The 127,608-nt window shown below is 39.4% G+C and overlaps 6 protein-coding genes across 9 annotated transcripts; all 6 read left to right on the top strand.

Moving 5' to 3' along the window:
• The first annotated feature begins 13,200 nt into the window (after nt 1–13,200).
• LOC148077621 (SKI family transcriptional corepressor 1 homolog-B-like) lies at nt 13,201–20,027 on the top strand. The gene is made up of 7 exons (XM_087793302.1): nt 13,201–14,892; nt 15,238–15,313; nt 15,414–15,467; nt 15,573–15,635; nt 17,298–17,372; nt 17,986–18,060; nt 19,309–20,027. Exons 1-7 carry the CDS (start codon nt 13,201–13,203, stop codon nt 19,404–19,406), a joined length of 2,133 nt encoding a protein of 710 aa, XP_087649428.1. The 3' UTR covers nt 19,407–20,027.
• Nucleotides 20,028–23,297: 3,270 nt separating this feature from the next.
• LOC148077620 (E3 SUMO-protein ligase PIAS1-like) lies at nt 23,298–66,982 on the top strand. Its single transcript, XM_087794319.1, has 14 exons — nt 23,298–23,385; nt 23,799–23,899; nt 40,778–41,273; nt 50,529–50,613; nt 50,727–50,865; nt 51,943–52,077; nt 55,636–55,741; nt 56,072–56,145; nt 56,242–56,402; nt 57,532–57,668; nt 59,009–59,228; nt 60,644–60,783; nt 62,813–62,853; nt 62,938–66,982. Exons 2-14 carry the CDS (start codon nt 23,876–23,878, stop codon nt 63,256–63,258), a joined length of 2,079 nt encoding a protein of 692 aa, XP_087650445.1. The 5' UTR covers nt 23,298–23,385; nt 23,799–23,875; the 3' UTR covers nt 63,259–66,982.
• A 1,845-nt stretch (nt 66,983–68,827) lies between these two features.
• Nucleotides 68,828–70,023, top strand: rxfp3.3a1 (relaxin family peptide receptor 3.3a1). The gene has a single exon (XM_087793300.1). It carries the CDS (start codon nt 68,913–68,915, stop codon nt 69,906–69,908), a length of 996 nt encoding a protein of 331 aa, XP_087649426.1. The 5' UTR covers nt 68,828–68,912; the 3' UTR covers nt 69,909–70,023.
• Nucleotides 70,024–74,264: 4,241 nt separating this feature from the next.
• Nucleotides 74,265–82,703, top strand: LOC148077618 (mortality factor 4-like protein 1). Its single transcript, XM_087794314.1, has 12 exons — nt 74,265–74,445; nt 74,709–74,755; nt 74,829–74,896; nt 74,991–75,077; nt 75,178–75,258; nt 75,324–75,349; nt 76,803–76,891; nt 77,207–77,308; nt 77,399–77,487; nt 78,621–78,793; nt 80,944–81,028; nt 82,338–82,703. The coding sequence occupies exons 1-12, from the start codon at nt 74,406–74,408 to the stop codon at nt 82,420–82,422; spliced, it is 972 nt and encodes a 323-aa protein (XP_087650440.1). The 5' UTR covers nt 74,265–74,405; the 3' UTR covers nt 82,423–82,703.
• Nucleotides 82,704–83,602: 899 nt separating this feature from the next.
• Nucleotides 83,603–93,363, top strand: LOC148077617 (kinesin-like protein KIF23). Its single transcript, XM_087793299.1, has 21 exons — nt 83,603–83,638; nt 84,662–84,728; nt 84,814–84,942; nt 85,385–85,490; nt 85,589–85,725; nt 85,791–85,903; nt 87,848–88,018; nt 88,590–88,702; nt 88,943–89,064; nt 89,626–89,728; nt 89,913–89,992; nt 90,101–90,220; nt 90,318–90,477; nt 90,541–90,702; nt 91,206–91,372; nt 91,433–91,606; nt 91,726–91,863; nt 92,220–92,308; nt 92,371–92,431; nt 92,684–92,724; nt 92,809–93,363. The coding sequence occupies exons 1-21, from the start codon at nt 83,631–83,633 to the stop codon at nt 92,822–92,824; spliced, it is 2,277 nt and encodes a 758-aa protein (XP_087649425.1). The 5' UTR covers nt 83,603–83,630; the 3' UTR covers nt 92,825–93,363.
• A 432-nt stretch (nt 93,364–93,795) lies between these two features.
• On the top strand, nt 93,796–121,840 carry uacab (uveal autoantigen with coiled-coil domains and ankyrin repeats b). 4 transcript variants are annotated; one of them, XM_087794309.1, is made up of 19 exons: nt 93,796–93,956; nt 106,268–106,398; nt 110,121–110,209; nt 111,256–111,320; nt 112,769–112,826; nt 113,282–113,352; nt 113,513–113,619; nt 113,790–113,971; nt 115,414–115,451; nt 115,754–115,807; nt 116,283–116,390; nt 116,585–116,617; nt 116,713–116,805; nt 117,277–117,307; nt 117,374–117,423; nt 117,505–120,114; nt 120,587–120,739; nt 120,811–120,876; nt 120,936–121,840. In XM_087794309.1, exons 1-19 carry the CDS (start codon nt 93,909–93,911, stop codon nt 121,005–121,007), a joined length of 4,059 nt encoding a protein of 1,352 aa, XP_087650435.1. In that variant the 5' UTR covers nt 93,796–93,908; the 3' UTR covers nt 121,008–121,840. The 4 variants fall into 4 exon arrangements, with proteins under 4 accessions (XP_087650435.1, XP_087650437.1, XP_087650436.1 ...); XM_087794310.1 differs by lacking the exon at nt 93,796–93,956 and adding an exon at nt 105,403–106,089; XM_087794311.1 differs by lacking the exon at nt 115,754–115,807.
• Nucleotides 121,841–127,608: the final 5,768 nt, after the last annotated feature.

The following is a 127,608-nucleotide window of genomic DNA, read 5'->3' as shown; positions in this document are numbered from 1 at the left end:
AACCTCAATTAAAAGTGTCTCTAATGATAATTAAAAGATGTCCAAGATCCTGCTCACTCGATGGGCCTTTTACTGCGATTGTTATTGGAGTTCAACACTGCAGTATATACGTAAAGTCAATGAAAACCAAAACAATTGCTTTTGTAAAGCAGTGCCAACCTTAAATACAGTATCATCAAATAAATATTTTTAGAGGGATAAAGGATTTTAGTCTTAAAATAAAAGGAGGCTCTTATCTTTGGTTCCCCTTCTGTAAAAATCATGTTTAATTTGATTAAAATTGAAAATCGTTTGATTAAAGTTTTTTTTTTCAATTATTATATTTAGAAATTGTTTGAATACAGTTGAAAATGTTTCATTTTAGTTACCATTATATGCATATCATTTATAAAAAACTGTCATGAGAAGAGTACAATTGTATAAAATCTACTTTAAGCCCTTGTAAAGGAGAAAATGGGATTCAAATAAACAAATAAGGGGTTGAAGCTCATTCCAGAATTGTCATACATTTCTTCTTCCCAACTTTTTATGTATATTCATCAGAATAGAAATTTATTAAATTATCGTTCAAATAATCTTTCTCTCGACACTTCATGACAGTGTGTGGACACAGGGTGAAAAAAGTCCATCATATTTTTGGTATCATACAGTTATCATTAGCATTACACTCATTTAATTAATTTTATTAACTTTTTGGAGACTGACGAAAAAAAGTTAAAACATGAAAAATATCTTTTTGGCTGAAACCTTGCACCCTTTTTTTTTTCTCTACCTCTTTTTCTCTCAGAGTTTTGAGACCCTGACACCAGCAGCGTGCGACGCTGCCGAAGCATTTGTGGTTTTTAACCAACTTCATAAAAGAAAGCAGGAGGACAAAAGTGTGTATTCAAATCTGTTCCGCAGTAATCAAATGATATCATCTTACAGTAACGCATCCTGCTTCTTTTTAAGGCTGAGAGATGAAAGGAAACGCAAGCTTACCTTCACTGTTTAACGGAGGTTCGACCCCAGATTTCACCTCATTCACGCTGAAATGTAAGCACCAATTATTCCTCGCCGACAACTATCAAAAAAAAAGCTATGATCACTCGCGTTCTGTGTCCTTGTGCACTTTGTCTGGGTTTTCAACTAATATCAGTTCTGCCTTGAAAACGTGGCGGGAGAATGACGACGTCTCGCTGCCTTTGAGTCTAAACATTGGAAGTCAATTAACAAAGTTACAAAGCGCCGCCGTTATTTAATTATTTCAAACGTCCCTTCAATTTAAGTTTGACTTTCTCACATGTATTCAAGTGTAGAGCATACGAACCACACGTTGTTTGTACCTCACCTCGTAATCCTTTTCCTCATGACCGACACATTCATCCCATCGTCTGCAGGTGTTCCACAGGTTTTCATAAAGTTCAATGAAAAAGTCATTTGATCGCTTTTGAGTCCTTGAAACATGAGGAATTGATGATGATCTACTAGAGTTTTGGTTGAAGTTTTAATTTCTTTATTTACTATTTAATTATTGGCGAGCGCCTGTTTGTTTCACTAGCCTGAGAAAACATCAGTAGATCAGCCTTGACTGACTCAAACCACCGAAAAGAAGCAGGTGGGAAACTTTGACAGGATAAATCTCCCAACAACCCCTTACTCCGATCAGGTGCTGGTCAAGGCTCTTCTGATTGCAATCCACGATAGTCTGCCTGCTGTTAAACCTTTTCCATTTCTCCGACTCCTCCGTCTGCATGGATGTCCTTCAGGGTTTATTCAGTTGCCAAAGCTTTACTTTTTAAACGGTGCCACAATTTGGTGCCGTTTTATTGTGTTCTGTTCTACAATCTCGGGGCAACATTTCTGTGTGTGAGACGGTGTGTATAAAGGGTTTTTGCCAGGTGGGTTCTGATGCGGAGTGACAGTAAGTAAGTTAATGTTATTTGTAAATTGGATTTCTAGATCAGGGTCACAAACGTTTTAACAATCAAAAACAATAAACATTTAAAAAATATATACTTTAAAAATGCCAAGACACATAAGACAAATACAGGAGTCCCATAAAATGAGGGAAAAGCCTGCACAGATAAAAATGTCTAAAGATGCCTCTTGAAGGAGTCAGTAGATCATCAAACACAGAGAGAGAGGAAGATCGTTCCAAAGCTTAGGAGCAACAGTCTGGAAGGATTTCTCTCCTCTGGTCCTGAACCGCGTGCGAGGAACCATCAGTAGATTCTGATCCACAGACCTCAGAGCCCGAGCTGGGGTGTAAGGCTGGATTAGATCACTGATGTAAGGAGGAGCCTGACCATGAATGAAACTGGCAGCCAGTGAAGAGTTTTAAGGATAGGAGAAATGTGAGTTCTTCTACTAGAGCAGGTCAGAATTCTCGCTGCAGAGTTTTGTATTAACTGCAGGCGAGACAGATACTTCTTGTTAAGACACAACAGCTCCTTATTTGTTGACAGAGTGCAGCATATTGTTGACTATACATTTGGAAAGTTTTTACTTTAGACAAGAAATGTTTTAAGAAAGAAATCACAAAAACTATTTGTCAGAACGGGTGTCATTGTGGTACTTTCACTGGCCCTTAGTGAGGGGCCAAATAGTCAGTAATTTACAGCTCCAAACTGGTGGAAGTAGTTAAACATGGGAATCTATGCTTTTTTTTTCTCAAGAAATAAAAAAAACTTTTGAAACAACAAAACATTTACTCAAATAATCAAAATGGTCAAATAATGAAGATGGCCCTGCTAAGAGTAGACGGTGGTTTTCAAGGTAGGTGGTGCAGATTCCGGGGGCTGCTTTTGGGGCCTCAGAAAATTGAAGGGAAAGGGAATGGAAAAATAAATGGTATATGGGAAATAATGTAATTCATATTTTTAACTATCCACTCTCAACAAACAACAAGAAAACTTCCCTGACCTTTGGATTCTCAAGGTTTCACAGGTTGCCACTGGAATGCTCTTCTTCTCCTCCATGACGACATCACGGAGCTGACAAATATTCAACACTTTGCGCTCTTCCACCTTCCGCTTGAGGATACCCCAAAGATGTTCTATTGGGTTTAGGTTTGGAGACATGATTGTCCAGTTAATCCCCTTCACCCACAGCCTCTTTAGTAGAGCAGTGGTCGTCTTAGAAGTGTGTTTGAGGTCATTATCATGCTGGAACACCGTCCTGAGACCACGTTTACAGAGGGAGGGGATCATGCTCTGCTTCAGTATTACACAGTACAGGTTGGAGTTCATGTTTACCTGAATGAAATGTAACTCCTCAACACTCGTGCAGCCCCAGACCATGACGTTCCCACCACCATGCCTGACTGTAGACACTTATCTTTGTACTCCTCACCTGGTTGCCCCCGCACATGCTTGATACCACCTGAACCAAACGTATTAATCTTGTTCTCATCAGACCAGAGGACATGGTTCCAATAATCCATGTCCTCTGTTGCCATGTCTTCAGCAAACTGTTTTCTTGTGCACGGACTTCCTTCTGGACTGACAGCCATGCAGACCAATTTGATGTAGTGTGCGGTGTACTGTTTGAGTACTGACAGGCCGACCAACATTCCTGCCCTGGAATAATCTGCTGTGATAATCTTAAATTCCAAAAATATTGGGTAGTATAGCCATACAAATACAATTAATTGGTTGGCTAATAGTTTTATGGGGGCCTTGGCATGGTGAAGTTTCTGAAACCCTTACAAGATTCTGACCTGACAAGACTGTGGCCATAATGTTAACACTTCAGGGTTGTTATCATCTTCAAGCAAGAACGTTCATTTAAGGTAAGGTAAGGTAAAACTTTATTGATCCCTCAGGAGGTCTCCTTCGGGAAATGGTTTTTTTCAGTAGCCAGCAATTTTTCATAATCAATAAAAAATAATACATAAAAAATAAAATAAGAAAAGAACATAAGAGGAAGAACAAGATGACGTGTCATCTCAGCCGATACTGCAGACAGTTTTTCTGCTATGTTTGACCGTCTTTCCTTTGATGACTGTCCAGATGTGGACACTTTGATTCACTGTTACACTGATCATTGTGTTGAAATACTGGATCAAGTGGCACCTGTTAAATCGAACTTGAAAATTCAGAAAAAACGGTGCCCTTGGACAAATGAAGATCTCCTGAGTCTGAAGAGACTTTGTCGAAAGACTGAGCGTCTCTGGAAGTCTACTAAACTTGAGGTGCACAGACTTCACCTCAGGGATCTGTTGACTTCTTACAATGAGATGGTAGAAACTGCTAGATCTGATTACATCAGAAAACTGGTAGCAGCAAATAGGAAAAACCCCAAAGTTTTGTTTGACACGATTAATTCTCTCGTGTCTCCTGCTCCTCAAATCACGCCGGTCTTCTGTGAAGCTGACAGCAATGCATTGTTGAGATTTTTCATTGACAAAATTAAATTGATCAAAGAGAAAATCTCTCCCCCTTTGTTGGGAACCCCTACTGTCTCTGAGCCCATCTCCTCCTCTTGGTCATCCTTCACTGCTGTATCTTTGGGTGATATTTCAGCACTAGTGAACAAGATGAAACCCTCCTCTTGCTCAGATGACGTCCTTCCTTGTAGGCTTTTTATCAAAGTATTTGATGTAATTGGCCCCTGGGTTACCAATATGGTGAACCTCTCCCTTTCCACAGGGGTTTTTCCCAATGCATTTAAACATGCCATTGTGGAGCCTCTGCTCAAAAAACCAGGCTTAGACCCAAATGACCTCAGTAATTTCAGGCCTATTTCTAAGCTCCCTTTCTTGTCCAAGATCTTGGAGAAGGTGGTGTCCGAGCAGCTGTCTTTGTTCTTGGATCAGAGCGACATCCATGAGAAGTTTCAGTCTGGCTTCCGTAAACATCACTCTACGGAGACAGCTTTACTGAAAGTGTCCAGTGACATCATGATGTCGGCTGACTCTGGTAAATTCACTGTTCTGGTTCTCTTGGATCTGTCGTCAGCCTTTGACACAGTTGATCACCAGATCCTGCTGAGAAGACTAAGGGATGAAGTGGGACTGTCTGGGTCTGTGTTAGAATGGTTCTCATCTTACCTTTCTGGGCGCAGTTTTAGTGTATCTGCCAATGAAATGAGGTCTGAATCGGCAGATCTGTTGTGTGGAGTCCCTCAAGGTTCTGTTCTGGGTCCTTTATTGTTTTTGCTGTACTTGATTCCCCTTGGTAAAATCATTCAGAGATTTCCAGATGTTTCTTATCACATTTTTGCTGATGACATCCAGCTCTACTGCTCTTTTGACCCAACTGAGCCCCAAAGGCTGAACAGCTTAGTCAATTGTTTGCTAGAAATCAAACAATGGCTGAGTGAAAACACTTTACAGCTAAATGTGGACAAAACTGAAACTCTGGTGATTGCTCCTGATGATACGATTCCAGGGTTGAGTCAGTACTTGGGTGACTTAGGTCAGTCTGTCAAACTGAGCCTGAGAAACCTGGGTGTTGTATTTGATAAAGACATGTCTCTTGTTCAACACTGTAGAAAACTGACCAGAAACTGTTTCCTTCAACTGAGAAAAATCTCTAAACTTAGGAAAATGTTGTCACAACATGATCTGGAGCTTTTAATCCATGCGTTTGTTTCTTCTCGTCTGGACTATTGTAACAGTTTGTTTTCATGTCTTAACAAGAAGGAGCTGTCTCGCCTGCAGTTGATTCAGAACTCTGCAGCGAGAATTCTGACCCGCTCTAGTAGAAGAACTCACATTTCTCCGGTCCTTAAAACTCTTCACTGGCTTCCAGTTTCTTTCAGGATCGACTTTAAAATTCTGGTTCTTACTTTCAGAGCTATTCATGGTCAGGCTCCTCCTTACATCACTGATCTGATCCAGCCTTACACCCCAGCTCGGTCTCTGAGGTCTGTGGATCAGAATCTACTTATGGTTCCACGCACACGGCTCAGGACCAGAGGAGAGAAATCTTTTCAGGCTGTTGCTCCTAAGCTTTGGAACAATCTTCCTCTCTCTTTGCGCTTGATGGAGTCTACTGACTCCTTTAAGAAACATCTTAAGACGTTTCTATTTGTGCAGGCTTTTCCTTGAATTTCTCGAACTCCTGTGTTGTTCTCGGTGTTGTCTTGATCTTTGAAGTATGTACTGTTTTGAGTATTGTTTTGATTGTTAAAGCGCTTTGTGACCCTGGTCTCGAAAAGCGCTATATAAATAAATATTACTTACTTACTTACTTACTTACAATCTAAGTCTAAAGATAAAGACAAAGAACATAGGTCAAAGAAAAACAACAAACACAAAGGATACAAAGACTAACATGGAACAGAACATCCAGATACTCTCACTCCACTCCTGCCACTGAACTCAGAATTGTACAATTTAATAGCCCGAGGAATGTATGAGTCCCTGAGTCTATTTGTTTTGCACCTGGGTAGGAGCATTCGTGCACTCATTCTGCTTCTCTGCTCACTGATGACAGTGTTCAGAGGATAACTGTCATCATCCATGATGGACAGTAGTTTGTTCAATGATCTCCTCTCAGCAACTGTCACCAGTGAGTCCAGCTTCATGTCAACCACAGAGCCAGCCCTCCTGATCAACCTGTCCAACCTGTTGACACTCCTCTTGGACACATTTCCACCCCAACACACCACAGCATAGAACATGACATGACATTGTCATCACTGTATTTGTAACTAAACCAGTACCATCCGGAAACAATAGTTTGTTTTGGATAAAATGGTACTGTACCTTTATGTCCAGCCATGACCTCTTCAGTAAAACGTTCAACTGGTCCATATTTGTGTGTGTTCGGGAAGTGCTGTTTAGAGGGGATAATTTTGGTCAATGATTGTGAATGGAAATGTTGTGGGTGAGGAAAAGAAGCGGAGCTGCCAGTCGTGGTGCTTATTTAACCAAAACTGTGACTGGTTTGTTTGTCAGTTTCCTCTTTTCCCTCCACGCCTGATGATCGAAGACTCGGCTTCATGTGACCTATAGTGATAATATGTCTGGGATGAAAATTTGGGAGCTCCCTGATCTCATCTGGCAGTTCCCCGCGCCGGTTATTGATGCCGCATTGTTCGGAGATGCGTCTTCATTTGGAGCATCATATTCCCAGAAGTCCCACAGAGCTCGCGTCTCTGCTTTTTTTTTTTTTTTATCAGTCCGTGACCTTTTTTCCCTCGGCAGTCCGACTTGATTATCACATCAGGCGGGACAATGAGTGTCCTCCCTGTACACAGCCATTAGTCAGATCCCTTTATCAATGTCCTGTAATTAAAATGTCACCGTTTAATTTTTGAGCCGTCGCGTCGCTCTCAGCGGAATCTCGCCGCCAATAAAAAGTGCAATCGAAACGCTCTTTTCACCGGGAACACAAAAGGCTACGAGGAGAAAGGGTTTAAGTGAGCGCAGCCGCGCTGGATCAATAGTCCTGTCCGGGGATTGATTGGTCTCCAAAATTGGATTTATAGGGGTCATGCTTTATGGGCCCCTGATACAAGTGTTAATTATACAGCGTTTTTGCCTTCATTGTTGCCGTTATTGAAGCTGATCCGATTGGCAGAGCTCTAACTTTTGTTTCCACATGGCGGCACAAGTGGAAGGAAGTCACAGGGAATATGTCAAGTGTTGGCTTTTCAACTATGTTGCTGAACATTTTGACATTTAATGTGTCACCAGAGATATGATGAGGAGATCAGGCATCCACCAGAGACTCAGTGTAGAGCCGGGCCCAGATGCTGAATAAGTAAGTAAGTAAGACGAGACCATGGTCACAAAGCGCTTAAACAATCAAAACAATACTAAAAAAAAGTACATACTTTAAAGATCAAGATAATACTGAGAACAACACAGGAGTTCCAGAAAATCAAGGAAAAGCCTGAACAAATAGAAACGTCTTAAGATGTTTCTTAAAGGAGTCAGTAGACTCCATCAAGCGCAAAGAGAGAGGAAGATCGTTCCAAAGCTTAGGAGCAACATCCTGAAAAGATTTCTCTCCTCTGGTCCTGAACTGTGTGCGTGGAACCATAAGTAGATTCTGATCCACAGACCTCAGAGCCCGAGCTGGGGTGTAAGGCTAGATGAGATCAGTGATGTAAGGAGGAGCCATGAATAGCTCTGAAAGTAAGAACCAGGATTTTAAAGTTGATCCTGAAAGAAACTGGCAGCCAGTGAAGAGATTTAAGGATCGGGGGAAATGTGAGTTCTTCTACTAGAGCGGGTCAGAATTCTTGCTGCAGAGTTCTGAATCAACTTCAGGCGAGACAGATCCTTCTTGTTAAGACATGAAAACAAACTGTTAAAATAGTCCAGGCGAGAAGACACAAACACATGGATTACAATTTCCAGATCATGTTCCGACAACATTTTCCTAAGTTCAGAGATTTTTCTCAGTTGAAGGAAACAGTTTACCATCCTTCTACTATGATGCAGGAACAAAGTTTAGGTAAGAAAATGTCGACCATGTGGAGAATATAAAGAGCTATTAATGTCTCAAAATACAGTTGTTAGTCAGCTTAAATTTTCTACATAATTAGTTTTTTAGTTTTATTTTGAACCCAGGAGGACAACATATGTCGCATGTGACAACGTTAGATAATACGTTTCAATTTCGATTTGTTGATCTTCCCAGAAAGCAATGTTTTTGTCAGTGATTATCTATCGACCAAGGCAAGATGACTAAAAATGACTTATTTAAAAGAGAAATCTTTTCAGGGAGCATTGCTCAAAGGTTAAGGGAAGATTTTTGTTGTTTCATTAAGATTAAGGAATTATTTAAACTTTTCCCTAATTACTTGTATGGATTCCACTTGCTGCTTCTGGTAAAAACTACAGCATTCCTGAAGTCAAAAAACTGAAAACTGACTTGTGTAGAAAACAATCAAACCACCTAAAATAAAAGTGTGTTGTAATTTTTCATTTAATGTTGCGTAAAAGTACTACTTTGCAAATATTTTTCCTTTTTTTTAAAAAAAAATGTGCATGTCGTCTGTTCTTTGCAGCACTGATTTGTACTGCATTGCACAGGTCGCCTCACAGCAATAAGGTTGCTGGTTCTCTTCCAGGCCAAATTGTGACCTGTGTGGAGTTTTCATGTTCTCACCGTGTTGTGGGTTTACTCCAGGCACTCCGGTTGCCTCCCACAGTTCGAAAACATATGAGGTTGATTGAGAACTTGGGGAAATTCTCCGTAGGTATGAGTGTGTGTGTGAATGGTTGTCTGGCTGTGACGGACTTGCGTCCTGTCCAGGGTGTCCCCTGCCTCTCGCCTAATAAAACTGGGTTAGACTCCAGTCTCCCTGTGACCCCCATAAGGGATAAAGCGGTAGAAATTGAATGAATGATTTGTACCATACATTATTATTATGTATTTTTTCATTAGGCATCTTTGACTGGGTCATAGTCAGAAATAACATTATTTCCATATTAGCTCAAGTACTGAGGAGAAAAGAAGGTAAAACGCGTTACTGATACTAGAACCTTTGCCAGCCGTGGCACGTTTGTTGGAGTTTTCACAACATTGTGACTACAATGATTTGACATCAGTGGAGCCAGACACAACTATAGGAAATGTTACATAGTGCTGCTTAAAAATAGTCTGTAGAGTAATTATCCAGATGCCAGGCAACAGAAATCCACTGAACAAGGCCCATGTTTTCTAATTGTAACTGTGACCACAACTCCTGCACTTTGTTTGTCTAGTTTCACTCTTATCTTCGTATTTGAGTGTTTGTTTTGTGTTTGTAGCTTTCCTTTTGTTCAACTATGATGTGTGCCTCTGCTGTTCTTGGCCCCCCTTGTAAAGGAGATCTTGTTCTCAATGGGTCTTTTATCTGGTTAAAGGATGGAGTCTACTGACTCCTTTAAGAAACATCTTAAGATGTTTTTATTTGTTCAGGCTTTTCCTTGATTTTCTGGAACTCCTGTTGTGTTATCAGTTTTATCTTGACCTTTAAAGTATATACTTTATTGAATATTGTTTTGATTGATAAGCGTTATGTGACCCTGGTCTGGAAAAGCGCTATATAAATAAAAATTACTTACTTACTTACTTAAAAGAAAAACATGCATCTCACCTTAGATCTGGACAGTCGCCCGTTTTTCAGAGAACCAAGGCCCCAGACTTAGAGGAGCATGTCCTCACACTACCACTAGGGCCAAAAGTACCCCACATTGACAGCGATATTATCCTGTGTTTAAATAGAATTTAGAAAAATAAAAAATCTTATTTTAAGATTATATTTCTTTCTATAAAGACTGGCATGATTTTTTAAATATCGTGTTCATATGTTCATTTATTTTAACTAAACATTAATTTAGCAACCACAATAATTAGGAATCCATTTATATTATATCATCAAAACGTTAAAATTCATTTGAAAATATATTTGTTAGTTAACCAGTCACTGAGAACAAAGGAGACTCTTCGATATATTCCTTAAGATCGCGTTTAAATGTGGCTTTAGTTGACTTTTGTTGTTGTGTTGAATAATCCATCAGCGGAGTTTCACCTGCGTTTGAGACTTGAATGAGTTGAACCCGAAGCGCATGAATATTTCAGAGCAAAGGTTTGTTTAAACAATCGTGTGAATATCAATGAGTCGCGGGTCATTTGTGTCATAAAGAGGCTCCTAAAATTACCGCTCAAACGTCTAATTAAAAGCCGCGCGCGTCAGATCAACTTTCCCGCGCAGTCACAGACGCCACAATGGCCGCATTCACGTCCGCGCGATAAATAATTCACCAGAGACGAATAATTACAGTATAAATTGTAATTATTGAAGAAGAGAGACTCCGGGATCAGGTTCTGCATTAATATTGCAGGAAAAGTGAGGAGAACGAAGATGACGCTCATGGTTGTTTGTTTTTTTGCGCATTCAAATTTATTTTATTGATATGATTAATTTAAACATGTGTTTTTTTTTAATAATGTTTTATATTCAATGCATTAACGAATTCGGTGACACGGAACCCTCCACAGGAACCTCCACTATCAGCAAAAAACATTCAAATTAGATAAAATAAATTAATAGTTAAAACGACGATAGAAATGTTAACCTGGTAAACTGTTGTGAATTTATCATTCGTGCAATACAGTTTGATTTTCTAAAGTAAAAACAAGTCGAAACATTTTTAAATTTCGTATCCCGAGAAGAAAGAAATATATTTTGCAGGACTTCCGGTGAGATTATAACATGTCTTCCGGTTTTGGAGAGCCTGTCAACACTTTGATCGTTCATTTCATTAATAAAAATGAATATAAAGTGGTTTTTTTTTAAATATTTAATAATATACACGAATATACTATATAATCGTATATAGTGGTACAGTAATTGATTTATTACAATTTCATATACAAAATAAATATTTTTATTTTATTCAGCAATTTAGCATAAATGCGAGGAAGCAATTGATATAATATACTTTTTATTTATTTATTTTTGTTAAGAGCACGACCCCTTTAAGACATGCTTTTAATTTGGTCTTTGTTTTAATTATTGTTTTTATAATTCAGTTTGAGAGAAGCACAGGCATCATTTAGATTGTAGTCACAGCAGTTCTTCTACCTCTCTCTCTCTCTCTGTCTCTCTCTCTCTCTCTCTCTCTCTCTGTGTCTCTCTCTCCCTCTCTCCCTCTCTCTCTCCCTCTCTCTCTCTCTCTCTCTCTCTCTCATATCTTTGCAGTGACGTGCTGGTCGGCGTGGAAACCTAACAGATGGCGGTGTAACTTGATAAATGAGCGCAGGCCTTTTGTCATCCTGCTTTCTCTCCAAAGTGTCACTTGCTCTCCTTCAGTTCTACTCCAGTGTGGAAACACAAGACATGCTTCGAACTGCAGTGGATCAGTTTCTCCACCCAACTGTCCAGATATTACTTGAAACATTTTTAGCTCTAATCCCTATTATTCTGGTGCTGCACTCCTCTTATTCTTGTTGGTTATTTATCATTCATTTTAACATTATGTCGTCAAACTTAACGTGGCTCTGTGGCGGATTTTTATTTAATTGTAAACTATTTAAATATAGATCGCTTTCCATTAAACTGTTTCTGGCTTCGTGTTTCTCTCTTAAAAAAATAGCTATTATGCATGCTATAAAACAGTATTTTATATATTGTATGTTGATTACAACATACAATTAATAATTATGATGTGTTTTTTAAATAAAATGTATGGAGACTTCATATATAAATTAATCTATACTCCAAATAATGAATTAAATGCGTAACAATATGCGTTTCAATAGTAATAAATATTTGTGTAAGAAAATATTTGAAATCTTTTGACATTTTAAAACTAAAAAAAATGACACGCTTATTATTTTTCTTCGTGTAACGTGATAAGACTGTGTGTTTGTCCTTAAATGAGATTTATTGTGATGCATTCGAGGTCGACTGAGGTCGAACAGAGCAGGAGATCTCATGCAAAATTGCGGATTTGTTGATTTTTGTCTCAGCATCACTGAAGGAGAGAGAGGGAGAGGGAGAGAGAGAGAGAGAGGGACGGGAGAACGAGTGATGGGGAGAGCAAGAGAGAGAGAGGGAGAGAGAGAGGGAGAAGAAGGGAGGGTACCGTGTGTCTACTGTCTCCACTTGCATTAACCTCGTCTGGATCCAGCAGGATGGAGGCTTCCTGTCTGCGCTTCAATACACGCAAATAAAGTCTCCAGCTCGCACTGACTCTCCACCTGAGGACCGCATTTAAATCCGTTATCCCAGTTTTTATTTGAGGGACACTTAAGAAGAGAAGGGGGTTTTTTTGTCTTCAAATAAAGGTATGTATTTGTGTTTACTCTGCGCTAATATTCGATGTACACGCGCGTAATTTCCTCCGCTCGGCCTGCGCCAGAAGTAAGTACGCGCAGGTGAGTGTGGCCCGCGTGAACCCTGGTTCCGAGTTACTGTCCGAGTCTAATCTGCGCAGAACCTTTAATTATATATGTTAGTCTTTTATTACCAATGAGAAGACGCTCGGCTCTGATCTGTGTAATTACCAGCAAAGCAGCTTATTGTGGTTCTTTACCTGCACTAAGCGCATTTGCGTCCTCCTTCTGTTCTGATCCCGTCTTAGGTGGCTCTTAAGTAGGGGCTCCTCGCTGCGGGGAACAGTTTAGGGATAAGAAGCACAAGTGAGTCACTAGTTGGACAAGGTGGAATTCAAGATCCCTTTAAATATTTCGGTAACTTTAATTGTTATAGTTAATATTGAATCTTGGTTTTCATGTTCCATGTGTTTTTTTTGCAGGCGACCTCGGGATGGACTCGATGCCGGGACACCTGCGAGACTCGGGCCGAGACTCGGACTCGTCGTCCGGCTCCAAGCACGAGGCGCAGAGCTTCTCCAGCTCCCTGAAGCCCAACCAGGTCAGCGAGACCTCCCTGTACGGGATCCCCATCGTGTCCCTGGTGATCGACGGCAAGGAGCGGCTGTGCCTGGCCCAGATCTCCAACACCCTGCTCAAGAACTACAGCTACAACGAGATCCACAACCGGCGCGTGGCGCTGGGCATCACGTGCGTGCAGTGCACGCCGGTGCAGCTGGAGCTGCTGCGGCGCGCGGGGGCCATGCCCATCTCCTCGCGCCGCTGCGGGATGATCACCAAACGCGAGGCCGAGCGTTTATGCAAGTCCTTCCTGGGGGCCCACAGCCCCCCGAAACTCCCCGAGAACTTCGCCTTCGACGTGACGCACGACTGCGCGTGGGGCTGCAGGGGCAGCTTCATCCCCGCGCGCTACAACAGCTCCAGGGCCAAGTGCATCAAGTGCACCTTCTGCAGCATGTACTTCTCCCCCAACAAGTTCATCTTCCACTCGCACCGGACCCCCGAGTCCAAGTACCTGCAGCCGGACGCCGCCAACTTCAACTCGTGGAGGCGCCACCTGAAGCTGACGGAGAAGAAGTCCTCGGACGACATCAACCACGCGTGGGAGGACGTCAAGGCCATGTTCAACGGGGGGAGCCGGAAGAGGACTCTCCCCATCAGCAGCTCTTCATCATCCTTGAAGTCCCAGTCCTCCTCGAGTCTGATCAGGACCACCTCCCCCGAGACGCCGCACAAAACTTCAAGATGCGATGACGACCAGGGGGGGAATACTTTAAGTCTAGCAGGGGGTCCACGTAGCTACCCGGTGATCCCCGTGCCCAGCAAAAGCTTCGGCATCCTCCAGAAGATCCCCCCACCCTTGTTCCCCCATCACCCCTACGGCTTCCCCACATACGGCCTGTGTCCAAAAAAAGCAGACGGGGTTCCAGATGCGAGTAAAACAAACGTACCAGGTGTGTTTTGGCCCGGAGCGAAGGATGCTATTTACCCGGCCTTCCCCATGTTCTGGCCCACGCCGGGCGGGCTCTCGTTACCCCCCTATCCGGGGTCTCCTCCCAAGCCCCAGGAGATGATCCGGCAGGGTGACCTGGACCTGTCAGACCAAAGCGATCGGAACACGCCCAAAGAGCTGCACCAGGACGCGGGAGAGCGCTGCTCCAGCTCCCAGTCCAGGAACGACGAGGACAAGTCCGGAGACGAGACCCCCCACAGGAAGGTCAGCTACATCTCGGCCTTCAGACCCGTGGTCAAAGACGCCGAGACGATCGCCAAACTGTACGGCAACCGGGAGGGTTACGCCGTGCGCACTGGATACCTGTCCCCGGATTTTGTCAGCGAGAGTTCCAGCTACAGATCCGCGTCCCCGGACCGGGACAGCGCGGAGGAGGACGAGGACCCGGATGTGGACGTGGAGTCGCACAAGGGTCAGGATGACGATGATGATGATTCCAGTCCGATCTCACCCGGTGGGAATGAACGGGATTCCCCGGTACCTGAGCGCATCTCATCTGGCGCCGAGGAGACCCAGGAGCCCCATTTGTCCAGTCCCGGGGCAGAATCACCGGAGGACCCGGGGAGGAGCAGGACCCCCGAAGACAGGCGGAGAGAATCCCCGATTCACAAGGTGAGGGACTTTTAAAAAATAGATTAAAAAAAATAAATAATACGTTCATGTCAAAATAAAGATTTAAAGGACGAATATACGGCTTCAATTTAAAATAAACGACATTTAATATCTTTTACGGCAACATATGTTTGTATAAAGTATAAAATAAAATTTCCGCTGTAGGAGAAAAATATCTAATAAAGCAAATACTCGTATAGTTTACTATTTTTAATACATTGCCATTTATTTGAAAATTACATCTTTTTATTTCCTATAGTATACATTTTAAAACGCTGTTGTATAATTGTTGTATAAAACAATTAAATCGAATTACATGTAATTGATGTGCGTCATTTCTTGCAGGTGCACGCTCACGACAAAGACACACACTTGCGCCATTTGATCGAACCCCTGTCGAGCAGCCCCCCAAAACCCACCGGTAACTATAAATTAAACCCTATTTTATTTCACTATCGCAAAGATAACATTGAGGGGAAATATATATATTTTTTAATTGTCCTTTTTTTTTTTTCTTACAGAGTCTGAATATCGGCACAACTCCATCTCCTACCACGAGCCGAAGAACAGACAAGGTACTTTTTGTGTGTATGTGTTTTTTAAACTTTATTTTAAACTAAACTCGCAACTATTTAAATTGTCGAATCTGCATATTAATAAAAAAAAATTGATTTACGCAGGCGATGGATCGATACAGATCGACATCAGCGTCCACAAAAGAGACCTAGAGAACATGGCAAAAGGTAAGACACGACGATTGATTAATTAATAACAAGATTTATAGATTTATCTATAACATTATATTTGTTATTTTTACTAGGTTATTATGTTTAATAAAATACGTTGAAGTGTAACTTCAAAATGGCGCCCGAGGCCCGCTTCTTAATATTCATCAAATATTTTGGCGGTCATTACGGTGAATGGCAAACAAAAACAACCCAATAACATTAAGAGCTATATATCAAATGTTTTATTTTTTTTATTATCGTAGAATCCAGGATAACGTGACGTTAAATGGCGTCGAATAAAAACTAATGAAAAGCTAATGCTAAACGGCTGCTAATGACGAGCATGTCTCGCGGGCCTGAAGTGCTTCCGTGTAAAAACACTTAATCACGTGTTCTGACTGATCATGGCGGAGAGAAGATCGTTTAGAGACTATTAATATTTGAGGCGAACAGAGTGACGCGCCCGAGGCGGGACAGCTCATTATTTCACGACGCGTGGAAAAACCCCGGGACTCCAATACCATCCTCCCGGTCCGCAAGGCTCCGGGCCATCGCAAGGCAATTACAGCGAGGAGGGAGGAAGGAGGAGGGTTTGAAGCCCACCTGGTGCCGCCATTACTGAGGTCACATCAACATTCATGTTGCATCCGGACTACATACGTCATCATAAGTGCTGGACAAGCAGAGCCTTAACTGATGATGGATGCGTGCGCGTGGAGAGGCTTGTTTCAACCTCCGTGATCGCTCACGATATTTGTTCGTGCGTGACGATACTTCTGAGCTGATCTTTTTTTAAGTTGGGTTGTATATATTTATTTTTGTAAAACAAATATTTTATTTACTGCAACTTTAAAATAAACACTTTGTTGCGAATTATTTTACTTTAGTTTGTAAATTAAAAATAATATCGTGATAAGGATTTTTTTTTTTTGCTTCCAGTGTTTGCTGACGGTAAAAAAAACGAATTTGTTTTATTTTTAATTATGAATGATCTTATATATATATATTGAATGATTATTAGAAGATATAGTATATATATATATATATATATATATATATATATATATATATATATATATATATAATCACCGTATTGCCAAATTGTAAATTTGTATTTTATTTCAAATTCAATTTCTAGCTTAATTTTATGCTCTTTGATGCTGTGGTGATGTTGTTGTTTACAAAAATCTTGGTCATTGTTATTGTATCATAAAACTTTATGAACAATTTCTTTAAAAAAAAAAAAAAAAAGTTAATTGTGTTTGTTTGATTTAAAACATTGACACATGAGTTCTGATTTAATTGTGATTTAATGTAATGTTATGTGGTGTTTATAAAATACTACCTACTTATCTACTTACATTAGGAGTTTGAGTTACTTGTGATATTACAATTTATTTGACTGTTTCACCCTGTATTTTCAGGGGGTTTGGTTTTATCCGATATTAGCCAAATCCAAGACTAAATATAGCTTTTTTAATTTTGTAGACTTCAATTTAAAATTGAGTTTTGTTTTATATGTGTAAAAATGTCTCTTAATTCATGACTCTACTGGATTTATCTATAATTCATGCATTAAACCAGTATCAAATATATATTTTAATGCCACAGTATTTTGCTTTCCTGATGAGTTCAGGTGCATTTGTCCAAGATTAAGTGATTTTGCCTTTTTTCCAGAGGAGTTGCAGAAGCAGCTTGTGGAGCAAATGGAGTTAAGGAAAAAGCTGGAGAGGGAATTTCAACATTTAAAAGGTAATAACTCTTGCATTTCAATGTGATTTTAAATGATCAGGATTTAAGCAGTTTTTTAAATCTGTTGCGCATCACATGAGGCTGGTGCCTGTTCAGGGTGTCCCCTGTCTCTCCCCCCCAGTAGCATGGGATAGGCTCCAGTCCCCGGGGCCCCATAACGGACTAAGCAGTAGAAAATGAATGACGGTAAAAGAAGTAAAAATGGAGTGTATCATCAGAATGTTGGATATGATTCCAGGAAGAAACTAGGAACATGTTTTCGAGACTGCTGGTGTAAAGCAGTATTAAGATAGAAAATCCACTTGCTGTTGCATTTCTTTAAAACGCTTGTCTTGCTTTTCTCGACTTGTCTTCTTAGATTTTCTATCTTTTTTCCTGTGCATCACTCAGTACATCTGTATGTTTGGATTCATTACTATAGCATTGCAGAAATACACCCATTAAAATGTCATGAGATTCTTGCATAAATGTGACTATTTTTGTCACAAAATGCAGACAAAAGTATTTGTTTACTTTGAGTACACCATTGCTGATGGTGCAGGTCTACAATATTATGCTTCATAGTGCTGGATATCACTGTTAATTCCTCTCGTCATTTGCTTCTTCCTTTCAGATAATTTTCAGGATCAAATGAAGCGTGAGTTGTCGTACAGAGAGGAGATGGTCCAGCAGCTACAGATTGTTCGAGGTGAGTCTCCTTTAGATTCCGAGCGGAGTAGACTTTAGTAACCCTCGATATAATACTGAGAGAAAATGAATCAAAACTCATCCTGGTTTAGATAAGAAACAGAAGTGACGCCGTCATATTCAACACTGACCAATCCATTCAAACTCAAATTTCTCCTCCATCATTTTATTCAGTATCGCACGGATGGAAATTAAACCACATTGTTTTATTTTCAAAGGGTGTTTTCTTCTAAATCATGCGCTGAAAAATTGAATAGACGGAGCATTATGTGGCAGTGTATCGGTTACATGCAGTAGACATCTACTAATGCCAGCGGCTAAAGGATTGGTTTAGTGTTACAGCGGTTTAAATACACAGAGGGTCAGTGCAAATACCACGGGGGCAAACGGCATACATTAGCGCTCTATATCTAGACCTCGTCTCTGGCCTTACTTATTCAATTCCTTGGTAGACGCGAGAAAGGCTGCTTTACATCTGAAGGTAATTCAATCGGATCTGAATCCGGATCCATTAATGTCATTTCAGGGGTAATACTGTAAATATGCAACTGATCAAATGCATGTTTTGATTATAAGAAAGGACAGGAATACCATTTTATCAGGTAGTAAGGTTTTTCGACAATGTTGTTAATGATTTTTGGTTCTATTTTCAGAAAATAAACGTTGCATTCATCAATGAAAACAAAACAAAAAATAAAGACAATATGATATTTAAACTGTTTATGTTCTACAAAGATTCATAAGTAGTCTAATGTAAGTATTGTTTTGTGTTTTTAAGTATAATTCTGTTCTATGGCGGCACTTAGAATATTATATATTAGATGAATACATTTAAAAAAGATTTAAATTAGGAATAATAATAATGATACAGTTAACTTTTCCCTGGCATTCAATTACCACAATTTTGCTGAGACAGCTTAAAGTTTATGTGTTAAGTTTATTTGAGCTTTTTGAGTAAGTGGTTTATTTCGAAACATTCAGTGTTATGGAGTCGCCTGTCAAGGGTGTCCACTGCCTTTTGCCCCTTGTAGCTGGGATAGGCTACAGCAAAACTGTAGAGATAATGTACAGAAGATAACGTATCTGCTAATTCTATTTAATCTGCTTTAATTATTTTTTGAGTGTAACCACTTTTAATTTCCTCTCAGTCTCACTGAGTCCGGTCAGCATTGATTTAGTAGCTTGTTGTGTGTGTGTGTGTGTGTGTGTGTGTGTTCATGTTCTCACTGATGGACTGGTTCCTCCCCAGAAGCTCATGACGCCCTTCATCATTTCTCCTGTAAGATGTTGAGTCCTCGACAGTGCAGCGGCGCCTGCACCTTCAAACCGCCTCTGCTGCCTCCGTGACGTCGTCCCGCGTGACCTTTCACCTCAACCCCATCACTCACCAATCACGTCGTGAACACACTTGACTGTACAGACACACTGGAGCACTAGTGACACGGCGGCGGAATGAAGCGACAGACCCTCGAACGACGGCGTCTCGACTCGAGCTATTTGCAAAAAAACCCGGAGGACGGTTGGGTTTCGGTCGTCTGCTTGTTAGCTATTCTACAAATGAGAAGCACTATATACATACAGTATATACATATTTATATCTATCATGTGACAACGTGCAATGGCTTGTATAATTGTGATATCAACTTAAGAGTCGACTCTTTTGTTGTTTTCTGTGTTGAAATCTCATGAATTCACTGTTATGTTTTAGATGGTTTTTACTCGTCGTTAAGCACTTTAAAAAATGGCAACTTTTCTGGACCCGGACTGTGACGTCCCACATACCAAAATGCTGTTTAAAAAAAAAAGAAAAAAAAAGGAATAGTTTTTTTTTTTTCCTGTGAAGCACTTACTTCCAAATCTCTCCTTTGATCATGTATATTTGAAATTTTCCTTTGAAAATGGAGTAAAGAATATTTGTAATGAGCAGTTATAGGATTGAGTCACTCACTTATACACACGCACACCCGAATAAACGCAATATTTGGATGAAACACGCTTTACATTTTTTTTAGTGTATATTAACCTGCTTCAAACTCCACGAGCATCTTTCCTCTCCCAGGTGTTGGACTGCCACCTGATGGCGCTCCCAGAGAACTGGATCCAATGTCCTCTGGTTGTATTTTGATCCCCTTCATCAGGTCTACTCTGCATCAGATCCTTGACATGTTCAGTCAACTCATAATGTTTGACGTGCGTCCAGGGAGCCTCGTGATCTAATGGTGAAATGTAACTCTTGTGATGGGAAGACTAATAGATATTGATTACTTGACTCTGGAGTCCCCGGATGATTCCTGCTGAGACAGAGACTCGCATCATGTCACTGACACTCGATGAATGCTGATGTTCTGTGAGTGTAATTGCCCTCCACAGCGAGGAATACTAACGAGGCAGCAAATGCTCATCTGGATGGAGAATCTGGGAAGAATGTGTGCGAAGATATTAACTATATTTAAGAGAAATGGAAGGATCATTGTGCTCACTTTGTTCAGAGGGTAGAGTGAAGATCTCTCCTGGTCTTTGACATTTATTTTAGATACGTATATGTGTGCTGGAGGCAAATAAACAAAATATTTAAATCAGTAAATCATGTTTAAAAATAAATAAATTTATATTAATTATATTGATATTATATATAAAAATTATAACTGAATGTTGACTTGATTAAACACGACCAAATAATACAAAAAAAATCAAGGTTATAAGGAATTGAATTGAAAAATATAAAATGAGAACGTATGTTGGATGCATATTTAAAACATAATTTAACTTGCAGTGTATTCATTTTTAATAAATCAGGTTCAAGAGAAGCATTTAATCACATAAAATTTGAATAAGCAAATAAAAGAAGACAATATTCTGGATTAAGTACAATTTAGTTCTGTAGGTAGGTAGGTAGAACTTTATTGATCCCTCAGGAGGTATCCTGGAATTTTGTTTTTTTAATTATTATTAAATGTATTAGACATTTTAAAAGGTATAGGACAACTTGCTGTCTTGAAGTAAAAAGAAAAAGTGTTTTAATAATTGAGAAACTCTTGAATAAAAAAAAAAGGATGATTATCATAATCAGTGAGGTTATGAAATAACAAAAGCACTCATTTGTGTTTTGTCTTCTCCACACGACTCAGAACATTAATATTCTACTGAGGACCTCTTTAAACATGTTATCGCCAACAAAGGTCTATCTATGACAGATCATTAAAAAAAATAATCCTAATAAAACTTAATTATGCTTATATTTTTAACACATTTTAAGCTTTAGTGAGCCACAGACACATAGCACTGAACAATAACTAGCTGTGTATCGTCCCCACATGAATAGTTAAGAACACATCATCATACACAATATGTTTAATTTTCAAAGCATGTGTTCAAGTGGTGGTCAAATATATTAAGTGTTCTTTGCTTATAGAAGTGCATTTGCTGAGCTAATATTAAAACCACACACGATTAATACAGCTGCAGTTGTTGTCCGGCTCTTAGTTAAGGCTTTTATTCTGTATTTATCTTCCGTTGTTTGACAAGAAGACACCTGTCTCACCTCTAATGCTGCTGCAGATGGATGCTCTGTCGGACCCATTAGGAACAGAGATAGTTTTGTATTCTCAGATATTTATTTGTCGTTTTAGCTCAATAGGACGAGATATGAACAAACATTGTAGACAAATAACCACAATAACCGCCCTAAGGTCACTTGACGAGGCTGACGGATTTATTTGAAACGACATGACGCCATCTCCTGGCTGGTTGGAGGAAGCGCTACTGTTTGAAATTGTGTCATTATTTCTAGTACAAGTTTAAATCTTGTATAATATTAAGCTTAATAAAATAAATAAACCGTTACTTAGTGTTTTGGAATTACATTGTAATGTAATGTTAATTTTACAGTGATCATTCATATGTTTTATTTTAAATAAATGTTGAGACATCTTAGTTGCAGCTCCTAGATTGATTCATATGTTTGTACAGATTTTTTTTTATATAGTATATGTAAGAGGACATGTGAGAACTAACGATGACAGTTATACTGTGTATTATGTTTATCTATGTATAGCTATTTAGCATATGCTTATATATTACAAATATTATGTTATAGTGTTTATAAATAATAAAACATATATGGATTTCTTGTATGGATATTTGTGTAACAATATTTGGCAATGTGCCAAAAACAAAAGAACAATTAAAAAGGGGTAGGAATAAAAAATAAAAAATATTAAAAGTATTTTACTTCTTCCTATTTCTTTTTCGAACTACAGGGTTTTGTTATGGTTTTTTTACTCTGATTTTTTGTTTAATTGGTGCTTTGTTATTTTGTAAATTACACATTTTTTGTTCGAAATAAACAAGTTCGTTCATTCATTCATTAAATAGTTTTCACACAGAAGCGTTAATACATGTCAATAAACAAGGTCGCAATAACAATGATTATAATTATGATCAACAATACTAAAATAACAACAACAACAATTAATATTAATAATAATGATAACAATAATAATGTATTATGTTATTCAAGAGCGCCTTTCGAGACATTCAATGACACTTTAAAGGTACGTTTTTAAACATATGCTATCAGATCCCTAAAAAAGAAAATGTAGATTAATGATTTACATTTATTTACCTGAACGATCCATTCATTTATATTAAAAAAAAATGATCCTCGAAAGATCAACGTGTGTTTTAGACAGCATTACACAAAGGAGAGAAAGATAAAATCATTAATATAATATTTCAGAGGTGCAAAAACGCACCCTCCGGCGGCGGGAACGTCACGTCTCCTTCTGTGCGCCTTTAAGCGACTCCTGCTACCGGATCCTCTACCCTACCATTGAGACACTACGCATGCGCGCGGTTCCGCCATCTTGGTTACCTTGGAGTTACAGCTACAAAAGTAAATACAATTTTAAACTTCTTGATTTTCCAGAAAATGTATGAATGGATAAAAAAAATTCTCAAACAATATTTTATATTATATATATATATATAAGTTTGACAAGAACTATACTTGTGAACGCTTTAGTGTGTTTTGTTTTGAGAAACAAAGGAAATAAGCAAACTGTAAATGAAATGATAAACATTTGAGTTTGTTTTATTTGAATTGGTTTAAAGATAACAGTGATCGGTTTACAAAGTGATACATTAAAGTGATAAACACATACAGCTTTATGACGATTGTTGATTACATGAAAAACATAAGACAAAGAACAATTTAAGAATAAGGGAAAAAACACTTTATAATAACATCGAGGGTTTATTGTGTTTTTTTGTTTTTTTTTGTGATTTTTAAAAGAGACAACTTTTGGGTCAAATCGAGTGTTTCCCGGTAAATATCATTGTCAAATGTTGTGTTGTTTATAATATACTGATGAAAATACTGCGTTTATCATATTATGAATTTTAACAAAGGGTAAGTTAAATTAGAACCGGAACATTTTATAATTTGGAATCAAATTATATCAGACTTATTTTAATCAACGTGTAAAACCGATAAATAAACTAAGTTGTGTTTACAACTTAGTAAAAGTTTCTGATTCTAAACGTTTGTACCAGTACAATAGAAAAGACTCATATTTTAATTTGAAAATGTTTACATTATTTTAGCATTAATTTTAATTAAAAAAAACATAATAAACTGTTATGTTTCGTTCTCATCAATCATGTAACTCAACGTCAATTAGTATGTTGTTGTTTCTTTTTTTTACTATTTTGTGGAAATGTTCTGAAATGTCGGCGCAGCGATCCGTCGTGACGTCATCAAGAACGCGCCGCTGGGGTCGGAGATTCGCGCAGATCCGGTACCCAATAAATCCAAGATGTCGGAGAGTGCGGATCTGAAGGTAAGGCGCCGCCTGAATTCGAGCTAAATTTACGCGGTTATCTGATGTTCGAATGCCGTGTGACTCAGTGTTCCGGTCGTGCCGGACCCCGGGGGCCAATATGTCGTCACGTTGGCGTTTCATGACTCAAACGGCGGCGGAACTTGAGTGGAGAAGTGCAGCCGCTGCGAGACTGTTTATGTTGACGTTTGTCTGCAGGAGCCGCTCTGTGGACTCGGGGCTGCTTCTGCCGGCAGGTCCGGTCCTCACCGTTACATGAACCCACTGGTGTCAGACTCCCGCCATCGCTGGGGAAGATGGCTAGATGTGTGTCGGCAGATGACACTGTTGTCTGTCAGTCGGTTTTTCTTATCGAAACGCATCAGATGGTCTTCTTGTAAATTATAGATTTGTGTGGAAAGAAAACTGATTCTAGCTTGGATTCTGTGTGTATGATGGTGTGATTCTAGTTTAATAACTTTCTCCTTAACCAGTTGATGGAGTGCTTGATATTTCATGTAAAGTAATATACATATATTTAAGCTTGATTTGTAATATCATACTTAAATCATATAATTTCAACTGAGTGACCAAAACTGTGGGTGAACCCCAATGTCATGGAACTTTATTTCTAACTTTATTTTCTCGCTGTAGAACATAACAAGGTGAAGTGTGGCCCCATGACCCTATTTATGTGGCCCTCATTAGGTCAAGATCATAACTAAATATTTGATTTTGTGTTCATTTTCATTATGCATTACTAGTTCAACTATAAATATGTTTTATGGTTTTGTTTTAGGACCTTAGTTTTATATATCTATCTATCTATCTATCTATCTATCTATATAAAGTAAGGTAAGGTAGAACTTTATTGATCCCTCAGTAAAGTTCTACCTTGCCTTACCTTACCTTATTACCTTATATTTCCTCTCAAAAAGATTTAACCAAATATGAAATACTATTTGGGGAGAAAATGTTGCTTTTATATCAGATTTTTCTTATCCAACGTCATTTAAATGTTGAAGTTATTTAAGATACAATGAAAAATAATTTTAGCATAGTTAGTTGTTAAAAAAAACAACTAAAATTATAATTCAATTGAATTTTAAAAATCCAGTACAAAAGGATATTTTTCCAAATACTATTTTAGATTTGCTTGAATTGTTTTGAGAGCAAACAAGCAAATACTAGACAATCTAAAAAAAAATAATCAAGCTATTTCTTAAAAATTTTCCTCCTTTATTTTTTCTTAATGGCCACTTACAACATTCAGTGTATATAATGTGGCCCCTGAGAAAATTTAAATTTCCCGACACTGCTGGAGGATTGGAACTATGACGGGTATCTACCTAACTTATGAGTACACTTTTCTGCTCTGTCACATGACTGTAACATGACTGTTACCCATGACATATGTTACGCAACCCTGTGTGCAACATAGTGAAATAAACTGTGTTATTTCTGCAGCAAACATAAATTATTTTCTTTGTTATTTCTGTCAATGTTCAGTTGACAAGTAATGATTTTCTATTCAGGTTCATTATTAGGAATATTTTCCACGACGGTGAGCTGCAGTTCTAATGAAGCGACTGAAATACATTTTATTTTACGTGTCAAGAAAGGTCAGGAGTCTTCAGGGGCTTTAGCAGAGAATTGCTGCCCTTGCGAGTCAAAAGGTGATGGTGAGGTTGATTTTAACATTTGATTGGGAGTCTTGCTGCGTTTGTAGTCCATGCACGTCTGGCTGCATCAAGGTGTTAAACCACAAGAGAGCGGATATTCGGCTGAGTCGTGTTAAGGAAAGGTCAAAGTCTATAGTATGAATGGCTGCAATTTACACTAATGACAATGGAAATAACGAAAATGTAGTAAATTATTTAATGGGTTTGGAAACATAGAAACCTAACGTGTTCTTCCCCTTAAACCACCGTTTGTTATCAGCATAAAGGAATTACATTTTATTTTATTTTTCTGCTACTGAAATAAGAAGTGTACATTTAATTTGAGTGTGTTTATAAATGACAAACACTTAAACTCATCCCAACCCATTTGTTTTTGTGGTCCTTAGCTAGAGACAAAAAGGCATCAAGTCAATCAAAGCGATGGCTCTGATCTGCTCTTATATCATAAAGTCTCCGGGCTGTGAAAGACGAATCTCACTTCATACTGTGATCAGATGAATAACATCTAATGAGGAAAAAAGTGCTGGATAAGAATTTCAAAAGAGCTTGAAGTCATCGTATATCACCGACAATTTGCTTGGTTTAATTGTCGCTGCTGAAATGGTGATCACCATGAAAATGTGATTCATCGTGATCACACCCTGCATGGTGACATGTCTGGTGCGTGCGTTTGTGTTCATTATTTTGTTGACATGACTGGAATATATCACTGTCTAATTTAAGAGCAATGTCGTTTTTATGCCGTGGAACTATGGATCATGTTATCAGGAACCTGCTTTTTGTAGATTTGGAGAAAGCATTCGATAGTGTCCCCCCTCCGAGAGTCCTGGAGGGGTAGGGTTTGAAATATGTGGTAGCAGAGAATGTTCATAACATTTATGGATTTTAATTTCTAGTCCGGTTTGATGGTTGTATGTTGATGATGTGGTCTCTTCCAAATCCCAGTCCATGGTTCCAAACGTGATCCAGGACACGCTGTGGGGGACGGGTCTATCAGCTGGTCTGAGAATGACTCGGTGTCCCCCGGGACGGGCTGGACAATGTAGCTGGTGAGAGGAAAGTCTGGGTCTCCCTGCCGAAGCCCCCGCCCCCTATGACCTGACCCTGGATAAGCAGCAGAATACTGGACCAGCTGAGATTTAATTATTGAATGTTTTTATAGCATGAAACATTTGCTGCATCTTGTATTCAATCTTATTTGACTGTTGGATAAATGGCAACACATACTCAGTAAGGTTATAAAGCTCCACACCCTTCTACTTTGTTTCAATATATTTTCCTTTTTTTCCCCTTTTTTTCTCTTTCCCTCTTTTCTCTGCAGCCAGTGTTGCAAACGTGGCTCAAAAGAATGTTTGGTATTCAAAGTTGAAGTTATAGATAAGGTGCAGCTAAACACAGTGGTGACCTTTCTATGTTGAAGCAAAACACCTGTGCGTCATTTCCCCTTGAAAATAAATAGATTTATCGGATTAATTATTAATTAATTAATCGTTTGATGTGTCAGAAGTCAGATCTAATTGCGCCGTGAGAGGTTTGATGTTGTGTAACCTGGAACTCGTTGTACCCGGGAACTCGGTTTCATGTCAATAGTAGTTCTTAAAGGTCTTCCTAATACGTTTCAATGGATGGTACTTTAACCTAATAAGTGATCTTGACCCGATGCACTTGAAATCCGAGAAGGATATAATGTATTCTCCTTGTTGATTTTTCACTGTCAAGTATTTTGACATTGTTAGAGGAAAAAAGGAGACTGAGAATTTGAATGCATATTGAGTTTTAATCGGTAAGTAAGCGAACTGTAAATACAGCTGTGGAGGAAGTAATGGCTTAGGACGAGAAACCTTTAAAACCGAGCAGCACTTTTTAAACCCGGTAATAGTGTCCGTCTCCCTTGAATTAAACAGAGGAGTTTTGTACTTTTGGGTCAAATTAAAATGGTAATGTAATCTTGGGTGGGATGTGAACAAACTCCCGAAGGCACCGACACTGCATTCCTGTCTAAAAGAACAACAATACATTTTCCTCGCTTCTGTGGTAACCCCCGTAACTCAGATAAAATACAAATATGCCATTATTTTAATGGGATTCTAGGCTTTAGTTTAACTCGCAAAGTACGGTCGAAGGTGTAAAAGAAAGTCTTCAAGATTCTTGAAGTTTCTACTTTCATTCAATGAAGATATTAGAGTCATGTTCATTTCGGTGTCCATCATCTTGCTCTAATAATTCTCCTCAACTTTGAAGAAGTCGGAGGCTGTGTGGTGTAAATGCATGTTTCTCCTGACAGATTTAGATTTGTCAATTAACATCTTGTCGTCTGGAGTCAGTCTCCCTTCCCTGACCAAGAGTCGCCTCAAACTGGAATCCAACTTTCAACCCTGTTGCTCTGAGGTAGCAACGTTCACGGGCCGTCTAATAGCTATACTTGATATGAATTATAGCTATTACTGTAATAACGGTGCCGCGCACAAGACATGATTAAATGTCTCGGAGAGACTCAAAGTGCCTCTCGTCTGATCACCGAGTGTCATCACTGAATGAGAATTAAAAACGAGTGGGTAAATGGTTCTTCTTGTTCAACACATTTGCATTCTAATCAAACCCTCTCCACTGATGCTCATGAAAAATATACACTGTAAATGATCGGGATAAAATATCCCTTCAAGGCTGTTTTATTATCCAGGACGACTATACTCTACAAGACTTTGTATAACACTTTACATTTACGCACAACACATACAATCACAAGGCTTATCTATGGATTATTTTCGTGTTAACTGCCTCGAGCAGGTGCTCAAGCAGGAAGTGAGAGAGAGACAGGTGTGAGAAAGAGATAATGCACTGAGGAAGACGGTAGTTTTCGGAAAATTAGGCGGCGTTAATACACAGAAGGCTGTATGGCATCTACAGTTAAACATGAAGAAGGAAATGATAGTTTGACTTTATCGTTAACACTCGATTTGTGCGTCATGCATTAACCCTCATGGTGGAAAACAAAAAAAAATACATATGATGCAGCTTTAAAGTGAACGATTATCCATCTGTGTACTTAAGAATGAAATAAACATGCTGCACTTAAACTCATTGACGTTGAGACGACGAAAGTCTTTGGAGGAAAGAAAAGCACTCGGGCCTAACTTGACAATGACTGAAAAAAGAATAATAGAAAATGTGGACACCTGCTACGATAGACGAGTGCAACCTATATACTGTCAATAGAGATTTACGATGGAACAGAAAAAGAAAGTCTCGGACAAACTGCTGCCACAAAACTCATATGAAGCTCAGTCCATTTTTTCATCCAATGTGATTGTGTGTTGTGTGTTTTTAAGTGTTTGATTCTTGTGTGCTGGTGACAAAGGGCCACTTTGCTGTCTGAATTGAAGCAGAAAGCCCTGCTCTGTCTTATTGTTGTGTGCAAACACAGGTTTAGAAATAAGAGGACAATAACCAGGAACCATGTTGCTGTTAGGGCTGCATGTTCTGTCTTCTTTCTGCCTTAAAATTCTATTAAACTGACACTATGAATAATTCAGAGTCAAAGAAAAATCCCATACAAGGTCCAGACCAGGATAAACAATTATATCCCTGCGAACCTAATGAGTAGTTACAACCATGATGCTGGGGTATGACTCATAAAAGATACTTGTGACACGTCTAGGGATCATTCAAATGTTATCAAATTCATATTTTGTGTTCGAAGGAGTATTTAATTTTTTTTGATTCGTAAAAGGATACTTTGTTTACAATGCGATCAACCATCAAAAAACTGCTTTAATGTTGTACTTCAATTTTTTTTAACCATATTTGCTCACGTTACCACTGTAATCCTTTAGCCTGATTTTTGTTTACCGAAAGAAAAAATAATTCTTAATATATTATTGTATGTCAAGGTAGTACAGTTTATTTCCGTATCAATATTTTCCACACCTCTATTAATGGGATGGAAAAAAGCTTGAAAACTATCAAGTATAAAGAAACAAAACAAAGAAACAGTATTGTATCAAAAAGTGCAGTTCTGATGTCATACATAATCCTAAAAACGTAGTGTGTACTAATCTCATATTCATTTTACTATGTTTTTTTTGTACGTGAAATTTTTGAAGTGAACTTAAGGAAGTAAAGGCAAATATGTAAATGTAGTATAAATTGACTTAATATTAAATACAGATTTATCTTAAAGGGAATCTAATTTCAAAACCAAACTTTCAATCCTTAACCAATCACGGCGGGTGGGCATAGTTATGGTAAACCTTATTTTAGCTTCAGGAAAACCAAGCGTTTTCAGTGGGCGGGGCTTAAGTATCTATTTCTAAAATAAATATTTCAATGAAAAGAAGAGTTTTGTACAAACAGAAACTTACTGATGGGTACAATAGAGGTCCAACATCTATTTAAGACACACGTAAATCAAAACATTAGGGGTACTTTAAAGGAAAAAGAAATGCTTGCAGACAAATATAAATGAGAAAGAAAGAGAACCAACAAAATCGTATTATCTTTAAAACAAAATGAGGGTATACGTTTAAAAGGACACACAAAGGGCTCTGACACAAGTCCATGACGGCACCATCAACCACATGTTGAAGTTACATTTGACTGTGGGTCCAGTTTGGGTTCACATCTGGATGAATTCAACTATTAGCAGGACAGATTTGCTTCAGAATCAGAACCTTTTTTCGACCGGTTAAGGAATGTGTGAGTATTGTTCTGTGGTTTTTAATGTGTTTCGAGCTTCAAGAAAGAGATCAAAACCTGGACAAATGTTTGCCTCGATGGTTTGGCCGAAGCCAACATGCTCAAGGAAGGTGTGATCCTCTCTGAGGAAGTAGTTTAACCCTGTGACCCTCACTGGCACCGGATTTGGAATTAATGAGTCACCTTTTATACTTTGAGACGGAGGATCCTTCATTAAACCTGTCGGTTAAAATGTGTCGGTCAGTGTGAACACAGCAAGAATCCCCAGCAAGTGTTTTTGTGAGCGTCTCCACTGATGCTGTGCTTCCAGCCTTCATCATAAATGCATATCGTCGTGTTAATAATTCACGCTGAAACTGCAGCATCACACCACCGACTCTAAAGACTTGATTCTTCCTTTGAACGGGACCATGATGTTGCCAGACCCCCCCCTCCTCCACCACCACCACCAAACATGTCCTGTTGCATTTGATTTTAGTTTGTGCGGCTCCAGAGGAGCTCTTTGAACAGCAGCAACCTGGCAATTCAAATAACAGTCAGTGTGTCGGCGGCTTATAGGTGGAGACGGTCTATTTGTAGAGCCTGTGGCGAGGTTAATCTCTAATGATACAGGCGCTGCTCTCTGCTCCACTGCATCCCTTCTGCGCCGGACACTTCCTTTTGTCACCGCTGTCATTATTGAAGCTGAAGAAAAACAATTATGTGGGGATCGGACACTCATACTTACGCCACATTTTATGACTTGGAAATTGGAAATTTTTCAATAATTCCCCGAATCCCAAATTTCAACATTTCAAAGTACACAATCAGGATTTAGGCTGAACTATGGGCTATAAACCGAGTCTGCCTGAAGACGTCTGCGAGTTGACGGAGGGAATTCTGTTGCCGTGGAAACAGCCGAGATGGACGTGTGCATGTTGCAACACTGTAATTGAAAGCAAAATAGACAAACATGCTACTGATGGACCTTTAAAAAAGACTTTATTGCACACTCTTTTAACTCATGGTCCATAAGTATTCATGGCCCACATTGGTAAAATAGCAATACCGCCATTATAGAATGCATTGGTCAGTTTCAGAACATTTGGACTGTGGGAGGAAACCGGAGTACCTGGAGTAAACCTACGCAACACGGGGAAACATACTCCACTTCTTTAAACAAAGGTCACAGGTGGGCTCCCTCCCAACCTGGAAGCAAACCGACAACCTTCTTTCTGTAATGCAAATCGAACACGCTAACCACTGCGTCACCGTGTGCCCAGTTTAAAAACACGCACGTTATTTTTTTACCTGTACTTGGAGCATTATGATGTTGAATAGCTTAGTTGCTTAGCAAGCAGACAATGAATTGTACTTTTTCTTTTAACATGCGACACAAAACACACTCCTGAAATACATTGTGTTACATTTACAGTTTACACTGCAATACGAGGTACCCTTGATTAGATACTTTGGCAATATTTGGCCTACGATAATAATAATATTGCGGAATCTGCTATATTCGTTACATTGTAAGATATTTCATCAACAATGTATCAAGATGCATGTTATTGAAAAAGAAAGGTTTCTTTAAATACAAAACTTGCAACAACAAATGAATACATCCTGTACAGCTGTACACAGTCAGGGTCATGAATATTGATATTATTAATAACTTCTTATGTAACCCTGAACATCAGTAGCAAAACCAGCAATCTATCATACATTCAAACAGTTTTGAATAGCTTTCAAGGATTATACATTTACTGACCCCCAAGAACATGTGTATTTGGTACTTAAGGTACCAAAAAAAGCTATTATTGTTGTATTTTGTGTTTTCCGTGTTGGCACCAAATTGATACCTAAATATTGGTTCTTGTTATATTTGAAAATTGGGACACTTTCTGAATCAGGTCAGTAATTTGTAACTTTTGATGTAAACTTGGGCCCACACATATTCCTTCACAAAATTACAAATGATATCCTTTCAGACTATTCAGTGTGTTAGTGATCAAGGTGGCTTTGCAGATTCATAGTGTTGCTGTCATATTTTACCTTTTACCTTACCTTATATTTTCTTACGTCATCTGCCTCATAAAAGCCCAACTGGCTCCACAAACCTGCAGTATTTACTGTATTACTATGTTTCTTATTCTGTTGTTTTCAACTCGCCCTGTTTACAGGATTAGCGCCCCCACAGGACAGAAGATATTTAGTCATGATGATGACAACAGGGTAAATAGATGGATAGATACTCTATTGATCCCCTGGGGGAGAAATTCCTTAATACATAAAGTGTGTAATATAAAAATTAAAATTGATCTTTGCAGTGTATTGATTTTTTTTTTCTTATTACATTCTTGATCCAAAGGACTCTTCTTGAGATCATCGAGTGGCACGTTTTGAGAGAGTGGATGAGTCATAGGTTCTAATCTGTGTTGCTCATTTCTTTAGAGAGGCTACCGTACACAACTCATCGGAGGGCGTCCAATCCTTTGAGACGTATACGTCACTTAAATATTTCCACAGTTTTATCATCAAACCTCAATTCTTTTGTGGCCAACGGGAATACTTTGAAAATAAATTCTTCATTTTTTTTTTCTTTAAGAAAACCGCTTGTAGTGAAAATTTAGCAAAGCTGAAAGATTTGTCATTTCCTTTCTGTTCGAGTGGATATTATAAAAGTGGGATTGAAAAAACGGTGTTCATGGACCGGTATAAAAGTGTATCAAACATTTTTATCCATAATCATCTCTATGGCTCCTCATCTTTGTTTCTGAATGTGATTGACTTGTGTGGGATTTACCCTCAAACTCTTTTCCTGGCAACAATATATATTTGTATATATATATATATATATTGTATAAATGTTTTGATTTCACAACCGAACCTTCAACAAACCAAATAACATGCCAACAGGGGGTCCCAGGTTCTTGGCAGCAGTCTGGCCGCTTTAATTCCCTGGTTGTCAGTGTGTTCAAAGGTTGTCAGAGAGAGAGGTTTGAGACGGGACACCTCCCTGTGGCAGCCTGGGGAGAAAGCACTGTAGCTCCAGGTATGATGGCAGAAGATTTCTCAGATGGATGCACTCTGGTTCTGTGGTGCCGCCTGAAAGAACTCCAGTTGTATTTTTGTCCCTCACTTTTTTTCTTTTCTTTTTTTTTAATCCGCTTTTTGTTTTTGTTTGGTTTTTCGCTTCCAAAGGGGGAAGAGGAAGTGAAAACGGCAGACAGAGGCAGCTTTTGGACTACATTGTGAGTCAGAGAATCTGAGAGATGGGGGGTGTGGGGTGGGGTGGGGGGGGGGGGGTAGGCAGCTGGCACCGTGCAGGGCCCTCTAGCCAAGAGTGGGAGCTTTATATAATGGCCAGGTAGAGCCGACCTATACAACCACTGCTCACCCACACATCCTGCAGGAACCTTACGGTCACCCCCGGATGGAGACATGTCATTGCTCCACATTATTCCATTTTTGGTTAACTGTACGTTGTACACTTAGAAAGATCAAGACATATATCCCTAAAAAAGTTGACTTAAATAAAGCCTAAAGCAATATTTGATTCTGAATATTGTGCATTTTTTAGTGACGTCACATTATGAATCATGGTGAAGAAGCACAAGCTCCTCAATACGTTATAACACATACATTGGAAACATTTAGAATCCTCAGGCCAACACACACCCTGGCCGTGTTCATCTTGACTGATTTAATATTGAGTGGGCGTGTGATCTTGCATGCCTCGCATGCCAACTCTTTATGTGACAGATTGGCGGCCTGTACTCTGTCACACACTCTGTGTGCATGCGACTCCTGCTGCGTCGCAGCACCTGCACTGGTACGAGTCCACCTTGTTTAAAAGTCTGTGAATTCAAAGGGGATCAAATAGTAAGGATTTTAAAACTGGGGATACGTTGGTCCGCCTGTGTCGGTTTCAGCTATGTTTAGACACAGCAGGCAACAGTTAGAGCGACAGTGGAATAGTTTTCTCATTATTGGCCAACATGGTTTGACTTGAGTTAGTGTTCTGGCCAATGTTATTAGCTAATCCGTCTAGGATTACAATTCAAGAAAATAAAACATATGGTCCATTGCATGCATTGGTAAGGTTAAGTTGCAATCTAACTACCAAAAACAGTAAATGAGTCATTGTGTGGGAAGTTGCCTGCTTGAGAACTTGGCTCCTAAAGGGATTTAAGTGACATCAGGTACAGTCTGCAGTGCTTAAAGGGCAACTAACGTGTTGATTTAAGTGTGTCTTAAATAGATCTTGGACTCTATTGTATCACCAGTATGTGTCTGTTTGTACAAAACTCTCTTTTCGTTGAAATATTTACATTAGAAAATGTGCTTAAGCCCCGCCCACTGAAAAAAACATGTTTTTCTAGAGATGGAATCTAGTTTACCTTAACCACACCCACTCTGCTGTGATCGGTCAAACATCAAAGTTTGTCACCGCATGTCATCCATCCCGGAATTCTCCACCTCCAAGGGACTCACAGTATAAACAAAGCGGGTGGATGATTGGAAGAGTGAAGACCATTATTGCATTATAATGGACTCTGCTCTCATAACCTCTCGTTCGCCGAAATTTCAGACGGGGGAATATTTCAACATTTGAAACATGTGAGTGTGTCTGGAGGGTTGGAAATTGTCCCTGTTGTTAGTAAAAGTGTGAAAAAAATATAGTAGTTGTATACCAAATGAAATTAAAACATTTCTAATGTCATTCACAGTTCTTCAGATAAACTTTGTTCATTCATTTCAAATCCATTTCAAGTACGGTTCAAGCGTCTTTCAAGATGTTGAGTGGACACAGAAGACACCGGCCTTGTAGAATGACCCACTTTTGAAGGGCCATCTGTAAAAGAGCACTCCCAGCATCGAAGACACGTTTAATCAAGACGGGAAAATAGATTTCAGTCTGTTAAAGTGATTGAACGTGAAACCCGTTGTGTTTTCGAGTCTCCGATTCTAACCTCCTCTATAGGTTATATTTAAGCTACTAACTTGACCACGACTTGACCATGCTACTGAACTGTAGAGCGATTCAGTAAGCGCATAATCTAAAACCTTGACAATACTGATAAGAAACCAAATTATTTTAGTGGTTTGATGTAATGAACCTCTAAAGATGTTGTTGGATTCTAGAGTGTAAGTGTGTCTGGAGGTGGCGAGCTCCTCACAAGTCCATCTTTTCTGTCACTTCTAGCTCAACAGACCTGCGATTGATCCCTTCCTGCTCTCCTCCTGCTCTGTTTCTCCGGCGCTATGGAAAATTTCATTTGGTGTGAAGCCTCAGCTTCTCTTGTCTGCCCATCCCCCCTTCCTCCTGTCCCTCCATCCGTCCCCCTCGCCGCCAAATTATCACCCTGAACACCACTTTACCTTCTCTGACGTGGATGTGCCACAACAGCAGGGCCGGTCTAGACTGAATCAGAATTTTGGTGTGTGTTCAGATACTTAAATATTTCAGACCTTTTCTATCTCATGTCCGTCAATGGTCTCTCCTCACAGCACAGGATCCACTTCATGTTTGACTTGGCAGTGATTCACACCAGATGCTCCTTCTAAACATTAATTTCTACACAATATACTGTAGTCTTTCACAATCACCTGGAAGGTTTTTTTTTTTTTCAAATAATGGTTCCATAATTCATTGGTAACATGTTGGAACAGTGTTTCACACAGTCATGATTTCAGTCCCAGACCACATACTGAGTTCAGAGCTTTATATTTTATCTGTATTTGCGATAAAACACTATAATTATTGTACTAAGATTGATTTTCTGCTGTGGAAAAGTGTTTCTTGACATTGAACCTGAATTTAACGGTTCAGTACTCAAGATGTGTGAATGTTCTGTTCTCAGCACCAGGCATGTTATTTCCTGCTGTTCTTGTATGGTAAAAGGATAATTTCCATTTTACAGCTTCACCTTCTCTAGTTCTTTTGTTGCCTCCATGTCACTCATGCTTCAGATTGGTTTTAACAATCACGGCTAACTTAAGTTCAACAGCGTCTTCATAATTGTAAGCCGTGTGTGTTGTTGTGAGTCAGTGGATATCAAAGAAAATAAATGATATTAAGGAAACCGAAGTAATCGCGTTTAGTATTATTACACACTCTATATATTTTATAATTTGTAAACATTTTGAAATGTAGTATAATAAACACTTATGTATGAATCAACATGTAGGAACAGAAGAAAAAAAAAAGTCTTAACGCTTATTTGTTTTTCTGAACACTAATGATCCGTGTAACCGAGCAAGAGTACAAGTTTTCAAAGATAAATATTTTCATTTGAAAATGTTGACCACCCATGTTCACCCTGGTATTGTGTGATCATGTCTGCGCAGTTGTGTGTGTCTGGAAAACTAATTACACACTTTCTCTTGTCATAGTTGTTTTACTTTCTTAAAGCTCACAATCAGCCTCACACCAGGACCTCAGGACGTCGCTCGCAAACCCGTGTAAAAGTGACAATTATGATTGTTTGTAACACATAATAAGTAATTTTGAGCCGTTATTTGCCTAGAAATCGTTTTTATGAACACAGCATGAACATCAAATGAATAAAACGTCCAAGTCCTCTTATCTTTTGTGTCCCAGAGCAATTTTCAATGAATAATAACAACATAATGTTCTCCAAAAGTAAAAATGAAAGTTGATTTATTTGAGTGGGGGTTGTCTGATGTTGTTCTTACCAGCAGAAGACACAGAAGTCACACAACAAAGTTTGTTTCGTTATTTTAGTCATTTTGCTGTAAGACAAGTATAGTAAACGATAACATGAACGACCTGTTGGAAATACAGGGTTCCCATGTATTTCGCCACGGTAACAGTTTATACACTCTTAAAAAAACTACATCAACATAATGACATTCTTTACTACTACTCACCATGTCAAATATTTCACAGCCCCTCTGATGGAGCTGCGTCCCCCACTCTTGTCTATTTCATAAACCACCTGAATAATAGTTAATTTCGTAGTAGCACCGGTAGTTTAGTGGACGGAGGAGACTTGAAATAAATCCACATTTTAAAATGCCAAAAAACGACCTTGTAATGGCAAAAGCAAACAGTAGTTATTTAATTAAAGGCTTTTAAGGCGAACTTAAAAGCCTTTAATTTTCTCAAAAAAAGTGCGCCTTATTATCCTGAGCGCTTTATATATACGAACATTACCTGGTGGGTGACTTGTTTACAAACACTATCATGACTCTGCGCCGACCGAGCCGACACGCCGCGGGCGGGATCACGTCATTGCGTCATCAAGGGGTGGGATTTACGACGCACATCACATGATGGTGGACATCTATGGAGTGACATTACTTTAACCGGTTTGAGCGAGTGTGTCTTGGTTGTTGTACGCTCAAAATCTCTCTGCTGCGCGCTCAACCAGTCATACACGTGCGTTCAACATGTCATACATGCATGCTCTAGCTGTCATACATGCGCTCAACTTCACTGCTGCGCGATTAACACTTGTATGCTCGCTCACCAGTCTCGCTTAATATTACGGTGCGCCCTATGTATGAAAACGGTTCTTAAACAGGCCATTCATTGAAGGTGCGCCTTATAATCCGGTGAGCCTAATAGTGCGGAAAATACGGTACCTGACTCTAGCATAGCAGAATTTACAGACCGCATGACTCTTGACACAGTCGCAACTTCTTTCATTTGTTTTGAAACCTGTTTGGAAATGATATGTCATGGTTGTGTCTAAACATCAGCTTCAAAATATGCCGGAGTCAACTGTATCCTCTTATCCTCAGTCATCGCCGGGATCTCGCATAACTACATTGTTCCTTTAGCTGCGGATGATGTAATGACTCCTGCCATCTTTATAATAAATATGAAGCATTGCAAAAGAAGAGGAAAAACTAAAGCTTCTTAACTAAAAGAGATCACCCGATAGTAAATGCAGGATAGAAAATTTGAAACTGATCTCCACTGTGCTTTTAATAATCCAGTGAATCCTCTACTGCATCAGCACACGTTCAGGCAGAAAGAGCTGCACTTTAAGTTCTGGCTGAATCATTACACCTGAGGAGGAGAAGCGTAAGGCTTGAGATTGACACAGAAATGGTTCTGCTGCTAAATGAGCAGGACTGTTGGCTTACTCTCAGCCAGCCCTCTCAACTGCACCCCCATCTTCACAATGCTCCATCCACAAATACAGGACTATGAGCCCTTTCCTATTTACACGAAGAACAGACTTGAACACACTTTATTAGACGCTAATGTGTGACAAACAAATCCAAATGCCATTCAGTCCCACCAACCTCTTCAAACATCGGACACATCAGTACTCTTCAACTTACTGCTAATGCAAAATGAAATACCACCTAAAACAAAAATAATTTGCTGCCAACAAGAGAAATCCACGTTTTGATGGAGATTTATTGGCAATTCGAGACGTTCATCAGAGCCCTTCAGTGCCGCGTGTTGAACAGTGAAAGCAGTAAAGTGACCGTTAATATTTTTGGGAATATCTAATCTAATCTAATATACACAAGAGGCCAGCCAAAGGTCCTAGTGTGCAGCTGTCAGCTCATGGCACTAGACAAAGTTAAACGCATCACAATAACTCGACACATGAGCAGGACAAAATCACAAATTCACAAAGTACCAAGGTTGCATGTAATGCAAGTACAAATGATTCAAAGAAATTCAACAACACAATTGGTTAATTTGCAAAGAACACTGTCTTTTTATTGTCACCCACTAGAACATTATTCACAAGTAGGAAGGAAAAAAGACAATCACTTTGTAAAAGATTTTAAAAAGTTTGTTTTGGTTGCCTTTGTATTAGGCATCACAGCAAGAAAGTTGCAGGTTTGCTTCCAGGTCTGGAGGGAGCTAACGTGTGACCTTTCTCTGTGGAGTTTGTATGTTCTCCCCGTGTTGCATGGGTCTACTCCGGCACTCCGGTTTCCTCCCATAGTCCAAGAACATAAAGAGTTTGAATGGAGAATTTTCCATAGGTATTAGTGAGTGTGTGTGAACGAGTGTGTGCCCTGCGACATACTGGTGTCCTTTCCAGGGTGTCCCCCGCGTCTCGCCCCAAAGAAGAAGATAGGCGCCAGCCCCCTAGCAACTCAAAACATCTCAATGAATTCTGTGAGCAGCGCATTGGTCTCTCTGCAAACATATGTTCATAAGGAGAGCAATAAAGTGAAGGTATTAAAGTAAAATCATATAAACACGCACGATCCAGGCAGCGCTGACACATAGTTTTATAATAACTTAGGCTGAACATGAATGGACGGAAAACTCTGGAGGTGTTTTATGGTTTACCCGAGGTGTACACAAAAGAGGCTGCCTGTGAGCACCCAAAGCATCATCAAAGAAAAGGAATTGGATAAATGGATGTTCTTGAATAGTGTGTTCTTGCCTCCAAAATGCTGGAACAGGAAGTGATTAACACTGAGATGGACCTTACGCATTGACTACTTTTGTTTGTTTTCATAAAGATTTGTTTGCTCCATTTTGTCATTTTTTTGTGATTGTTGCGTTGTTTTTTCCCCTCTTGTCATCAACAATTAGGACCCCGTTTTGTTGGAGCCAAAACAATATTTCTGTGATAAGGGACATTTAAGATCTGGTTCAAAATCTGCTGTGTTATTTAATACACATGGCGGCACAGTTCAGGAAGGTAGCAGGTATTTAAGTGCGGTGATGAAGGCATTCAGTTTTATACTGTAGCTGTGGCAACGTAGATTGTTTTCGTTATTTGATCTGTTATTTGCAAATAATTGTGTTTATTGGACAATTGGAAAGTAAACCATTGACTTCAGTTGAAGTCAAGGTGTTGGACCTGTGATTTCTGTCCAGAACAAGTTATCGTGTTTACACCGTAGCATCAAATGTAGTCTAGAAACAAAGTTAATATACATATATATATATATATATATATAATTGTATTTGATACACACTAAAATATAAACCATTAAATAACTTTGATTAACACTCAGGGTCAATGTGACCCGGTGGCCCCAGATAACAAATGAGTTTGTGGCAATGTTTTTTCATGATACTGTACCTATATTCCAGTCAGTGTTTCGTTTTGTTTTTTAGTTTTTTTAGTTTTCTTTTGCTTTCAAATCACAATTCCTTTTAACACCTGTGTCTCTGGGTCAAGGTGATCCAGTGGCCTGGAAAAAAAATGTCTCTGTGCTATGCCTTTTGTTGTCTCTGGGTCAAGGTAAACACAAACTCCACCGCCGCATATGTATTTGTGGAAGCCAGGGAGGTCTGTCACCTTGACCCAGAGACAACACAAGGGATACCACATTTTTTTTCCATCGTATCATGAAAAAATGATTGCAACATCGATTGATTTCTTTTTCTTACACCCCTTCTCACACGACTGGTACATATTTCCACTGCTGCCACCGCTCCTTTGCAGCTGAGAGAGGTCATGACCAGCATCTGATGTGGCTGGATCTGCAGTTATAGTTATTTAAAAGCTACAGTAGCTGTGCATCTGCTTGATGATTCCTTCAACTAAACTGTATGTTTCTTCTCTTTCGCTCGTCACAGCAAATGATCATGAGCCTGCGGGTGTCGGAGCTGCAGGTCCTGCTGGGATACGCCGGGCGAAACAAGCACGGGCGCAAACACGAGCTGCTGACTCACGCCCTGCACCTGCTGAAGTCCGGCTGCAGCCCCGCCGTGCACATGAAGATCAAAGAACTGTACTGCCGACGCTTCCCCGCCAAACTGCTCTCCCACCCGGACCTGGTCCTGCCCGGCCCGCATCACCCGGCCTCGGCCGGGGCGATGGGCGGAGGGGGCGCCGCGCTGCCCGCCGGCCTGACGCAGCTGGCGTACGAGGGTCACGCCGGTCACGGGGGAGCCCCCTCACCCGCGGCCCTGTTGCCGCTCTCCCTCCTCGGACCCGGGCATCAAGACCTGACGGGGCTGACGCATCACCTCACAGGCTCGGCCACGGTCGAACGCGTTCATCCGGACGTGAAGTTCCAGAGGTTGCCCTTCTACGACCTGCTGGACGTGCTGATCAAGCCCATCAGTCTAGGTGAGAGGACAGCATTGAATATAATGTCCGTAGACAAAATTAAACAATAGAAAATGTGTGTTTTCAATCGAGACAATATTTAATTTGTTTATTTTACTTCAATGTACTTAAAAGTAGCTTGTTTTACTTTGTATCAACCTTATTAACCTTCAATTATTTTCTTTATTTCGCTTTTTTCCCCCTGTTTTTCGTCAAGCTGTTACTAACATTTGAATCATTTCGATTGTAGCGACTTGTGTCGCTCCCCTAAACGAAGTCTTCCGCCCCCCGTTTAGACTGTGTTTCTCTGCACCACTACCACCGGAGCGCTCGACTTTTTATCTGCTTCCAACAGACCAATGCAAGTTGTTTGTTGTTGTGTCCATGCTCGTGGACACCAGCCGCGTCCTCAGACTCGTGCCAGCTGGAAAACGCCAAGCTCTCCTTTGATTCAGAAGCGTTCGGATTGTATCTTTTTTTGACCCGGGAAAATATTAAATTGAGTCCGATTTTAAACGTTCATGCTCCAAAAGAAATCTTGAATATTTTTAATTAAATTTGATTCGAAATCGTTTTGCAACCCAACCATTAAAGATCTAGCGTAGGTCGTTTTTAAAAGTTATATTCAAAATGTTGCCCCAGGGATGTTTTAACGGATGTATCGGTTGCATTATGGGAGTTTTAGCATGTTTTTTTTACGCGGAAATTGAATCAGTTCAAATGCAAACCTGACTCAATTTTCCTCCATCGGAGCAGAAAAGCGGTGTGATTAATTTGCCTGCGGAGGCTTGTACAAACACGGCGCCACAGCTCCATCATAACACATCTTTCTCTTTTTACCTTCCCACTCCGGAGGCACATCTTCTCCCCCCCCCCCCCTCTCCTCCTTCTCTCTCTCTCTCTCTCTCTCTCTCTCTCTCTCTCTCTCTCTCTCTCTCTCTCTCTCTCTCTCTCTCTCTCTCTCTCTCTCTCTCTCTCTCTCTCTCTCTCTCTCTCTCTCTCTCTCTCTCTCTCTCTCTCTCTCTCTCTCTCTCTCTCTCTCTCTCTCTCTCTCTCTCTCTCTCTCTTCTCTCTCTCTCTCTCTCTCTCTCTCTCTCTCTCTCTCTCTCTCTCTCTCTCTCTCTCTCTCTCTCTCTCTCTCTCTCTCTCTCTCTCTCTCTCTCTCTCTCTCTCTCTCTCTCTCTCTCTCTCTCTCTCTCTCTCTCTCTCTCTCACTCACTCACCCATCTTCGCTCTTCCAACCCTCGGCACATTTGCATGCATAGAAATGAATCCATGGAGACGTACACCTGTGCCCGCAGCACACACACACCCTTCTCCCAGTAAAAATCAGAAGCCCACATACTTAGCCCGCTCGCACGTACACCCAACCGTACGTTCCCATCAATAATGCATGTTGATCGTATTGTTGGCGGCGAGCAGTGTGAGAGCGAAACACCCCTGAGGAGAAGCGAGGCCATTCTTTCTCTGTTGCAATTTAAAATGACATTAGCTTCTGTTTTTAGCATAATCATGATGGAAAATAATGACACAATTAGATTCGGCGTTGCCTCTGAGGCAGATCCTGTGTTGTTCTTTTTTTCTTGGTGGTCATTACTCATAACCTTTATGGTCTCTGGCTTTCACGTCCCCTCTCTCTATTCCCTATTGTTGTATTTTCTCCTGTTGCCTGGTTCTCCCTCGCCGTCTGCCTCCATCCCACTCCCCTCCCCCACCAGCCAGCTCCGCTCTCCCACTTTATCATTTGTTTTGTTTTGTGCTTCTTGGTCTGGCAGCTTTGTGTATTTTACATCCAAACACAAACCCAAAATCCAACCCAGGCTCGCTGAATGAAATCTGTTTTCAAGCAGCGAAACGAGTGCAAAAAATGCGAGATGCTCAGTCCATCGCTGTGCAGAGACGTGGATGAAGCGGGTGCATATTTTTAAAATTTTAAATACATTCGGATACACAGTTTCAAGAAGCACATCTTGAACCTGCTTCCTCGCAGTTTTCTGTCTGCAACCTTAAGTAAAGAGAAGATGGTGAAAGTAAGAACCAACAGCCTTGTGGTACAAGGTGGTTGAATGAAAACGTTTTAATGTGGTCAGCAGGACAGAACAACAGCTGCATCCTGGTCTAGTGTGAATTTTGGGTCAAGCAGGTGTGAAATGATGGAAAGCCTTGGAACTGTTTTTTGAGAGGTTTTTTTTCTTCTTAAGTTGGGTGGGGCCCTGGTGGAGAGATTTAAAGATTAGCTTGATGGACTCAATTTATACTTTTATTTTCCAGGACTATAGAAAACACAGGCTAGCCCTGTTTTGTTTATCTAGCTAGAGCTTGTTTGTTGCAGCTGTGTTTCTATCGCCAACATTCCACTTGAACGGCGCTCTGCAGGGTACCAGTGCTAGCTAGCATTAGCTAATGATTAAGCACATATAGATTAATACAATCTTAAATCTGGCCGGCCAGATGGTTGGCTCAAAATCAAAGTGGATAAATGTTGTTATGCTGACCTAAAGTATTTCGTTGATTAATATAAGCTTAGCTAAGAAACGGAGAGGAACGATGTCAACAATTGACTTAACACTTCCAAAATAGTAAAACTGAGGGTTTTTTCAAGGAATACTCGTAGAGACAGTTTGGTAAATTTAAAAAAATGTGTTGGCCTCTTGACAGAGAGTTCTAAAACGTTGGCTCCTTGTGTAATTGAGTTTGACACCCCTGTTTTAAGTTTATCCAAATGAAACTCCAGACATAAAGTTTAGGATTATTTGCATCATTCTCTGCTGTGTTCTTGAGAAAGAATCTGTCTTTTTGTCCATTGTTGGTTTAGAACACATAAGGAAAAATAACCATTTCTCCTTTTTAAACCTGAGACTAGGAGTTAATGGACTTGGGTATTATTATTAATTTACAAATAATGTGTGTAGAATAATGAGTTAATAAGAACCTTTGTTTTTCTGGTGGTTTGTCAGCATCTGTTTGTTCCCTGTCCACCCTTTTCTGTCCAGATCTATGGAAGTTAGTGCAGGTTTGTATGGACGGTCGAGTTAATCAATAGAGAGAGTATTTTGTGCTGCACATAGCATTGTGTGGCTGTAAAGATAACGGTGGAATCATGTCTTTTTCATGGACGATTCACCGAAGTCATGTTGCTAGTTAAGAGATCAAGACTTCTTCCGCCCCAAATGATTTCCCATAGCTATTGTTAACTAATACACAAGGGTTCCAGTCCAGCATATCTTGGGTTGGCCCGAGAGGGTAAAACCTGAAATACCAGACCAGGGTGGAGTCAAGAAGTCATCCAGTCTGTACTCTGAACTGTTTTTTCACAATATACTAGAGAAAAAACGAACATTTTTGTACTTTGCAGTTAAAACGTATACCTCCAAATTACAATTCCAATCTTCAGCTCCTCACTGTAAAAGAGAGGTGGAATTTTGCTCAACCTGTAAATGAAGAGATCTGTGTTTTAGCTTCATGTATAAAACACTCCTAATTGTGTTGCACATTTCAAATACATAGTATCAAATACATCTGAAGCTCAGACCCTTGCTTACCTCCTTAGGTTTAGTTCTCATTTCTGACATCAATAATCTCTGTTTCTTATCTGATACAATACACCAGCAGATTAACAGGTCACTACATCAATCGGTCGTGACCTACATTTATTATCTTTCGGGCCACATAAACTAACTTGGAGTGGCCAGATGTATCCCCCGGGCCATAGGTTTGCAGTGCACATTCCTGATGAGAATGACTTTGGAATTACCAGGACTAACTGTAAGTGCACATTTATTTCCTCTGAAGCTGAAACGAGAAGCACATTTTCATATTTAGTTCCTATTTAATCCTTTTAAAGCTGCTACTTCAGTGAGGCACTGAATATTCTTTACCCTTTTCTAACACACTTTTCAATATGTTTTAACGGTGAAAATTAAAGGAAGCTTCCAGGACCGTCTCCCGTGCAGAGAGCAATAAAGTGGCTCTTCTCCGAGTATTTCCAAACAACACCAGACTTGCTGTATAAACATCTGACCTCCACGCGATCCAGGGAAAAACCTTTTTCATGTAAACAACAAAGGTCTACTCGCTCTGGTTTAACATCAACACCGGAGTCCTTTCTGAACTTATCTATAAATAGGTTGCTTTAAAAGTCATTCCTAAGACATGATGTTTGCTACACTCATCGTGGTGTTTTACCTCTTTTAGTTCGCATCGTCAGCGTTAAAAGATGGACGGCGTCGCACGTACAAGTTGTATGTAGAATAAATGTTTAGATCAGCTGCAGGGTGTGGTCTCTGTGTGTTGGAACTGAACCACTAAGCCCTCGCGAACTTCCTGCCCCGCACTCCTTGATAGTTACAGCTGCCGGGGTGTGAAAATTTAATACCAGCCTCAGAGATCCTGTAAGTGCGTGGAATGTCTTAATGAGGTCTGGCACGCTCGAGGTGGACGACAACCGTACGAAGATGACTGTTTGTTGCTGCGAGAGGAAGTCACCACCGGACGTGACGCGACATATTTGCAGTCGTCTCAACGTTGGAGATTATTTGCAAACATCTCTGTTGTGCGTCTGCAACGCGTGTCCGTCCGCCTGTGTGTGATGAAAAAAAGTAGCAGAGCAACTAACAAGATAATAAACTCCAGCTGTGGTTTGTTGTGATGAAGACAGGCACATTCCCTGTGACTTAGCTCATATATGAAGCCTTCCTAAGAGCAATTATCCAAAATATTAGGAGTTTCCGCTAAGCAAGAGCCCCCCCGAGAGTTCTCAGACGATCCTGTCATCTTTAAAGATGGGAAGACTTTTAAGAATTGTCTTGAAGGGCTTTTAGAGGAGAATTAATTAAGCAGAAAGAAAGTACTAACACACTTATTAGATCCTTTGCACCATGTTATGACTCCCCTCTGTCAATTTGGTTGTGATCTAATTTGAGATTTTAAAGATGTAATGCCGATAGAAAATGTTATCACAGACGAGCCACGTATCACAACAAGACAGAGAGAAGTTCCAAGAACACATGTATTGCTTCATCTCTCTCTTTAACTTCTGCACACTTTTTCTGGATTGAATGTTCTTTTGCGTACTGGTTGAAATCCTAGGTCCCCTCATAAAATATATGGTTCACACACCTTATTGTAGAAGATAAAATCCATTATCTAAATATTTACATTTAGAAATGAGTCAATTGAGCAACCGGTATTTAAGAAAAAACATCTCTTCCTTCAGATTTTTAATTAAATGTAACTTGTAAAGTCAATTAAAGAGGCAAGTACTGCTTATGTATGAAATATAATATGTGTTTTAAGTATTTACACACAACATACTATACATATAAATAGGAATTCATAATCAAGAGGGAACACGACAGCACTCGCTCTCAGTCACGCTTGTTTTCTTAAGTATCTTTTGTGTCTATGATTTGGCATCTTGTCTTTCAAGCTGATACTTCAGATCAAAATGTAACAATGGACAATGGCTGTAATAGCTTTCACTCAGTTTGTATGATATCATGTTGTGTTTATGCCATGTGAAATAATAAGGAGGTATATACACCTTTTCAATCTGGTTACATTAGTAACACATCAACAGAAGTAATTGAGCGATCTATCAATGTTCCATTTCTAAAGAGCGTCATCAGATGGTGAGATGACTCCCTGGGAAGACATGAAGTCAATAAGAGAAGTTACAGCACTGCTTCTGCATCAATGATTCATCAGTAAAGTCTTTAATCTACAATGTTATTTAATCACAGATTAAATTTTAAAGTTATCTGAGATTTGGCTTCATATTTGTGTCGCGCAAACCCTAAATTACCATTTAATTACTCTGTATAAAATACGATTGTGAAAATGGCAACCATTTATTTCTTTTATTTTTCTCTCTATTCATCAAGTGTGCTATTTTTCTACACAGCCGACTACTTTCCAGGGTTTGATTGTACGTATATTGTTCGCACTTGTACATGTGCTAGTTATTATGTTCAATCTAAGTTGGATTTAGTTTGTGTAATGGAAACATTTTTTATTAGTTCTGGTTTCTGAAATCCTGCAATTAAATGTACCTCCACTTACATTTTCCATGAGCTCCAGAAAAAAAGAAATCAGTATTTGAAATTAGAAGAATGGCAAGCCTTGTTTGTTTCAAAGTTTGGGGGGAAATAAGAAATAAATTCTTAAAGTTCTTTATAATTCTAAAATGTAAGTATCTATATGATTTATGTTTACAGTCGAACTTGGGACCTGAGTTGTAACTTGTTCTTGAATATGAAGTCACAGATAGTAAAGAACCGATTCACAGTCGGGATCAACATCAGACATTTTTACCAAATGTCTTAAACAGGAGACTTAACTGAAATCAGAAAGACTTGAAGGTTAAGGCAAATAAACAACAGCTGTTGCAGTGCATTTTGGGACCGTCTTTTGAGTTATTAGTGGCGAGCTTTGGTGTGGCGTTCCAGAAAATTATAACTAATAGGTCAATCTACTCTACTTCTAATCCCTCACCATACCGCATTATACCTTTTTTTTTACGAATTGCAATAAATCATGTCCAGAGGTTTTTATTTGTCTTCTGGGTATTCTGCAGCCTGTAAGTGTTTTTCTTTTTACTATCCTGAGTGGTCCAGCGCAGTAGCATCAACCCTCTCATTTAGCAATTTGCCTGGTATTTGTGATCACTTGACATAGTCTTTAAAGTGTTGTGCTTTTATGCATTACGATTAAATTGTGGATTTCTTTCAAGCTTGATAGTGACGATAAGATATTTTGCTTTGTGGTGTTCTAGCCAGCTGACATAGACATGGAGACATACATGTTTAAGAAAGAGAGCAACAAAAAAGGGTGATTCTTTTTTTTTTTTCCTTTTAGAAATGTATGATTCTACTAAACATAACCCTGAGGATCATCAAGGGATTATTGCTGAATATATTTTACTAGTTTTAAAGTCTCTGTACTGTCTTATTTTACCCTTTTCCTGGCTCTTAAGTCTCCTAATAATTTTCCTCATTTCTACCTCATGTTTCCCCTTTTTCTTCGATTTGCTTTGAGCATCTAAATCCTTTCTCCAATATTTTAACTTTGATTCCAGGGGTTTATAATTCAATCACACCAGGAGCCAAACACTTCTAGTCCAGCTGAGTGTTTTTGAAAAGGGCAGTCTAGCTTGCGACTCAAACAAAATATGTACTTACCGAAATTTCTTGAAGTAAAAGTTCAACCAAAATTCAAATTTCATGTATTTTATACCCTCATGTTATCTGATTGGGATTCATCTGTTTCTTTTTAGAGTTACAGACAGCAATGTATGTTCATAAGATTGTAGCGAACAGGGCTTACTTTTCTTAGTGCAAAAAGACAAACCCCCCAAAAAACATCCAAATACCACCATACTGCTTCTGCTATAAAACACTTTTTTTTTTTTTTTGTTTGTCTTTTTGGACTACCATCATATCGACATACATTTCTACCAGTAACTCCAAAAAGGAAATTTTACTATTACTCTGAAAACATGAGAGTGAATGGAAAATAAGTAAAGGTTTAATACTTGGTGAACTACACCTTTAACAGGATGTATGATTGTGATATTATCTTTTCAAAGCTAGACGCCCCTTAGTTATCACGTTGCTTGTCCTCCATCAAATGTCTTTCCTTTGACAAAAGTTTTAATGAAATGACTGGAGGTCTCTGTATAACTGTTGACATTGATCATCTCTGTTGCTGTTTTTACCCTTGTGTTATCTCTGGGTCACGGTGACCCGGAGCCATGGAGGTCCTTTACCTTGACCAAGAGACAACACACGGGTTAACACTAGCATGTTTGTATGTGCAATATCAACATGAACATCAAACTGCTTGAAAATTATGGAAACATATTGTCAATGTATCAATGAGGATGAAGCTTCTGATCAAAAAACTGAATTAATAATAATACAAACCAATAATTTGTGGGGAAACAAACTTGCCATAGTTGTCCATGTGTTGAGAGTGGTGCAAACTAATCCATGACTTTAGTGAGTTATAGATTGATAGATGGAGGCAAAGAGCAAGCAAGGACAGAGTGAGATAGAGTGAGAGAGTGCTGTTCTATTTTTAACTGCTGTCCCCATAGGACAAGCCTCTGAGAGCATCCAGAGCCAAAGAGTCTGTTCTGCCGTTCACAGCATAATAACAGACGTGCAATTAATCTGTGGGTCGGCTCGTCGTGTGTTTCCATCCATAATGTGGTTGATGTGAGGAGGACGTGTCACTGCGAGGTTAAAATGATCACACAGGCAACAAAGAGAGGGCATCTAGCTCCGTTTGTCGACTCCTACTGCTCCATATTCCCTCTGGGATTTCAACCGCTGCCTCTTCTGTAGCTGAACCATCTTCTTCTTTATGTTAAAATGGCCCCCTCTGCTGAAACTTTTAGATCTCCGCTCAAAAAGCATTTTTAATCCGCTCTTCTTTACTCAACCTTTGATGCTCTGTGCATGGTTTTTGAGCTGCTTTGAGATTCATAGAGATTGTTTTTTTTACTTCACACTCTAACTTGACAGGAAGATTAATTGCATACTGCATGAGGATACTATTGTAGGTGTGATTTCTGCACTTTTATGTCCTTTCCGCAGTGATTCTACACGTCTTTCGATATTAACGTTCGCAAGATTTGTCCGTGATTCAAATCTTTTCATGGTGGTTGATCAATCTTTGATTTTGAGTCACAAAACACCTCCCTTGTGTCCTTTTTATTGACTACAGTTTTACCATTTTGTAAGCTTGAGTTGGTCTCAGAACATTTTCTTTTAACTTGAGTAGCCCCTGAGAATAAATGGCACAAGGAGGAGTGGCATAATTATTTTTGCTTTGCCTGCTTCATGTCCTCTTTTGTTTTTTTTCCTTTTAAACAATCATTATTGATCATGATAATATTGACAAAATACATCAGCACAGACAAGTGATTTTTTGTAAAAATCCACTCATCCAAAAAGCAATTTATTATAGTTGTTTTGTTGTCTTAGCAACATTATTAAAATACCTACATTCTAGTGAATTCTTCAAAAGTTCACAGTGAAGCGACAACGTGACATCTCTCATATAGAATGTTCTTCCCCAGACGACGATGCGGCGTGTGTGGAGATATTAAACGGCTTGATGCATTCTATCAATATTAAAGTGAGATGTCTGTGCACGCCTCATAACGGAGGCGCCATTTGCTGGAAAATGTTATGGGATCTGAAATATGGTGTGTTTATAATCCTGCATATCTTAATAATGTTTTTGTTTTTTTTCCGTTCTCCATCTTTGCAGCATCAGACAGCAGTCAGCAGTTCCAGGAGAAATGCTTCACCTTTGCATTAACGCTACAACAAGTCCAGCAGATCAACAACTCCATGTGAGAGAAACTATTTTGTGATGTTTGATACTTGTGAATTGTCGATGCGTCCACGTCCTGGATTCGGCCATCTGTTTATAAATCTGTGTGTGTGTGTGTGTGTGCGCCTAAAGGGACATCTCCACGTCGATGTTCGACTTCTCGGTTCAAGTTCAGTTGAGGTTCGGCCTGTCTGATACCAGCTGTCCACAGGAAGACCACTTCCCTTCCAACCTGTGCGTCAAAGTCAACGGGAAGCTGTCGAACCTCCCGGTGAGAACATAGAGTTTGTAAATTTAAAATAGTGTTAAAACATCGGCAACACAATGATGACAACAGGAACAAGATTTAAGCAGGACACTTTTAACCAAGTATGTGAAGATGTACAATTGTATCAAATATGCTTCTCACCTCAAACGCCACAATTGCTGCGATTGTAGGTGGATCTTGAAATTTAACTGAAATCAAAACTGCAATTTACAATTCTCTTCATGCTGATGTTTCTACAAAATATGTCACTTACTTACTTAGATGCACTTTACTTTTGTCATTTACCTCAGATACAGAACTATGGTCTTAAAATATAATTTAACATGTAAATCGATGTGAATCTATGCAACATTTTACATTTTGTATATATAAGTAAGTAAATAATTTATATTTATATAGCGCTTTTCCAGACCAGGGTCACAAAGCGCTTAAACAATCAAAACAATACTACAATAAAGTATATACTTTAAAGGTCAAGACAATACTGAGAACAACACAGGAGTTCCAGAAAATCAAGGAAAAGCCTGAACAAATAGAAACGTCTTAAGATGTTTCTTAAAGGAGTCAGTAGATCATCAAACACAGAGGGAGAGGAAGATCATTCCAAAGCTTAGGGGCAACAGCCTGGAAGGATTTCTTTCCTCTGGTCCAGAACCATGTTCAGGAACCATCAGTAGATTCTGATCCACAGACCTCAGAGCCCGAGCTGGGGTGTAAGGCTGGATCAGATCAGTGATGTAAGGCGGAATCTGACCATGAATAGATCTGAAAGTTAGAACCAGAATTTTAAAGTTGATCCTGAAAGAAACTGGAAGCCAATGAAGAGTTTTAAGGATCGGAGAAATGTGAGTTCTTCTACTAGAGCGAGTCATAATTCTGTCCTGAGTTCAGAACTGCAGGCAATACAGCTCTTTCTTGTTAAGACATGAAAAAAACTGTTGCAATAGTATATGTATTTGTCCCAATTTTCTTTCGATTCTATTAGCTCTTGTAGTTGTTTACAGTTTTACTGATACCTTCACACATCACTCTTACTAATTCTTGACGATAACTCAATGTTCACAATTGTCCTTCTGCCAGGGTTATCTTCCTCCGACCAAGAATGGCGTGGAGCCCAAAAGGCCCAGTCGAGCCATCAACATAACATCTCTGGTTAGGTTGTGCACCTCAGTCCTTAACACCATTGTTGTCTCCTGGACTTCAGAGATTGGAAAGGTAAGAGAAAAAGAAAATAAAGAGACACCACTACAACGAAGTTTGCTCTGTGAGGGTGCTTTGTAACACATGTGGCTTAAAGTTTGAACTGTTTTTATGCTTGAGAAAATACTTATTTGAACATTTAACTGTTCTGACTTTGTTCTGTATTGACTCATAATAGAGCTCCAAAGTGAACCCTTGTTGAGAATAATCACATGGCAGCAGCATACATTCAGCTATTTTAGGACAAGAACTCTTAAGGGGCCAATTTTATGCAAAGCTGACCTCGTCAGACAACCGTCGTCATCATGCAAGTAAAAGCTGGAATAATAAATGGTCTAATACAGACATTTGGACGTACCTCGCCACAAAACTTTCAAATAGTTCAGTGCAACTTCCCTGCATTTATCAGGGATTCAGGCCCTGAAAACAATACCAGAGAGAGATTACTTTTTCATATACGGTGTGTGACAAAAATATAGGAACATCCATTTTCAGTGGGGTAAATTGTTTTTTAGAGTAGCTAAATAAAAATGAAGAATGTATGTTTTTTGTATTTATATTCTACACCCACCTACATTTGTTTGCTCCGTTGGGTCTGGTTTAAAAAATATCAACATTTATATTTGACTGCGAACAAATGTATTCATATTTTCTTCAGAATAATACTAATAATAGAATAATAATAATTATTGTGCCGTCACAAAGATTCAGTGCAGACCAATAGTGCAGGTATGTACAAACGTGTTCTACTTGTGTAACCTGTACAAGTAGAATCCCATGAATGTAAAATTTACACATAACATCTTGAGTCTTTAATACACTATTGGGACACATAAGTGTGATTGAAATTGTGTATCTTCTTATAGCGGTAATACATGTTGTCAGGACAATTCTTTATATGCCATTTATATGTCTTTTATATGCTATATATCCACATATTCCCTTACTTGACATTATACACATTACAGACATTCACGGACACACACTCTTGCACTCTCACACAAAGTTACCACAGTGGAAATAAGCCTTGTTTTTTTGTGTTTTTCTCCCTTTTGGCAGCAGGTGTGTCTAAGTATGTTTAAACATTGTACTGTTGTCAATAAATATATCAGTCAATCAATAAAATATGCAGTGTGGAAAAGTAGTATTTGAAAGACGTCAACTGTAAAAGACAGAATGTAAAAACCCATTGTTTAATTTTTCAAAATGAGTTGTACAAGGAAGCAGAAGTATTTGATCAAAAAGTTCACCTCGACCCTAATGTAACCCTGGTCGGCCACGACACAAGTCCAACTGTTTCCTGTGGGTGTTCCCCAGGTGTAGCTGGTATTTTGGTCCATCCCTTCATACAGATCTTCAAGTGCTGTGATGTTTAGTGGCTGTCGCCGGGCAACACAGACTTTCAACTCCCTTCACAGATTCTCTATTGGATTGAGGTCCGGATATTGGCGAGGCCACTTCAGAACCTGGAAAATCTTTTAACATCCTGCCTTGTCAAGGCGGTGTGTCTGGGATCATCGTCATGCTGGAGGATTCATTCACGTTTCATCCTCAAATGATGGAAGGAGAATCTCAAGATAAATCCTTTCCTTAATATGGATCAGTCGTGCTGCCATCTTTGTAGACAAGCAGCTCCACAACATAATGTGAATCACAGTATTCTTCCCCCTCCAGTTACATTTTAGTCTCATCTGGCCACTGGACATTTTCACAATCCTCCGCTGGATCATCCAGATGGTCTCTGGCAGACTTTAGACAGGCCTGGACATGTGCTGACTTAAGCAGGGGACCTCTTGAGCACTGCAGGATTTTAATCCATGATGACATGGAGAATTACTAATAGCAACCTTTGTTATTGTGGTCACAGTTGTCGTCAGGTCCTTGACCAGTTCACTGTGTAGTTCTGGGCTGTTTTCTCACCACAATTTTTAACACCACGGGGTGAGATCTTGCATTGAGCCCCAGGTCAAGGGAGATTGTCAGAGGTCTTGTACTTATTCCTATTTTCAAAAGTCGCTCCAACAGATCTCTTCTCATCAGTTTTTCGGATTGACTACTTGACACTGGCATCCTTAGACGGCCTCTTTTGTCCGAGTCATGGTAGATACGTTTTAGTTCGATTTGTTAATTGTGTGTCTTTTATACAGATAACCAGTTCAGACAGATGCCATTAATAGAGATAACAAGTGGAGGATTGAAGAAGAAGTAGAAGAGCCAGAATTCTTACCGTTTGTAGATTCTAAATACTTTATTTATACAAATAAATTCCTTCAAAATCATGCAATGTTATATTTTTCTCCATTTTATCTCTCACAGTTGAAGAGTACTATTGATGAACATAACATACCTTTTTTGGAAAATATGCCGAATCAGTTGCTGCTAAATCCTTTTTCTTCCCCATTGCTTTGTATACTATAAGTAGAATATGAAATATCGGGGATAATATTGATTTAAATGCCAATGATTTCTATTCTCCTGACAGTTTGCCATTGTTAGTGTGAATCACCGACTTAAATAGCATCAAATGAAGTGCTTCTCCTTCAATAAAATCAATACTTGTTCAGGAGACTGTTTAATTGCAGAACAAACAGCCTGGTCTAAACTACCGTGGCGCTCCGCAGAGTTGGAGGGGTTGTTCGTCGCGCCGTGGAGTACAATGCAGCCAGATGCCTGCAGATGTTTATCAAGCAGCTGCAGCCGCGGCAGCATCAAAGCTCTTCTGGGAAAAGTGATCTGTGCCTTTCTTGCAGAGGCACGTTTGATAAGTGACACCAGCGCTCTGCGCGCCGACTAATGCGATCATCTGTGACCATGTTCACTGATCGTGTTCCTGGTTGAAGCCTCACATTAAAGAACATTGACTGTCTTTTCACCAGGACTCTGTGAACACGTACACCCCATTTATTTTGTAATCCATGTTGAAATCACAAGTGTTTTTTATTTACTCATAAACTGTTTTTTAACAGCATAATTAGGACATTTGAATTTGGCATTATATACATTCGAATGTGCTTAATTTGGCATTTAAAGATGTTTATGTTTGAATAAAAACACTTCAACATAAAGTATAAAAGAGTTTAGTGTGATTAAATTAATAAGTAAAGAAGACTTAATTAAAACCTCTATAACCACAGGTTTGGATAGTCACACATTCCTGTTAAATCTTTCACCACTTATTCTAATTTATTTTTTACATTTTATACCTTCACTAATGGTTGTTCATTTTTATTTGTTTTGTGTTGGATTGGAGCATAAAAATATATTTTTTTACCCTAAAGTTGGACCTTGCATTAGAAAATAAATGTATGTAGAATCATGGGATGCATGCATGTTGTGTGGGACATAAACCAACAACAAGAGAAGGTTAATATCAATTATAAGGACTATCTAAATGTGGATGAAATAGTAAAATAGATGAAAGGATTTAAAGCACATTTTATCATTGACAATTAAAGTCTTCTGGTGAACTGCATCATCGTCATCTTTTAAATATATTTAATCATGTGATTTAGAGACTGTTAAAGCCAGTTAAAGACTGTCTGAGTACCTTGTCTTCTCCTGTGTCTCTTGCAGAACTTTGTCATGGCTGTGTATTTGGTGAGGCAGCAGTCGTCCTCAGTTTTGTTAGAGCGACTACAAACCAAAGGAATCAGGAACCCAGACCTCTCCAGAGCACTCAGTAAGACTCTGATTTGATTTATTACATCATAAAATGTATACCTTTGATGGAAATGTACAATAACTGATGTTCATAACGTTGTCATGACAGCAACATGAGGTGATTCTTATGAACATAGCGGCTCACATTTCTCATTTACTCCTGCAACTAAACAAACGCATTCATACTCATAAAACACATTTGTTTTCACCTGCATCTTCTGCATCTATATCCTCACCTATAGTTGGATTGGTTGAGTATTGCTGCAGGAATCTGATAAAAAGATGCTATGATTTCGATGCAGGTTTTATCTCCTCCTGTGAACTGACTCTCGGTATGTTGTCTCTGCAGTCAGAGAAAAGTTGAAAACAGACCCAGACAGTGAAATCGCCATGACCAGCCTCCGAGTCTCTCTCATTTGCCCGGTGAACTTTTGACCTTTCATCTCCTTGCCTACATTTTTTTGGGCGACGCATACTGACATCTTTTCCTTTTGTTTCTTACCTCCTGCTCTGCTGCAGCTCGGGAAGATGCGGCTGACGATCCCCTGCCGGGCTCTGGCGTGCTCGCACCTGCAGTGCTTCGACGCCACGCTGTACATTCAGATGAACGAGAAGAAGCCGAGCTGGGTTTGTCCTGTGTGCGACAAGAGGGCCCCCTACGAGCACCTCATCGTCGACGGGTACGTCAGGTGGAATATATTCGGTCTTCAGGCTGATGAAAGAAGAGGAATTTGAAATGTTGATACAATGTTTTTGCTGTCGTCTTCACCACTCATGCCACTTCACACACGGAGTAATACAAATCTGGGATGAGTTACTATGACGTATCAAAATATATAGACATCATATTTTATCAATCAGAATTGTGTAGTGACAAAGATGTGGTGATAACAGGGGTAACTATACGATATATGTGATATTTAGTGTAGTATTGTTCGAGTACTTGACTTTGGTGGTGCAGAATTTACAGACCACATGACTCTTGTTGAAGTCGTAAATTATTTAATTTGTTTTAAAACCAAAATATGTATCCTCTTGTCCTCAGTCATCACTGGGATCTTGCTGGAGACCTAATGACTGCTGCCATCTAGCGGCCGCTAGTCTAATAGCAACACAAACATGAACAAATGCTTTTAATATTTGCGTTTTGATTTTAAATTAAAAAACAAATAGAATTATGCTATCTTAGTCATAAAGAAACTATGATAAAAGTAAAAATGGATTTAAAATAAAAAATAAAGAAAATTGATACAGTATCTTGGAACATATATCGCAATATTTTAAGTGTGTTGATATTTCTTACACCTCTTATCCTATTATGATATCACAAGCTTGTGTAGAAACACTTGTATAATAATATTAATTTAATTATATAATATATAATATATAATATAGTGGAATCAGATGTCCTATTATAATGCATGCAATGCTCAGGGCCCACTATTCCATTAGCCTTATATTCTTACTCTGACTTTGACTTACTTTGTTGACTGAAAGTTATTACTTTGATGCTTTATAGACTTTTTATTTACATCTCACTAACAGGGAAAGCTATAGCTCCCACCAATGGTCAGAGGTTGTACTGACATTGTTTTATTAAATCCAAATATTGAAACAGGCTAACTATTAATTTATTGGATGCTATATTCATTGAAAAACATATATACATATATATTTATTTATGAAACTATGAGTATCTTTGACTCTTCACCACCAGTCATTCACAGAGAATTCCAAAGGACACTCGATAGTGTTGTGCTGGCGTCCAATAAACATTTTCTATATGTTGCGTTTGTTTTCTCCAAACAGGCTTTTCGTGGAGATCCTAAACAGCTGCAGCGACTGCGAGGAAATCCAGTTCAAGGAGGACGGCAGTTGGGCGCCCATCAGCTCCAAGAAGGATGTGCCCGAGCTCCACACGGCGTCCCTAAATAACGGCTTTAACGGTGAGAGGCGACGTGCAAAATGATCGGGGCCGAGCAGAAGCAGAAGTTTATTAGTCCAACAGGAGGATGAGCGATGAAATAGGAGGAGAGAGAGTGTTACCTAATTTCACCTTTGTACCCCGCCAGCTGCAGGTCTCTAAATCATCACTCGCTCATAAACTCTTTGTCACCATAGCAACCGAAAAATGACGTTGTAAAATCTGAGCCTTTTGTCGTCGTGAGAGTTGTATAGATTATATATGGATTACATTCATTTGATACAGAATATGAATATATTTCAAGTATATCGGCTTGATTTCACTCTGTTATGATAACATTTATAATATACTCTTTCACTCTTTGAATCAATTTTGATTGTAATTACAGCGTTCTTACTGTACTGCTGCTTTACTGGAAACAGAAATGCTCTATACATGCCTATAGACGTAGGTGCAATCTCGCAGAACTGCTCAATATATTCTCGTGATCACCTGACTCTCCCACATCAATCCTGACTATGACCACTCTGTCAAATGAAAAACACCCTCCTTGAGGGAGAAACTCATTAAGTAGCAGCGAGAAAGTTGGAAAAGGAAGGAGGAAAATAGATGAAAGGACTGACACATGAGTGCGGATGAGACTCGCTTTTCAGGGAGAAGATCGTCAATGTGTTATTGATTCTTCTTTCTGGGAACATTTGAGATGCATTTTTACTATGATTTCAAAAGTCAAAGAAGAAGAAGAAGAAAGGGAAAGTGGTGCTGTATTTATGGTGTGCCATCTCTTACATCATGGATGGATGGATGGATGGATGGATGGATGGATGGATGGATAGATGGATAAAACGAGTGAAGGATTCAAAGCGAATGGAAAATATTGTAGCTTTGCCTGAATTTCCTCTCCAAGAAATTGTTAAATGAACTTTTAATCGAATGACTTTGTTTCTATTTGTGTAATCACATCCCAGGAAGAAAAAAACATGAATAAGAAACACACTGTCAAGTTCGATATGTATGTTTCATGGTACATGACGTACACTTCCTTGTGTGTCGCACGGTTCTTGACAAAAATCAACGTCGAGCTCATTTGTAAACAGGGTCAGTTTGAAGCTGATGAGGATAATTATGATTAAATTGACCAATTATATCATTAGGTGTAATCACCTGTTTAACGAGTAATGTTCCATGATTATGCTTCTGTAATGTGTGGAAAATTGAGTACCGATTTTTACGATCATTTGAATTTTGTGGCAAAACTTGGTTGTTCCAAATGGAATCCGGATTTGTTATCAACGCAGTGAGTTTGTCGATCTGTTGGACTGACGATCGAGGGGGGGTCTGATCATCTTTTCTGCTCCGCAGGGTCGTGTTGGGCGTCGACGGGCTCGGACCAGAAGAGCTCCCCCTCCCCCAGCCACTCGGGCTGCGACAGCAACGACAGCAACAAGGTGCAGGTGATCGACCTGACGCTGGACAGCTCGTCGGAGGACGAGGAGCAGGAGTCGCCGGCGTCGCTGCCCCCGCCGGCCAACAGCCTGTGCTCGCCCATGTCCCCGCCGTCGCCACCTGCTGCGAACAAAGGGTTAGGCACCGAAGATTTGTCGCCTCGTCTGCGGGCACTCACTGGTTCGAGAGTCGGGGCGTTCAATCATTCATGAGTTCTGCTCTGCAGCACTCGCCGACTCTTTAGATGCATAAACAGTGAGCCCCCCAGAGCCCCGGCTGAGAAACACGTGTCACTGGAATCTACTTTGCATGGATGCGAAACTCGATGGTTAACCACGAATCAACCGCTCAAACATTTACGTCAGCTCTTAAACAAACACTGTTTTTTTTTTTTAGGAAACCCCTGATTCAACTTTAATATAATTCATTTATAAAAGTTACTTTCAGCATTAAATGTATTTTAAGCAAGACTAATGTTGCCTGTTTTTCCATTTTGAATTAATTGATGACATAAGCTAAGTAGAGGAATGATACTTATGTATCATGTTGCCACGACGACCATCGTTGAACCCCATCTGGTTCACATCCGTGATTAAGACGATGATTTTGAAATATGAATTATGGATTATGAAATATTCCTATATTAGTCACAGAGTGAATTTGTGTTGTCAAAGCAGCTCACAGATGGAACATTTTAATCATTCAGTGAACATGAAAAAAACATAATATTATAATAATACAAAAAAATGATTGTAAACAAAACTGTAGTAGTTCAAAACACAACAATATACGACAATAAACAGTACAAGTGCAACACAGTACACAGTCAAATACTTGGTGCATTCTATATTTAATTCATAAAGGGAAGATGAGACGATTATATTTGCAGAGAAACAAAAGCAGGTTCATAAGGGATGTTGTTTCACGAGTAACAAAGATAATTTATTGTCAATTTCACATGTTATTATTAAAAAAGAAAAGTTTACTGTAAATGATTTCTCTTTGTTCACATTATTTTTCCCCCATTAAACCTCTGATCAATCATTCTACTGAACATTAAATCAATAAATGTAGTAATCCAATAGCACATAGTGTTATATTGTTAAAAGAGCAATTAGGAACACGTGAACTAATGAATATTCAACAGGTTTCCTTTTCCAAATGTTTATGTTCACAACACAAATAAAAACAAATAACTCACTAGCTTTCCTTTGACAACCTTAATGATTGTTCTTTTGTTTATTCCAATAATTAGAGGGTTTGTTTCGACCTTACGCAGTAGCAGAGAACATTAAAACAGGTGTAATTATTCACTTTTTATCACTTAGATTGTGGTAAACAAAGGGTGTGCTGGAATATTCATGCTTCATTAATGACGCCTTCAGTGTCGTTATTCTGCTTTGTTTGCAAGCCTCCTGGTAAATGCTTTATTTCCATGTTTATTCAGTCATGAATGAGTCGGAAATGAGTCTTCATGTAAAATATATTCTCTGGCGATGTTAACGTGGACGAGCTCTGCATTATCCTCATCGTTGCTCTGTGTGTGTTCAGGCTGGTCAACCTGCAGCATCAGGCCTCCCCTGTGAGCCGGGCCCCCAGCATCCCGGCCCTGGACAACACTTACATTCCACCCGTCCCTCCGCTCATTCAGGACTACCGGCCGTACTACCACGCCCCCAACGACCTCTCCGGTAACACCCCCTCCCTCCCATGATGTCAATGTTGTTTCTTACTGATGTCGAAGCAGGAATACACTCATGTTGTGAAGTGTCATTACCTTGTTTTCGCACGTTATCTATTCAAGCAAATTGTGTTTCATTAGACAAATGTCAAGTTTGACAAGATTGTTTGGTCCTCATGAATAACCGTGACTCACTCACATCATCACCTTTCATTCCAAACTGCTGAGTCAGCGAGGTTTTACTTGCCGCCACACACGCGTGGAGACAGATTGTTGGAATCACATGTGACGCAGATGTTACATATTTCTCAAGAGGAAGCCACGATCCATCTGTTCCGAAAAGTAATTATCACCTGCTGCTGAACAAAAACTACCTCCTTTTGATTTTTAGCTTGTTTGTACGCAAAAGATGAAAATCTCTGAGGGAAAAAAAAGACGGTAGTGTTTTACCTTCACAGGTAGCATCTTTTTATTCATCCTGTTTGTTTCAAGTGTATTTAGGTATTTTGTGCTCCAAGGCGCACTTGAAAGCTTTTCCATTTCCTAAATAAAACCAACAGTGAGCATTATAATCCAGTGCAACGTATAGTGCAGAAAATACGTTTATCACACCCTCATGATCACAGGGGTGATTTGGGAAAATTCACCCATAAGGTTAACCACTTCTTATGAGACAGGAAATGTAAGCTAGTCTTGAATCAAGCACAGAAACAACAACTCATGGTGATTTGTGTCACAGTTTGAATGCACCACAACAAACACAGAAGTACCAGCGATTAAAAACAATCTAATATAAAAAGTCTCAAAACAAACCAATGTCCAGTAATAAATGAGAAGCAAAACAGGAATCAAAAAGAAAACAGAAAAATCATGAGGAAAAACACTTGAAAAAAGGAACAAATATCAGGTTAAACAACAGGTCATTGAAACGAGGGTGAAAAACTAAATCCAAGGAAAACACAGAATATTTTTCGAAAGATAAACAATAACAAAACACATGGAATCCTTTGATCTGGACCGGACAATCTGAAAACATGAAAACATGTCTTTATAACTGATACAACTATGTTGACATTTTTGGTTAATTTACTCGTTCACAGTAGTTAAAGTAGTGATGTCGAGTCTATGTCTTTTCATCTTTCACTAATAACACCAACCTTATGTCACCATTAAATGTGATGCTTTGATCTGTGATGTGACGGAAAACTAGTTGTTTTCAAGACTGTTTTAGCTCAAGATGCACTGGACTGTACTTGGACTTGGACAAGACTTTACTTTTTTAGGATGTGAGCATTGAGGCGAGAACTACTAGTGAAGATGGACACGGACCTGAGACTTCAAGCTGGTTTATAAGTGATCAGTACTCATGGATTGATCCAGACCGTTGATAATAACTTTAACAATAAACTTATTTCTGTTTGTTTTAGAAAGCTCAAAATCTCCAACATGTCTACAGTTAAGCATGCTCTCCCACAATGCACCACTGCAAGTTTTCCTTCTGCTTGAAAAGCAAAGGTCGCTGTCTTAGTCTCTGAAGCTTGAGCTTCTGACTGGAACTGTTGTTATTGTGTATTATTTTGAGAAGGAGTGAATTGGTAAGAATACTATAAGTATCACGGTACAGGGGGCAACAGTGTGATGTATTACAATACTGTAGGAACAAGTATATATTTATAGTATTGTCGAGTACTTGACTCTTGAGCACCAGAATTTACAGACCATAACTCTTGATGAAGTTGTAACTGATTTAATTCATTTTGAAACTAAAATACATCCAAACATTAGCTTTAAAAGCTGTTGGTATCAATTGTATGCAAGTATGTAACGACTGCTGCCATCTAGCGGCCTGAAGTTTTATTGAAACACAAAAATTCACAAACACCGTGAATAATTGTGTTAATTGTATATTTTATTCAAAATACAAACTATAACTAAGATAAAGAAATGTGGTTTAAAAGAAAAGTTGATTCAGTGCTGTTGAATATTAAAAATCCATATTTTTTCACGCCACTAACGTTGATGTCGACCTTATGTTTCAGAGTTGAACTTCTTTTCTTTCCTTCAAGGAGACAGCCATCAGGTGAGTGCGCTGCCCTCGCTTCCATCCATTCCATAGCATGCGTTGTTGTGAGCTCTCTGACGCCCCCTCCCTCTCGCCGCCCAGCACTACAACATGGTGATGTCGGCGGCGTCCGACGACAGCGACCTGCTCTTCAACCGCTTCCTGCCGTACAGCAACTGCGGCTCCTCGCCGTCCCCGCAGCTCTTCCTGGGTCCGTCCGGGGCCTCCTCGGCGCTGCCCGCCAACGGCGCCAGCAACTCCAGCAGCAGCAGCCTGGTGTCGTCCGGCAGCCACAGAGACACTCGCTCCTCGTCGTCGCATTCCTCGCACTCGCACCCGGGGATGCTGGCGGGCCAGAGCAGCGCCGAGGCGGCCGTGGCGGCCATTTACGGAGGAATACCCGACATCATATCGCTGGAGTGACTCAGAAAAGAAACACTCTCCTTGCGAGCTGCACCGAGAAAGGAAAACGTCGCTTCAGTTGTGAGCCTGAAGAGGAGCACAGATATATCTTACCAGGCACAAGCATGAGGAGGCGAGGCTTCGTGAGACACTGTACAGAAAAACAAAAATCTATTTTCCACGTTGACTTTTCTACGTCTGAACCATCAGCTTTTTTTTTTTTCTTTTTTCAAGCGGGACATTTTGGGATTGTCCCTCAAGACCTCATACAATCCATTTATTTTTCTTCATCTTGTGTCTATTTAATGCTCCACCGATTCCTTGCGTGTAAATTTAAGTACGCATTCCTGCACACCATCCAGGCCGCGCGACAGGGAACATGGAGGTTGAATATTATCTTCCATCTTTCCGCTCTTTTGCTTCCATTTTCTAAGATTGTCTCCCGCGGCAGACATGACCCAACTTTAAACTCTCGTTGTTGCCAAAAGTTTACCGCTCGAAGCAGTATTTAAGAACAGTTTTCTTTATTATTCACACGTTCTAGTTTAAGTACATAAACAAACTGTGTTTCATAAACAAACAAAAATTGCTGTGACTGTGAAAACTATTGCTTTAAACAGAAATCAAACTAAATGTTGACATAAGCTAACGAAAAGTAGCAGGTAAAATATATATTACTTTTAAATAAATGCCAAATATTTAATCGAGATAGTCAATAAAAAATTAATGAAAATCACTGTTCCTTTTTTAGGAAAAACTATTTTAAATAAATGTTCACAGTTATAAACCATCTGGGTTTAATGGATGGATAGACTTTATTAGACCCTCTGGAGACCTCCTGGATTATTTTCATAACTTTTTATTGGCATATTAAACCATGTTTAAAGCAACTTAAGCATTAATATCACTTGTTCAATTCAAACTCATGGTGATCTTTCTTTTTGGCTTGTTTTAGTATCACAACTTAAAAGTACAACTCATTTGTTGATTTAAGTGTCTCTGAAGTAGATGTTGGACTTTATTGTATCATCAGTATGTGTCTGTTTGTAAAAAACTCTCTTTTCATTTAAATATTTACATTAGAAAATTTTCATAAGAACACATATTTCTGGAGAGGAAATCTTGTTTACCATAACCACACCCACTCTGCTGTGATTGGTCACCACATGTCATCAATCGCTTGGGGACTCGTTGTATAAACAAAGAGGGGCGGGATTACAGCTGTTTGAGTGAAGCCATTATTACGTCATAATGGACTCCGCTCTTGTAACCTCTCGTTCGCCAAGATTTCAGACGTGGAAGAACTTTATAAAGTAATAAGTTCAAAACATGGTCATGATGAGAGACTTCCTGCATCTTGGAGAGAAAGACTTTTGAAACATGTGAGTCAGGAGAGTTGGGTTTTCACATTAGTTGGACTTTAAAGTGGAACGATTTTGAATTTCAGCGCTAAAATTGGTGAGATTTTGCTGGAAATTGGACAAGGATGTATTTTTTGAAAATTCTTAAAAAATGGATTTTCAGAGTGTTGAGGTGGACAATTGTGCCTCAGTGGCCTCAGCACGAAACACCTTTGAGTGAGAGAACGGTTGAGTAACGGCGGTGACAAGCTTACCTTCATCTCTTTGGCCTTTGAATCTGAGCCATGATTGGTTGACCATCACCGCCTCAGTCTCTCTCCTCTTAAGAGCCCTGTCACGGACTCTCAGAAGAGCCGGGCGAGCAGCCTTCAAAACCCACTTCTCGCTAGAAACTTGGCAGGAGACGTGATAAAACTATCGATTTCGTGTCCTGCTGATTATTGTCTTCAATTTTTCTGGGAGACTGTAAGAAAGAACATTACATTTCTAACTCACTCACAGTCCTTCAGTGGTTCAACCAGCCACTGTGTGGAGCCAGCGTGTGTGTCGAGCGTATTATTCAGGCTCACAGTTTGCAAAGGAAAAGCTCTAAGGCCAGCCGAGAGACTCGAGTGCAGACTCGAAAAGTGAAAGAAATCTAGGAATCCATTTTGGTAGAAATTGAAGCAAGATTTCCTCTCCAGCAGGAGTGCTCTTGACCTTTCTTCCCTCTGTCTCGTCCATTACCTTCTTCTTCTTCTCCGCCGTAGACACAACCTCCTGTTCCCTGCACCAGCGCTCGATGGTGTTTTCCTGCTTTTTAAGAAAATATTTATTTAAGGTTGTAATGTACATATGAATAGTCTATTTTTACAGTTTCAGTGGGAGAGTGAATGGCATTATTTAAACGTGTTTTTTCCTGCATCCGTAATGTTAAGTTATACTTGTTTTAAGGAAGGACGACACGAAGGGGTTCGTTCGGCGTCGCCTCAACAATTGCCACGGTGGAAAAATGTAGTGACCGAGCGCTTCTCACGTCCCCCCAAAAACAAACGGGTCTTCAGAGAATCTTCACTTCCTGGAGTCTCCTCAATGTCCGCCGTCTCGTCCAATCATTTTTCAGTCTTCAATTGAATTATTTCAACTTAAAAGTCTGATGTTATTTCCCGTGTTCAGTCCCTTCGAGAACGACACACCCGTGCTGGAGGTCGTAAGCTAGTCTTTTTTAAAGTGAAAAAAAAAAAAGATCCAAATGAAATGTTTTCTCTTGATAAAGACACGTTGGTGTCCGTGGGTTCAAGTCCATGTTGTGAATGTAGACGTGTTTTTTTTAGTCACGACACGCTTCGTTTTACCTTCCTTTTCTCAGCTACTATGATGACCTCCTGACTGAGGTCAGAGTCGTCGACCTCTCATGTTTGCTGGATATGCCAAAAAAAAAAATAACCAACTCAAATAGGAATATTCTCGGATACTCAGGCGTTACAGGGTTAAGTCATTGCAAACTATATATAGCTAGTAGCTACAGTAACTGCCACACGACTGGTTCCGAGGCTTCGACCTTAAGGGTCGAAACGCCTCAAGATTTTATTCAGATGGTCTATGAAACGTATAATACACATGATGACGTCTGTGGCCAAGAGTTCTAGATGTTCACACCACAGAGTTAAAGCAGAAGATCCTCCTCATCCAGACACGTTTGATTCGAGTCTAACTCGACGTCTGTGGCGCCTTGTCAATGACTCGATACAAAGAAATGTTTACAGTCGACGACCTCAAAGTGCAGGAGAAACTAAAGCGAGGGTTCATGAGGGGTGAATGTGTTTGTCTACTCGACTCCACTTTTTTTTCTAAGACTACAGAAGCAAATATCGGAGGGTAGTACATCAAAGTGTATGTTTTTTCTCATTAAAATGTTGAAATATATGACACAAGGATGAGTCATGGCAGTGGAATTTAAAGGGACTTAAACTTGTAATGTAGGAAAATATTCGGTTGGATGTTAAGATTGTTTCGCTCATCACATGACGAGAAATCCCCTTCTTGTGCATCCTAATGTACTTCTGTGACATCATCGACAGGGTGATGCTTCCGCGTCCAGAGCCGTCGAGGTTTTTTCAAGGGAAATTGTGAATATTACTCTGTTCAGCATGAATGCTTTACCTGGATGCTGTTCTTTTCACGGGGAGGAGAGAATCTGTTTCTCTAGGTTTTTTCTATAAGATCACATCTGCACTCACTGCCTTAAGATAGTCAAAGGTTTTGTTATTCAACGACTCCGATCTGTTTCAGCCAATAATGTACAAATACTATTTATTACCTGCATTGGAAGACGTTGTTTACTTATTGAATGTGTTCTGTTTATGTAGAATACTTTAGATGTCATTAAATACGATCTGTTTTTATTCTTGGCTGTCTGTCTGTTTGTTGTTGTTTTTTTCTCATCATGACATTTTTCATTTAACTCAGGGGTTCCCAACATGGACCGATTTAATTTTGGAATAATTTTCACTAACCGACCTTCAGATGGAAGCAACACAAATGGCATGAGCTGAAAAAATAAGTTGAGTGAATAAATAAAAATGTTTATTTTTCACAAAAAGATGGTCCCACAAAGAGATTTCGTTTTACTCTTTAAATTATTATTACTTTACGCTAATGCCCGTTTTTTTTTCTCAGCAACTGAATTATTAAATACATTTTCTTTTTCTGTGTTGCCTGCTAGCAAGTGCCAAGTGGACCGGTACTGAACCTTGGCTCGGGTTGCCCTTGCTTTACATATAATTGCCCAACAGAGGGCGGTAGGGTGTCATTTGCAAACGTGTATCCAGCAGGTCAATAGGAATTCAAACTTAAAGGGCAACTAAAGTGAAAATCCAACTCTCCTGACTCACATGTTTCAAATGTTAAAGTCTTTCTCTCCAAGATGCAGTAAATCTCTCATCATGATGATGCTTTGAACTTATTACTTTATTAAGTTCTCCCCCGTCTGAAATCTCAGCAAATGAGAGGTTACGCGAGGGAAGTAAATTACAACTTAATAATTTTCTTAAGTCCTCCTCAAGCCAGCTGTAATCACACCCCACTTTGTTTATACAACGAGTCCATTGGCGGTGGAGACTTCCCGGACTAATGACACGTGCTGACCAACCTTGATGTTTGACCAATCACAGCAGAGTGGGCGTGGTTATGGTAAACAAGATAAAAAAAGAAGTGTTTTTCAGTGGGCGGGGCTTAGGCACATTTTCTAATGTAAATATTTAAGGTAAGGTAAGTAAGTAAGTAAGTAATATTTATTTATATAGCGCTTTTCGAGACCAGGGTCACAAAGCGCTTAAACAATCAAAACAATACTCAAAAAAGTACATACTTTAAAGATCAAGATAATACTGAGAACAACACAGGAGTTCGAGAAATTCAAGGAAAAGCCTGAACAAATAGAAAGGTAGAACTTTATTGATCCCTCAGCAGGTCTCCTTCCGGAAATTGTTTTTTTCCCAATAGCCACAGCAAATACAGCAATTTTTCATAAAAAATAAATCAAAATAAAATAAGAACAAGAAAAAAGAGCAATAAAGAGAAAGAACAAGATGATACAATCTAAGTCTAACGATAAAGAACATAAATCGAAGAAAAATAAAAAAGACAAAGGATACAAAGACTAGCATAGAACATTTAAATGAAAAGAGAGTTTTGTACAAACAGACCAAGAGTCAAACATCTATTTAAGACGCACTTAAATCAACACTTAAGTTGCTCTTTAAAATGTCCAAATAGATCATGATGTTATCCATCATCTCACCTCCCTTAATCCCTTTAAAAATATGTATATTTTTAGTTGAATTACATTCATTATGGTATGGCTAATTGAGTTGAAGGTAATAAAATGTTTGTCAACTTTAATTAGTGTTTGTATTGAGCTGAGTGTAATAACATTAATTAAAACGACATCTTAATCAATGTTATTACACTCAACTCACCAAAGATAATCAATCAATACATTTAACTAAACTGTACTAAAAAGTGTATTGTTTTCTGAAAACGAACAAGTGTCACAGTGCATTGTAAAGCCCGCCTGACACCAGCTGTTTCTCGTGCGTAAATGTCTGGAGGTGGTGGGCGAGCGTTTGTTAAACAAAGCAGGGCTGATGATGACGGAGGGGCTGACAGGGGGTGAGGTGGGCTCGGATAGGTGAGGGAGGGGTGAGGGAGGGGTGAGGGAGGGAGAGGCAGGATGGGGGTGAGGCGACAGAAGTTGGTGCGCAACAGCCAGTGTGCGCTCGGATCCTGGACCAGGACGCAGCTCCGGGATGCGGGTGAGCGAGTGACGGACAAATGGACGAGAACCGGAGCCTCGCCTGGAACCAGACCTGGGTGGGCGGCGACGACCACCTGGACCTGTTCAGCCGCCTGGAGGACATGGACGTGAGCGCGGACGGGAGCCCCCTGCTCCGCTCCTTCATCTGCCTGGTGTACGCGTGCGTGTGCGTGGCGGGTCTGCTCAGCAACCTGCTGGTGCTCTTCCTCATCCGCGTGCGCACGGAGCGCAAGAAGTCCAAGGTCAACTTCTTCGTGCTCAACCTGGCGCTCACGGACCTGCAGTTCGCGCTCACGCTGCCCTTCTGGGCGGTGGACACGGCGCGCGACTTCAGCTGGCCCTTCGGAGACGCCATGTGCAAGATCGTGGCGTCCGTGACCGTCATGAACATGTACGCGAGCGTCTTCTTCCTCACCGCCATGAGCGTCACCCGCTACTGGGCCGTGGCGTCGGCGCTGGAGACCCGCGGGGGCCCGCGCACCAGGTGCTCCGCCAAGTGGGTGTGCGCGTGCATCTGGACCTCGGCCACGCTCGCCACCGCGCCCACCTCCATCTACTCCACCGTCAGCAACGTGACGGGCGAGGAGCTGTGCCTGCTGCGGTTCCCCGGGGGCCAGTCCTGGCTGGCGGTCTACCACATCCAGAAGCTGCTGGTGGGCTTCGTGCTGCCCATGAGCACCGTGTCCGTGTCCTACCTGATGCTGGTGCGCTTCGTGCGCGCGCGCAGCATGAAGAGCGCGGGGCGCCGGCGCTCGCGCGTGACCCGATCCGTGACCGTGGTGGTGCTGGCCTTCTTCTGCTGCTGGATGCCCAACCACGCCGTCACCCTGTGGAGCGTCCTGGTCAAGCTGAACGTGGCCCAGTGGGACCGGACCTACTACCTGGTGCACACCTACGTGTTCCCGCTCACCGTGTGCCTCGCGCACACCAACAGCTGCCTCAACCCCATCATCTACTGCCTCACGCGCACGGAGTTCAGGAGGAAGTTGAAGGTTCTGCTCCAGCGAGGCTGACTTCTCATCCATCCATCCATCCATCCATCCATCCATCCATCCATCCATCCATCCATCCATCCCTCCATCCATCCATCCCTCCATCCACCCATCTATCCCTCCATCCATCCCTCCCTCCATCCATCCATCCATCCCTCCCTCCCTCCCTCCATCCATCCATCCATCCATCCATCCATCCATCCATCCATCCATCCATCCATCCATCCATCCATCCATCCATCCATCCATCCATCCATCCCTCCATTCATCCATCCATCCCTCCATCCATCCATCCATCCATCCATCCATCCATCCATCCATCCATCCTTCCCTCCCTCTCTCCATCCATCCATCTATCCATCCATCCATCCATCCCTCCATCAGACATGGGTTTCTACTCGTATGTTCAAAGCAACATGGAGGATGAGATTAAAAAAAGAAGAGCCATTACATCCCTCAGGGGCCCCATTGTGTTGTGAGGGGCCATAAAGACTAAATACATCTTCATAAAAATAGTCTTTGAATCCATTTTCTATTCATTTAATTTGTATTTAATATTGTTTTCACTATACATCCAATTTTCTTAGGCTCTTTTTAGTAAGTAAGTCATTTTTATTTGTATAGTGCTTTTCCAGACCAGGGTCACAAAGCGCTTAAACAATCAAAACAATATGTTAGGACTTTTTACTATGTTTTTTTTCGTGAATATTTTTTTCCCCACAAAGTTAATTTTAGAATCATAGAATTTTATTGCCAGTGTTGAATGTTGAGTGCCACAATTAAATAACATTACACCCCAAAAATAAGCAATAGAAAAACGGAACCAAAAACCAGCAGCCATTCTGGTGCCTATATTTTTGTGTATATATATTAAGTAAGTAAGTAAGTAAGTAATTTTTATTTGTATAGCGCTTTTCCAGACCAGGGTCACAAAGCGCTTAAACAATCAAAACAATATTCAATAAAGTATATACTTTAAAGGGCAAGATAAAACTGAGAACATTAAGATCATTTTCAGGAAGAAAAGGTAATTTATATTAGTTTATTTTTTACCAAAGGTTTATACATATTTTATAGATTCAAGATTCAAAGCGTTTATTGTCATAGGTACTACGTACCATGAAATCCTTATTTTGTACCCCCAACAAAAGTGCACAGTAAAAATAAACATATATATATATATATATATATATATATATATATATATATATATATATATCCATATATATATCCATATATATATCCATATATATACATGCATATATAAATAACTATATATACATTTGAAATAATAAAAATCTAAAAATAAAAAAAAACAGAGCAACATAAGTACAAGTAGTGCAAGTAGTGCATGAGGTAGATGTGGTTTAACTGTTGAATTTTATTTTATAGGCTAAGGTTTATTTTAAAATCATCTTTTTTTCCCCCTTGCTTACTTGTTTTTTTTTTTATTCATCCCTTGTGTTGTCTCTGGGTCAAGGTGAATGACCTCACTGGCTTCCAGAAAAAACAGCACAAGGGATACCTCAAACACATTTGTTTTCAGGCCATTGGGTCACCTTGACCCAGAGGTGACACAAGGGTTAAATGTTTTTCTATCCTGTTTTGTCTTGACGGCTTCTCACAAGAGCACGTAATGTGGCCCCTGAGGGAGATTTAATGACCCGCCTCTGACTGCTTAAGATGGTTAGCAAATGTGACTAAAGTACTATAGTAATACAACCAGTGTCATATAAAAGAAGCTAAAGTTGTGTTATTTAAATGCTATTTTTTTTCAAATAAATACTTTATATTTTCTTTTCACGTGGTGAGTATATTGGTAAAATAACCTAAACAAAGATATCTTTATATGAAATGTGTACAGTAAATATTGGAGAAAAAAAATACTGAAAGCATTTTATACTTATATGACCTTATACGAGCGACATAAATACAGGTTAAGGGCGACGGTTCATAATGATCTATTTTGTATATTTCAAATCAGTGCATTGATTGTCAATTGTCTGTTTTTTTATATTTATTATTACAGTGGTTTGTGCCGCGGCGTCAAATAGGTTGTTGGTTTGATTCCAGCTTAAAGGAAGATAATTTAACCCAACTTTGCCCCGGTAAGAGAATTCCTTCCCGGCACTCTGGTTTCCTCCCTGGGATAGCTCCAAAAATCAGAGGAAAAAGAAATGTTTAAAAAGAAATGATACAACTTTCTAAATCATTTAATTTGCTCAAGTATATAATGTCTAGCAGCAGATCAAGATGAAGGAGAAGAAAAATAAGATCTTATAAGAAGAAGAGAAGATAATATACCTTGTGTTTATAATGTACAAATACATTAAATTATTTGTGTGTTACTCTCCAGTGATGTGTGTTTTGATTCTTGTGGTATTTTCTAAACCATGAAATGTATCCGTCAGGTTCGGAATGTGACTTGAACTCAAACTTCAACCAAGAATAGAAATCAGATCTGGTTTAAAGTCACACATTTACTTTACAAAAGGAGAAAGAAAATAGTTCACACGTCTGTCTGACTTCTTTCTAACAGCACAGAGCTGTTAGTTCGCTCTTATATCTTCGTCGCACTTTCACAAGGTGTTAACAAGGTTTCAACCAAACACAATTTTAAACGAGTTACTATCCTCAACGTCGGTGTTTACTCTTTTCAGAGACCTCTTCATGTTTGGCGTCCTCTTCAGGGTGTCCCCCGCCTTTAGCCCTAGGTAGCTGGGATAGGCTCCTGACCTTTGGGGCCCCCTTTAAGGAAATCAAACGGTAGAAAGTAAATGATGGGAGTATGATCTAAACCAGGGGTGTCAAACAACAAAGGTGATCAGGTTTAGGGGGTCTCGTCTAAAGAGGATCGCTGGAGGGTTCCTTGAAGGTTGACATCCGTCCAAACAGTGCTTATTATATCCAGACGGGATAATTAAGCTCCTCTTCTTATATGGAGTCGCTTCTCCACATCGAATCAGCAGAAGGTCTTATGAACTCGACTAAATGGTTTCACCGCCGAGAAAGATAATCCCTTTGAAGGTGTGGGGATTTGGACAAAATCCCCACAAAGGTTTGAAACGTTAATTTGGATCTTCTCTGATATCTGTAGAATCACTGAGGTTTTTCTTTTTTCTTCTCGACGTGCAGCTGAAGCCACTTTTAACAATGTTTGTTTTTCACAACCAAATGATGACACTTTCCATCTCAGTCCGCACGAACGAGCCCGAGTGAGCTGATGTGGCTCGTAAAGACGCCGTAATGTGCAGCTTGTATGTTCAACCGAAAGACTTAAAGAACGTCGTTCTCACACAAAGTCTTCTCTTATGTTACTTTTGACAAAAATGTTTCTTCCTCAAGATTCCTTGTGGGTGTCATGGAAGTGCTCCGGTCAGTATTTACATTTAGAAGAATATAACATCAATAAATACATGTAAATACAGAATGAGGGAATTCAAATATGCACACACACACACACACACATATATATATATATTCATACCACCTCAGTGTAAACTGCCCAGCATCAGACACTCTATCTGATTATGAATGACTCGTACAATTATCATCACACTTATTTCTTCTCTGCATGGTTTCTCGTCCTGCTGCCTTCATGGTCATCTTCCTACAAACCCACTCTTTCGTGATGACAGATAATTATTCTGGCTGATGGTGGCGCTGTGTCTCCTGATCATGTGACGTATTTACATCAAACTTCAGGATGCACCTCAATGTCAAGCACACTGTTATTCAGCAAACTACATCTAGTCGACTATCTTATCTTATTTATGAACCAGTATAAGTGAGATAATATTCAAAAGTATTGTTTTATGTTAAAGATCAAAATGTACAATTGACCCACATCAATATAATGTTCATTTTTTGTATCATGTAATCATATTTTTCATTCATTTATCCACATTAGATTTACATGAAAATACACTACCACATAAATAGATGTTTTCTAATTTAATACAGAAAGACGACCAAAGGAAATATTATTCGCACCTAATAAATTGGACCTTAATTTACCTACTTTAAAAACATTGTTATATCATTGTATACTTATGGCCACAAGTATCATAATAGTTCTGAAAAAACACTAGTGAAATCAGAATATTGAATGGTTGAATTTAACATTTTAAATGTTGAAATATAGTGTTTTTAAATTATTTAATAATGAAATTCAACAGTTTCAAAAGGATGTTTTCTATATATTTAAGTGCAAATTATTATTATTTTTTTAAATTCACCTAAACAAAAAAAAAAGTTTTTATTTTTGAATAAAACATTTATAAAATGTTAACTAGTTATCATTTTTATCGCCTGTTCTCCTGGAACGAGCCAAGAGAACCGAGTTTCCAGCCGCTCCTTGAACGCAGCACCGCGTCAATTTGGGTCACGTGACTGGAAAGTCCGCCTTCCGTCTCTGTGGCTCCGTCCGGTGTCGGAGGTTCGTTTGGTTCTGGAACAAATGGACTCTGGCGATGCACCAATTTGTTCCTTCGGAGTTCCGAACCTCTGAGTTTGTGAATGGCGCCAAAACAGGACCCTAAACCTAAATTTCAAGAAGGTGAGGTCAAGACGGAAGCCTCGCGAGATTTACACGTCGTTGTTGTTGTTATTGTTGTGAACGTGGAGCAGTTATTTGACAGATAATTCACTTTAAATCGGATTAACATTGACGTTTATGACACGTTAACGAGCGTCTCCCTGTGCAGGGGAGACAGGAGAATGCGAGGTTCAGCTCCATGTGTTGTTGTGGTTGCAGATAATCTTCATGACAACAGGACGTCATTGTTACCTTTGCATCAACACCTGTCTTCTTGTCTGCAGGTGAAAGAGTCCTGTGCTTTCATGGGCCATTGCTTTATGAGGCGAAGGTTGGTCTGTGCGTGATCCTGCAGCTCATCTTCATGATGATAATACATGTGTTTTCTGCTGCTGTGTTCACAGTGTGTGAAGATCAATATCAAAGAAAAACAGATTAAATACTTCATTCATTACAGTGGATGGAACAAAAAGTGAGTCCCGGTTTACATCCCTGTTGAAAGAAGTCTTAGAGAATACTTTCACGTGTATGATCTTGAAATGACTTTTCTCTCTTTTCTTCTGCAGCTGGGATGAATGGGTTCCTGAAAGCAGAGTTCTTAAATATGTGGACAGCAACCTCGCCAAACAAAAAGAGCTTCAAAAGGCTAACCAGTGAGTTTGACCCGGGGTTCAATATCGCCACTAAAATGTATTGACGCTGAATATCTTTTTGAAGTTTAGAGTTTAACGGTTGAAGTTGCTTCTCCTTCAGGGACCATTATGTCGAGGGAAAGATGAGGGGTTTGGCACCGAGCAAGAAGATTGCTGCTGTGCAGCAGAAAAATGTTGATCTGTAAGTCTCTCCAACAAAAAGTGTTTGCTCTTCTTAGCTTCTAATTGTGTTTTTATTTGTTGCAGAAAAGTGAAAAAGGCGAAGCAGAAGAGTAAGTGGGAACTATTTGTGTTGTTTAACTTTAACCATAACTTAGTTGAGCCTTTTTACATTTTTATTTACTGTTAGAAATGTGAGACAACAACCGGTGAATGAAGACTATATTGTATTGTATACACTTAGACGTCCTTTATTGTCATTCTGGACTCAGACAAGTTGTAAAGTGCAAAGATTTAGAAAGAAATACTATCTACTGCGTCTACTAAAGTAGATGCAAGAAGCAGTTTTTAAATAATTTAGAAACCGTTGATTAATAACCTCACCATAGAAAGCTTACTAAAGATAAGTTAAAAACTGTTTCAAACTATTGAATAAAACAACAATATACGATCAACGCAGCATCAGCTTTGGCAGTGAACTTCAACATAACAGCATCACTTTAGTTCAGCGGGGAAAAGCTGTTGTAGAACCTGGTGGTTGACATCGTAGCAAATATAACTTTCGGACCGGTTTGATATCAACAATATTTTCAAGTATTGATTGTCACATAAACTTTTTCTTTTAAATAAAATGGCAAAATCTGCCAAAAATACATATAAAGTGCATGACAAATACATGAATCTCCAGACTGTTTTTTCTTTAACCAGATGAGTTCCTCTTTGACTGGTTTTCTACTAGTTTACAGGTTTATTTTGTGTCTTAAGTCAAGAGTCACAGTCTAATATGACTTAAGAGTATATATATATATCTATATATATTGTATGTTAAAAAACAGTTTCAAACTATGGCTGGAATAAAACAACAATATACAATCAACGCAGCATCAGCTTTGGCAGTGAACTTCAACATAACAGCATCACTTTAGTTCAGCGCTCTGATTGCCTGCAGGGAAAAGCTGTTGTAGAACCTGGTGGTTGACATCGTAGCAAATGTAACTTTCGGACCGGTTTGATATCAACAATATTTTCAAGTACTGATTGTCACATAAACTTTTTTTTTTTAATAAAATGGCAAAATCTGCCAAAAATAAATATGAAGTGCATGACAAATACATGAATCTGCAAACTTGTTTCTCTTTAACCAGATAAGTTCCTCTTTGACTGGTTTTCCACTAGTTTACAGGTTTATTTTGTGTCTTAAGTCAAGAGTCACAGTCTGATATGACTATATCTATATATATTGTATGTATTTTTTCAGACAGTAATTATCAATGCAAATTAATTTATTTTGAAGTTGTTTTTTTGTATGCAACCCAATTTCTGATGCCTAAGACCAGTACTAGGTCCCAGGCTAAATGGTTGGTAACCCTTGGTTACCACCACATATTGGAGAATCAATTCATCAAATTTAAGGTCATATGATGTGATTTCCAAGTAAAAGGTTGACAGTATCGTGCTCACCACAGTGAAAACGCACTCCAAAATACGCTATTCTGTGTTTCTATTTTTTTCAATATTGTCAATAAAGTTTTATTCAGATTCTAATGGCTCACGATGTTGTTTCAGCCCCTGGGCCCGGTGAAGGCCCCAGCGGCAGGGAAGAGCCCCAGGGGCCGCGGAAGAAGAGGGCACGCTCCGATCCAACCGTGGAGAGTGTGAGTAACGTTGATGTTCCTCTCCGGAGTTAAACGTAGCAGCTGCCTTTGACGGTGGAACATCAAGCGGCAATAAAAAAAAGGTGACAGGAGACGTGAGACGGAATTAGATTTCCTGTTGTTTGTGTTCTTCTTTGAAAATGTTACACAACGGAAACAGTCTGTGTCTCTCAGCAGCTCCCAGATTATCTTTAACCATCAGAATCATTGCTCACATCAGGGGCTCGAATTCAAAAACTGAACCGGACTCTCAGGATTAGATGGAACATGATGGTGATGAGTCGTCCTTTAACGCTGCTGTGTGTCTTCACTCAGGAGGAGATGTTTACCAACCGTGTGGAGGTGAAGGTGAAGATCCCAGAGGAGCTGAAGCCCTGGCTGGTGGACGACTGGGACCTCATCACGCGGCAGAAACAGGCAAGAATGAACGAAACGATGTACACTTTGTACTTGTGCGATGAAAGCTTTGGTTCAAGAGTTGAGAAGAGGAATATCTTGTTCTTCCAGTTGTTCCATCTGCCCGCGAAGAAGAACATCGAGTCCATTCTGGAGGAATATGCAACCTACAAGAAGTCTAAAGGCAACTCTGATAATAAGTGAGATTTAAGATGTTGTTAATCTATTTTTTCCCCAATAATTATAATGTAAGAAGTAATTAGTTAAGCTGTTGTGATCAGTGCCGCTTTTTTGTAGAAAAGCACTCGCAGACCTCTGCCAAGCTGCTCGTTTACACAACATTATTGCATTACATTTATTCTATTAATTAAAATACTCAACTTTTTAAAGTCATTTTCTACTCGCCCTCATGTCGACTAAGAGTTGGGATTATTTTCAGAGTAATATTTTCCTTTTTTAGAGTTATACACAAGAATGTTTGTTCATTTTAATGTAGCGACTGAAGCCTCAGTTGTCTTCGTCTTCATCTTCATCCAAGAATACACTTAAAAACATCCAAATACTTCCATGGTGCTCTTTTGTAATGCCCCTCTTGTATGGAAGGCTTGACAACTTTAACAAGTCCAATTTTGTCTCTCAAGTCCTGCATGAAGTCTGAAGCAATGTGTTTGAATGAAAAGTACTTTTCATAATTCTATACTTTTTGGAGGGTTTTTCGGAACAATTTCTCATGTCGAGGCTTCAATGCAAGATCGACAATACAGACGAGCAACATGGAAGTATTTGGATGTTTTTCTGGATGAGGAAAGAAAACTGACCATCAGTTGCTAAAATTAAGAGGAACGAACATTTTTGTCTATAACTCTAAAAAGTAACAAATTACTCTGAAATTAATCCCAACCCTTAGTTGACATGAGGGTGAGTAGAAAATGAGTGAATTCACTTTAAGCATTTGAAATATTGTTAATAATTATGTGATGAGCAGGTTTGCACCAGCGTGTCAGAGCAAGAACCAATGGTTGTTGGTGGTTCTGCACCACAGAGAGTGACACCTACCTACCTACCTACCTACCTACCTACCTACCTACCTACCTACCTACCTACCTACCTATCTACATACCTACCTACCTACCTACCTACCTACCTACCTATCTACATACCTACCTACCACAGAGAGTGACACATTTGGATGATTCAAGAATCCAGATCCAACATTCATTTAACCCTTCTGTTATCTCAGGGTCACCTTGACCCTAAGATAACTCAAGTTTTAATCTTGACTAGGATTTTTTTTTTTAGTTTTTATGTTTTACTTATTCCGTCTCGTCAACAGGGAATATGCTGTCAACGAGGTAGTTGCTGGGATTCGGGAATATTTCAACGTCATGTTGGGAACGCAGCTGCTGTACAAGTTTGAGAGGCCTCAGTACGCAGAGACGCTGTCGGAGCAGCCCGACACACCCGTGTCCCAGGTGTATGGAGCCCCGCATCTGCTGCGCCTCTTCGGTATGAAGCCTGACACACACACACACACACACACACCAACACACACACCAACACACACACAAGTGTCAACAGTGCAGACTCAAAATTAAACACAAGTTTTATTATGAATTATCTTGCTATTGATGAATCGTTGTTGTTGGTCGATGGAAACCTCACCCCAGGAAGAACACAATACTATTATACCCTGTGATTGTGATTTATGCATCTTTGTCACTGGTGAAGGTATGTTATTTAAAAAAAACAATTTGCAAATATGACAAAAAGAGTATAATTAACGAGATATAAATATAAGTTAGCCCATGTCATTTACAATCAGAAGTTATTCTTCCTTTGATTGTCAAAGCGTCATTTAAGCACTATTTTTTTTTTTTTAAATAGATGGATGGATAGATAAACAAAAATAAAAACCACTTACTCTAGTGTAACATTGTGTGTAACACAATATGTTCTCTACAACTATGGTTTGTTACTAAAAACAAAAACAAAAAACTCAGATATGCTGTTTTTTAAGTGATCGAGCTCAGATCCAACATGTCAAGGCAGTTTACCTGATTAACTCTTAACCAGCTTCCCAGGGAAAACATTTTAATTAACATTTTAATAAAGGACCAACAATTCAATCCAATTTTGAATGATTCATTGATGTTTGTTTCGATTACTTCACCTAAAGTGATGGTGATTCAGTGTTTTATAATTTTTTTTTTTTTTTTTTTATGAAGAAAATTGGAACACTTGGACATTGACCTACTTAAATAAGTGGTCAGGGTAGGCAGGTGAGGCAGTGCCTCTCACTGCTCAATCCATCACAAAATGACGCCAATATAATGCTCACAGATAGCATTTGGTTTTCCACAGTCTGGCTGATGTATTTAACCATTTAAGTTTAATGTTTCTAAGGGTTTTATTTAGTTTCGCTGATCAGAAATAGAACCGCAGTGAAAAAGCAAAGTCAGAGGCAGAAACTAATGAGCCTCATCAAACTACGTCACATCTCCTTTGAGGCGGAGAGACTTTTAAAACTAAAGGAAATTTGAACTTTATTTACAGATACTGTAAAAACCAGAAACGGTTTTTGATTTCAATCGTATAAAAAATAGATAAGACTAAGAAAATTTAATAGAATATTTAAAACTAAATTTGGGCCTTGAATAAAATATTCTTTGTTTTTCTCACACTTTTATTGACCCATTTAATACTCAATATTTATCTTTTCATGATAATAAACTTAAGTCATTTTGCGTAAATCTAGTCAATCACAGAAGTCACAACGCAATATTAACCAATCAGAAGCAACATAAGGCGTGTTTGTGTGATCACGTCATCATAAATATTTTAATACAAACGCAGCGCTGACATCATAATGCTGTCAAACTATCTGTCGCTCGGGATTCTTCACTCTAGAGACAAATCTAAATCTGGAGCGTTCTCTCTAAACTTTACAGTAAATTCCACTCAGTTGGAGGAAATAAACACTTTCAAATTAAGAGCATCGAATCAGCTGCGTCTTCCTTGTAATCCTTTATTATCACACTCTATGCGGCTCAAAATCCATGTTTGCTAATCCTTTTTCAAATTATTTATCAGTTTATTCATTTTTCCAATATCTATTGATTGTTTAAAATGAAATTAGTTTTCAGCCAATTGAAAGGTCTCAGACCATTAAATATGGCAGGTTTGGGATTTTGAATATACAATTTTAATAAATTGATAATTAAAACATATGTGTGTGTGTGTGTGTACATGTGTACATATGTGTATGAAGAATGCTGATGTGATATGAAATAACCAGTCAATTGAATAAGCTTCACTTTTGCGTTTATATACTTGTAATATACACTAATGGAGTCAGTGCCTCACCAACCATGAACCTCACCGCACGTCACTGTAAATAAGTTATTATGTGTCAGTACTTGGATTGTCCTCCAACTTACCAAGTGTTCCTACATTTAGTACAAACCTCCTTTCTCTGCATAAATCCATACTTTTTCTTTATATCAAAGATTCCTGCTTTAGATCTGCTCGGAGCAGCAGTGAGGATTTCTAATGCAGCGTTAATCAAAAACATTCATCTTTGATTCCAATAGCAACTTTTTTACTTGAAACAGTATTAAAGTAAAAATACTTTTTTTTTTTCAAACTTTTTCTTCCAGTCCGAATAGGAGCCATGCTGGCCTACACTCCTCTGGATGAGAAGAGTCTGGCTCTGCTGCTGGGCTACCTTCAAGACTTCCTCAAGTAAGTCCACCATGTGACAAACACCTGAGTCTGCTTCATACACATGAGTTGATAAATCACTTAGAAGCCAAAGAATGGATGATGATGTGTTTAGTTTCAATTGTCTTATGTACCTTTAATGTTTCAATTGAGGCCAGATTAGACTTTTTGACTTTATTAAATTAATCCCTGAATACGTTTAGAGTAAATCAGCAAAACTGACCATTTGGAATTTTATTCGACACCTTTTCTAACTTATGATTATTATTCAAACACTGAATATAACATGTGTTTAATTCTTTGTTTAAATATTGCCTTTTCCTCTCTTTTATTAGGTTTTTCCCATCATATAGATATTTTATCTTTTTCGTCTTTTTCGTTCCTCCTTATTCATTCTCTTTCGCGTGACGCTTTGTCACACAAACTATCCTCTTAAGTAAAGACAATGAAGTGGAAAAAGATGTTTTTTTCCCCAAATGTAATTATGAAAAATATAAAATAGCATCAGTAATAAATCTCAGTGTGTTTCATTGTATTGATATGATTGATTTATTTTGATTAAATGTATTCTAAGAGGAAGTTTTGAACTTATTACTTTATAAAGTTTTTCCCCGTTTGAAATCTCGGCAAACGAGAGGTTATGAGAGCGGAGTCCATTATGATGTAATAATGGCTTCACTCCTCCTCCAGTCAGCTGTAATCACGCCCGCTTTGTTTATACAACGAGTCCCTTGGAGGTGGAGACTTCCAGGATTGATGGCGCGCAGTGACAAACCTTGATGTTTGACCAATCACAGCAGAGTGGGCGTGGTTATGGTAAACAAGATTTTATCTCCAGAAAAACAAAGTGTTTTCAGTGGGCGGGGCTTGAGCACATTTTCTAATGTAATTATTAAAAGATAGTTTTGTACAAACAGACACATACTGATACAATAGAGTCCAACATCTATTATAAAGACACACTTAAATCAACACTTTAGTCGCCCTTTAAACGTTATTTTTTCAATAGATTTTTGTTTTGATAAAAGTAATTTATAAACGTCTCAGAAGTATTTCTTTAAAAAAACAATCCTGCTTTCAGTCCTGCTTTATAGGTTACAAATTTTATTTGCTTGCCTTTTATAATCGTACTCATGATAAAGACACTGAAAACACATACAGACGGTTAAGATAAAGGACTAAGACACCCGCTAACATGTCCCCTGAAACAGAAAAAAACCCCCACATTGAACCGATGAAGACTGAAAGAGCAGACATGTATTTTGATCAAGATGACCTTTAAAAAAAACCTGTTGCCCTCAGACAACTGACATTAGCTCCTTCCCTTCAGGTACCTGGTGAAGAATTCTTCAGCCCTCTTCAACGCCAGCGACTACGAGGTGGCCCCCCCTGAGTACCACCGCAAGGCAGTGTGACTGAGATCCTCACCTGGACTATAAGATACAAACATTATTTTGAGTTGAGATTTATATCTGCTGGAACTTCAGTCGAGCACAAAGCTTTTTAAAGAACTGGACCACGGAGAAGAAATGGAGTTTTTCAAATGTCCCCCTTTATGTGTGTGTGTTTCAGTTGTAGACGTGTTGCATGTGTATTTATTGGTGCTGACTTTCCTCCACAAGCACAACGTGTCAATCTTTTGTATTCGGTGGTGTGTATTGGTATGAATATGTTTATAAAAAAAGTTTCTACATGATCTGTTTGCAGTTCTTTTTGAGCACACTTAATACACTGTAATTGATATATATATATATTATATATAATATATCATTAGCTAATGGTTTAACATTTTTTTATATAGTTGATAGATTTGTAAAAGTAATTTAAAGTGTTTTTAATAATGTAAACAAACACATAGTTAAGAACTCTGCAGCGAGAATTGTAACCCGCTCTAGTAGAAGAACTCACATTTCTCCGATCCTTAAAACTCTTCACTGGCTTCCAGTTTCTTTCAGGATCAACTTTAAAATTCTGATTCTTACTTTCAGATCTATTCATGGTCAGACTCCTCCTTACATCAGTGATCTGATCCAGCCTTACACCCCAGCTCGGGCTCTGAGGTCTGTGGATCAGAATCTACTTATGGTTCCTCGCACACGGTTCAGGACCAGAGGAGAGAAATCTTTTCAGGCTCTCCCTTTGTGTTTGATGGATCTACTGACTCCTTCAAGAAACATCTTAAGACGTTTCTATTTGTTCAGGCTTTTCCTTCAATTTCTGGAACTCCTGTTGTGTTATCAGTTTTTATCTTGATCTTTAGAGTATATACTTAATTGAATATTGTTTTGATTGTTTAAGTGCTTTGTGACCCTGGTCCGGAAAAGCGCTATACAAATAAAAATGACTTGCTTACTTACATTTATGAAAACAATAACTTAAATACATAAAACCTAGATTACATTTGAACGATGAATTGTAGAATATGTAATTTCAATAGCGGTCAGCCACGGTGGCGCCTGTGACAGCGCTTTTGTCCCACACACCTTGAACGCAGCATTGCGTTGTACTTGGGCGGAGCCTCTGTCGTTGATACTTGGCTCTGATTGGTTCGCACCTGACTCGCGGAAGTGGCTCAAACGCGCAAATATTCAAACATCTTGTTTGTCTTGAAACAGCAGAAGCAATGCTTGGGTATGTAACCGTATGTTGCCTGAGATAGATTTGTATGTGTTTTATTGATTTAATATACGTTTTAAAACACAATAACGAATGCTTTTAAACGTTAAAGCGCATGGAAAGGTTAGATTTATTGAGCTGAACAAACGTGCGAACTTGTCAAAGTGTCGTGGTTCATCGATTTTCCTAAATGCTTAATATTCAATAGAAATATAGAGCATTAAAATTAACTTGTGAATAATATATAAATCAAAAGTTTAAGAATGACAAAAAATGCTGACAAACCGTCACATTGAACTACTGTAGCTCTAAACTCTTCATTAGTAGCTGGGAAGCACGTTTTTACCATTAACTGTGATATTTACAAAGTTTATTTTTCCTGATTTATGTTTTGCTTTATAGAATATTTTTGGTAGACGTACAAGCTTTGTTAAATAACAATGTTTCCTTCCTACTTTAAAATCTTCCAGATTTCCCTGACTAAATGGCTACTTTAGTAAAATATAATGGTATATATAAGCAAGTAAGTAATAGTCATTTGTAAAGTGCCTTTTTTAAACCAAACAGAATTTTTAAATTGATCCTGAAAGAAACTGGCAGCCAGTGAAGAGTTTTAAGGATCAGGGAAATGTGAGTCCTTCTACTAGAGTGGGTCAGAATTCTTGAGTTTTGCATCAACTGCAGGTGAGACAGCGCTTTCTTGTCTAGACACCAAAATAAACTGTTACAATAGTCCAAACGAGAAGACACGACCGCATGGATTACAAGCTCCAGATAAATGTAATGTCTAGTTCAGGTGCGAGAAGGTACGGCTGGAATACCTGCAGCAATAATTGCTTCACCTTCTGTCTCTATAAAATGTGAAACAATATGGCAGATTATGCTCATTGTGTATGAAGGTAAAAATAAATGTGAAGCTAATTTACATGTGTTATACATTTCCTTCCTTTCAATTTAACAAAACCTGCATTGACAACTTTCTTTGGTGATAACGGTGTCATCTGTACTGCAATACTTCTGTTTTTTTTTTGCCTCAAGAAAAGGCCGAACCCCTCGCAGACTCGGCCCCAAAAGGACGATCAGCATAGAGAAAGATCCTGTTGGCGTAAGTAAACACTACTGGTATAAAGTGAAATGGAAGGGATACCAGTTTCATTTAGATTGATTGAAGTCTTTTCGTTTTAACACAGGTGTACTGCCGCGTACGTGCACCTGGACCTGAGGATGGAGCGAGTTGTGTTGAGATGATCAGTAACTCCACCATTCAGCTTCATGCTCCAGAAGGACTTAAAGCAAATCGAAATGGAGAATACAAAGAGGTAGAAATGGAGAAGGCAGTGTTGATTTAGAAGATTTGGTTCATAGTGACTTTGTTTTTAGCAGTTATTAATGTGATGAACCAAAGAAAAACAAATTGTTTGTTAGAACTGATGGCCTACATCTGTTCAAGTTATCACATTGGATTATTGCTTTGTGTTTGACGTGCGATCACGTCTGATAGCAGGTGACAACATTTTTTGTTTACTGTTCCCATATCGCACACGGCGTTCTTAAGCATATCCTCATGTGAATCTAAACAAATATATATATATATATATATATGTATTCTAAATGTTTATTAATCATTTCCTCGGTGATAGTTTGTGCAAATGTCACTACTTACTTACAATAATACATCTGTTAGATGAATAATGCTTATATTTGTTTCTTTTTAACAAGTTATTTTTTATATATATATATTTATGTCTTTCTATATTCTAGACCCAGTATTCTTTTAAAAAGGTTTTTGGGATTGATACAAGTCAAGGGCAGCTGTTTGAGGATGTGACCAAATCACTGTTGGAGGATCTTATAAACTGCAAAAATGGTAAGATTATTTTATTATTCAGGGATGTTAAAATAATACTTTTATGGCGTTCTACTGTTCTAAGTTCACACATTTACTCTGATTAAACTTCTCCACAGGTCTTCTCTTCACCTATGGGGTCACTGGCAGTGGTAAGACTTACACCATGACCGGGTCACCTGGAGAAGGAGGGATTCTGCCTCGTGCCCTGGACATGCTCTTCAACAGTATCAGCCCGTATCAGGCCAAAAGATTTGTAAGTTGCTCCATGTTGTTGATGCTCGAAGGACTCTCTAATGACTTCATGTTCTATACGAGCAGGTGTTTAAACCAGATGACAAAAATGGGATCGACGTACAGAATCAAGTGGAAGCTCTTCTGGAGAGGCAGAAAAGAGACAGTCAAAACCAAGTGCCAAAGACTCCCTCGTCCAGGTAACTTTGTTATCCCGATAAAGATTCAAAATGAATAAGACGCAATGGGTCTCATTTACGGTGTGTAAGCAGAACTTATTTTAAAGTGGAAAACTGAGGATTTTGTCATAGCAGCTCAGATCTTCTTGTAGCTACTAACAAAATCTATAACTGCTCTGGACCATGTGTAGAGACTGTGTAAATTAAAGAATGCACTTAATTCAAGCTCGTCACTATTGGAAATGTACATTGTAATTCATATTACTGCTCTGTCATGTGAACATGCAGATGCCTTTGAACAACGTGATTGGTCCGAAACAAAATGTATTAAAATACAACACGTTTAGTCAAATGAATTGGTAATTAGCAGGTTTAATTGTTGTGAATTATCAATTTAAATCGACTTGATGGATTATACATTCTTTCTTGATGAATGGTGATTCCAAAAAAGAAAAACCTTATAATAAAATGACAAAGTAAGTAAACGATCATCGGGTATATTTCCTGTTTGGGGTGCTCTCATCAGCAGGTGATATTTTACTGGAAGATTGGATTAGATTAATATACTTTTTTAATCCCTCTGGAGATCTCCTAAAATAAATTGGGTTTCCAGTTCACAGATGACGATAGTTTCATAAAACAAGACCAAAGTGCAAATAAAAGGACAAAATGCAGGGATGACGAATTGCAAATGTAAAGAACATGGATCAAAGGAAATAACACAAAGAAAGGGACACATAGATTAACATGGAATATAATGCATCATCCTTTCACTCACTTCTGCCCCCAGACTCTGTTTTATACAGAGCAAATAGCAAAAGGAATCAATGAGTCTATTAATGTTGCAAAGATCATTCTTCCTGTGGTCGATGCATTTCTTTTGTCTATGATTATCAATTTCTTTTGTCTGTGATTATCAATTTCTTTGGCTCCAGCTTCATGCCAAACCAGGGATTGATCTCGATAATATCATCTGCTGACGAGAACATCGCTCGCATTATTGAAGAAACCTTTTAAGACATGTACAGTCGTTTACATTTTTGGGATTTTTAGCCTATTATTAGGCTATTATTCTTACATTTTCTTTCATTTCAGAATCAGAAACCTTTATTTGTCCCGCGAGAGGAAATTCGGTATTTCCGTTCATCATAGAAATAATGTATAATCAATTCAGTGGATTTACAAAAATGATTCACAATCATTGCAAAGTTATTTTGACGTTATTAATATTCGGTGAAACGTGAATGGTTCGACATGAAACTGGAGCTAAAGAAATAGATCATCACAGACAAAAGAAATGCGTCAATAAGGAGGACATTTCACCCAGTAAAATATCACTTGCTGACGAGGGCATCACTCGCATTATAATGGAGACTTTTTGGTGGTAAATTTACCTCACGAGTGTTTACATACTTTGTAATTTTGGCCTATTAGGGGGGGGAAATATTGAATCTATCAAGTTGAACCTTCTAAATCTTAAATCTTTTAACTAAACATGTTGTTTTTTTTGATAATAATAACACGTACGTTTTATATAGCGTTTTTCAAGGTACCCAAAAACTCTAATAAATATAAAACTAGGAATACAGATGGACAAAACATCTAGTAAATGCATGCAAAAATGGTCAAGAATTTATTTTATGTTCACGTCATGTTTTCACGTCGTTCATGTAATGAGTCAGCAATATAAAATGGTCACTTGAATCATGTTCATTCTTGAATTTACACAAACACTTACACATGCTCAGGAGCAGGTGATGAATGACAAAATCCTGTAAATGTACTGCCATGTTTAAACACATTAGTAAAGCTCACGCTTCGTGACGATGCTCATTATGTTTGAATCTTGGACGATAGATCCTAATAGATCGATAGATGGACTGTTATCTAAGGCTAACTGCATTAAAAAAAAAAAATCAACAAGTGAAAGGGTTGTTGTTAAAAATAAATGTTTTTGTCCTCCAGACAGAAGCCTGATCCTGAGGTGGCAGACATGATCAACCCAGATGAGGGCTGCAAATATGACAATGTGGACGAAGACACGTGTTACAGTGTCTTTGTGTCGTATATTGAGATCTATAATAACTACATATATGATCTTCTCCACGAGTCTCCGGTCGACCCCATCAGGGCAAGGTAAGCTACTGTACAGTAGGTGAGCTGAAAATAACCGGTTTAAAAAACGGGTGCTCTTTTTGTTTATGTTTCATTACCCTAATGGATATGTCTATATTTTTGCATCATGCTGTAACGTTTAGTTAAGCGGAAATCCATTAGGACTCGAAAGCATTCACTCAAAGTTATATTCTCGGTTGGAATCCGGAGAAGGAATCCGGTTTTATATATATTTCTTTTTTTCCCATCAAAACCCCTTTAATCAGGATGTGGGCGACGGCTCCTCCTGCTCGAAAATGGATCGGCCTACCATAAAGCCATGGGTGGCTTACTGTGTCATTTACATAAAAGACCCCAGGGTGACGTTCTTAGCAAATCCAAAAATAGCAATACTCCACTTTGAAATGGGGAATGCGTGAAGTAGCGGGCAGAAGCCACACTCCTTAAGAAGTGTGACCGATAACATCATCTGGATTAACTTCATAATGTGGGGCTGACTGAACTTTTTAACTTCTACTAGGACCCGTATCTTCTTCTTATGACTTTTACTGACTGATATGTAATCAAATGTTATGCAACTTTGAAAATCCAGACCACCTCAATCCAAGATTCTGCGGGAAGACCAGTTTCACAACATTTACGTGGCTGGGTGCACAGAAGTAGAGGTGAAGTCCACAGAAGAGGCTTTCGCAGTGTTTTGGAAAGGTAAGTAATTTTAACCATTGATCGACATTTCTAATAACATTAACTTTAAAGCGTTTTGGAACTGAGTTTAACGGAATATTATTTTAAGTCTAACGCATGATGATCTGAACCAGCCTCTTTCCCCCCACATATGTTAAGAGACGGTACACAAAACTAAAAATGAAAACTGTTAAAGTAATTTAAATGTAGAAAAAAAACAAACCTTGCTTTCCGCGGATGCTTGAGGATTTATATTTGCAGGACAAAAGAAGAGGAGGATCGCTAACACTCAACTCAACCGAGAGTCCAGTCGTTCACACAGTGTGTTCACCCTGAAGCTGGTCCAGGCCCCCCTGGATGATGACGGAGACAATGTTCTCCAGGTAAAGATGCTTCGCGGGAAATAAAGAGGGCGCTTTACTTTCTCATCACAGGACACCCTTTTTTTTTTTCTCCTTAAACCACATTCGTACGTTAGCCGTCAACAACCCCCGCCTCCGCATTTTCCATATTAATGGTTTTCTATTCACTGGGGAAAGAGTGAAATGTGTGAGGCGAACAGAGAGATATAATGTCACCACAAATAATACAAAACATGAGAAGGAATAAATCATTCATTGACTCGATTTAATGAATATTGGAAGGAAAATGAACACAGAGCAATGTCATGGTTCAACTCCACGTGCTCTGCATGGATGAATCCTGACTGAACTATTAAAGGCTTAAGTAAAGTTCTGCTTCAAACATCATTGTTTTAAACATCCTTCATCACTTCCATCATCCTCAGGTTGAGGTCAGCCATACTACGGATTTAATAGATTAGAAACTTAAAATTGTCGATCATCATCGGTTCATTCTGCTGCTTTTTTTTTTTAACTTAAAAAAAAAAGCTGCTTTCGTCGCCCAAAATCAAATTTTTGCTCATTTTGTTTTCTGTTTTCCAGGATAAGAACCAGGTTAATGTCAGCCAGTTATGTCTCGTCGACCTGGCCGGCAGTGAACGCACCAGCAGAACAAAAGCAGAAGGAAGCCGCCTCCGCGAAGCAGGTCTCTTAAGTTTCCTAATGTTTTTGTTTTATCATTTAATTTATTTTTTAATCTGTGCCAAACTCTACAGAACTACATGACATCTATTCAGCTAGATTCATTTATATGCAATATTATGGGCATAGTAAATCAGCGTGAGACTCCCAGTGTTCATCAAATTCAGGTTGAAATGTTTCTCTGACAGGAAATATAAACCAGTCGCTGATGGCACTCAGGACATGCTTGGAGGTCTTGCGTGAGAACCAGATGAGTGGATCAAACAAGGTTTTCATCTTCTCTCCCTGAAACATACCTTGATGGCCAAATGAAGCCTAAGATTCTCAGTAATGGTGTTGTGACCTTGTGCGTACTCTCGCATCCTCTTCTCCGTAGATGGTGCCGTACAGAGACTCTAAACTGACACATCTTTTTAAAAACTACTTTGATGGCGAAGGTCGTGTTCGGATGATTGTCTGCGTCAACCCGAAGGCCGACGACTACGAGGAGACGATGGTAGGAGGTCATTTTTTTTCCTTGCGGTTTTCAAGGAGAGAATCTGAGCGAAAACTGAGAGAAGATTTCCAAAGTACAAGTTTGTTTTTGTCCGTAGTTGGTGATGCGTTTCGCTGAGATGACGCAAGAAGTGGAGGTGGCACGACCAGTGGACAAACCCATTTTTGGCTTCACTGCAGGACGGAGACAAAGAAACCAGGAGTTCAGAGATGAACTGTCTCGTCGTCTGGAGGAGCGAGGAGGGCCCAGCAGTGCTGGTGAACACCGTGATGATCTCATGTTCCATTCTCTATTTTTGATTTCTCGCCTGTCCTTTATAGACAGCCTCTTGCCACTCAGTCAGCTCATCGAAACCCTTCCACCGCTGCCTGCATGTAACCTGGTCGACCCAGCGGACGATCAGACGATACCACGCATCATGGAGGCCTTGGAGAGAAGAAGGCACATTCGACAAATCATCATCCAGCGTTATAATGAAACTGGTACGATAGCTTTGTTGTGGTGTGTAGTGTGGGACGTATTGTATGACGGTGGAATACTGTGCTGACTTTTTAATTAAGAAAGGCAGTAGTTGGTTGTGATGCTCATCTTGCTGTTTATTAAACTATAATGGAGAAGCAAAACTATAATCTTGAACGGATGAATGACTTTTAAACTTGGCATTCAATGTAGTTTTAAATATGATGGTGGCTTTTTGAGTAGAATGATGTTGCTTTAGTCTTGATATATATGTAAATATATATATAATGGTTGAAACATTATGCAGATGTGTGTGTAGGCAGGAGATGAAGAAAGGTAGTGATATTTATGATGTCGGGGAGGAGAGACGTCTGACACTTTTCCACCTGACCTCGTCTGAACTGGCCTTTAAAGACCAATCTTGACTGAGACGCGTGTTATTTTATCTTATGTCTTCTTGAGATGTAGACCAGCATGAATGTTCACCCATACTGCTTTCATCAAGACATTTATCGTGTTCCCGCAGCTGGAGCAATCAAGTCCAAGATTCATCAATCTGCCACTCAGCTTGGTGCAAAGGAGAACTTGCTTCAAGGTCAACAAGCCAAACTGCATGATAATGAAAAGGCCTTGAACTTTCAGAGAATGGAGATCGAACGTCTGGAGAAGAAATCCAAAACTCTGGAATCAAAGGTCTGCTACTCATTCACTGCTAACATATCCTTGTTAATCCAATGTTTCTTGTCGTGCCAGATCGACATCCTGCAGAAGACGGTCAACGTGTACGAGAACGACAAGCGCTCGCTGCAGCAGGGCCTGGAGTGTCAGTCCGTCAGGTACCGTCAGGAGCTGACCGAGATGAAGCGACGAGAGCAGCAGATGCAGGCAGTGGTGAACGATGCTACGTTCAAGTGGGAGAAGGAGTGTGTGAGTTTTCCTCGTCAACGTCTAAAATGATGGCACTAAACTCACCATTGTTTGTCAAACAAAGAACCTTGGGAATAATCTATCAACTTTTTTTTTTTTTCTTAATGCTCCACCATTAGGATCGTCGAGTTAATGCCAAACAGATGGAGATGCAGAACAAATTGTGGGTGAGGGATGAGAAGCTGAAGCAGCTCAAGGCGATCGTCACAGAGAGCAGCAACGCTAAAGAACGCTCCAACCAAACCACCAGAGAGCCTGTGAGTCAGAAGAACTGTTAGCTCTTCATTCACTCCATATTAATGATTTTATTATTATTATTATTATTATTATTAATGATTGACTATAACTCCTAATCATGTCTTCTTTCACTGATTGATTTTGAGTTTAGTATCAAATATTCTTTTCTCAAAATCAATCAACAAATTTAATTATTGGGTCAATTATTTACATAACTGTAGTATTTGCTGAGTCAGAACCAGATGAATCTAGTACGAGCTATTTTTAAAGATGTACACATTCTGTAGGGTAAGTGATCCGCTGGAGTATAATTATGAAGAAAAAAGAAGACACGAGTAGATGCAGTGTGTCTTAAACTGCGTTTGTGTTTCCGCAGGACAATGTTTTTAAAATGCCAAACAGAGGCCGGACTGTGCAGTTCACTGACGTAGAAAAGCTCAACCGGGAAAACATGGCAGCAACGAGGTACTTATCTGGAAATGTCTCATACCTTTTAACACGCCTACACAATTCTTATGTCGTTTCAGTCGCAAGAGAAGATCAGACTCGTCAGACTCTACATCGAATGTAGAGGAAAGTGACGTTGAGGTAATTTGGATTGTCATTTAATAGTGGCAGCTAGTGGGGATACTTTGAGATAAACTACTTAACATTTCGAACACAACTTGACATTTTGATGAAAAATTGTTAGTTATTACCAAGTTTGGACGTCGATTACTACTTGATTACTCGTCATATTTGTTTCATATGTTCCTATAGGATTGTAAATGCAGTTGTCTTTGTAAACATGAATCAACAACCAATGTTTACGCTTAATAAAACTGAATACCTCTTTTTCAGTCTCCCGTGGCCACCTCCAGTGGGAACGTTGTCAATCAGAAGTAAGAGTACACACTGGAAATCTGGTTTAAAGTCTGTGCTCTGTATGTACGATTCATGTTTATGCATTTATTTTTCCCCTCCAGACGCAGAAGGCTGTAACACTGGATCATCTTTTTTTTTTTTTTCTTTTTGTATAATAATCCGGGCGGCATCTAATTTTTCATCCTTTTTTTCAAGCATGTTTTTTGCGAGGAAGATTTAAAGGGAAAAGGGGAATGCTAATGAAGTATTTTTTAATTGAAGCATAATGGTATTTTTTACTACCTCTGAATATGAATCTGTGTATATGAACACTGATCTTGTGCAATAAATCTTATTCTCAGGTAATTTATATCTATGTACTGTACAGAGCACAATGATTTTTCCATCAATTAAATGTGATTCATTGTATCTTTTTTTTTTTTGTATTTAGTTCCATGACTCTGACTAAACAGGCCTTAAATGTTTTAGGAAAACTTGTAGGATCATCACCTTACTCGGACAAAGGCCTGGTTATGCTGATGTCGCTCTTACTATTCCTGGTCTTGGTAACTGCAGAGACGATGACGTCATCTCAAATAAATCGGGGAAAAAAAAACATCCGTTTTGTTAAGCTTAGTATCTGAGCTATACTTTCTTCTTTGGTCAATAGTTAATGATTTTTTTTATTTTATTTGTATCCTTTTGACGTTTATTTGTTGCCTTTAATAACCACTTAATGTGAATTAAAATTAATATTTCGAACTAAAATGTTTCATGTTGGAAATGTACGCACTATTGTTACACAAAAAACAGTTTTTATATTAAACCGTGGTAACCTAAAGTGAAAAGGGTCTATAAAAAAAGACGTTTAGGGTGTGCTTTCCTCCATGTGGAGCCCTTCCAGGTGTTTCAAAGGGCGTGACGTCACAGAGGTCGATATTCCCAGGACGTCTCAAACTTGTCTCAAAGACGCTCCCCTCGGAAGTCCCGCCTACCGCTCAATGCTATTGGCTAAAAGAACATAGCACACCGCGAGGGCTTTAACCCGATTGGTCGGCACGCCTGTCACTCACCGGAGATCAGAGAATTGCGGTTAGACGTCAGGTGGAAGTCGCTCGGTGCCGAAATTGGGATAAAACTTCAACATTGTTCGTAGGTTCGGGGAGTTTTAACTCCCGCAGAAGAAGTAGTTCGAGCCCAGAGTTCAACACTGCGTTCCAAGATGAAGAGCCTGAAGTATCGACTGAGGAAACACGAAGTTACCATCACGGTGAGCAGAAACTTTGAAGTTTTGAAATGTTTAGCTAGTTTTCCAGGGAGATGCTAATGGATGTTGCTCAGTGACCTGGACCTTCATGTTGACTCAACTTTTATTTAACATTTCAAACACCTGCAGCTTCAAATATGACCAGTACGAGCACGAACTCGACTTGTTGTTGCTGAAGTTCCCTGGTGATGTTGGTGGGAATGGATCGTTAAAAAACTACGTATAAAGTACTGACCAATTCCATTTGAATACTAGATTAAATACATCACTTTACTAGAGTAAATTTGTACAGAAAAGGTTATTCATTTGTAATGTTCTTTATGATCTATTAACTTTGGATGTTTTAATAAAAAAACAACAACATATTGATGATGATCCTCTTTATTCTTAACGTGGGAACTTTGTTACCTAGAGTTAGTGTGTTTTTCACATACATTTTACAAATGAACTTTACTATAAAACTGACTTCTCTTGAAATCAAACCTTTTAGATTGTTTTTACCGATGCTTCTGCTTTTGGTAATTGTGATCCAACAAAAGATAACTAAGTTGGGTCAAATAAATCATATATTATTGAAAAAGGTAGAACAACAGTTTTAGTTTTACACGACTATGAGCACCAGTGTTGCTAACAGTGTTGATATTCTTTCCATCCAAACCCTCAGCACAAGTGCAAACTCTTGTCCTCCTCGTGATTTTCCTGAGAAGTGGCTTCAGATCCTGTTTTCTTCAAACTAAAAGCGGATTTAAATATATGTCCCATTAGGACACTGGCTATGTAAAACTTTATTATTTGTTGTATGTGTTCATATAAAGTTTACTTTTTTTGTCATGCACTATTTTTGTGTTGTGCAAAATACTTATTAACACATCTTGTGATGGTTGTCTTTCAGATGTTGGAATTATAAAGGGCTGGTTCATAAGATGTGATGTTGTAAACATGACAAGTTATTTTTATATTGTATATCCAAGATGGATGTGCAGTACAATAACACTTTTAAATGATCTCTGACTAACATTCTGGTTCAGTCCTTTAGAATCTAACGGACGGCAAGCTTAGTCCATAACTGGTCATAAGACACTGCAAAAATAATGTTAAATTTGCAGTCAGAGTCAAATTCGATTTCATTTCCTTAAAATATGTTGAGGTCGAAAGTGTCAATAGAACTGATACAGTTAATCTGCTCTTTATCCACTTTATAGTTATTATTTGGCTCTGGTGACTGCTTTACGTGTTTTGTTTCAGCTGGTACTTGGATATATATCACAATATTTATATCTGATTTGCTGTGACCTTTGACCTGCAAACCCTGCTAACAGATGAGCATTTAGAGTCCGCAAGTTTCACATGTTTAGTGTTTGTGTGTTTGGCATTCAACTCCGGCTCCGAGCTATTACCATGAGAAAAGCCTGCAGGCTGAGGAACTCTGTGTGGTAAACTATCTGGCCTTATTCCTGAAGAATGGAATGAAATTCCTTTGTGTTGGCAGTGGAGACTTTCTCTAGAATGCTGGAGCCAAGAAGCTTGTTGTTGCTTAGCAGCCTGTTCTGGCCCACTTTTACCCACAACACCACAAGACCGTGATGGAGGAGTCCGTGTTGAGGAACCAAGGTGGACATTTAAACATTCCCTGGTGATGATATTTATTATGTTGTGATTAAAAAAGTCAGGAGAATACTTTAACCTTGTTGACACTGCATCACCTCATACATTTAGCTTAGGAGGTGTCTTTGATATGCGGATTAAAATGAATACACTTTACTCTGGTAACTTTTTAATCTGAAATCCTATAGAATTTTAAATAAACATTGGATTTAAAGGAAGCAAATGAGTATTGGAATCCCTACCGTGGCTGCTTAACCTTTTTTACTTGGAAGAGCTGCTGTGAATGATCCATATTTTTAAAATATTCTGAAATATCTTATGAATGAACAGACAAAAACCATGAAAAACAAGTACAAAGCTGTCCAAATGTTTTAAATTCCTCAACAAAACCGTCATAGTTGCACACATTCCAAAAAGAAAATCTTTTAAAGATCAGTCTACCATCAAAATATAGAATGATTTTTGTCGTGGTATTGTGTTACTCTTTATGATTTGGTTTTATATGTAATACTTTTAGTGTTGGAGACTTCATGGAAAACGGCAAAATATTGTGGCTCAGTCCTACTTTGAATAATTGAATATGTATTAAAGCCACATTGTAATAAAAAGTTCAAGTCATTTTTGTTTTCTGCAAAAATCTATTTGATAAAAAACAAATGCAAATTAAGGACTTCATTGAAGTAGGAGAACCGCTATTTCATGAGATCTTTGTTTTCCTTCACATATTTCTTCTTTTTTTTTTGCCTTTCAGATCACACCCTGTCTTTTCTTTAACTGCACCCTGTGTGGGTGTGCACCCACTCTGACTACAGAACCAGTGCGGTGTTGTTTTACAAACTAAGGAGAGATCAGTGTGATGTTGATGATGGTAATACAGTGGATAGAGGAGGCCGATAGAGCCGAGAAGCTGAAGCTACTCCGATTTCAGGTTTGTTTGGAACAAAAGCAGGGTGGAGAGGTGCTGGGGGAGGGGAGGATGGTGGCTCCGAGAGTTCAGCTGAGAGAGAAGAATGCTGATTGACAGAAAGATTCTGAACAAGGGACTAGTTCAGATGCTTCCCTTATTTCCTTAATTTGAGTTTAAATGTTTGGTTTTATTACAAAATAATATTAATTTTTATCTTATTTATTTTTAAAAACAATAAAACGTTAGGGAACGAAACCATAACAAACAAAAATCTAATTAAGAAAAATCCCAAATCATCTCAACAAGATCAAAGGCAATGACAAAAATCAGATACACCCACACCATGACACACATGCTAGCAACTGCAGCTTGGCCATCCAGAGACGCTTTATGGTGCCAGCTTTAAAATGTGTGGGTGTAAAAGTAATGATCTTTGAAGTGATAATTGACGGGAATTATTGGGTGTAACTGTCAATGGGGCGAACCCCTGGTTTCAGTCTGAAATAGATGATGTTTGTGCCTTACTCACACTAAAGACAAAACAAAAACGTTTGAAAGTCCAGGTTTGACATTTTAACAGGTGAAACCTCTAGGTTTTTGACATAAATCCCACAAAGTCAAACACACCTAGACATGTCTGTGAAGTCAATCTGACATTAAAATGAACTCAATTCATAAGTCTTTCTTCTGAGATGATCCTTTTTCAAAGGCCATGATCGAGAACAAAAAGACACTTGTGTTCTACTTTGACAGTTTTCAATGCAGTTGCCTGGATTTGACTGGAACACCATGTCCTTCTCCAAGCACACAGAAGTATTTAAATGAAGGCAAAAGAAAAAATTTTTTAGAAGAACTTCTTTGTCAGTTGAAATAATGAAGTGTTTCGAACAATGCTACGATAATGATTGAGAGTTCCATTTTGCGCTCATGTGTTTCAATGATAACGGACTAACCAAAGAAGCTGGTTCGTAATGTGCAACAGTAAAGCTGAATACTGAGAGCAAAACAATCAAGTAAATCCCTTAAACGTGTGGTTGCACCTGTGGTTGCACCTGTGGTTGCTTCAACAAACGGAGGGTTGAAAGACTTAAATCTCATCTCAAGTTTATACATTTGTAATGAAACTACGTTCATTGCACCATTTTAAACAAGAATAAAGCGTGCCTCTTTACCTTCTAAGAAAATTGTAACAAAACATTATGGCTCAGTGTTCAATAAAAGAGCTTGACGCGGACGAGCAGGAGTTTGTTTTTAGCGGGATGCTGAGCTTACTATAGAGTTGATGCAAGCGTGACGCTCTGTGGTTTTAGGATTATCGTCTGGCTCCAGGGGGGCAGACGTGAGGTCATCCCCGCATGTTGGTGTCTGTGTTCCCATGCTGGGCGGTCAGCAACGGACGTGGGGGGTTAACACGCCCGCGAGAATGTGCTTGTTTCGTTTTGGTATTGTTCAAGCCTTTGTGATTGTGATGACTGGACTATGTTATTCTCCCAGAGTCTGTTTGCGTGTGCGCTGATAGAACGCCGAGTTTATTAGTGTATAAATACTGCTTGTGAGGGAGACGTAGTGGGTTTTCTTCTGAATTTGGGTGGGCTCCGGATGACCCGGGAGATGCACTGTACATATGTCCTCTCTTCTGCATCACAAATATTGTGCTGATTTGGCAGAAACTGCTATACCAGAATCCTCCACCTGCCTCACAACACTTGTCTAGGGTGTGTCTGTTCTTTATCAAGTAATAATAAACATGCCTGCAATATGCCAGCTGAAGTCTGAGGTTGTAAAAAAAAGTTTGTTTAGTATGAGTATGTCTGTTAATCTTTAATTTGTCAGACTCTATCTGATTTTTTTTTTTTTTTTTCAAACGAGAGCAGCGCAAATCGACCTCACCAGAAGCTTCTTGTGCTTGAAGGGCATGTTAAGAGGCCTAAAAGTGTTTTAGGGGATTATGATTCGGGAGGATGTGCAAGGTGGTTTAAGGTCGAGGAGCCAGACTTGCTGAAGCAGCCGTAATGCTGGAGGAGAGACGTATATGGACGACAGTTTGGTTTAATAAGTGTGTTTTCTTGCAGGACATTTTGAAAGTTGATTTCACATTTTATCCAGAGGTGCATGATCATGACAAAATGACACATGTTACATTATTTCCGCACACACAAAAACAACTAAACCGTGCGAAGACTTGTAGTTTGCAGTTTTTATTTGCAGTGTAAATATCTTGGGATTGCAAATACTTAAAACCTCATTTTTTCTATGTTTTTTGTGTAAACAGCCTCAGGGCAGACTCCCACAGGGCTGGACATGTTTGAGCTACTATCTTCTAAAAAAACACATTTTTCTTTGTGAAAGGAATCTCTTAACCAAAAGATAAGGGTTTATTTTTTTTACATTTATTGACAAAAATCAACAACATTTGGTTGACGTATACCATGATGAATGACCGTGTGATATAGATGACTGACCATGATGTATGTAACGTTAATGAACCATTTCATTGCAGTAAGATGATGTATTGTAGGATAAGAACTCTCGGATAGAGAAATATATTTTGGTCTGTTTGAGACAAGTAGTCAAGATGCTCATTTGGCGGGGAAGGAGTCACACTTGGGTGTGAATAGGAATGTGTGTGTGTGTGTATCAGTGGGTTGATTTCTTATCTAGGGATTTGTTGTCGTTGTGTAATCACACGGTTGATAAAAACAAGAGGTGATGATTATTCATCACTATATCATTTAAAAAAAGAAACGACTGCAACAGCCGTCCAAAGTGAAGGATGCATTTATTACCTCTAAGCGATCTACATGCTGTGAGAGAGGAGCCCGACAGATACTAACGCGTCCAAACTTGCCTCTTCAACTCCGCCTTTTCTTTTCTTCACAATGACAGCAGTCAGTATCGCCAAGTTTCCCTGGGAACACGTCGGTACCGCACGCTGACAAATTAGCACTTGACTGAGAAGCTGCCTCGACTCCAGGGAGACTAGTAAATCAAAGTGTAACGTGAGGACGAGGGCTTGATTGTTAAACGCTGCTCGAGATCTTTTTGCTAGAGCTGGAGTGTTGGTGTGTGTGTGTGTGTGAGCACACGTTGAGTGTATCAGGGAGTCCAAGCTTTTGGTTAGTCATGCATAGTCTATTGGATTAATCAACGGTTGAGGGTAATTACTGCAGACGACATCTGTGAGAATAATCATGTGTTCAGTCGTCCTGGGATAAATGTAGTGCTGTTTCAGTGCAGATTTGTGGACACTATATCTTTCTCTTCAATCTTTCTCTTATTTTTGTCATTATTTTTTCGGGACAATTTTTTTCAGGGTATATTGTATATATATATAGTTTTTTTTTTTTAGTTTCATTTGTCAGATGTTTCATTTCAGTTGAAGGTTAATTCCACAATTAACACTGGCTATTTAGTCAAGTGTAATTTAAACATTGGGCTGTTTGAAGTTTCCTCTTTATCTTTGCTCAAATCCAAGGTAGTTTTGGTGGAGATCTCATGCCTCACATTGCAGCAACTTACACTAAAACCCTTTTTTTCTGTCCAAAGAGTAATGAGGTGACAAACCCTCAGGAGTTTACTCAGTCACCTTTTTTGTAAAATATTTCCCTTAATATCTTCCTGTTTTGCTTTGACTGGAATATACAAATATTATCAGAATCAGAATCAGAAAACCTTTATTAGTCCCGCGAGGGGAAATTCGGTTTAACAACAGCAAGAGAAATAAAAACACCCAGAAATAAAAACGAGAAAGAAAATCTAAATAGAATAAAAGATAAATCTGCGCTATATAATATATACACAATCATATTTACATAAATAACAAGAGGTGCAGTTAAATAGTTATCTTGGTGTGTTCTTGTTGTGGAGTCTGTATTACTTACTTGCTTTAAGTACATTTCCCGCTTATAGGACCCAGCCCCCCACCATTTGGAAATTATTGCTTATTGAGTCGGTGTGCTAAAAGTTTTCATTGCATCCGCCAGTTTTCGATTAAATAGTTTTCTCTGACGATTCAAAGATAACTGGTGTTAACTAAATAAATGGTCTGGTTCCTGTTTTATCTTAAAATAAATAAATATTATATCTAACTTCTTATGAACTGTAAATTGCGTGCAACACTATTTTGTTTTTGGGCTTGCATGCATTATTATTATTTTTTTAATACATCTTATAAGAGAGGAAGTGTAGCAAAAAATGTGTGCATGGATCCAAAATACTAATGATTCATTTTTTTTTTACAAACGTTATTGTGGTTGCTGCTTTTAATATTTTATCGGTTCAGATGAGGCTGGAACACCAACAGAATGAAATAATATTTAGCTTGTCCCACTATAAACATCTCCTGAATATTTTGTTGAATTCAGTTATTACATTTTTTTAAGGTATTCTCTTGACAGCACTATTGATCATCGAGCTTGTGGGAAGTGATAAGCTCTGAAAGGAAGCCGAAGGTAGAAACTAGTCCATATCTCCTCAGTAGCGGCTGACACACTCTTAAATATTACACTTGTTACTAAATCTGTGACAAAAAAAACAAGTATTATTGTATTGTTAGTTTGTTACAACGCAAATGACATTAGGTTAGATGCTTTAAGTGATGTTCTTGTACTGTAGACACAGTCGATTTTCATTGAAGTAAAAGTTAAAGGCACAGATGTTCATTTTGAGATGCATATTAATATGTTCTTACTAATACAGTATGTTCAGTACTTCGTGTCAGACGTCTGATCCTTTGAAGTATTTACTCTGCACAACCTTTATTTGCGCTTGTTTTTTATGATGCCGTGCTGACATGCTGGGTAAAGTTCACATGGATTGGCAAAAAGGAAAGCTAGTCGTGGCATTGTTCGTCTGAAGTGCACAAATAAACCCAACAATTACCTTTGTCACCTAAATCAGACGTTATCCATAATTGTGTAGAATCAGCTGCTGAGCAGACTTGTGTGTCTTTGGTCAGACGACTGGAAAAGAACAAACAACTCGTGAATGACACAGAGTAAATTGTTGCTCTTGCCAGCTTTGGTAGCTATCTTCCTTTCACACCGTCAATGTCAGCAATTTAATTACTAACCAGGATACTGTTTCAGGTCATGTTTGATCGTTGTAAAGGGCATCTTTGTGAAAGGGAAAGTTTATCTTTAATCTTACTGATCACGCTATATAGTTCTCAGCAGCATTAACCAGTGTGTGTGTCTGTGTGTGGGAAATGTTTTAAAATTGCACTGTCTACACAGTTTTGGTGAAATGTCTTTAAAAGGTCTAGATTCTCATCGGGTTGCCATTGGATAAATGTATCAAATAAGAATTATTACAAGGATATGGAAAGTAATTCTAAATTATTTACAAATAAAAGATCAAGTTTGTATTCATTATTTTCTTTTATGCAAAAGATGGAATTGTTTAGCAGATTGTGTGCAGGATAAGAGGAAAGAATCAGAGGAAAATAAAAATCAAATAACATGTATTTTATTGAAAATAGTCCTGAAATGGCCTAGAAAAAATTTGACATGTTATGTACATTCTTTTACCTTTATGAACATATTTAGTTTTTCTTTTTATTACTAATTTATAAAGTAATGCATTTAATTTCTGTAACAAAACAGCTTCTTGTCCAGATGAAATCATTTGTTTATACTTGTCAATTTACTTATTTCCAATATTGCTCTTGGCTTCAGTAACAAATTCGGAACCATTTCTAGTGAATTGAAGGATGAATATAATAATATTAATAAAATAATAATAGAAAATGCTTGAATCCTAAGAAACTTAGAAAGCAAAAAAATATCTCGATCCATTGTAATTGCAACACCAACCACTAGATGGCCTCTTTACACTCCTAAAAAAAACTTCCAAAATAAACATCATTAGTCTGTTCTGTTGACACAAAACAGGTGCTGATTTCATCATTTTAATTTTACGTCACCATGCACCTTCTGATGATCATTGTTTAGTTTGATTGAGTATAAGCAGAAATATTTTAAATCGATAACCAATAATTTGTAAAATACTGCAATTAAATATTTTTTCTCTGCATTATGTTTCATAATATTATGACAGCATTTGCTTTTCCTTAATAACATTAACATGTTTCCTATTCTTTTTTATTGGTTGCTTTTTCTGGGCTCAAATATACATTTTGAAGGTATTTACACTGCAGAGAAAGTATCAAAAAATCTTGTTGGTTGCTTAACATACACATGAATAAAATGTCAATGGTCTGCTAATCTTCAAAACATCATGTGACAGCATGGCAACAGAACCCGATTTATTCTGCGTACCTAGTCAGAGGCGCAGACTTCCCTGGGTGTTCTGATGATCCATTACCCACTTTGGATGGTGACCCGGGCAGCAAAGGGAAGCAGAATCCTTTTAGAGCCAGTATGTGTCAGACAGGCTAGAACACTGAATGTCATGTTCACAATGTTTTTTTTGTTTATTCCATATTTCTGGTACCTAAAAAGCCACAGTCATATATTTGTTATTCAAGAGAATATCTTTTTTAGAACCTCTGGATCGGTCCCAGACGTTATCCGTTGCCACATTTTAATTGCACTGCCAAGTTACAGAATATTACTCCCATGAATTTGCCTGTCATTTTAATATATAAATAGTATGCCTCTTATGTCAGGAACCAGTTTCACTGGTGATTAACCCAGCGTGAAAAGAGGTTTGACTTCCCAAACCATTACACGATTCCTCTCAAAGGAGAGCCCTATACATCCATTTACTTCTCTTGTCAAGTATATGTAGTGAAAATATGTTACATCATGCTTCAGGAAAGTGAAAAAGTCAGAAACCAGCACGTCTTCACATACTTAAAGCTTCAGCTCTGGTAATGTCTGTTTCTCACTTCGCAGTGGCAACTAGGTTGCATACTTCATACCTTGTCATATACTACCGAGGTCGAGACCAGAATACTTGCAGTATGTCTGTGGTTCCCAACCTTTTTAACCCCGCTGCCAGACGGCCGCTGCAATAGTTACCTTGAATCAATGGCACAGTCCATCTTTATTCCCTCAGTGAATTAAACACAGATTTCACTGCTTTGATGGGTTCAAATGTACCATCTTTGCGAGTGCGAAATAAAACCTGAGAGACGGCCACTTTAACTTTAATTTTCTGTCTCTCCACTGACCTTACATTTAAATCCAGATTTTGTATTCATCAATTTAATGTTTCAATGGTTGTTTTTATCAAATTTGAGATTTTTTGTCCTCTGTGTCAGGCAGTTTCATTACACGGTACAGTGAGTGATCATTGTTGGCGTGTCATATAGGCGACATACGAAAAACTATTTGATGCTGGCACATCATTAGACAAGAATGTTGGTCAATCCATTTCTTATCTAAATCAATAACTAAAGACTTTTATGTTTCACTTGTTTGTTAATGGGGGCATTGTAGATGTTTTCAAAACTAAGATGCCTTTTAACTGGAATGTTCTCTGGTACTAACATAATTCAAGAAATTCTGTACAAGAATTGAAAAAAAAAACTTGTAGTACTTGGACCTCAAATATATAAATATATACAAGTTGAATTTGTGTGAGTAGTGTCTTATTTTAGGCGATGTACTGCTTTTAGAATCTCACTGAACCACATCATTAACTGCAGTCTGACCCGGGACCACAGTGTCACTTTCATGCTGGCATAAAGTGAAGTTTTTGGGTGTTGAACTCTTAAGTCTAGTATCAGATTTACACCTCGGTATTCTAGCCGATGATTTCATCGGTGGGAACACGCAAAATTGTTGTGTGAAGAGAGATGCAGTAAACAGAGGCCTAGACGATGAGAAATCTTTCTAAATTTAAGGATTTGTTTTAATCATTGTAAATAAATGTTAATCTTGGAGTCATAAGCACGTCCCAGTAATGCTTGGAGATTAGGTTAACCACCAGGTTCTGTTTCAATTCAAACACCTCCACATACTTCGATGATGAGCCTACTAAGGTTGTTGATCGTAAGAAAAATCGAGAACCTTTGATTTTCAACGTTATTCTGGTCATCGGGATCTTTTAATTTAGTCGTTTGGAAAAGCTCTCCCTGAAAGTGATGACTGCAGCCCAACCTCTGCTTGCTGACGTCCCTATTATTAACTGGTTCATAAACAGATTCCTGAACAAATACACACAAGTACACCCATGTGAGATATTTACGTGATGTCCAGTATGCTGGGTGGCTAGGTGCCATTTTGGCGCCTTTGTCTCCATGCGCGGGCGAGCAGCTTTCGTAAGTTGAAACCCACTTCTTGACAGGTCATGTGGATGAAGTCTTTTTGCATGTTTGTGGATATCAGCTTTGCTCTGTTAACGCCAGTCTGGCAGCAGAAGGTAACATGAGTCTTCGCAGACGCTGATGGAGTGTGTAAATTAAATGACCGGGGTTCTCTACTATCCTACTTTGATGGCATCCCACTGACCTTTTACCTGCTTTGCTGTCCAACTAATTTGTGGGGTTTGTCATCCTCTAATATAGTTTATACAAAAAGGGAAATAAGAGATGTTTTCCACGCATACATCACAGGACTCTTGACCGTCATCCTCTTGTTTGGATCGGTTTTCCGGTCGGCTATAGCGCTTTAGTAGCTCGGTGCCAACCCCATTTCAAATGTGCAAACGATAATCCCCTTCTGACATTAATACTTTGAGATGGAGACAAGCAGGGAGCATGTCGGGGAGCAGCGAGGTCTCTTTCGCTGGCCTTGTTTCATGCTGGCACTGCTAATGACCACTAGAGCCATTACTCATCCTGCAGTAATGTACAGAATGTATTCTTAGCCCTGTCTTCCTTTTAGTCACTACAGAAGGTTTGGGGGTCAAAAAATAAAGAGGTAACCAGTCTGCAGGGCTGTCCGCACTGCTGCTGTTTGCCGGGAGGGTGGTGGGGGCGGGGGGGGGGGGTGATATTTTAAACCAGGGGGAGCTCACATATTTACCCCACAGAGTCTCACTGACCTTGCCATTTGGTGGGGTGAAGGAGCCAGAGAGCACTTATAGAAAAGACTGAGCACCTCACTGCTCCAAGTCAGCAGGATATTTCAGACCCAACTCTGGAAGAAGAAGAAGAAGACACTGCTGACTGGAACCGATGGTTTAAGATTCTAGCCGTCAAGGGGAAGACATCCAGAGGAGCCCAGAAGAAGCCAGGCTGAGCTGACTTCACCCCCCGAGGAGGAGTTGCAGTTGCCGGCCAGGGCAGGTCCCAGGGCTGGCAGGGCTGGCCCTACTGCTTCTCCACCTCCACTCCTTCCTCCCTCTTTTACTTTTCCTTTTTCCCTTAAATTTTCATCTGAACTGCTGTGCAGTTTAAGATTCGACAGGTAGAGCCTGTAAAAGCGAAAAAGGAATGTAAAGAAATCACCGTTAAGTCCACCTCGTGTTTAAAAAAACTCCCGAGGCTGAGCCTTCGAGGACCGCTGCAACACATTCTTCTTATGTTTTGATACTCACTGGTTGAGTCATCTGAGACACTGAGGAGCCGTTTTTTTTTTTTTCCTTGCACTTTTTTTCTCTTAACTAGTTTTTTTCGAAACCGCAACACTGGCGTCGTTTTCGGTAGCGAGGTGCAAGGACCAGCTGCACTCACCCAAGATGAGCCGCTGGCTGAAATGCACTTCAATGCACTTTGTAGGTATTTCTTTGTTTTACGGTTTGTGAGAGTTTGTTTCCTGTCAGGGCATGACTTTGTTTTTGTTGCATGTATTTAATGCTGGTATTTAAAGTACTTACTGTACTACTTGGAAAGTACAATACTATCTGTCTATATTTGCCAATACGTCTGATGGCTTTCTCGTATTGTTTACAGAACACTGATTGGAACAAATATGACGACCGGCTGATGAAGGCTGTGGAACGTGGCGAGGTTGACAAGGTGGCTGCTGTCCTCAGTAAGAAAGGAATCATCCCCACCAAGCTAGACGTTGAAGGGCGATCTGCGTGAGTATGATTTCAAACACCACTACTTGCTGTACATTTGCCACATACTTGCAGCCCAACATAAGAATCTCTTGGGGAGAAAAGCACAGTACAAAAACAAACTCTGTCAAAGTCCTCCCAGCTCAGACTCCTCTGTTCAACACAGTGTGTGGTGATAAGAATTTCTCAGGAATGAGATCACTCTTAATTAAAAAAGGATTTAAACCGTACCTCCCACAATGATATGAATGCAATATTTGTCCGTCTGTCCCTGGAAAAACAATCAATCAAAATGTCAATAGTTATGGCCATTTTATTTTCGCCCAGCTTTTTTCTGGTGAAACTTACAGCTTCAGTCAGTATGAGATTCATGTTAGCTGGAGAAATGACCACACCGGCCACTGGCTGTTTGGATAGTCGACACAGGAAATAACTCCCTGCTAACTTCGGATCGGATTCTCACGAATTCAGTGTTTAGTCAAAAACTGCAGTCCAGCTGTAGAGTATTTCTGGGGTCAGCTCAAGAGTGATGTTTTTCTGAACTTAAGTTTTACTATAAATAAAAATCCTCACGATTTAATTTGAATTTATTCCAGAAAAAACACTTGTATTGATGTGAGAAGGAATACTGTTTATTAAGGGGAAATCATGCCAAAAGAAAGAGTGATGATATAAAATGGCCTTTCTATGACAAATATATATTTTCTTTTTAGATTTTACAAAGGTTTATCAAGTGTATATATATGTATATATATATTCAGGTTTAAAGGAAATTTATGGAATACTTAAAATTTAAAGGAATACAAGTAAATATGATAAAAAAAACAACAACTGTGTCTGACAAAAATGCATAGAAAAACAAATGTATTTAAAACTTTTTAAATTTTCACTAGTGATGAATGAAAAATGTATTCTATTATTATGAATAATTTCAGTTGGATCAATTTTAAAGGTGAACTCTGACCTCATCAGGGCCGCATGTATAAAGACAAAAGCCTACATGTTGCTCAGGTCTGACTGCAAAAACTAGAGAGTGAACACGACTGCAATTACATTTTCCACATTTTCTAACTTGACTCATCTCAGATGATAGTGATTTACTTTGGTGTGTCCAAAACAAAGCATCAACTACAATTACAACTTAGACATTCTAGATATAGTTCAGTGGGCCACACACGTGCACGCAGGAGCATGTGCTGTGGCCACTGAAAGAGCTTAAGAATGTTGACTGACAATCCCCATGTTTTCAAGGACCTCTGGAGTGTATAATGGTCCATGTCCTGGATTACTGTTTCTGTGTCGAGCTAATTAATTTGTCCGACTGTTAAAGTGTGTTTTCCAGCTGTGTAAACAGTGTCAATGTGAGGTCCACCGAGACACACTCACACCTGCTATTTCAATGTGGTTTAAAGGCTTAGTGGCAAATCTAATTCATATGATGACACATTTGATGGTCAGACACTTAATGACTTGTTATTTGGATTGTCTGGAATAAATGAAGGCTTCACTGCAGTTGAATGATGAGGAGAACCAAACATGGACGTGGCCTGACTTATCCTGAGTTAGTGATGCGAGATCCAATTAAATATCGATACTGTATTCAAAGACAATAATAATTCAAATATTATTTCATTATTATCCTACTTATTTTGTACAAATAAAGTGTGTGTAAAAGAAAAGTATTAGATTCCTTTTTTAACCTGCAAATATTCACAATAATTTGTGTTGCAATTAAACCTCCGGCTGCTAGATGGCAGCAATCATCACATCCTCCGCAGCTGAAGAACAATGAAATCCCTTGATATTCTGGCGATGACTGTGGATGAGAGGATACAGTCCACTCCAGCAGATTTTAAAGCTGATGTTTTGACATATATATTACTCTGTCAAGAGTCATGTGGTCTATAAATTCTGAATATATCTTTGTTCGTACTGCATCATAATATCCCAGGGGTCGGGAACCTTTTTGACTCAGAGAGCCATGAAAGCAAAATATTTGGAAATTTATTTCAGTGAGAGCCATATAAATAATATTCAGATGTAAGAATCTGTGCTTGACACGAATTCAAGCCCTTTTTCCTTTGTTCATCAAAATCAACAAAGAATTCAGACGGGTTCATCCCTTTCCATGCCTCCATTTCAATATGTCCATCATATTTAAATGAAGCACAAGACTAAAATTTCTCCATTTCTGTGATCATGAAAAAACAAAAACAAATGAAAACATGAATTCAAACTAACAGTTTATATTTGTTAATTTTAAACATGTCTGATATGAATCACACAAGTGGATTAATTAAATTTCAGATGAAGTTTAACGAGAATAAAACTGTTCATCAGTAACTTCACATCATCATCGCTTTGTCTGATCGTCTCTGACGTCATTAGAATGTGTGGCTCACCTGCACCTGTTTAATGTGTTTGGGTTTGAGCGTATTCTTATTATATTCGTGAGAAGTAATTTACAAATAGTCATCATGTGATGTTGTATTAATGCAAGTGTGTTTTAAGGACGCGATCACAAAAGGAAAACCAGCATTTGTTGCGCTTTCATTGAAACCTGCAGCTTAACTTTGATGGACCTGACGTCATGTTTCTGTGACTCTCGTAGAGAAGAACCTGAAGCGATCAAACGCGCATTATTTTGTTCGATATATTATTAAAAAAAAACAAGCTTATAATTCTATATCGTTTTTCTGAATTGCGTAAATTGACTGTCGCACGTTTTGCTCTTTTTATTCTCGATTCATATGATCTTTTCCGTGCGTTCAGTGGAAGAGGCAGGAGCTCTGATTGGCTGCTGTGCATGTCAATCAAATTTTCAACCAATCGGCACAATAACCATTTGATTGACATGCACAGCAGCCAATCAGAGCTCTCTTTACTATTTTCTTATATCATATTTTATTAAATCACGCGATCTACTCGCAACAGCTCAACCGGTCGATCGCGATCGACGTATTGCCCACCCCTGAAACAAGTGATAATATTTTATGTTTTGTTTTATGTTATTTTCTGCGAGCCAGATGCAATCATCAAAAGAGCCACACCTGGCTTGCGAGCCATAGGTTCCCGACCCCTGTAATATCCTATGTATTGTATTTACCTATTGCTGAGGTTTAATTTATTGTTTACTACTCTTGAAACAAAAAACTCCTGTAACTGCTTAAATATACACCACACACTTTTGTAAGTCATTTCTCAAAAACCCAGTGTTGGCTCCTGAGCACTTGCACTCGTCACATCCCGGAGTCAAATAGTTTCTTCTTCCGGTCTGCCCGCTTGCCCCCCAGAGGTCAAGACCCCCCACTTCTCCTCGGAGAACCAGCATCTCGTTGCCATCAACACGGCTTTTAATACCCGCCTGAGTGTTGAGGTGACAGCCTCGCTGTCTCCTTGGCAGATATCTCGGCCTCGGGTCTAAACAGTTTCATGTCACTCTGGGGGCGGCGTGTTTGGATCAGTTTACGCACAAGTACCCCTCAGCTAAATCCCTGATTGTTTGAGAGGGTTCACATGTGTTATCTAGATTAAAGATGTTTTGCTTCAAACATGCAAAAAGTTTTCTTTGAAGTCAGACTGGTGAGGATTAAATACATTCACACTTCCTACACGTGTTTGCCTGACTTCAGTGAGCGATGATTGAATTTGCTGTCATGCTCCCAATTTACCGTCTTCTCACCGTCTACTTCCTTTCTACTTTGATGTGTACTAGTCTCACCTTTTCTCTCACCGGCTTTCAGCTTTCATCTGGCTGCGACGCGAGGTCACCTGGACTGTCTTAACCTCATCCTGGGACATAGTGTTGACATCACTGCCACTGATGCCACCGGTGAGTTTAAGTAAAATGCATTAGGTTTTAAATTAGAAAATCAACTTTGATGTCAAAATGTGTTTTGGGAGATTATTATTATTAATTAAAGCATGTTGATAATATTTTATTCTTTTTTTTTTAACTAAGTTTTCTGCACAGCTTAGCTTGGATTGGATTCGTAGGAAAGTTCTCTGTCCACAGAGATTATTTTAGGATCCACCTTCTATTTAAAACATGTCTTTGCTTGACACGCTTGACTTTACAATTACAATTTCAGCACCCCAGTTATTTACAGAGTAAGTGCATCGGTTTGCTACATTTATTTGATCAAAATTAAATAGATCTGATGACTTCGGAGTCGTTATTCCAGTAAATGTATAACCCGGCATCTTCGCAGCTGCAGTAACAGAACATTTGGCATTTTCTATAGTAAACAACGGAAAAAACCTTTAACCACAAACTGTTGTTTTCTTCGATTTGTGGTGTTGTTTACTATGTGCTATTGATTTATTGCACTATTTGTGGAGTATGTGGGGGAAAAAAAGCAAAATATACATATTACTTTTTGTTTATGTTAATGTTTTGGTCTATAAAACTTAATAAAAAAACTGGTCATTCGAATCAACTATAACATGTAAACAACAAGGACATGTGCCTGTGGCCGTCAAACGTTCCTGTCACATTAGAGCTAAAGATACAAGATCCCCAGTCAAAGCAAAATGAGACCCGCATACCTCCGTTCATATTTTACGCCATAAGTAAAATTGATGGAGCAATCCAATGAAACGCCACTCGGCGAGGATCAGTAACTTTATACCTGTGATTAGTGCTGGTTAGAAACTGTGAGCCCTGACCTTGCTGCTCAAATATTTTTAAGCACAAGTGTGCCATGTAATGTCTATTTGAATTTTATTGCTCTGCGGGTGTCATTCAAATGAGTATCAAACATGGTATCAGGGCAGCCCAGCTGACACCCCGCTTCTAACTTTTAATGTTGTTGACCACTTGCAGCGTAGTTGTTGATCACTAAATCTATTTATTTCACAACTTTTTCTATGTTTCAGGCAAGAATGCGCTTCACCTCGCATCAAGAAATGGACATTCTCTTTGTGTGCAGAAACTTCTGCAGGTAAGCGTAAGTGGTCTTTGTGTTTTTATTCCTACACTTGCATATTTTTCTATTTCAGTAAACTAGTGGGTAATGATGATCCTGTCTATATAAAGTATTGTTTAAGAAGACAGATTCCCAGTTAGGTGTGTATTGGTACGAATCTGGCAATACGTTGCTTATCACGATACAGGAGTAATTGACACTGGTTGCAAAATTTACAGACCACATGGTGTCGTAATAACTGCTTTGATTGGTTTTGGTATATCCAAACATCAGCTTTAAAGGCTGCTGGAGTCGACTGTATCCTCTCATCCTCAGCCTATGCCAAAATTTCAGGTTCTAATTGTTCCTCGAGCAGCAGAGAACGACTGCTTCCATTTAGTGGTCGGAAGTTAATGGCAACATGAAAATGAACAGACACCGTGAATATTGTCATGTTGTAATAGTAAATATCAATACGGTGTTGTTATGATTAAGTGTACGAATATTTTCGCACTACTTCCCAGTCACTGGAAGTGAAAGTGTTTTCCCTTCAAGCCCTTTAAATAAAGGTTGCCAAAGGGCCCAGGCAGCTGTGCTCACTCTAGCCCAGTCATTGGTGCTTCCTGATGAGTCACCGGGATCCAAATGATTTATGTGTTTACAATGGAGGCTGATCTCTGCAATATTGTGGCCTGATGTGATTGTTGCCGTCATGTGGCTGTGATCTAATGGAGGTCACAGCTACTGGTGGGGTGGCGGGGGGCGGGGAGGGGGTTGTCTACGGTGTTGACAAGTATTCTCTCCTGAAAACCTGCCATCCATTCCTGGTGCCGTCATCGCTCCAGACATAGCAGCAGGATGCCAATACTCTTTACTACCCCAACCCTTGGCCCCAGTGGCCACGCGGAGGCCCCGCCCCCTGTTTACTTTGACATCCGATCGGGGCCGCTCATTTTTGGTACTTGTTGCTAGAGAGAGTCAGGTTTTTATAGTGGGCGGGCAGATGAGGACCCGCTGGCAGGCTTTACCCAGCAACTACCCCCCCCGCCTCCCTCCCTCCTCTTGTTGGAGTTCTCAAGCAGTCATAGCAGGGCCTCAACACCAGTGCCGCTCCGTCACCGACGTCTGATCCTCTGACGGGCGCTGGAGACGCACGGATCAGCAGTGTGTCACTTGGCCTGATGTGACCCGCCTGCTGCTGCATCTCACCTTCCACCAGGAGGACCTTTTTTGACACATTTTCTTCCACACCTCGGCAACTGACTCCACAAATACTGCTCCTCTAAAAATGTACTCACAGTACGGACCGTTAACATAATAGCTACATGATAAATGCTGCATAAATGTAGAGTTCCAAGATAATAAAATGTGGGAAATTAAGACTGTGACCCTGTTGGTTTGTTGACCTTCCTTACTATTGGAATACATGCTTGTGTCTGTACTTGTCAGTTGTTGTAATTGAAGCCTCTATTTATGACCATCAGCACAACTGTCCAGTCGGAAATGTGGATCTGCAAGGAAGAACGGCTTTACATGACGCTGGTGAGTGTTTTCATTTGTCAGTGTATCTCATTCTTTCTCCTCTGAAGCAGGATTTTTTTTTTTACAGGTTTAATTTTCATTTTCTTGATAATTCTTTTTTTTTATTCTTATTTTACTACTACTTACATAACCATAAAAAGGAATGAGAGACTTTTGTATATAAAACTCCTTTTTGTCCATTTTACCCTGTTCTGATAAGTAAGCAGCTTCAAATGTACGATACAAATCAACTTCCTTTGACCACAATTCTGCTGCACCTTGTTCTTGTTTTCTTTCTTGCCTCTCCCAGAAGTATTTTAAACAAACCCTCTATGTAAAAAAAAGAAGAATTCATGCCTAAACCTGATGCAGAGCTTGATTATATCAAAACATAAATAGTTTTATAGGGTTCATTGCTTCAGTTATATAATATGACTTTGTAATAAGGACGTCGTTTCTTTCTCTGGTCTCAACAGTCATGGGAGGATGTCCGTCCAACGTGAAGCTTCTCTGTGACAGCGGGGCGTCAGTCAACGCCACTGATTTTGTAAGAAGTTTACTTCCGTCTAACATTGACTTCACGTCGTCTTCAAATACATTTTTTTAATATTGTTGAGTTTAAAAGGGATATTGGCTCCAACTTTCAAAGCCTTGTGATTAAGTGCACAGGTGACACACTTAACATTTAATCTGTGGATGTTCTGCAGGACGGCCGGACACCAATTGTTCTCGCTACCCAGATGTGTCATCCTCGCATCTGCCAGCTCCTGCTGGAGCTCGGAGCCGACATCACCATCAGAGACAAACAGAACAAGTGAGATACGTTTTCTTAGCTCCTCCTAACAATGACTTTAACACTTCTTTAATAAAATCTGATATGATAAAAATCTGTTCATTATTATTCATCTGTTCAATAGAATTATTATCTTACTGGCTGTGATTTAGTCTCAGGTCGGTATCATTGTGTTGTGTTTCTAATTTAAGGACCGCCATGATTCTTGGATGCGAGTACGGCTGTAAGGAGGCAGTGGAGGTGTTGTTGAGGAGCGGCGTGGACGTGAAGGCAATCGACGGTCTGGGTCATGACGCCTTCTATTATGCCCGCCTGAGCAAGAACCAAGAGCTCGTCGCGATGGTGAAGAGTTATCTGGACCTGGCCAGCAGAGGTGGGTTGACTGTCAACCATCAGATTTGTCAAACAAAAAGAATAACGACGGTGCTATTCTAAGTGATCACGTTTAGCTCACGGCTCATACCCTCTGCAGCCTCAAACCAACCTGTCCATAGACAGTCACAGATACAAATCCCCCTGTTTAGTGGCCAAAAACAACACAGCAGAATGTGACAGAATGTGTTTGAAGTGTTTAGTAAAGACACTGATGAAGTTAGAGTTAACAGTATCACTATCTAAATGTTCAGAATGTATTCCAGAGGTGTCTGCTTACCTTCAGTTTGGGTCCAAATGTAGTCAAATCACATCAACCTCTATAGGTCGCAGGGCCGGGTCTAGGCAGGGGCAAGCGGGGGCCTGGCCCCCTCAAATAAATGTTGTGCCCCCTCAAACTTACATGTAAGTAAGTAAGTAAGTAACAGCACAATGCCCCCTCAAGATTTGTGGCTGCCCCCTCATACATGCCTGTCTAGACCCGGCCCTGATAGGTCGTCAGTTAATCACTCTGCTGTCCTCCGGAACATCACGTCGGGGTCACCAGGTTGTTAGGGTTCACGGTCTGTGTGTCCAGAATGTCTTCTGCTGCACCAGAGGACCAGAAAGCCAGGATGCAGAAATGGTTTTACAGTTTGAAGAGAAGGCCAGGAGCAGGAATAGATTTTATCCGTTTATTATGTCTTCATAAAAACTTGAAAGAAACCACTTCAGCGCTGGACTCACAGACTAGGACCTCGCCGAGCCAACGCATGAAATCATTAGCCTCGATTAAAGATGTTAGATATTACTTAAAGCTTTGTGCACTTACCTTGGTTCATACAAGCAAAGAACATTTTGGTGTATGTTATGTGTTGTCATGGTAATGTTGTAGGCAGGACAGGTGCTTGCCAATGCAGAGCCGTCTCAGTTAGACTTGAGACTAAACAAAAGTAACTGTTGCTCGCGGCTGCACAAGATGCTGTTTACAGCTCTGTCTTGACTCTGTCATTTTCCAAAACCCTTTCAGACTCGTGATAAATGAACAGATTTCCAGTGTAGAAACGGTACAATATAGAAATAGTTTCACACATGGTCCCCAACAAATGAACGACTAACAACAATGTTCGACACCGTATCAGTCGTGATTCATGCTCAACGCTTATGTTTGCAGCGTAGGATGGAGATTATTTTGATTCTTGCTGCTGTGTAAGGAAAATGACCATGTGAAAGTGCAGCTGCTCGCAGCAGGCTGCCGGGTAAACATGATGGCAGCATGAACATTATCATAGTAATTACATGTGTAGAAAAGTCATTGTAAGATGAGGAGCTTTAAATGTTATTTACAGGTATCAGCCTCAATGTTTACTCTCCTGTTGTTCCTGTATTTATGACTTGATTAAAGTATTGTTTTGTGCTCTGTATTTAAAATGGTTTGATTGATGGAGGATATTTTCATTACAGAAAAGGAAGCTGCCAAGAAGGAACACTGGAAGCGAAAGGTTATCATGCGTCTTTATTTTTTTCAATTTAATGTGACCTTTGAAAATAGTGCACATGCAATTAAAATGGAATTATTTTTAGAAGTGATAAAGTACATCCTTATCGAGTATTCACTTCTCAACTCATGTATTTTAATAGCCCAGATTCATATTATTTGAGACAATCCTGCCTCTTAAATTATCTTTTCAAAACCATAGTAGTGTTCAGACTTGCACTTGACTGCCACCTAGCAAGTGTTCGAAGTATTACACTGGATACGGTGTATTTTATGGTGACCATGCTTTATATTCTTTCTTTATAGTCAATGGAAAGATCAGAGGCGGCAGAGGCGAGCTGGAAAGAAGCAATTATACATGTGAGTCATTCAATTAGATTTGATATCCATAAAATAAATGAAATCACAATTTATCCACGACAAATCTATAGATATCATGTTATAAATATAATCGAGTAACAATGAAAAATTGATCTTGAACTTAGATTAACTGTAATATATCTAAACAGATACTGGCAATTTGAAACAAGAACAGAAAAAGTAAAGAATGTCTTCTCTCGAGTGAAGGAACTGAAGTAAAGTATTTTTTACTGAAATGTGGAAGCTCTTTAAGAAAGTATTCATTTTGTAATTTCACTGTTATTCAGGAGTTCCTTAGTTCAGATGTTAGATTGATTTGTGTAAGACTCACACTGACTGCTCCTGACGGTTCAGTTGTGTTACGTCACAGCCTACTGCCATCAGAGTATACTACTCGCGGCTTATGGATGATGAACTGTAAAGGACAAGCATATTGTGGTCCTTATTGTATTTTGTTGTTTTTGCGGGATTGAAGGAACTGGAGCGGAAGAACGACACCCTGGAGGAAACTCTAAGAAAGTTCCAGCAAGACCAACGAGCGCTCGTGGAAAAGGTCACCGGGCTACAACAACAGCTCACACAAGTGAGTACTTTTTAAATTACACTTTTTAAAAGCAGTGGGTTGAATCGGTATTAAGATGTATGAATGTCTTCTTAAGATTAAGAATGTACATTCATTTGTGCGTCTGTTTTGAATAATATTGTCAACATCATGTCATCTGTAGATTCACAGCACGAAAGTTCCCTTCATATTTTTTTATTGCTTTTATTTTACAGGAAAAGTTGAATGTTGAGGAAAGACAGAAAGAGGTGATTATGATTTTCAAAGTTGATTCTGCTGCTCATTGTATTTGTTATTTCACATACAGACTAACCTTAAAATTCACTTGTGTTTTTCAAATTAGAAGGAGGAGTTGAGGGTGTTGGTCAGTGCTAAAGAGAGAGAGGAAGGAGGACGAGGACAGGAGACGGTTAAAGTGCAGCTCAAAAGCACAGTGGTGAGTAATAGGAGTGTTTAGCAATATATGTATGGCAATATATCGTGATATTATTGAAACATGTTATCAATTGTTTTCAAATGTGTTTTTGAACATAGTTCTTTTCTAGTTTATGGTTCAATAAAATGTGTTTAAAACCAAAGAATTTGAGTCATGCAGTCGGTAAATTCTGCAACGCCAGAGTCAAGTACTCCGGGAATAGAAATATATATCCTTGTTCCTACAGTATCTAAATGTATCACAATATATTGTACTGTGACCCCTGCATCGTGGTACGTATTGTATTGCCAGGTTCATGCTTATACACACCTTTCACTTCAGATTGCCCTACATTACTGTTCAGGCTGTCACAACATGAAGTTCAAATCTCCAATAAATACACAAAAAAATCAATGAAATTATGTTTATTGACGAGTGATGAGGAACTTATGAACATCAAAATATTCAAGTGATCTTTCTTTGGACCCACAGGGTGACTACTCTGGACAGTCTGTCATCAAAGGTATGTTTTAACATTTTTCTATTTTCTTTTTTCACTTCATATTAAATTTAGTTTTTTGTGATTTAGGGAAGGAGAACCTTCTGGTGAAGCAGGCTTACAGTCTGGACTGTGAACAGGTGAGTTCTCTTTCTCGCGACTCCCAGGCAACAGGTCAACGCTCTAATGACGATCTTTGTCGTGACGTGCGGCTCCTTCAGAATCAGAGACTCTCCCCATCGAAACCGTTCAAGAGGAGTCCACCTGCCGGTGACCTTGAGGCGCTGCACTCTGACCTGGAGACCGTCAGGAGGAGACAAGAGGCAGCAGAGGACGAAGCAGCTCGACTTCAGTCGGCCTTGACTCATAAGAACCACGAGTGCCAGGAGCTGGCCTACAGTCGAGACCTGGTCCAGAAGCAAGCGGACCAGCAGATCCAGGAACTGGAGGAAGCCCTTGGCGAGGTCCAGAAGAGGATGCTTGACTCTGAATGCAAGGTGAAGCAGTTGCAGGCCCACGTGGTGGCAGTGAAGGAGCACTTCGGAGGTCAGGTGGCGGAAGAGCTCAGAGCACAGATCCAGGAGCTGAAGGGGAAATACGAAGGAGCTTCAGCTGAAGTGGGTCGAGTTCGAAACCGCCTTAAACAGAGCGAGAAAGCCTTGGAAGAGTACAAGGGCAGTGAAGGTCAGCTGCACATGGAGCTGGACGTGTTGACCGCGGACAGGAACAAGCTAGCAGAGACCCTGGTGGACATGGAGACCGAGCTAAAGGAGGCAAAGACCAAACATGGCCACACGGTTCCGGCGGAGAAGTTTGACAACATGAAGAACTTGCTCTCCAACGCCGTGGACGAAAAGGAACGGCAGCTGGCAGAGCTGAGGGAAGACTACGACCGAGTGCTGAAGGAAGTGGCTGAGCTGCACCAGAAGCTGGATAGTCCCTCATCCAAGAGAAGAGCCAGATCTCCAGAAGACCAACAGAAACTGACGGCGCTTCTGGAGGAAAACACCTCGCTGGACATGAAACTGCGTGAAATGACGGAGAAGAACAAGGAGCTGATCGACGCGTTCGAGGAGAGCGAAGCAGACCGAGAGATGATCGAGAGGCATCTGAACGAGGTCAACAAAAAGATCGACGTGGACTTCGTACCCATCGAGGACTACGAGGAGGTTGTGGAGACCATGAAAGATAAAGTGCATAAAGTCAGTGAGAGATTCACTAAGGCAGAGGCACAAGTGAAGCAGCTTCAAGCCGAAAGAGAAACTCTTCAAGAAAACATAAAGAACCTTCAAGGAGCCAAAGACAAGAACCAAAGAGAAGCAGAAGACCTGAAGGTTCAGAACACTGGCCTTACCAGGAAACTTGAACTTTTAGAGAAGACGTGCAAAGACCGAGACGGCGAGTGCGTGAAACTGACGACACAGAGCCAGAGTCTGAAGAGGAGCCTGGAGGACGAGTACGTCTCCAGAGAGCAGCACATGCAGGAGACGGCCGAACTGAGCTCTGCTCTGAAGCACCTGGAGGCCGAGAAGGTGAAGCTGGAGACCCGGGAAGTGGAACGTCTGGAAGAATTCACGAACGTGAGCGAAGGAAACGAAAGGTTAAAGGAAAGGTTGGAGAAAGTTCTGCAGGAGATGAAAAGTGACTGCATCACCGTAAGTGAGCACAAGGCCGTCACGGACAAGCTGAACGCTGCGGCGGTGGAGGCGGAGAACCGAGCCAACGAGTTCTCGGCCCTGTACACGTCGGCCCAGGAGGAGACGGAGCGACTCACTCTAGAACTGAAGGCCCAGAAGAAGGAACTGGAGACCATCCATGAAGCCATTCAGTCCAGGTTCATGCCTCTGACCGCCGTGGAGGAGAAGGAGAGTTCCCACACTTCCCAGCGGGACCACCTGGAGGCGAGACTGAAGGAGATGGAGGAGAAGTATCAGAAGGAGAGGTCTGCCCGGGAGACGGGTGAAGGAGAGAGGGATGGACTGAAGGTGCAGATGGAAGCCGTCCAGCAGCGACTGGATTCTGCACTTGAGAAGCACAAAGAGTCGGAGAGGGAGTCTAAGGTTCTTCACGAGGGGCTGACCCTGAAGCTCACTGACCTCGAGCAGAAGCTCAAAGAGATCATGAGCCAGAAGATGGAGCTTGAAGACCAGCACAGTCTCTGCGGCACTCAGATCCAGAACCTGCAAGACCGCCTCAAGTCCGAGTTGACTCGGATCTCCACCTACGACACGGAGTTGAAGGCCCTTCAAGACGCCATGCAGCAGACCCAGGCCGACTGCAAGAGAGCCCGGGAGGCTCAGCAGGAGGAGGCCCAGAGGTTTAGCTCCCTTCAGGGGGAACTCCGGGACAAATCCTCCGTCCTGCAGCTGAACGTCAAAGCCAAGGAGTCGCTGGAGGCCGAGGTCACGGAGCTGCGTATGGCCCTGAGAGAGGAGGAGGAGAACAACGGGCAGAGGGCTGAAGACATCTCCGCCCTGCAGTCCGAGCTCCTGCAGGCCACCCAGGCTCTGGAGGAGCTGCGTCACAAGGAGGACCAGATGAACCGGCTGAAGAAGGAGAAGCAGCAGCTGCAGGAGGAGGCGGACGTGCTCGGCAACAAGCTGCTGGGTCAGACGGGCGAGCGCGACAAGGCCCAGCAGGAGGCGGCGAAGGCCCGGGAGGGCGAGAGCCAGGCCCGCAGAGAGAAGGAGGCCGTCCTGGAGAAGGGACGCGTCGTGGAGAAGGAGATCTCTCTGCTGAAGGAGCGCTACGACGACTCGCTCGGCACCATCCGGGTCCTCCAGAAGAGGATCCAGGCGTCCGCCCAGCAGACCGAAGCCAAAGACAAGAAGGTAGAAGAGTGTCTTTGAACGGTTGGGACAGTTTTGTGCAGATGATTCAGTTTTAGGTTACGATGCACACAACACACATGTATGACAAGAATCAAGTAAAGTCAAATTAATTATAAATAAAATGATTGATTACATAAACAGACAAAAATATAAACAAAAAAAAACAAAATAAACAAATTAACAAATGATATGCGAGTGTGATAAATGTAGATAGAAATAAATGTAAGTAATAACCAAAATACTATACATTTTCAATGTGCATATTATTGATATTGTAGATTTATATTGTTATATATATATATATATATATAAATATATATATATATATACTATACATTGTTATGAGGTTAGTGTGTGTGTGTGTGTTAAAGTCTGTTGTAAACGTGTGTGTATTTTGTTACGACAGTGTAAATAATGAACAAGGTTGATGGCAGAAGTGTTGTGAAGCATGGGTCGTGTCTTCGTCTCCTAGATCACGGAGCTGCTGACGGACGTGGAGCGGCTGAAGCAGGCGTTAAACGGTTTGTCTCAGCTGGCCTACACCAGCAACGCCTCCAGCAAGGGTCAGACGCAGCACATCGACACCCTCCTCGCACAGATCAAGAGCCTCCAGCAGCAGCTGGCTGTGAGTCGAAACACACACACACACGGACGCACAACACCGTACCGTACGACAATCGTGTTATTTGATTTCAGGATGCTGATAAGCAACACCGGGAGGTGATCTCCATCTATCGGACTCATCTCCTCAGCGCAGCTCAGGTGAGTTTGTCGTCGGTTTATTTACGTTCAAAACATGGATCCTCACTCTCGACTTCCAGGGTCACATGGACGAGGACGTCCAGGCGGCCTTGTTACAAATCATCCGCATGAGGCAGGAGTTCTTGGGCTGAATCCTTCCCCACCGATGAACACAGAGCGCCACCTGCTGACCATCGAAACCCATCATCTTCTCAACCTCTGCGAGATCATCAGTGTGTCACTCAGGATAAATTATTTTTACTCCGGGACGTTTGTCTCCACGTTTTTAAAAACCCGTTATGATGTCTGTATTTAAGTATGACGACGCACTCCAATGGAAAGTTATAAACACGCGTGTGGAATGATTTCTTGTCGTGGGGGGGCTGAGGTAGAATGTTGTGAGGACGTGAACCGTGAAGGTAATATTTGAATGTGAGTCGATGAGATGGAAAAGAAGGACCAGGATTGTGACTTTTCAGGCAAAAGGTTTCATTTGATTTGTCATCTCCAAAGATTTTATCCATAAAAAACCCGTCATTGCTAGAGTCGTGTGAGGTTAGAGGTCGAGCAGGTTGAACTCTTTGCTGTGTCCTTCAGTTTGCCGTGGCTGATCGTGTTTTGTTGAGGCGAGCGCGCCCTCTAGCGGCGAGACTTGGCAGGCCAAGTTGAAATAAAGGTGTTTATTGAGTTGCTCAGGGCGGAAATAGACTGACTAATCTGTGGACCTCGACATGAGTCTCGCAGGATCGGTGATCTGACAGTCTCTGGATGTCTAAACACTCATATTGGGAGACGCAGAAGACTGATGATCCCAGGAAGGGTCGTTTCCCCCCCGAGTCGGCTCTCTGTGTAGATTGCTGATGTATGATTGTGGAGCTAGTCTCTGGTGCCTTTACACTGACTTTATTTTTCATAGCTTTGTACGACTTTATTTACTGAACTGTAGTCCAACATTCAGCAGGTCTGGAGGTAGAGCAGCACTAAAGACTAAATGTTCAGCACTGACCGTGGATGGAGTCGACACGTTTGTTGTGAAAGCTCCGTCTCGAGTAACACTAACATCTTGGACAATTATAAACAAAGGATTTGCCACTAACTTTAAGAAAATAACTTCTTTCTGCTGCCTTCAAAAGAACGCAAACGAAAGTCAGATGATTATATTTGAATTAGGTTTATTTTGTGGCATAATATCTGTGTTTGTGGATTGAAATAAAATCAATTAAAAAGTGCCTAACATAGAAAACTACGCCCTGGCGTCGTGTCTTGATTTGTGTCTTTATATTGCTTGAGTGACACTCGTTGTATGGAACCACTACATTATCGAGAGCTTTTGAAAATGTTCTTTTAAAAGTATCAAAACTGTCAATTAAATTGTTGTTAACTGTATAATGCATGTTACAATGACATTTCACATATAAATCAATAGGTTTTATTTGTACTTTACCAACAACATCGACAATTTCTTCATGTCTGGAAAGTTCCATATAGAATCCTCACCTTATAATTGAATTCTTGATTTACCAGCTCCAACCTCCCAAGCCCTCCACTGCCCCTGTGGCAATAACTAGTATTATTTGTCTATAAAATAGTTATTCTGCATAACATTGTATAATTATTTATAGTAAAAAAGACAAATCTTTTTTTATTAAATTCATATTACTATTTTATTCTATAATATATATTTTTTAAATTGGTTCAGAACTTTTTTTAAATATGTTTTGGTCTTTAACAAAAGAAGAGAAAATGTTAGTTCATTAATATTCCAAAAATAATAATAATAATACATATTTTAAACTAACTGATTCTTAAAATCATTTTAACCTACAACTTTTTTTTTAAACTAACTACATTGAACCACTTGATTCTTAAAAAAAACAACAAAAAACATTTTAAATGATCAGAACGGGGCCCCTAATGGGAAGTTTATAAACTTCACTTCAAGTTCAACAACTCAGGAGCAGAATATATGTATATATATATATATATATATATATATATATATATATATATAAAATAATTTGTGCAAGATCTGACACATTAAATACATTTATGCCAATTCAAGTGTGTATGTGCTAACTGCTAGCATGCACCTCTGGTTGGGTAATGCTAACAGTCCGAGCTAACAACCGTCACTCGCTGGTACTTTTAGAATTCTGGAAAAGCAGCTTTTAAGAAATAATGAAAGCAAGAAATATCAATAAATCTTTTGTTTGTTTTCTGTATTGTTTTTGAACGATTGACTTCTATTACTTTTTTTTAGTGTTTAAGGGAGTTCATATTATCATTGTTCTGGTCTTATACTAATGTAATAAAACTTGGATTTGAAGTTAATCGGATTTAGTTTAAGACACACCTTTGTTTAAATCCATTATTTCACCTTTAATGAGCAGATGTTTTTGGCTCCAGACGAAAGACAAATATTGTGATCTATTGTGTTAATAACAACTCTTTGTTTAAACAGCCTGACACCATCTGGGATGTGATGGGTTCAAGTCCCCTGGAGTATTTGGCGGTTTTGTTAAATTCGAAGCGAAACACTTATTTATATTCGTGCGAACTTCATCGACGGCTGGTGACGATGGTTGTGTTACCTCGAGGTAACACACTTGTTCCTCTCTGGTGGGAACAAGCGTCAGTTTCATCTGGTTTCAGTTAGAGGCGTCTTTGCTGCTTTTATCTTTGAACTCTCCGTCGACGGCTCCGTTTTCCTTCTCGCAAGATTTATTTTTCATTAAAGCGATTCCAAACAGTCAGTGAGCAGTTTCCCTTTATCTGAGGCCGTTTGTGTCACTTCTGCTCGTCTGTTTCGGCAAATAAATGCGTTCGCAATTGATCAAAGGTTAAATAGATTTATTTGTTTTTTATGGCGAATACTTTTTGTCCTCAACCGGACGATCCTGCTCGGAATTCTTTGTCCTTCTTTAGTCCCTCCTCTCCATTGTCCCCTTCCTTCGCCTCCTCCACCTGAACTCTTCCTCTGAGACTCCCTTTTTCTTGTCCTCTGAGTCACTCCTGATGAGAAAACTGAAAAAAATCTCCCTTAATATAATAATAATAATAATAATCTCTATTTATATAGCGCCTTTCTAATATAAGATGAAAAGACCTTTAAATTAGAGCTATATGATGTGATATTCAATAAAAAAAAGTGTAATCATCTGTTCATGTTCATGTAAATTACCTAAATAAGTAATTTTTCCTTTTACTTAAGTCACAATATGCTTTAATATACTAGACTTGGCCTGAAAACAAAGTATTTTGGTTGTGAGGGGAACATGAACCAGTCATAATAAACAACAAAGCCTGCAACTTTCCTGAAGAGTGGTTAGAGGGGGAGATTTAAATGGCGCCGGACAATAGTGTTGTTGCAGCTAGCCTTGGTCATATCGCCTTTTTCAATCAGGATTAAATAATAAATAAAAGGCTATCATCATTTTAATAATAATAAAAAATGAATTTGAAATTAAATATATTAAAAATGCTTATATTGAACCAACTATTGCTTAATAATGCTTCACATATTAGCTCAAAATAAATTAGCTTTACGCATTTTAACACCTGTTTCCTGTCCTCTTAACTGACTTCCTTTCTCTCACTTACCTCTTCAGTGTCTGGTCCACAGATGACCACGTCATCTGCAAACATCATGGTCCACGGAGGCTCCTCCCTCACCTGTCAGGGGTATCACTTCCGCTCATACAATGAACAGAGAAGCCAGAAGATAAAGTTTTGAAGTGATGGTGATAATGTGCTCGTGATGGTTGAACTTCCAACATGGCAGCTCGACTCGGCCTTCAAGTCCTCGGCTGGTTCTGCTCATCGTCACGAGTCGTTCTGCAGCCGATGTTCTGTTTGCTCACGCAAGCTCTAATTGCTACAAGAGTCTGTTCTGGTGTTGACCTCTCCACTCCCTCGGCCTCTCCGGCTTTTTTTTTTTATGACTGTTTTCTTCTCCGCGTCACAGCAGGGACGAGTCAATCTGTTTCTGCTCTCGCCTCTTTAATCCCGTTTCAAGTCCGATAATCATTCCCAGTGATCGACCGGGCTTAACCGCCGGAGCTGGGTCGATGCAAACAGACCCATCTTTAACAAACACATCTCATGAACACTTAAAGTATCCACTTGATCCTTCGTCCAACACCACATGATCAAAACAAAGAGAACTTAGGTTTGGTTTTTATCAAAAAAACCCAGCAGATTTAATTTCCTCTTCACATGATCCACTTGTTTGATAATCAAAATAAAGTTTATTTTTCAAAGCCATGTGGTTTCCTCTTTAACGATGCCCTCGACATCAGTGTAACACAGAGCCATGCCAGCATTAAACATGGTCACAGCTGCGTGTGAGTCAGATCTGGTGTGTTGTTGTGGTTCCACTCTTCTGTTGTGGGTAACACTAGAAGATGTGTGGTGATGCAGGTGACGCTGTTCATACTGACCAGCGCCCTCTTGTGGTCATACACTTCTTAAAGTGCACCCAAGTTACAGTTACTTTTACACACTACACACGTGTGCTCTGCCCTCTTCAGGCTGTCTCTAAGGTTTTCATCGAGACTTGACCCTTAATGATAGCCTGTAGAGGGCTGAGCATGCATGAAGTAGAAGAGTTTAGAATAAGGTACTACATTGTAATACAGTTAAGCCATTTTCAGTATCAAGAGCACTTCTTAAAGTTCTCCAAATTTCACTCATTTTCTTCTCACCCCCATGTCGACAAAGGGTTGGGATTATTTTCAGAGTAATCTGTTCCTTTTTAGAGTTATAGGCAAAAATGTTTGTTCATTTTAATGTAGCGTCTGGAGCTCAGTTGTCTTCGTCTTTGATACAAGATGGACGTTACAGACAAACACCATGAGGATATTGGATGTTTTTAAGTGTCTTTTTACTACATTAAAATGATCACACACTTTTGTCCGGTCATTCTGAAAATAATCCCAAATTTGAATTTTCCGTAAACTATGACTTTAATGAATCCCAATTTGACCTTTGTTTATATATGTTTTAAAACAGCAACACATATTGATTAATTGACTGATTTAATAGAACACTTAAGACTTTTACAATTTATCAGGGAGATAAAATGAAGCCAGAAATCATGTTTAAAAACTTGAGTGTTGTTGCTTTAACTTTGATCTTCAAACTTCTGCGCCACATTTACTTCTGCAGGTCGAGAAAGCGAATGGAATTGTGACTTAGGTGAGGATATAAGTCTCTCTCACGAGTCTCAGCTTCAGACTATCCTGCTCCAGGCTGCCGAGTTCAACACCAGGGCTGGGTAAACAAGAAAAATGTATTTGGGAAAGTGCTTCTCCATGAGATTAAAAAAGTTTTCTAAAGTAATAATTTGAACATATTTAGCATGAGTTTATTGCGCAACTTTCTCTCCTTTTTTGCTTGACGGCCCCTTAGATCTGACACTTTGTATAAAACGTGGCCCCTGAGGAAATGTTTTTGTCTCTAAATAAATTAATGTAGATCTGATGTTAGTTCGACTGGCAAGTAGGCTACACTAGCGACCATACTATAAACAAATAAATAAATAAATCTTAATATTTTACTGATAGGTGTTAAAGATTGATTTGAGTTAAAAGAGAACATACACATTGACTTTTTAATTGGTAAAATGTGCTGAATTTGAGTGTGTGGTGATCAAGCATAAATTCCATGTGAGTCTCTGTACAGTTGTGCCTGCGAACCAATCAGAAACTGGGTTAATAATGTGTATCTGTTGCTGTTCCTCAGCATTAAACCAACTATTTGTTATACATCGTGACTCTCTACACTCTTTGAAGATCTATTTGATGTGTGTGTGGGAAAAGGGTTTCTTCACATCATACAACAATGTGCAGCAGGTGAGGCACAGCAATACTCTGCCTCACCCACTCGACCTCGAGGAAGTGTGTTTGGTCTAAAATACATATGTTTCCTCATCGTTTTAATAGAAAATCTTCATTTACATTATTAAAGCACCACAATTGAGAACAGTTTTACTGAAGTTCAAAATTAAATTTGTGCGGAAAACATCTTGATACTTTAATTTGTTTACACACATACAGTGTATAGTTTAGACACAAAAAGGTGATCGACACACAAACAATCAAATTGATGCCAGTTGAGTGTAATGACTTTTTTATTTCCAAACAATTTTTAATGCTCACACAAGTGCAATCTTTATTGGTTTCGGATCATTTCTCGTACAAATGATTCTTGAAATGCTGCCACATTTACTAGTCGTATTTTAAACGTCTATAAGTTGAAGTATTTTGGCAGTTATTTAAACATTTAAATGATCCTCAGGATGATTTTCCTGATCCTAGAATCTTACTTTCACCAAGTAAATAAAGTTTTATATTCTAGTTAGGTATGTTTTTGTTACAAAATTAGTATTTAAACAGTAATGCAATTTAAGACTCAATAGTTGAGTTATTGAATTATTGTTTTGCACATAAAACACCCCAGTTACAGATACTTTTACACACTACAAACGTATGCTCAGCCCTCTACAGGCCGTCTCTAAGGTTTCATCGGGACCCGTAATGATAGCCTGTAGAGGGCTGAGCATGCATGAAGTAGAACGTTTTAGAATAAGGTACTACATTGTAATACTGTTAAGCCATTTTCAGAATCAAGAGCAGAGTCAAAATTGAATCCATGAATGGAAGAAGAAAGTAAACATTACAAACAAGCACTGATGAAGACCAGATGGATTTCATTTTGGGGGGTTTTACTGATGAATTAAGAAAACCTTGTTTA

The sequence above is a fragment of the Callionymus lyra genome, chromosome 6 (assembly GCF_982586985.1).
Source record: "Callionymus lyra chromosome 6, fCalLyr1.hap1.1, whole genome shotgun sequence".
NCBI classification, from domain to species: Eukaryota; Metazoa; Chordata; class Actinopteri; order Syngnathiformes; family Callionymidae; genus Callionymus; species Callionymus lyra.
The sequence above is the reverse complement of the archived record's forward strand: the minus strand, read 5'-3'. Positions and strand labels throughout refer to the sequence as shown.

What these genes read in the sequence shown, in the direction of transcription:
- LOC148077621 (XM_087793302.1), top strand. Translation starts at nt 13,201, where the DNA reads ATGGACTCGATGCCGGGACACCTGCGAGACTCGGGCCGAGACTCGGAC. An exon ending in CCTAGAGAACATGGCAAAAG is followed by an intron (nt 15,636 to 17,297) that starts GTAAGACACGAC and finishes CCTTTTTTCCAG; the next exon opens with AGGAGTTGCAGAAGCAGCTT. An exon ending in GGAATTTCAACATTTAAAAG is followed by an intron (nt 17,373 to 17,985) that starts GTAATAACTCTT and finishes TCTTCCTTTCAG; the next exon opens with ATAATTTTCAGGATCAAATG.
- LOC148077620 (XM_087794319.1), top strand. Translation starts at nt 23,876, where the DNA reads ATGTCGGAGAGTGCGGATCTGAAG. An exon ending in GAGTCTCTCTCATTTGCCCG is followed by an intron (nt 56,146 to 56,241) that starts GTGAACTTTTGA and finishes GCTCTGCTGCAG; the next exon opens with CTCGGGAAGATGCGGCTGAC. An exon ending in CCACCTGCTGCGAACAAAGG is followed by an intron (nt 59,229 to 60,643) that starts GTTAGGCACCGA and finishes GTGTGTGTTCAG; the next exon opens with GCTGGTCAACCTGCAGCATC.
- LOC148077617 (XM_087793299.1), top strand. An exon ending in TAGAGAAAGATCCTGTTGGC is followed by an intron (nt 84,729 to 84,813) that starts GTAAGTAAACAC and finishes GTTTTAACACAG; the next exon opens with GTGTACTGCCGCGTACGTGC. An exon ending in ACGGAGACAATGTTCTCCAG is followed by an intron (nt 89,065 to 89,625) that starts GTAAAGATGCTT and finishes TCTGTTTTCCAG; the next exon opens with GATAAGAACCAGGTTAATGT.
- LOC148077618 (XM_087794314.1), top strand. Translation starts at nt 74,406, where the DNA reads ATGGCGCCAAAACAGGACCCTAAACCTAAATTTCAAGAAG. An exon ending in TACAGTGGATGGAACAAAAA is followed by an intron (nt 74,897 to 74,990) that starts GTGAGTCCCGGT and finishes TTTCTTCTGCAG; the next exon opens with CTGGGATGAATGGGTTCCTG. An exon ending in TCATCACGCGGCAGAAACAG is followed by an intron (nt 77,309 to 77,398) that starts GCAAGAATGAAC and finishes TTGTTCTTCCAG; the next exon opens with TTGTTCCATCTGCCCGCGAA.
- uacab (XM_087794312.1), top strand. Translation starts at nt 106,054, where the DNA reads ATGAGCCGCTGGCTGAAATGCACTTCAATGCACTTT. An exon ending in AGGAACACTGGAAGCGAAAG is followed by an intron (nt 115,452 to 115,753) that starts GTTATCATGCGT and finishes CTTTCTTTATAG; the next exon opens with TCAATGGAAAGATCAGAGGC. An exon ending in TTGAGGAAAGACAGAAAGAG is followed by an intron (nt 116,618 to 116,712) that starts GTGATTATGATT and finishes TTTTCAAATTAG; the next exon opens with AAGGAGGAGTTGAGGGTGTT.
- rxfp3.3a1 (XM_087793300.1), top strand. Translation starts at nt 68,913, where the DNA reads ATGGACGAGAACCGGAGCCTCGCCTGGAACCAGACCTGGGTGGGCGGC.